This window comes from Vidua macroura, chromosome 38, assembly GCF_024509145.1.
Source record: "Vidua macroura isolate BioBank_ID:100142 chromosome 38, ASM2450914v1, whole genome shotgun sequence".
NCBI lineage: Eukaryota > Metazoa > Chordata > Aves > Passeriformes > Viduidae > Vidua > Vidua macroura.
In genome coordinates this window covers 841,499-978,489 of record NC_071608.1, presented here as the reverse complement: position 1 = coordinate 978,489, position 136,991 = coordinate 841,499, and the positions used below count along the sequence as shown (strand labels likewise).

General features: G+C 55.8%; 6 protein-coding genes and 1 long non-coding RNA gene across 16 annotated transcripts in view; 4 read left to right on the top strand and 3 right to left on the bottom strand.

Annotated features, from left to right (window-relative positions):
• Positions 1 to 3,575, bottom strand: part of RAPGEF3 (Rap guanine nucleotide exchange factor 3) — a 10,918-nt gene extending 7,343 nt beyond the window's left edge. The window contains 3 exon segments of the mRNA XM_054002249.1: positions 3,322 to 3,468; positions 3,470 to 3,511; positions 3,513 to 3,575. Of these exon segments, the coding sequence (XP_053858224.1) occupies positions 3,322 to 3,468; positions 3,470 to 3,511; positions 3,513 to 3,575 (252 nt within the window).
• Positions 3,576 to 11,010: 7,435 nt separating this feature from the next.
• SLC48A1 (solute carrier family 48 member 1) lies at positions 11,011 to 16,261 on the top strand. The gene is made up of 3 exons (XM_054002291.1): positions 11,011 to 11,286; positions 15,277 to 15,444; positions 16,125 to 16,261. The coding sequence occupies exons 1-3, from the start codon at positions 11,148 to 11,150 to the stop codon at positions 16,259 to 16,261; spliced, it is 444 nt and encodes a 147-aa protein (XP_053858266.1). The 5' UTR covers positions 11,011 to 11,147.
• A 10,927-nt stretch (positions 16,262 to 27,188) lies between these two features.
• Positions 27,189 to 41,700, top strand: LOC128821320 (twist-related protein 2-like). 3 transcript variants are annotated; one of them, XM_054002289.1, is made up of 2 exons: positions 27,189 to 27,667; positions 41,664 to 41,700. In XM_054002289.1, exon 1 carries the CDS (start codon positions 27,189 to 27,191, stop codon positions 27,660 to 27,662), a length of 474 nt encoding a protein of 157 aa, XP_053858264.1. In that variant the 3' UTR covers positions 27,663 to 27,667; positions 41,664 to 41,700. The 3 variants fall into 3 exon arrangements, with proteins under 3 accessions (XP_053858264.1, XP_053858262.1, XP_053858263.1); XM_054002287.1 differs by lacking the exon at positions 41,664 to 41,700 and adding an exon at positions 31,564 to 32,864; XM_054002288.1 differs by lacking the exon at positions 41,664 to 41,700 and adding an exon at positions 28,920 to 29,708.
• Positions 32,911 to 92,407, bottom strand: HDAC7 (histone deacetylase 7). Of its 4 annotated transcripts, none has more exons than XM_054002284.1 (25): positions 92,322 to 92,407; positions 46,925 to 47,115; positions 45,740 to 45,830; positions 44,872 to 44,983; positions 44,661 to 44,776; positions 44,295 to 44,417; positions 43,709 to 43,818; positions 43,288 to 43,404; positions 42,446 to 42,644; positions 41,695 to 41,894; positions 40,786 to 40,995; positions 40,061 to 40,271; positions 39,526 to 39,659; positions 38,940 to 39,060; positions 38,752 to 38,801; positions 37,566 to 37,673; positions 37,188 to 37,243; positions 36,952 to 37,039; positions 36,613 to 36,732; positions 36,146 to 36,243; positions 35,923 to 36,041; positions 35,545 to 35,678; positions 35,043 to 35,127; positions 34,778 to 34,916; positions 32,911 to 34,429 (listed from the first exon to the last, which is right to left on the bottom strand). In XM_054002284.1, the coding sequence occupies exons 1-25, from the start codon at positions 92,338 to 92,340 to the stop codon at positions 34,384 to 34,386; spliced, it is 2,997 nt and encodes a 998-aa protein (XP_053858259.1). In that variant the 5' UTR covers positions 92,341 to 92,407; the 3' UTR covers positions 32,911 to 34,383. The 4 variants fall into 4 exon arrangements, with proteins under 4 accessions (XP_053858259.1, XP_053858260.1, XP_053858258.1 ...); XM_054002285.1 differs by lacking the exon at positions 92,322 to 92,407 and adding an exon at positions 74,975 to 75,057; XM_054002283.1 differs by lacking the exon at positions 92,322 to 92,407 and adding an exon at positions 67,034 to 67,412.
• LOC128821322 (uncharacterized) lies at positions 87,261 to 89,800 on the top strand. 2 transcript variants are annotated; one of them, XR_008441079.1, is made up of 3 exons: positions 87,261 to 87,763; positions 88,109 to 88,243; positions 88,501 to 89,800. It is a non-coding gene; the product is annotated as an uncharacterized LOC128821322 (long non-coding RNA). The 2 variants fall into 2 exon arrangements; XR_008441080.1 differs by having other exon boundaries at positions 88,109 to 88,853; positions 89,436 to 89,800.
• Positions 92,408 to 97,839: 5,432 nt separating the features above from the next.
• On the bottom strand, positions 97,840 to 119,793 carry RACGAP1 (Rac GTPase activating protein 1). Of its 4 annotated transcripts, XR_008441075.1 has the most exons (19): positions 119,715 to 119,793; positions 118,496 to 118,584; positions 117,796 to 117,998; positions 117,323 to 117,459; positions 117,053 to 117,122; positions 116,785 to 116,838; positions 115,983 to 116,060; positions 115,767 to 115,884; positions 115,479 to 115,609; positions 114,868 to 115,032; positions 114,369 to 114,464; positions 113,976 to 114,174; positions 113,613 to 113,718; positions 113,223 to 113,355; positions 113,002 to 113,137; positions 112,660 to 112,768; positions 112,230 to 112,369; positions 98,894 to 99,017; positions 97,840 to 97,928 (listed from the first exon to the last, which is right to left on the bottom strand). XR_008441075.1 is itself a non-coding variant. In XM_054002263.1 (17 exons), the coding sequence occupies exons 2-17, from the start codon at positions 118,578 to 118,580 to the stop codon at positions 112,294 to 112,296; spliced, it is 1,896 nt and encodes a 631-aa protein (XP_053858238.1). In that variant the 5' UTR covers positions 118,581 to 118,584; positions 119,715 to 119,793; the 3' UTR covers positions 112,148 to 112,293. The 4 variants fall into 4 exon arrangements, 3 of the variants coding, with proteins under 3 accessions (XP_053858238.1, XP_053858239.1, XP_053858240.1); XM_054002263.1 differs by lacking the exons at positions 97,840 to 97,928; positions 98,894 to 99,017 and having other exon boundaries at positions 112,148 to 112,369; XM_054002264.1 differs by lacking the exons at positions 97,840 to 97,928; positions 98,894 to 99,017 and having other exon boundaries at positions 112,148 to 112,369; positions 119,692 to 119,772.
• LOC128821307 (interferon-induced protein with tetratricopeptide repeats 1-like) lies at positions 106,897 to 110,656 on the top strand. The gene is made up of 3 exons (XM_054002266.1): positions 106,897 to 107,199; positions 107,726 to 107,857; positions 108,665 to 110,656. Exons 2-3 carry the CDS (start codon positions 107,835 to 107,837, stop codon positions 109,968 to 109,970), a joined length of 1,329 nt encoding a protein of 442 aa, XP_053858241.1. The 5' UTR covers positions 106,897 to 107,199; positions 107,726 to 107,834; the 3' UTR covers positions 109,971 to 110,656.
• Positions 119,794 to 136,991: the final 17,198 nt, after the last annotated feature.

Here is a 136,991-nt window from a genome sequence, read left to right as displayed (position 1 = left end):
GTCCCCGCAGTCCCGCCCGGATCGGGGAGCAAAGGTGGCCGAGCCCCAGTGCCGGTGCTGCCCGCAGGGACCGAGGCACCCGAGCTCCCGCCTGGCCACGGCCCTGGATAAACAAGCTCGGCCCGCACCTGTCAGACCAGTTCCCGGCACCGGGAGCGCTCACCCGGCACGGGGCACGGCCGCCCCTCCGAGGGACACCCACCCGCACGGGGGGCACCCCCAGGGGGATTTTGGGGTCCCCTCCGGGTATTCCTGGCTGTGGGGGCCCCGCAGCTCCCGGGAGGGATCCCAAAAAGCGGCGTCTGAGGGATCCTCCCGGGGTCTGTGGGCTCTGGGCAGGGGAGGTTGGAGCAATCCCAGCGCAGGGGGACAGTCTGGATGGATTTCCAATTAAGGAGGGCAGGAGTTAATTAGTGCAGAATCCTCGAGGCTGAGCCTCCACCTGCTCCCAGCACTTCGCAGTGGGCTCAGGAGGAATTAGAGGAGCCGGTGGGAAACAAGCAGCTCCGGGAACGCTACAGGTCCCAGGGCACGTGTGTCACCTGGCCATGGTGTCACCAAAGCTGGGACACCGCTCCTGAGCTGGCCACAGTGTCCCGAAGGCAGGCACACGGTGACTCAGGTGTTCTGCAAACTCTGCCGAGCCTCGTGACGGCCGTGGGGAGCAGGAACCGCACCAAGCAAATGTTTGCCAACGGGAGTCGGGAGGTGGCTGGGGCGTGGAGCTGCTCCGGGGACACGGAGGTGTCACCCGTGGGAGCCAGAGATCCCTGTCACCCGTGGGAGCAGGAGGTCCCTGTCACCCTGTGGGTGCAGGAGTTCCCTGTCACTCGTGGGAGCCAGAGGTCCCTGTCACCCATGGGTGTAGGATGTCCCCGGCACCTCTGTGGGTGCACGATGTTCCTGTCACCTGTGGGTGCAGGAGATCTGTGTCACCCCGTGGGAGCCAGAGGTTCCTGTCACCCCTGGGAGCAGGAGATCCCTGTCACCCTGTGGTCTAGGATGTCCCTGGCACCTCTGTGGGTGCACGATGTTCCTGTCACCTGTGGGTGCAGGAGGTCCCTGTCACCTCCTGTGTGCAGCAGGTTCGTGCCACCCTGTGGGTCCAGGTGTCACCCCGCATGTCCTGCTGCCCAGGTCCCCAAAGGGCCTCTGCTGTCCCCCGGCAGTGAGCTCTGTCCTTGGGGCACAGAGCCAGGCTGTGCCACGCTCCAAGGACACCGAAAGAGACACAAAATCCTCGCTCAAGGATCAGATTCCTCCTTCCCAAGGGTTCCTCACTGCTGGGACAGCTCTGGGATCACCCAAACCCTCCCGCTGTCCCCAGACCCCCTCCCTGGAGGGGTCGGGACCTGCAGGATGCCCCCCAACCCCCCCTCCTTGTCACGGCGTCGCTTCAAGCAGCTTCCTAAGGAGTTGCCTTTTCCATCTTCCTGCCCACGGGACACGCCGGGATCCTGCCTTTCTCCAGGATTCCGGCAGCGCCGGGCGCCCAGCCAAGGCCGCCAGCGGCCGTTCCGCGCTCGCGGCCGCTTTTGTTTGGGATCCCGAGGAAAACAAGCACGGCTATTTCGGGCCTTACGGCTCCGGAGAAAGTCCTCGCCCATCCGCAGCCTCCGCAGCCTCTGCAGGCGCGACCGCTGGCCGGGGCTCAGTGTCCCCCGGGACGGGGCTCAGCACTCCCTGGGATTGATCTCGGCGTCCCCCAGGATTGATCTCGGTGTCCCCCGGGATTGATCTCGGCGTCCCCTGGGATTGATCTCGGCATCCCCTGGGATTGATCTCGGCGTCCCCCCAGGATTGATCTCGGCGTCCCCTGGGATTGATCTTGGCGTCCCCTGGGATTGATCTCGGCATCCCCTGGGATTGATCTCGGCGTCCCCCAGGATTGATCTTGGCACCCCCGGGACAGAGTCGGGGACCCGCTCCGGCTCCACTGTCCTTGCCAGGGACACGGCGGGGGCTGGCATGGTGGCACTTGTGGCTGGCACGGTGGCACTTGTCCCCTGGGAAGGACGGAGGACGGAGCCGCTTGGGGACACCACCATCCTTTGGAGCTGGGAGGGATTTGCTGGCGCTGGGATCAGATCCCCAAGGGGGATGAGGACGCCAGGAGGAGTTTCCAGGAGCTTCCAGTGACGGGGACAAGGGACAATAGCGTGGCTCCTGAGGCACTTCCCTGCTGCTCACCTGCCCCAGGAATGGCTGTGCTGGGACAAAATCCCCCTTTCCCTGCTGGGATCGGCTCCAGTCCCCTCGATCCCCGGGTGTCCCCCACAGAGGGGATGCTCCTGCCACACCGCAGGTGCCACTACTGCCAGGGCTGCTGGGACTGATCCCAGTTTATCCCAGGAATGCTCCAGGCCTGCTGCTCGCCCGGCTTCCCATGCTTAGTTGCCCCTCAAAAGCCCTCCCCAAAGTCCGTTCCTAAAAGTTTTGGAGAGAAAAATAAATCGGGAAGCAAAGGAAAAAGCGAGGAAAACTCTTATCTGGGAAGGAGCCTCTGCTGCACGGCAATGCCCAAAGGGGAGTTGTCCCCTAAAACAATTCCACTTTCTTCTTGAAAAGTGTCCCAGGTCAAGCAGTGTGGGAAGGAGAAGGACACAAAGCTCCGGAAGCTCTGCCAGGGCTCCAGGGTCACCTCCCCGCCTAGAGGGGACAACGAGGGGCCAAGAGCAGGGCCTGGGACCCCCGGGACCCCCCCAGCTCCCGGGGCCAGCGGGGAGGACGCGATGCCAGGGGACAAATCCCTGCTGCGGGAACGGGCTGGGGGAGCGGGGGAACGCTCCCGGGAACGTCCCCCCGGGAATGTCCCCCCGGGAATGTCCCCCCGGGAATGTCTCCCCCGGGAACGTCCTTCCTGCTGGGATGCACCACCGGGCACCTGGCACCGGGCTCGCTTCACGCCTGGCCGCTCGTTCCGCTCCGCTCCGCCCAGAGATGGGCCCGGGGCGGGCGGCTGGGGAAGTGTGCAGCCTGCGCAGCTCACCTGCAGCCTCACCTGGCCCTTGTGCCCTCACCTGGCTCCCTGCAACCTCACATGGCCCCTTGTGCCCTCACCTGGCTCCCTGCACGCCTGAATTCACTCCCTGTGCCTTCACCTGGCTCCTTCCACCCTCACCTGGCTCCCTGCACTCCTGGGCTCCCTCCCCTCCTCTTATCCCCGGATTCTCGGTGCTGGGGAGACCTCGGCCCCACTGACCCAGGGGATTTGGGACACACTCCCCCACTCCCCACGGACCCAGCGGATTTTGGGACAAGCTCCCCAATCCTCCAGTGTATTCCTTGGATTCGGGACACGCTCGCCCCGGCCCCACTCACCCAGCGGATTCCCTGGATGCGGGGCAGGCTCCCCCCGGCCCCCTCCAGCCGCACCTCGTAGCTGGAGCTCCGGAACAAGTGCATCTTCCTGAGCAGCCCCGAGAGCCGGGCTCCGTCCGCGCCGGGACCCCCGGGGGGCTGCGGGGGGGGCGGCGGCGCCGCCGCTTCCCGGCTCCAGCCCCGCTCGCCCCCGGCCCCGCGCCCCTCCGCGCCCCCCCGGCCGCTCCCCCCGGCCCGGCCCCGCGCACCTTCATGCGGCGGCGGCGGCGGGGGGGGGGCGAGGCCATCGCGGCCACGGCCCCGGGGCTGCTCCGCGGCTCCTCGGGACGGGGCCGGGCTCGGGAGCGGCTCCGCCGCCGCCGCCGCCGCGCCGGGCCCGCCCCGGGCACGGGAGCTCCGCCCGCGGCCCCTCCCCGGCTCCCACGGCCCCGCACCGGGACCCCGCGGCTGTGGGGGGGACCCCCGCGCCGCGATGGGGAGAGGCAGAGCCCCCACCCTCCGGGACCCCCGGGACCCCCGGGTGACCCCGGGACCCCGGGCCAGGGTTTTGGGGGTCTCCAGGGGTCCCTGAGTACCTCAAACCTGGGGTTTGGGGGGGGGTCACAGGGGGCTCCCTTGCCCTGCCCTGCCCAGCCTGGTGGGGGAAACGGGACCCAGAGAGGCTGGGAAGAGGGAGGGGGTTCTTACTGGGAATGGTTCATACTGGGAGTGGTTTGCACTGGGAATGGTTCCTACCGGGAATGGTTCATACTGGGAATGGTTCGTACTGGGAATGGTTTGCACTGGGAATGGTTTGTACTGGGAATGGTTTGCACTGGGAATGGTTCATACTGGGAATGGTTCATACTGGGAATGGTTTGCACTGGGAATGGTTCGTACTGGGAATGGTTCATACTGGGAATGGTTTGCACTGGGAATGGTTCGTACTGGGAATGGTTCATACTGGGAATGGTTTGCACTGGGAATGGTTCATACTGGGAATGGTTCATACTGGGAATGGTTCATACTGGGAATGGTTTGCACTGGGAATGGTTCGTACTGGGGAGGTGCCCCCCCAGCCCCCAGCCGGAGCAGCAAAGCCGGAGCGAGGCCCAGTGGTCCTGGGAGAGCTTTTTGCTGGGTTTTTTGGCAAAAAAGGAAAGGTGTTTCTGCCAAAAAGAGCCTTTACTTCTGAAATAAAATCCCATTTTTTAAATTCAAATCTGCCTTTAAATCGACCCCCACCCCAGCTGGAGCAGGGATGGGAAACATCAGCTGGATTCGAGGAATTTGGGGAAAGAGCCTTGAGCCTCCCCTGCTGCCCCTCCTGCCCAGGCACCCGAGAAGCTCTGAGGGTCACACCCGGGTTCCCCAGATCTGTCCCTCCGGGATGGGGTCGCCCAGCCTGGCCTTGAGCAGCGGGACAGGGACACGATCCTGATCCTTCCTCCCCCCTGATCCCTCCCCCCGCTGCCTCTGCGAGCGCCTGGAGGCCGAGGAGGCTTTTCCCGGGATTCCTGGAGGCTCCGGGATCACACGAACCTCCCCCGGGCTGGGGTCCCCCCCTCCAGGAGCTGCCCCGTGACCCCGGAGTTGCTCCCGGGGCTTTTCCCTCGGACGGGCACGGGCGCGGGATCCCGGCCGTGCACAGACACGTTCCCCCATGCAAATCAGAGCTAATTAAGGGAAGGAGGAAGAGGCCTGAGGAAGGCAGTAGCTCCTGCAGCCCGGGCAGCCCCACCCCGGCAGCTGAAGGAGAAGCATCTGCCCTGGCCCCGCGGGGGGGACTGCGGGGCGGTTTCCTCTCCTGGCTGAGGCTTCCACCACCCCATTCCGATCCCATTCCTATCCCAATCCCATCCTTCCCACCCTACCACATTCCATTTTATCCCACCTTATTCTATCTTATCCCACTCTTTCCCATCCCATTCCAATCCCATCCCATCCCACCCTTTCCAATCCCAATCCCAGCCCACCCGTCCCTATCCCATTTCAGACCCAGCAATGACATATGATATATATTTAAAATTTTAATATTTAACGTATTATGCCTTTAATTTTTAATATTTAAAATATCATATAGCTATATAATTACATATCTAATATTATTTCTCATATAATTATAACACACAATATAAGCGTTTCTTGGCCCATCAAATTTTTCTACAAATCCATTTCCCACATCCCTGGGGTGTCCCTGAGCCCGCTGGTCCCTCACCCCGCTCCAGGCACGGAGAATCCTGTCCCTCCCGGTGCCCCCCGCTGGCCCATCCCGGGCTCGGGAGCTCTCGGGAACCGCGGGCCGTGCCCGGTGCGGCTGCGGGGTCACCGATCCCGACCGTTCCCAGAGGCTGCTCCGCCTGGGCCGGCTCTGAATCGCTCGGAGCAGCCGCCTCCTGCCCCGCCGCCTCTGCCTTATCAACCTCTTATCGCTCGTTTCACTCCGCGCTCGGACAATCATTAATTAACCTCGGGGGCCCTGCCGAGCTCCTGCGGCTTTGGGCCTCACCACCCTCCTGGGCAGGAAGCTCTTCCCGATATCCCAAATCCTAAAGTGGATTTGCAGATCCATCTGACCCTGCTCCCCATCCTTCACCCCCCTCAAATGCAGAATGAAGTGAAATAGGAGTTAAATCCCAATATTTTCATTCCATCCCCTATTTTGCCTCCGTTTCCTGGAAACCAGCGGCTGGGTCTTGTCCCTTGGTGCGGCCGAAATTCCAGTAGGGACCTGGGAATGCTCTCGGTGTCCCCCAGGAGGGTTTGGCTGGCAGGTGGTGGTGCAGGAAATCTTCCATATTTATCATCTCCTCGGTTCGCCAGGACACGGCCACAAATCAGCCCCGAAAATCCAATCCTGGGGAAAAGGGTTGGGAATTTACAGCGCTCCGAACACCACGGGTTTATCCTTTAATGCTGCTGCTTTATGTATTTCTCTCCCCCCAACCCTATTTATTTCCTGTTTATTGGCCCAGCCTCCCCTACTTTATGTTTTCATTACTTTGATTAACGCTCCTGCTCCCCTGACATCATTATTCCGGTGCAGTTTCCCCAAGTGTCTTCCCGAAACCCTCGGTGTTAAATAATCCTCGGATTTAGCCGGCATGATTTGTAATTTAATAAGTGGCTCCACCACCGTGTTTTATCTCCTAATTGGGCCGGAATTAGCAGCAATTCCGGAATTAACACAAATTATGGGATACCCCTTGTTGTTACACTGGGTTTTATTGGGTTGGAACAACAGCTTTAGGAATTATCTGAGCCGCATTCCCCAATTCCGGGTGTGATTCATTTCTGGATCGTCCATGGGTGATAGCTCAGGCAGAAATTGCTGCCGTGGAGGGGATGCTGCTCCTGAGGAAGGAAGGAAGGAAGGAAGGAAGGAAGGAAGGAAGGAAGGAAGGAAGGAAGGAAGGAAGGAAGGAAGGAAGGAAGGAAGGAAGGAAGGAAGGAAGGAAGGAAGGAAGGAAGGAAGGAAGGAAGGAAGGAAGGAAGGAAGGAAGGAAGGAAGGAAGGAAGGAAGGAAGGAAGGAAGGAAGGAAGGAAGGAAGGAAGGAAGGAAGGAAGGAAGGAAGGAAGGAAGGAAGGAAGGAAGGAAGGAGGGAAGGAGGGAAGGAGGGAAGGAGGGAAGGAGGGAAGGAAGGAAGAGTTTTGGTCTCCCAGGTGGTTTAATTTCATTCCCTCATTATCATTTGGGGAACGTGATGTGTCTTGTTCTCCCAGTCTTTCCGTGTCTGCTCAGCTTCTTCCTGAAACAATTCCCAGATTTGCGTCTCCGAGGAGCTGCAGACGCCTCAGATCTGAGTCCAGCAAGAGCTGAGCGTCCACAAAAGCACGGAAAAGTGGAATTGTTCAGGTTGGAAAAGCCCGCTAAGATCCCTGTGTCCCACCAGCAACCCAGAGAGAGGAGAAAGAAAAGCGATGTTTTTCCCAAAGATGGGATATGTTTTTTCCCAAAGGTGTGATTTGCTTTTCCCAAAGATGGGATTTATTTCTCCCAAAGATGGGATTTGTTTCTTCCCAAAGATGGGATTTATTTTCCTAAAGATGGATTTGTTTTTTCCCAAGGATGGGATTTTTTTTCCCAAGGATGGGATTTTTTTTTTCCCCAAGGATGGGATTTTTGACCATTCCTGGCACCAGGACGAGCTGGGACCTCCTCTTTTCCTCAACTTTTCCTTCTTCCTTTCCCCTTTCGGTCTTTGACATTTCTGAGGTCTCAATCCCAGTTCTTCCCATGGCTGAAATGTTCCTTTAAAAGGGGGAAAACAAAAAAGCCTGAAGGACAAACCCTCAGGATAAAACTCCAGGCCGTTCCCAACTCGGGAAACAAACAGGGCTGTCCCCATCCCGGATGATTTTCCTCCTTTTGTTCCCAGGTCCAGCCCCCACGAGGGAGGAGGAGGAGGAGGAGGAGGGAGGAGGAAGGATCCCTCATCCGGTAAATCCGGCTGTTTCCCAGCTGTTCCCGAGGCTCTCGGGCAGGAGCAATAACCTGGAAAACGACTCCGCTCTGGGCAACCTGGCCACCAGGTGCTGGGGAACGGGGCCAAGGTCCACAGCTCTGGAAAATCCAGGTGTCACCTGGAGCTGCTGCCTGAGGTGGGCAGTGCCGAGGGGCCGGGAAGCCAATTTTGGGTCAAAAAGTGTAAAACCAGGGTGGGAACTGCGGGTGGAGGAGCAGGAACATCACTGTTCCCACCTGGAGTGGTTCCTCCTCCTCCTCCTCTCCCTGTCCTCAATTCCATCCCATCCACCTCTGGAAAATCCAGGTGTCACCTGGAGCTGCTGCCTGAGGTGGGCAGTGCCGGGGGGCTGGGAAGCAAATTTTGGGTTCCACCTCAGCAGGAGTGGTTCCTCCTCCTCCTCTTCCTCTTCCTCCTCCTCCTCCTCCTCCTCTTCCTCTTCCTCCTCCTCCTCTCCCTGTCCTCATTTCTATCCCATCCATCTTCTCCTGACAGAGGTTCCCTGGGAGCAGAGCCACCCACGGCCCATTGGGGCGAGGATTTGGGGTGGAATTCCATCCCCATGAGGATTTGGGGTGGAATTCCATCCCCATGAGGATTTGGAGTGGGATTCCATCCCCATGAGGATTTGGAGTGGGATTCCATCCCCATGAGGATTTGGGGTGGAATTCCATCCCCATGAGGATTTGGGGTGGGATTCCATCCCCATGAGGATGGTGAGGGCCTGGAATGGAATTCCCAGAGCAGCTCTGGCTGCCGCATCCCTGGAAGTAGCCACTTCCCAAACCCCTCCATTTATTTTATCTCCCTAAAATCCTTCTGGGTGAATTTCTGCTGATCTTGCTTAATTTGAACTTTGATTAAAAAAAAAACCAAAACAAAAATCAAAACAACAAAACCCAAATCAAACCAAAAAAACAAAACAAAACAAAAAAACATCCCACAAAAGCACAACCAAACGAAAAATCCAAAAAACAACAAAAAAACCCCAAAACCAAAACAAACAAACAAAAAAGAGAAAAACAAAAAAAAAAAACCACCCTAAAACAAATCCAAAAAATCCCAAGAAAAACAAAAAACCCTCAAAACCCCCCAAAAAATAACAAAAACCCCCAAAACCTCAAAAAATAACAAACCCCCCCCAGAAAAAAGAAAAATAACAACAACAACAACAACAACAACAAAAAAAACAACCCAAAAAACCCCCAAAAAAGACCCAAAAAAAAAAAACAAACCAAACCCAAGAGCTGATTTCACCTGGTGCCTGCTCGTTCTGCTCCAGGAACCGAATTCCTGCAGCAACAACAGGAAATGGGATTTTTTTTTTTGGGGGGGGGGTGGTTTTTTTTTTGCTGCTCTCGAGGTTTTTATGCTCAAAATCCCACGGCAGCTACGCCTCCCCCTGGCAAGGCAGGAGCTGCGAGTCCTTGGGCAAGGACAGCCGGGCTTTTTGGGGTTTCACGGGCTTTTTGGGGTTTCATGGGGGTTTTGGGGTTTCACGGGGGTTTTGGGGTTTCATAGGGTTTATGGGGTTTCACCGGATTTTTGGAATCTCTCCAAGTTTTAGGGATTTCGGGATTTCACCGGGTTTTTGGGATGTTGCTGGGTTTTTGGGGTGTCACTGGGTTTTTGGGGTTTCACCGGATTTTTTGGGGGGAATTTGGGTGAAACTGGGGGGGCAATTTTGGGTCAAATTGGGAGGAATTTTGGGTCAAATTGGGGGGAATTCTGGGTCAAATTGGGGGGAATTTTGGGTGAAACTGGGGGGGGCAATTTTGGGTCAAATTGGGAGGAATTTTGGGTCAAATTGGGGGGAATTCTGGGTCAAATTGGGGGGAATTTTGGGTGAAACTGGGGGGAATTTGGGGTCCCTCAGCAGGGTGGGAGCTGCGGGCTGGGCTGCAGGAACAGGAACGTTGTCCCGTTCCAAGGACAGGGACAATTCCACCGTCCCAGGGCGCTCCCAGCCCCGTCCAACCCCTCCAAAACCCGAATTCCACGGGGGGACACCGAGGGATGGGCGAAGAGGGGGGAAGGGAGACGGACGAGGAGGAGGAGGAGGGGTGGGGAGGTGGATGAAGAGCGGGGGACTGTGCCTCGGGGAAGGGAAGGAGGCTGCTGCCATCTAGAGCAGCCCAGCCGAGCTTCCCCGTTCCCAAAAATCCTCTGGGAAGAGGCTGAAGCCGGGGAATTTCGGGAAAAGCCGAATTGCCGGGCTCGGGGAGTGCCTCACTCCCCGCGGCGCTCGCAAGACAATTAATTAATGGTGAGAAATATTAATTAAGAATGAGAAATAGGTGGAAAAATCCCATTCTCACTCCAATCCTCACTGGAAATTTCTGTCCCCGCCGATGAAGCAGACCCGGACCCAGCCAAGGGCTCAGAAAGGGGAAGAATGTTTAAAAAACTGAAATAAATGTTAAAAAGGAAGGCAGAAAAGGGAACGGGAAAGCCCCAAAAAGTCTTTGAGGATTTTGATGAGGTGTCCCCAGACCGCAATCCCACAGGATGGGCCGGGGGGAAGCGAAAGCCATCGGAGATGTCCCCAGCGCCCCGGTGTCGCCCGTGTCCCCCCCTGAGCCCCGTGTCCCGCGGGATCGCGGTGCTCCCGCGTCCCCCGTGTTTTCCGTGTCCCCCCGGTGTTTTCCATGTCCCCCCCCCCCCCCCCCGCGGTGTCCCTACGTCCCCCGTGTTCTCCGTGTCCCTCCGGTGTCCCCGCCGTGTTCTCCGTGTCCCCCCGGTGTTCCCCGTGTCCCCCCGGTGTCTCCCGGTATTTTCTGTGTCCCCTCCGTGTCCCCCCGGTGTTCCCCGTGTCCCCCCGGTGTCTCCCGGTATTTTCTGTGTCCCCTCCGTGTCCCCCCGGTGTTCCCCGTGTCCCCCCGGTGTCTCCCTGTATTTTCCGTGTCCCCCCCGTGTCCCCCCCGTGTCCCCCCCGGTGTTCCCCGTGTCTCCCCGGTGTCTCCCTGTATTTTCCGTGTCCCCCCCGTGTCCCCCCCGGTGTTTTCCGTGTCCCCCCGCGGTGTCCCCGTCCCTTCGTGTCCCCTCCTCGGTCCTCCCGCCCGCCAGGGGGCGCGCCGGAGCGGGGCGGGGCCGGGGGGCGTGTCCCGGTAGCTATGGGCGTGTCCCGGTCTGGGTCCCGGTCCCGGTGGGCGTGTCCCCGTGTCTGTGGGCGTGTCCAGGTCCCGGTGGACGGGGGCGTGTCCCGGGGGCGTGTCCCGGTGCCGTGTCCCTGTCCCGTGTCCCGTGTCCCTGTCCTGGAGTGTCCCTGTCCCAAAGCGTGTCCCGTTCCCGGAGTGTGTCCCGTTCCCGGGGCGTGTCCCGGTGCCGTCGCCGTTGCCGGGGCGTGTCCCGGTGCCGTGGGCGGGCCGCGCCGAGGCCGCCATGGCGCTGAGCGGGGCCCTGGCGCTCCGTGTCGCCTACGCGTCCTTCGGCGCCCTGAGCGGCCTCTCGGCCTTCTGCGCCTGGAGCGTCGTGCCCGCGCTGCGCCAGCCCGGCACGGCTGCGGCCGGCGGGCTCTCGGGTACGGCACCGGCGGCGAGGGGGCACCGGGCCGGGGGCGGGAGGGCTGAGGGGGATCGGGGCTGGGCCTGAGGGAGCGGGTCGGGGCGGCGATGGGGCCGAGGAGCCCCTTCCTCAGCCATGAGGGGTGAGAGGGGCGTGAGGAGCCCCTTCCTCAGCCATGAGGGGAGTCAGGGGTGTGAGGGCTCAGGGGGAGTGAGGAGCCCCTTCCTCAGCCATGAGGGGACTGTGAGGGCTGAGGGCAGTGAGGAGCCCCTTCCTCAGCCATGAGGGGACTGTGAGGGCTGAGGGGAGTGAGGAGCCCCTTCCCCATGGCTGAGGGGCCTATGAGGGGTGTGAGGAGCCCCTTCCTCAGCCCTGAGGGGGCTGTGAGGGCTGAGGGGAGTGAGGGCAATGGTGGGGCCAAGGAGCCCCTTCCCCATGGCTGAGGAGAGGTTTGAGGGGGATCTCAGGGCTGAGGGGGCGTTTGAGGGGGTGTCAGGGCTGAGGGGGTGTCCGGGCAGCAATGGGGCCGAGGAGCCCTTTCCTTGGGGCTGAGGTTTTCAGGGAAGCAAAGAAATCCTCCTGATTTCCCCAAATGCTGGAAGCAGACCCTCTGGAACAGGGGTTTGGGCTGCAGGAGTAAAACTGCACCTGATGTGCCCAGAAATCCGGGAGATTTGGGGGTTTGTGCCTCTGGGTTGGAGCAGGACAGAGTCCTGCAGCTCCAGGGCTTTCCTGGCTGAATTCTTGGAGGAACAGTAGAAAATTAAAATTTAGAAAGGATCCAGGGGTGAGTTGCAGGGCTGGGCTTTTTTCTGCTTCCTCTCCCTCAAAGTAAAGAAAAAGAAAAAAGAAAAGAAAAAAAGAAAAAAAGCTTTTAATTCCAGCTGGAGCTGGGATTCAACAGAGAATTCCCACACTTTGCTTTGCTGGGTGGCACAAAACTGGGGGGATCCTGGGCCAGAAATGAAGGAGAAAGAGCAAATGAAGGTATTTTCTGCTCTGCTTGTGTTCAGGGAGGAATTTTGACAGCGGAATTGGCAGATCCTTGTTAAAGTGCCCTGATTAAGCCAAGCTCTGCCTGTTGGTCCATGTTTATCTCATTTTTAATGCCTCTGCTGTGCCTTTGGATCTGTGTTTGAGGATGTTTATCCACAGGCTTCCTGGCTGGAAGAATTCCTCCTGGTTCTGAGGAATCTCCACTTTTATCTCTGCAATCAGCTTGTTTATATTTTCCCCTTATCTCCCAGAGAACCTTTCCTGCTTGGGAATCAGCCCCAAATTTCACTCATTCCCTGTTATTTACACTCAAAACTTCATTTGATCCAAGTCTGAAGTTCCATGGAGGGGAAACAAGGCTGGGGCTGGAGTTAATGGAATTAAACCCCTTACGTCCCAGGGGTTTAGTTCCATTTCCACCCAGTCACAGGGGCTTTGGAGACTCTTGGAGAATTTTTAAAACACCTGAGAAATGGACGGAGTGGGAGCTGAACACGGGATCTGGTACAACACCAGAATATTCCAAAGGTTCCTCTCCTTCCAGAGCTGTTTTCCTAAAATATCTCAGCATGTATCCCCAGCAGTTTTGGCAGGAAAATCTCCCCATTTCTGACCTATTCCAAACCCGGCTGAGGCTCCCGGGTTCCCCCAGGAGAGGCAAAGTTTGGCAAACATGGAAATGGCAAAATTTCACTTGGCAAAGCTCCAGCTCCTGTTGGAGTGGGGATTTCATCTCGTTCCAGCTGATGCTGCAGCTGGAGTGGATAAAAGGGGATTGTTTAGCTGGAAAAGGACTGAAGGCTTTGTAAACACACAGAAAAAAAAAACCGGTCTTGGAATTGGTCACCATTTTCAGGGAGTTTTTAATGTTACTTTTCATTTTTTCCCTAATTTTCTTTGCTGTCATCCCACAAGTGGAGCTGGAATCGGGATGCTCCTTGCAGGCATGCTGGAGTTGGAAGCTCCTTGTGGAATAAATCTGATTTTTTTTGTGTTTGTTTGAGGATTTTTTTTGGCCTCTGCTGCAGATTTGTTGTTTTTCCCGGGATTTCCATGTGGGACACATGGAACATTCCCAAAAAAACATTCCCTGGGGCTGAAGGATCCCTGCAGGAGGAGCAGGAGACTGACAAAACCTTGTGTTTGTCCCAGTTTTTGTTTGGATGTTTGCAGAGAGGGAAAGCTCGTTTCCCTTGGGCTCAAACAGCCCAAATATTATCCAAATATTTGGGTCTGATGGGGGAGAATCATCCCCCAGCTTCCAGCCCTGCTTTGAACTTCTGGGATTTATTTCAGATCCTTCCAAAGGTGCTGGGAGGCTTTTGTGTTTTTGTATCCTGGCATAATTTGAGTTGGGTTCCCTGTTGGAAATCCTTGGGTTGTGTCTGATGGAGCAGCTCCTGCCCCAGGGCTGCTGCAGCCCTCGGGTTTGGGGTAAATCCAGAGGGATTTGTGTTTTTATGGAGGGGTTTGGGTGTTGTTTGAACCCAGGGTGGGACTGGAGCTGTCTGGGCTCTGCTGCCCTCAGGTTTGGGGTAAATCCAGAGGGATTTATTTTTATGGAGGGGTTTGGGTGTTGTTTGAACCCAGGGTGGGACTGGAGCTGTCTGGGCTCTGCTGCTGCTGTGGGGTTTTGTCCCCTGGCTCAGGGTTTAGGGACAAAGTGCTTTAGGGCAGGAGGGCTGGATTTAGGGGAAACCCTGAGGTGAAAACCTGCAGCTCCTGCACTGAATCACCCCAAGCTTTCAATAAGTCACAACTTGTATTTAATTTCCCCGTAAAAACGGTTTCAAACCGTGAGTTTTTCAGGTGATGGTTTGGCTCAGAGCTGCCTCTGGACAGCTGGGCCAGGGCTTGGATCAGGATTTAGATCAAGGCGTGTAACAGGGCTTGGATCAGGGCTTGGATCAGGGTTTGGATCAGGGTTTAGATCATGATTTGGATCATGACTTGGATCAGGGCTTGGATCAGAATTGGATTGGGTTTGGGTCAGGGTTTGGATCAGGGCTTGGATCGGAATTGGATCAGGGTTTGGGTCAGGGGCTTGGATCATGTTTGGATTAAAATTTGATTGGGTTTTGGGCCAGGGTTGGGATCAGGGTTTGGATTAGAATTGGATCAGATTTGGATCAGGGCTTGGATCAGGGTTTGGAGTGGAATTGGATCAGGTTTGGGTCAGGGCTTGGATCAGGGTTTGGAGTGGAATTGGATCAGGTTTGGGTCAGGGCTTGGGTCACGGTTTGGATTAGAATTGGATCAGTGTTTGGGTCAGGATTTGGGTCAGGGCTTGGACTGGAGGACTCGAGGGACTCTGGTGCTGCTCTCCCCATGCAGAGCTCGTGGCAGCAGCAGCAGCAATTTTGAGATGGGAACAGCAAACCTTGACTCAGCATTCAGGGCAGTTCTGCTGAGTCATCGGGCGGGCTCAGCAGGGAGCAGCTTTTTGCTGACTCCAAACCCCAAGTTCCCCATTTCTGTCCGAAATGTGGGTTGGAACCCAGGGCAGCGGGAAGTGGGGGAGGTGGATTTTGGGGAAGTTGAGGGCTCAGCTCTGTCACCAGACCCCGGGACAGCGTTTGGGGTGCGATGACTCTGCAGTTGTGGCCACGGGATCTGCCTTGCTCCCAAATCCTGGGCACCCCCAGCACGGGGGGATTGGTCACGGGGTGTCCCGTGGGGGGTCCGGGGGTGGGAATCCAGCCTGTCCTGAGCAGGGAATGTGAGCAGGGCAGGCAGCAGGTCCTGGCAGCTGCAAGGATGGGTGTGCTAGGAGGGGCTGAGGGGCCATTCTGATGTCCCTGCTGTCACCTAGGCAGGTGTCCTGCTGTTCCCAGGTGTTCTGGGGGATTGAGCTGTGTTTTACCTGTCCATGGGTGCTGTTCTGATGTCCCTGCTGTCACCTGGGCAGGTGTCCTGCTGTTCCCAGGTGTTCCCAGGTGTTCTGGGGGGTTAAGCTGTGTTTTACCTGTCCATGGGTGCCTTTCTGATGTCCCTGCTGTCACCTGCACAGGTGTGCTGGCGCTCTGGGCCCTAATCACGCATGTGATGTACCTGCAGGATTACTGGAGGACATGGTTAAAAGGGCTGAGGTTCTTCCTCTCCGTCGGGATCCTCTTCTCTGCCCTCTCCGGGCTGGGCTTCTGCGCCTTCCTGGCCCTGGCCATCACCCAGCACCAGTGTGAGTACTGGGAGGGACTGGGAGTACTGGGGGAGCAGGGCTGGGGATGCTCCTGCCACCTCCTCTTTTGGGGACAGCCTGCAGTGTTGTCACAGCATTTCCCTGCCCTGCTGTGACATCCAAAAAACTGGGAATTGCCTCATTTCCATTACAAAGCCCCCCCCAAAAAACTGTGAATTGCCTTATTTCCATGACAAAGCCCCCCCCCCCCCCAAAAAAAAACCCTGGGAATTGCCTCATTTCCGTGACAAAGCCCCCCCCCCCCAAAAAAAAAACAGTGGGAATTATGTCATTTCCATGACAATGGTCACATCCATCCCTCCTGGAGCAGCTCCAAGCCTGGAATCCCCACAAATCCAGGAATCCCTACAAATCCTGGAATCCCCATGATCCAGGAATCCCCATGATCTAGGAACCCCCAAAATCCAGAGATCCCCCAAATCCCAGAATCCCCCCAATCCAGGATTCCCCCCAGTCCAGGATTCCCCTCAGTCCAGGATTCCCCAAATCCAGGATTCTCCACAATCCAGGATTCCCCACAAATGCCATCCCTGAACAAGGCAAGTTTGGGGTGGGGGTGGCAGAGCTGGGGAAATCATCCCATTCCAGTGGAATTCCAGGGAATACAGAGCTCCTAGGGGCTGGAATTCCCACCGAATCCCTATTTTTTCCCCCGACAGCCCTGACTGACCCCAAGAGTTACTACCTGTCGTGCGTGTGGAGCTTCATGGCGCTGAAGTGGGCGCTGCTGCTGAGCCTCTACTCACACCGGTACCGGGCCGAGTTCGCCGACATCAGCATCCTCAGCGACTTCTGAGCCTCCCGGGAAAGGTGTGAGAGGCGTGGACAAGGAGCAGGGAGCCCCTCCCGGCCCCGGGGCTCTCTGTCTGTCTGTTTGTCTGTCCGCACAGAGGGGCTTTTCCTGCTGGCTTTTCCTGGCTCATCGCTGCTCGCTCTGGGAGGAGGGAGGGAGGGGAAAGACTCCTGGAGTGCTCCAGGGGGTGGCAGTCCCCCACCTTTGTCACTGCCCTGTTCCTGTGTCACCTCTCTGCTCCTTTGTCCCCTCTCTGCTCTGCGGGAAGGGCCCAGCTGAGCTCCCAGCCGGGTTCTGCCTCTCCAGGGCTTTGGGGTTTGGGGGCAGCAGAGGAGCACAGTTCATCCCAAAGCTCCCAGGGCTGGGAATGCTGCCCCTGGCAGAGCACAGCTCATCCCAAAGTTCTCAGGGCTGGGAATGCTGCCCCTGGCAGAGCACAGCTCATCCCAAAGCTCATCCCAAAGCTCCCAGGGCTGGGAATGCTGCTCCTGGCAGAGCACAGCTCATCCCAAAGCTCATCCCAAAGCTCCCAGGGCTGGGAATGCTGCTCCTGGCTGCTCCCCGGGTTGGTTTTAAAAAGGAATGGGATTCTGTGTTTAACCATAAATGCCGTGTTTAACGCTTGAAGTTGCAGCAGCAGGTGTATGGGGAAAAGGTGTTTGGGGGAAAGGGGTGCAGGACCTCTCCCCTGAGCCTCAGGGAGAGGATTCCTGGAGAAAAAATAAGGAAAAAACGTTTTTGTGGAAGCAGGAGGAGGGGAGAAGGGACAGGGGCTGTTCAGGTGACCCCATGGATTGAGGAGCACCTTTGGGGTGAGGCTGTGACCTGCTGGAGTCACTAAACCCAGCCCCTGGGCCATGTTCTAGCCCTGGAGTTCCCACCTCAACTTTTTAAAGGACCCTGTATGTAAATATTCCCTCTATTTTTACATGGATTCCTCCTGGTTTGCACCTCGGGGGTGCCGGGGTCGGTGCCACCCTTGCTGTCACCCTGTGCCACCACAAATACAGCCCTCCCTCACCGGCCTGGCTGCACTGGAATTCCCTGGCATCCTGGGAAGGACGGGTGGGAATGGCACCTTTTGGGGCGATGGGGAGTGTTTAACTCCTCACGTCCTCCACAGGGAGTCTGAGGTGGATTTTCCCTTCACAAATCCCTTGGGATTCGGGGATTTCAGCCCAAAGGGATTTCTGGGGAAGTGGTGGTGATTCCATCCCTTTTCCCTGGAAATGGATGAGGTGCAGGGGGGGGCTTTAGGGGGGTTTGGGGTCAGCCCCGAGTGAGTTCCCATTCCCAGCCCCATCCAACTGGGAAGGGGTCCAGGGGAGGGGACACACTGGGGACACCCCGGGACCCCCGGGTGCAGGGCCCGCAGGAGCCGCCAGAGGGCGGCAGTGGCACAGCCCGGGCTGGTGCGGGGCGCGAGCGAGACCCCAGAACCACCCGGGACACCCCAAAACCGGGGACATCCCCAGACCAGGGACATCCCTGTGCCCGGCAGCCACCGAGGAGCTCAGCGTGGTCCTGCAGGGGTGACCCGAGTCCCCACAAGGACCCAGCTCTGGGGTCCGAGGGAAGGATCTCAGCTGGAATTCCCGTCCCCTGGCACTGGGACAGGAGAGGACAGAGGTCCTGGTGGCTCCAAAGACTTCCCAGGAGACTCAAACCCATCCCCTCACCCTGACCGCTTCTCTCCCCACAGTCCCCACAAAGTCCCAGCCACCCCACCCCATTCTCTGGCTGCACCAGCCTTTCCCAGCCACATGTTTAATGGAATTGTCCATTCTTCCCTTTGCAGCATTCCTCCCTCCCTAGCATTGGGCAGCCTGATGAATCTTCAGGATTTGGGGAGCCTCTGCTGGATTTTGGGGGGTGTTCAGGGTCATGGAGGACCCCCATGGCTCTCACTGGGACCCTCTGGGGGGAGGAGTCTTGGCACCTCCCGAGGGTCCAGCAGTGGCCCCAGTCCCACTTGAAGCCCGTGGAGGGATTCAAAGGCACCCGAAGGAAAAGCACAGATTTTTTGCATTTTCCCAATCTGCTCTCAAGATGTGATGAAGGCGGAAGCGGTGCCTCAAAGGCTCCGGATGAGCCTCATGGGGCTGGGGACCCTCCAGGTGGCTTTGGGGGAGAGGAGTGCTGGGGACACTGTCCTTGTGTGCAGGGACACAAATCCCAGCTGGGTGTCCCCAGCGTGGCTTGGGGGTGTCCCTCAGCTCTGGGGTGGGGCAGGGCTGCAGCAGAGGGGTCCTGGGGCTTCCGGAGGGTGATGCTGGCCTTGAGGACAGGCTGGGCTTGGGGATGGATCTAGAGGGACCTGCAGAAGGGTCTGGGCTTGGGGACAGACCTAGAGGGACCTGCAGGTCCCTGTTCTCAGGGGAATCCTTCCCCTGGAAGTCTGTGCCATTCCCTGGGAGTGGGGGCTAGGAGGGTGAGGTGCAAAGGCACGGACAGGAGCATGTCCCGAACCTTCCAGGACATGGCGATGTCACCACACGTGGTGTCTCTGCTCCCTGGACACGACGCTGGCTCAGCCTGGGTTTGCCCTTTGTTCCCCAGCTGGGAAAAATCAGAAAATCCCCTGAATTCCACCTCACTCACGGCATCCTGGGCATCTGGAAGAGTCCCTGAGGAAGAGCTTGGGGCTGGAGCCAGGAATCCCAAAGGAGTGTCCTGGCTCCCAGGGGCCATGTCCAGCTGGGAGAGCACCGGACAAACGGACACGAGCCCAGACCTGCTGGCATTCCCAAGGGAATCCTCGTGCTCCAGCCAGGGCTTTGGGTGAGAAGCAGCCAAATTAAAGATCCCCAGCAGAGCAGTTTTGGTGTCGGGATGAACTCACCGGAGCTGGGGGACCTGGGGCAGAGCCAGGGGCTGGGAGAGGGGGGAGAACATCACACACAGAACTGGGAATGGTTATTTTTAGGACAATTCTCAGCTTGGAGAGCAACCAAGGGAATAAAATGGTTCAATATGGGCCCAGTGCTTAACAAGAAGGCTGAAAATCTCCAGGCTGGGATAGCTGGGAAAAGCCTTCGGGATGGGGTTTGGGGTTTGTGGAGAGCCTGAAGGGGCCAAGGCAAAGGGGTCATCGAGGGGTCCCAGCCCCTCCGGGGGTCCTCTGCTACTTCCCAGCCTGGAGCTGGGCTGGAACCACTTCCCATGGAAGGATCACTGCTTCCCTTCCTCCTCAACTGGGAGTGGGATAGAAGGACGTGGGGAATGGGCTGGAATAACAACCAGGGGGAAGCAGTGGCCCTGCTCCTCCTGCCTGTCCCTTGCGGTGGGTCTGCCTCACTTTTAAGTGGCTTTTACCCCTTTTATAGGCTGATAAACCCCAAAATCCATCCCCTCCAGCCCTTGGGAAACCCCAAATTCCACAAGACCCCATGGTCCCCCTGAGAACCCCAACCTCCTACAACACTGGGGCATTTCCCTTCTCCAGCCTGGAAAAAACCCTTTTATTCCTGGTGCTGGAGGGGGTGAGGAGCTGGAGGACTCCCCTTCCCTGATGGAGAGGGATCAACCCTTTGGAAAACCAGGAGAGGAGGAGCCCCGGGGTGCTCGTGGTTCCATCCCTTCCACCTTTTCACAAACCCCAAAATTCGACTCCCCATTCTGCAGCCATGAAGTCCCGGGAGCTTTGAGCCTCTTCATAAACCCCATAAAGCCCAACAATTGGAGAGAAACCCAACCCCACGCCAGCCTCCCCCCACCCGCTCCGTGCAGATCAAACGCCTTTTAATCGGAATAGAATTTCCTGGGACGAAATGAGGAAAATCTGTCGCTCGCATCCGCCCGGCAGCTGCTCCCCCGCCCCGGGCTCGTCCTGGAGGAGCTTTTCCCTCCCCGTCCCAGCGCCCCTCATCCCCCCCCCCCCAGCCCGCAGAACATCCCGGGAGCCCCTCGGGGAGCCCAGAGCCCTCTCGGGCCGGGAATCTGCTGCAGAGTCCCTCTGGAAAGGCGGCGCAGGAAATGGGCCCCTGCAGCCCTGCTCCGGAGCACCGGGAACTCGTTCCAGCCGCCGAGGGAGAGTTTTTCTTTCATCTCCGGCCAGGAGTTGAGCCAGGCCTTTCGTCTCTCCCCAGACACGGCTTTGAAGGCTCCAGGGGTGTCCCAGATGTGCTGCTGCGCGGCTGAGAGGGGGTGGGGGCGGCTCTGGGGTCGGAAAAGCTCTTGGAGAGCCAGGTCCTTTCCTCTGCCCCTGCCAGGCACCCCCACCCTGGATGGTCTGAGGGGCTGGGGAGACCCAGGCCTCGGGGACATCCATGGGTGGTGGCTCCGGGTGCGGTTTGCAGCTCCAGGGGCTTTTCCGAGCCCCCTTTGGCCTCCAGTTTGGCCAACAGAGGGACAGGAGCTGGAGTCAGCTCCAAGGGATCTCAGAGCTGCTCCCACAAAAATAATTCAGCATTCTCTGGGATGCAGCTCCATGCATCCATCCGTCCATCCATCCAACCCTCCGTCCCTCCATCCGTCCCTCCATCCATCATCCATCCACCCATCCATTATCCATCCATCCATCCATCATCCATCCATCCATCCCTCATCCATCCATCCATCCATCCCTCATCCATCCATCATCCACCCATCCATCCCTCATCCATCCATCATCCACCCATCCACCCATCCATCCATCCATCATCCATCCATCCATCCATCCATCCATCCATCCCTCATCCATCCATCCATCATCCATCCATCCATCCATCCATCCATCCATCCATCCATCCATCCATCCCTCATCCATCCATCCATCCCTCATCCATCCATCCATCCCTCATCCATCCATCCATCCATCCATCCATCCCTCATCCATCCATCCATCCATCCATCCATCCATCCATCCATCCCTCATCCATCCATCCATCATCCATCCATCCATCCATCCATCCATCCATCTGTCCGTCCATCCATCCATCCATCCATCCATCATCCATCCATCCATCCATCCATCCATCCATCCATCCATCCCTCATCCATCCATCCATCCATCCCCCATCCATCCATCATCCATCCATCCATCCATCCATCCCTCATCCATCCATCATCCACCCATCCATCCCTCATCCATCCATCATCCACCCATCCACCCATCCATCCATCCATCATCCATCCATCCATCCATCCATCCATCCATCCATCCCTCATCCATCCATCCATCCCTCATCCATCCATCCATCCCTCATCCATCCATCCATCCATCCATCCATCCCTCATCCATCCATCCATCCATCCATCCATCCCTCATCCATCCATCCATCCATCCATCCATCATCCATCCATCCATCCATCCATCCATCTGTCCGTCCATCCATCCATCCATCCATCCATCATCCATCCATCCATCCATCCATCCATCCATCCATCCATCCATCCATCCCTCATCCATCCATCCATCCATCCCCCATCCATCCATCATCCATCCATCCATCCATCCATCCCTCATCCATCCATCATCCACCCATCCATCCCTCATCCATCCATCATCCACCCATCCACCCATCCATCCATCCATCATCCATCCATCCATCCATCCATCCATCCATCCATCCCTCATCCATCCATCCATCCCTCATCCATCCATCCATCCCTCATCCATCCATCCATCCATCCATCCATCCCTCATCCATCCATCCATCCATCCATCCCTCATCCATCCATCCATCCATCCATCATCCATCCATCCATCCATCCATCCATCCATCTGTCCGTCCATCCATCCATCCATCCATCCATCATCCATCCATCCATCCATCCATCCATCCATCCATCCATCCATCCCTCATCCATCCATCCATCCATCCCCCATCCATCCATCATCCATCCATCCATCCATCCATCCCTCATCCATCCATCATCCACCCATCCATCCCTCATCCATCCATCATCCACCCATCCACCCATCCATCCATCCATCATCCATCATCCATCCATCCATCCATCCATCCATCCATCCCTCATCCATCCATCCATCCCTCATCCATCCATCCATCCATCCATCCATCCATCCATCCCTCATCCATCCATCCATCCATCCATCCATCCATCCATCCATCCCTCATCCATCCATCCATCCATCCATCCATCCATCATCCATCCATCCATCCATCCATCCATCCATCCATCCATCCATCCCTCATCCATCCCTCATCCATCCATCCATCCATCCCCCATCCATCCATCATCCATCCATCATCCATCCATCCATCCATCCATCCATCCATCCGTCCATCCATCCATCCATCCATCCATCCCTCATCCATCCATCCATCCATCCATCCATCCATCCATCCCTCATCCATCCATCCATCCATCCATCCATCCATCCATCCATCATCCATCCATCATCCATCCATCCATCCATCCATCTGTCCGTCCATCCATCCATCCATCCATCCCTCATCCATCCATCCATCCATCCATCCATCCATCCATCCCTCATCCATCCATCCATCCATCCATCCGTCTGTCCGTCCATCCATCCATCCATCCATCCGTCCATCATCCATCCATCCATCCCTCATCCATCCATCCATCCATCCATCCATCCATCCATCCATCCATCCATTCCTCATCCATCCATCCCTCATCCATCCATCCATCATCCACCCATCCATCCCTCATCCATCCATCATCCATCCATCATCCATCCATCATCCATCCATCCATCATCCATCCATCCATCCATCCATCCCTCATCCATCCATCCATCCATCCATCCATCCATCCATCCATCCATCCCTCATCCATCCATCCATCATCCATCCATCCATCATCCATCCATCATCCATCCATCCGTCCATCCATCCATCCATCCATCCCTCATCCATCCATCCCTCATCCATCCATCCATCCATCCATCCATCCATCCATCCATCCATCCATCCATCTATCCATCCATCCATCCATCCATTCCTTCGTCCTCTCCACAGCCCCGTCCCGCTCACAGGCTCTGCTGCTCATGGATAATATCCCAAGGAACACTGGGATTTACTGCCGGTTCTCCAGAATGTCTCCCTCTTCCCCTGGATGGGACCCAGCTCTGGTTACCCCAAATTAGAAAAAAAAAAACAACCAAATTTTGTTCCCATTTTTGCACTCTCCCTGTTCCCAACCCCAAATTCCAGTCTGGTTTGCCATGAGCAGGAGCACAAAGGATGAATTTGTGTGGGAGCAACATCCAGGGAAGATCTCCATGGGAAGATCTTCTGGGAAGGGACCCCTGGGGCAGATTCACCCCCTGCCCTCCCAACACATCCTTTCCCGAATTTTCCTGGGTTTTTCCCTCCTGGATGGAACAGAACCCACAAATGTTTGTCTGGTTGCTAAGGGCACTCCTGGACTCCTCTTTCCCACAAATTCTTGAGCGCGTGCTGAGTCCCACAAATTCCTGAGCTGATGTTCTATCGGAGGATCCCATGGCTCAGCGTGGGGCAGGCTGAGGTCAGGATGGATTTTTGGGGACTTTTTCTGGATCTGCAGACAAACTCTCTAGATTTTCCCAAATCCAATTCCTTTTAAAGCGAACAACCAGGTTCAGTGCACCGGGGGAGGAAAAAAATACCTAATTTTCTGGCTTTGTTGGGATTTTTATTGGGATTTCAGAGTCCTGTGCAGGAGAGTGGGGAGACAAAGGGCATGGATGCTCTTAGAGGGAAAAGGTGGGAAAAGGTGAAGGAGGGATGAGGAGACAGCTCTGGATGCATGGAATTGGAGTCAGAGGTGCCCAGGAGTTGGATGCTGGAAGATCTGAGCCGGGCCTTGGACACTCCCAGGGGTTTTGATTCACTCCCGAGGTGCAGGACAGCAGCTCCCGCTCCCTCCTCCCCGTTCCTTTCCTGGCCTGCAGAGTCCCCTTGCTCCCATTTCCCAGGAATCCACATTTGTCACCTCCTGTCCCCGTCCCTCCCCTGCCCAGCACCTGGGGACCCCTCCCGGGGTGGCAAAGCAGGAGGAGAGATCTGGAGGAAATGGGAAAAGCTCGTGGGGACCTTTCCTTCCCAGCAGGATCCTGAGGGATCAGTGGCAAATCCGGGCGGGATCCGGGATCGGTGCCGACCCAAGGGCACCCGTGTCCCCTATGTCCCCTGTGTCCCCTGTGACTGTTCCCTCTGTGACTGTCCCCATGTCCCCCGCAGGCTCTGAGTCCCTGTCCCCCTGTCCCCATATCTCCCTGACTGTCCCCATGTCCCCCCATCACTGTCCCCATGTCCCCCTGCTGTCCCTGTCCCCATGTCCCCCTGACTGTCCCAAGGGCAGCTCTGGGGGCTGGGAAGGGCTTGGAGGGGTCGAGCCGGGGCTGATCCCAACATTCCCAACATTCCCAGCTCCGTGCTGGGAGAACTCGGGACAGCTCCTGGCAGCGAGACCCCGATGTCGGCGCTTCGCCGCTTTGATGGCCACATGGGAGCAGACGGGGAGAAAAGGGGGGAAGAAACTTTCACGTGTCAGAATTAAGTGGAACAGGATGGGTCCTGCCTGGGCCGGGGGGGAGGCGGCACCCTCGGGGTCCCTCCCTCACCTCATCCCGACCCCATCCCCCAGGAAAACACCGGGATCGCTCCCAGTCCCCCCAGGAACCCCCTGCACCCCCGGGACCTCCTGACCCCCGCGTTCCGCCTCCACCTCCGAGTTCTGACAGATCTCGGTGCGTTCCAGGAGCGTGAGGTCACCACGCCGGGGAAAAAGGATCGCGGGGCCATCCATCAGCCTGCGATCAAAGCGCCCCGCGGGTTCCCCTTCCCAGCCCGAGCCCAGCGCCCCAAATTCCCCGCGGTTGCCGTGGCAACCACACACGGTGCGGATGCTCCGCGTTTTTGGCCACCCCGCAGCTGTTTCCACTCGAGGCCGCCGTAACTGGAAAAACCTGCGGGTCTCAAGGCGCTTCCCGGCCTCCAGGGGCAGCAGCTATTCCTGGCTCCCTTTCATCTATCCTCTTTTTTTTTTTTTTTTTTTTTTTTTTTTTTTTTTTTTTTTCTTCACGCGGGATGAAACAGGGAATATTTTTGTCCTACGGAACAAAGAAAAGGAGCTTGGAAAGAAAATCCCAAAACACCCAAAACAAAGCAAAACAAAACCTTCTGAGAGCACCAAACGCTTCCCCAGCACTGCCAGGGCCACCCTGACCATGTCCCCAAGTGCCACCTCCACTTTTAAATCCCCCAGGAATGGGGACCCCCACCCCTGCCCTGGGCTGGAGGGTCCTGCCGAGGAGGAATTTTCCCAATATCCAACCTAAAACTTTGGTGGCACCACTCAAGGCTGTTTCCTGCTGTGCTGCCCCTTGTCCCCTGCAAGGAGATTCCCCCCAAAACCCGCCAAAATCCTCCTGGGGGGTGATGGATGTGAGGGGGTGAGGGGAAACCAGGAGGGGACGTGTCCAGAGGGGGAGGAATTGGTGGGAATCAGAATTTCAAGTCTCCCATCCGGTGACTTCTCCCTGAGTCAAGTGAGCTGGGCTTGGCTGAGTTCTTTTGTTTTTTTTTTTTTTCTTTAGGCTTGACATTTTCCCCGATGTGTCAAAAGCAGCACCAGAAAAACCCCCAGTGAGCTGGAGGAGTTATTGAAACCACTTTGGTGCCTCGTGACCTTTCCATGAGAAGTTTGGATGAATATCCTCCCAGAAAAACACTCACTGAAAGAACAAATTGAAATATTTGAGGGAAAAGCCACAAACCCTCCAAATGTGGGGACAAAAGCCCCTTGGGGTGTGGGGCTGCTCCTTCCTGCACTTCAAAGCTCATTGTGTTCCTCCCTTGGCTCTGGGATCCCAGCCCCGATCCCAAACCTCCCCTCCCCCAGCCAGAACCCTTCTCCTGGCGAAATTCAATTCAATTTTCTTTTCTTTTAAAAGTAAAACAATAAAAAACAAAACAAAAATAAAAAAAGATTTAATTAAGGAATAAAGGCCAGGCACAGGCCGAGCCTCAGCTGGAGCTGGTGGCAGCTCCCCAGCCCTTGGCATCGCTGCTGGAGCTCCAGATCCGGTCCCAATCCCGTCCTCCTGGGGGATTCCCAGAGAACTCCTGCCCTTCCCCTTCTTCTTCCTGTTCCCCTTCCTCTTCCATTTCCTCTTCCTCTTCCTTTTCCCCTTCCTCCTCCACCCAGGAGCCGCTGGATTTACTCAACAGGAATTTGGTGATGGGTGAGGGAGATGAGAGTGATGAGGGTGATGAGGGTGATGAGGGTGATGAGGATGATGAGAGATGCTGCGAATGGAGGCAGGAGTGGGAAGGCTGGAAGGATGGATGGATGGATGGACAGATGGACAGATGGATGGATGGCCTGGCAGATGGACAAATGGGCACAAACTCAAGCTCGTTTTGACCGAGGCCTTTCCTCAAGAGCCCTACGGATGCCAATCTCCCTTTGGTTGCTTCTTCCTTTGGATTTTGGGAGTTCCTGACCCGCTCATTGCAACCCCTGTGGCTCCACATCCCCACCTGGCTCCCTCACAGGTGAAAGTCTCCTCCTCCACCCCAAAGAAGGAGATGTTTCTTTTTTGGGGTCAACTGGGTTGAAAAATAATTTAAAAAAAAACCCCAAAGCCACCGCTGAGCTCCATGGCTGGGGCTCCCTTGGCACCAAGAACGTCCCTGACATCCGGGCGGCAGCCGGAGCATCTGTGCCGGAGGGCTCGGGGTGGCGGTGGGGAGGGAGAGAGGAAATCTGGAACCCATAAGCTCCAGAGCCGCTGGCGTTCCCCTGCATTGGTCTGCGCCTGGTCCGCCCCCGCCCCGCTCGCCCTATCAGCAGGAGCCGTTCCCGAAGTCATCCCAGCGCCCTCCTCTCCTGGCCCAAAGGAAAAGCCAAGGAGCTCCTTGGAGGGCTCTGCGGGGCTTGGGGCGCCCGGGGAGCCCCGAGGCCGAATGCTCCGGGCCTCGCCTCGGGAGCCACCGCCGGCTCCTCCGCAGCCCAGGGAGCCGAGGAGATGAAGGAGGAAAACCTTTCCGCGGAGTCCCCCGAGGGCAGCGCGGCCACCAGCGAGGACGAGGCCGAGCGGCTGCCCAGGAAAAGCGTCCGCAAGCGCGGGCAGGGCCCTGGCGGAGCCCCCTCACCGCAGGGCAAGCGCAGCCGGCGCAGCCCGGCCCCGCAGCCCCCCGAGGACGCCCACGCCCAGCGCGTCATCGCCAACGTGCGGGAGCGCCAGCGCACCCAGTCCCTCAACGACGCCTTCGCCGAGCTGCGCAAGATCATCCCCACGCTGCCCTCGGACAAGCTCAGCAAGATCCAGACGCTCAAGTTGGCCGCTCGCTACATCGACTTCTTGTGCCAGGTGCTGCAGAGCGACGAGCTGGACCACAAGGTCGCCACCAGCTGCAACTTCCTGGCCCACGAGAGGCTCAGCTACGCCTTCTCTGTGTGGAGGATGGAGGGCGCCTGGTCCATGTCGGCGTCGCACTGAGCCGGGTATGTGTGGCTGTGTCACCGCTGTGTCCCTGCCGTGTCACCGCTGTGTCCCCATGGCCTCCGGGCGTGTCCTGGCTCGATCCCACCAGGGTTGCGGCCGCCCCTCCTGGCGCTCAGGGGATGAGGGATTTGTCCCACCGGATTTTTCCCCCAGAGCGGGAGGAGGTGGCGGTTCCCGAGTCGCTCTGGAGCGGCTGATCCCACTCAGCAGGGGTGGGAAAGGTTTAAAAGGGGGTTTTAAAAATCTGGTTTATCCCCAAACCCGGTCCTGGCCTTGCTGGGGCTGCTGAGGTGTCAAACCCGCCCTGCCCTGGGGTGGCCTCGTGTCCTCCAGCCTGCCTGGCTTCCCCCTGCTCCTCTCCCAGAGCTCTGCAGACAGGATGGGATCCCTGATCCCGTCGGATCCGCGGGAATCCGGCACTGCGTGGGGAATTCTGATGGACTCAGCTCTGTCCCTTAGGATGCTGGGAGGGGAATAATCCAAAATTCAGAGTTTTAGGGCTGGCAGGAATTGGGAACGGGAGGAGCGGGGGTCAACGAGGCACCGGCACTTCCCGCAGAGCAGGAGCAGAAAGTTCCAGAGGACATTCCCAAGCCAGGAGCTCCAGGGACACCTCATGGGACCCCAACCCCCAAGAGTCCCCGCTGTCCCCAGACAGGACCAGGGCTCCTCCTGCCTCTTCTCAGGCACTGAATACCCCCAGATTCGAGGCCATGGAGGTGCCAGCGCTGGCTCAGGGTGCCGAGCATCTCCCAGGGCATTTCCTTTCAGGATGGGCCACCTTGAAACTCCCTTTCCCAGCCAGATCCCTCCCAGCCAGCAGGAAACCTGACATTTTGCTAAATTCATGTATAAGTATCAATTTTTGGGGGCAGACCCTGTTGTTTCAGACATTAAATCCTGTCCTTGCCGGGTCACCTCCCCTTGGGGCCAGCCAGAGGAGGAGCAGGTGGCCCCTTGTCCTCGCTTTGGGATGCCCAAAATCTGCCAGGACCAGTCGGGATGCTCAGCCCCCCATACCCCTCTGGACCCCTCACCCTCTTCTGGGCACCCCCTTTTGGGTTTGGCACTTTGGGGTTGGATTCTCCAGGTTTGGGGCTGTTGCAGGGGCGCTCCCCAAAGGCAGGCAAGTTGCTTGGAACGGCTTCATCCCGAATTTTGCAAACTCTGGCTAAAATCCCTTTGCCCTGGGGAAGTGGGGGAGGCTGAGCCCCCTCCCCAGCACCCCCAGAGCCATTTTTGCTCCCTTAGTGTGCAGAACCTGACGCAGCTCCGGGGCCGGCACTGACTGCCGGAGCTGTTTATTTAAGCCAAGATCTTGGCAGAACCGAGGGATAACCAGAGGGATTAAAGACCCTTCAGTCACTTTGGAGAGCTCCCGTGAGTGCGGCGGGATCATCATTCCCCTCAAAATCGATCCCGAGCAGCTCCATGCCTGCATCCTCCAGCTGCGGAGGGAATCGCCCTCCCCGGGCCAAGCTGCGCATTTTGGGGTCCCGGCGAACCATCCCAGCCGGGCAGGGACGGAGAGGGAGGGGAATTCTCCCGGCAAAGCTCCAAAACCAGGGAAGAGCCGCGGGGGAAGCTGTGCCGGGCTGGGGAGGCTCTGTCTCCCTCCCGGGAGGGAACAAACGCGGCGCTCGCAACAGGGTTGGGATTTCCTAATGGAAAGCAGCCCCTGGATGGTGGAACTCGGCCTATTAAATATCAAAGGGGGCTGGAAAAGCTGGATGTGCCCTTGTTAACCAGGAGACATCAGCCGGGGAAAAAAGAGGGATGGAGCCCTCAGGCAACAGAAATCATGTTTGAAGTTCCCCCAGCTCAGCTTTTCTCGGCAGAGTCTTGAGCACATTAAAATGGTTTCTTTCCCTCCTGGAGGAGAAAATGAGGCTGGAAGCTGGAACTGCCGGGGGGAGAGGCTGAGGGCTGATGTTCCTTGCCCTTCATTTGTCTCCCTGGATTTATCGCCTCTCTCGCGTTGCCCTCACTTAATTGTCTCCCCTGAAAGACCTTGGATAAATCTTCCCTTTGGGGACTGTTGCTCTCGCCTGGAATCGGCTTTGTCTGGCGGCTGCTTCATTTGCTTTTATTTATAAACACTTCTCACTGCTCTGGGGCACTGGGGGAGCTCGGGAACAGCTCCCATCCCTATTCCCTATTCCCTATTCCCTATTCCCTATTCCCTATTCCCTATTCTCTATTCCCTATTATTTCCTGGGATATTATTATATCCCAGGAAATCCATCTCGAGCTGCTTTAAAATCTCCCAGATTCCTCTGCAGCCCGGCAGGAGAGCAGGGGTCCCTTCCCACCCCAAATCAGTCCCTCAAAAGTGGATCCAGCCCCTGGTTAAAGTGCTCAGGGTGGTCTGGGACCCCCAGTTTGGGGCTGGGTTCTCAGGAGAGGAGCTGCTGAAATCCCGGGAAATCTCTTTCTGGGTGATTCGGTGCTCCTGGGATTTTCTCCTGGAACAAAGCAGGTTTGGAGGTCGGAGGGTTCCCCAAAATCTTCTCTTCCCAGAGTTGCTGTTTTCACTCGGGGTGGAAGGGGAGGTGTTGGAGGGGCAGGAGGAGCTGCCCTGCTGAGGGATGCAGGACATTCCCCAAAATCCCCCGAATTGTCACAGGCATGACCAGAGCTGCTGCATTTGTTTTTCCAGCAAAAATCTCCACATTTTCATTAAAAAAAAAAAACAACAAAACCACCCAGGGTGACTGAGCTGCTCTCCATGGCAGTGTCCCCGCACTGCTGAGGATTAATTCAAATTAATCCAGACATAAAATCGCGGATCCAGCCCTCGGGAATGAGGAAGCATCTCTGGGTTTATGGCCCTTGCAAGGAGCCGGAGCTCGCTGGAGCTGCCTCAGCCCCGGGAATGCCGCTGGAACGAGCTCGTTTTTCATCCTGGCTGTCAAGGAAGGCTCTCGGCAGCTGAGGGGGAACGAGGAGCTGTGGGATCGCCCGTGCCCGGCATCAGCTCCCGTTCCTGGGGTGGACAAAGGCGGGGATGCTGGAGGGAGGGTGAGGAGGGAGCTCCGTGAGCTTCTCCATCCCAAATCCTGCAGGGCCAGGCTCCTCTGGAGGCTCCCGTGGCCCTCGGGCAGCCCTGGGATCCCCCCATGAGGGTTTTTTGGTGTTAAACCTTATCCAGAGGATCCCAAAATCCCTTTGGGAGCACGTTTTTTGGGATCAGACCTCAGTGAGCTGATCTGTTTTCCCATGGTCTGGGTTGAGATGGTCCCACCTGGCTGCAAGTCTGGAATTTTGGCTGCCGGTTGCCCTCCAGCCCCTGGATGTGCCCATGATCCATCCCAAGGGCTCAGCTGTGGGACATGTCGGCCTTTGGGGGATTTTCCCCTCTGTCCCCCACCCCCGGCACGACCTCAGCCCTTCCCGGGGGTGAATTGATTTATCCCTCCCCAGGCTCCTCTCCAGAGAGGGGAAGCTCTCAGTGAGGAGGAAACAAAGCGGGAGGGGATGGAATAAAGCTGGAATAAGCCCTGGAGGCGCCGGGAACGCCAGGGCTGGGATCCCACAGGGATCGATCCCTGCTCCATCCTCCTGCCTGGCTCCTATGCCACTGCCCTGGCTCCGGGAGGGCTCCCAAGGGGCTTCCCGAGATCCAATCTGCGGGAAAAGCTGGGATTTTGGTGGTTTTAATTCCCGGCCTCAGGTGTGGGGACATTTCCTGGCACATCCCTCGTGGCTCCAGGCAAATCCGGGAATGTGAAGCTCCAGAGGCAGCGGCCGAGGGCGGCTCTGCCCCCACTGGCTCCAGGGCATGGATTTGTAGGATTTTGGGGAGCTGAGCCCAAATTGACCCGCTGGCTCCAGGGCATGGATTTGTAGGATTCTGGGAAGCCGAGCCCGACCTGACCCCGCTGTCTCCCCCCAGGTCTCCACCTCGATGGAAGCAGCTGCAGCACTCAAAACCCCACAGAAACCTCCCCGGAGAGAAGAGGGAACGACCCCCAAACCCCCCGACAGCCCCGGGGACCCCAAAAACTGTAGGAATGTGCCCGAGGGGGCCTCAGCAGGAGCTGGTTTGAGTTGGTTCGGGTGCTGCTGGAGGAACTCAGGGCTGTAATTTACCGTGGGCTCGCAGGTAAGGAACAATCCCAGTTTCCTCCTCCGGGACTGCCGGGAAGCTGAGCCCTTCCCAGACCCTCCCGGAGCTGCCTCGAGCCAGGACCGGGCAGGAAAATTCCTCCAGGATGAGGGGAAAGGGAGCCCTCCAAGGACCTCTGGTGTCCCCCCGCTTTTATCCCGCTCCGAAGGTTCCGCGTTCCCATGGATGAGGATTCGGGGGATTTGGGGACTGCTGACCCCCCCCAAGGCACCCCCAGCCACTCCTGCCCCACGGATGGGGCCTCAGGATGCCCTGGAGGAAGCTCCCAATCCCTTGGGATTTATCAGGAATCGAGGCTGGAGACGGAGCCGCTGGGAATGGGGGATTTTGGGGCCGTGTCGGGAACTCTGAGTGGGTCTGGGCTCTTCTGGGGGTGTGGAGAGGGCGGGGAAGGGACCATGGAGGTGTTGGGGTGACCAAAACGACCCCAATAAAGCCCAGGGGGAATATTCCAGGGTTCAATCCTTGTTTTTCCTATGCACATAGTGCTGCCGGGTCCCCCCTGCACCTCCCTCGGCTGGAATGCTTTTATTGGAATCAGGCAAAAAAAAAAAAAAAGAACCACAGTTTTTTTTTTTGCCTGTTATGGCAGAAAAAGGGGAAAAATCCCTTCCAGGGAGGCTGCAAGAGGCCTGAGCCCCCAAATATTCCATGGGTGAGGAATTCCTGTTGTGATCAGATTTGGGGTGCACCAGAGAATCCACTAAAGAGCCACAGGAAGGCCCAGAGTGACTTTTTCTACCCAATTCTCAATTTTTATGTGCAGTGGGAATGGATTCCCTGCTCCAGGGAGTCGACTGCACCCTTAAAAAAAATCTGGAGGTGCTTAAAAAAATCAAAACTCTGTTAAGAATGGGGTTGTGGTGGCTTTGTTCAGCACCTCACGGAAAGGATTTTGCAGCTGAGAAACAAAACTGGCATCAGAAGTTAAAATCTTCTCTCAAAAAATAATAAATTGTGCTTGAAAAGTAAAGGGCAAAAACCTATCTGTGGAGTGAGACTCCAGTTTCCAACCAAATCTTTTTTCAAAAAGGTGAAATCTATTTTTTAAAATATATTTTCAAGTATTTTGGTGCGTCTCGTTTGTTTAAAAAAAAAAATCCCTGCAATTTACATGAGCAAAAAAAAAACCTTTTAAATGAGCCAAAAACCCTTAAAACAAGGAAAATGTCATGCTAACAACCCTTCTGACCCATTTTTGGGGGGAAAAGCCCTCAGAAATCCCTGCATGGTGGATTTCTCCTGGTAAAGTCCAGCAGGATGGAGCTTGGGAGGTCCCTCCATCCCCCCTCAGGGACCCCCACCCTGGGCCACACAAAAGGTTTTGATTCCTTTTTTTTCTTTTTAAATTTCTTTGTTTTTGTTTTGTTTTTTTTGTTGTTTTGTTTTTGTTTTTTTATACAAAATCTCCTCCCGCCGCCGCGGCCAGAGCTGTCCCCACCCCCAGCTCAGCCAGGGCTGTGTCCCCTCTGTCCCCAGAGCCCCGGGACAGAGCCTGGTCCTGCTGGGAAAACCCTTGGGGTGCAGGGAAGGCTTTTGGGGAAATGGGAAAAGGGAAATTGGGGTGGAACCCTCCGGTTGGAGGCTCTGGATGTGCCCCTGTCACCCCAGGACAGGGACGGGGACGGGATGGGGTTTTGGGATCCCCAGTGGGAATTGGGGAGCCTAGGCTGGGGAGGGGCTTAGGGCCTGGACCCACACCCACCCAGGCCTCGGAAGGGGCTGGAAGGGGCTTGAGGCACCTCGGGAAGAGGGGGAAGGTTCCCAAAATTCCCCCGGGAAGAGGAGTCAGGTTCACATTAGCGCTGGCAGGGTCCATAGTGCAAATCAGCGAGGGCAGGAGGGACCCCCGGGCACTGCCCGCGCCCTGGCCTCGCTCTGCCCTCGCTGGGGGTGCCCCAAACCTTCCTCGGGGGGCTCCAAATCTTCCTCGGGGGGCTCCAAACCTTCCTTGGAGGGGGCTCCAAATCTTCCTCGGGGGGCTCCAAATCTTCCTCAGGATGCTCCAAACTTTCCTTGGGGTGCCCCAAACCTTCCTCGAGGTGTTCCAGACCTTCCTTGGGGGGTTCCAAACCTTCCTTGGGGAGATACAAACCTTCCCTGGGGTGCTCCAAACCTTCCTGGGGATGCTCCGAGCCCTCCCGAGCTCCCGGCCCCATCACTGCCGCTCTGTCCTCGTGGTCCAGCAGGGCGAGGGGAGCCAGGGAACCTCTGGAGAGGGTGCAGAGATCCAGTCCCACCGAGCAAACTCCAGGATGCTCCTCCCAGGCTCTGGGAGCCGTCCCCAGGGTGGTCTGAGTGTCCATCCCAACGTCCGTCCCTTCCCGCTGAGGAGGGTCCCGGGATCGGGGGGTCAGTGCCGCAGGGCTGGGGGGGTTTCACCCCACTCGGAGGGTCCCAAAACTGGGGAGGGAGGGGGGCTGCAGCCACGGTTTGGGCTTGGGCCTTTCTGTGGTCCTGTCCCGTTGGATGCGGGAATGTCCCTTCCAGGAGTCCAGGCCTGCCCAGGGCCTCAGGAGCGACGGGGACGAACGGGGATCGGGATCTTCGGGGGCTCTGGCCACGCCTGGGGACCGTCCCCAAGTGTCACTGATTCATGGGCTCCTCCTGCTCCATCGGCTCCTCCTGTGCCCTGCGGGGGAACCGGACACATGAGAGGCCCGTGGGGCACAGCCCGCTCCTGCGGGAACCCCAAAAAGGGAGGGGACAGGAGGGGACCCGGCTGGCAGAGCTGACACCCCCCACCCCCAGGCAGGAGGGTCTGGTTGTGTTTCCATTTGGGAAGAGCCCAGCACAGGGTTTGGTCTGGGTTTCACTCAGGAAGAGCCCAGCATGGGGATCTCAGGAGAATTTAGTTGGGATTCCATTTGGGAAGAGCCCAGCACGGGGCTCCCAGGAGCCCAGAACCTCATCCAGGTTGGGGGACACTGCCCTGCCCTGCTGCCACCCCCTCGGCACAGGGGAATCCTGGGAATGTCACCTCTTCTCCACCATCACGGCCACTGAGAGGGATGCCAGGGCCGTGACCGTCTCCACCTCGTCGGCCTCGTGGTGCTGGGCCTCGAGGAAGGAGCAGCCCAGCTTGGAGGCGAAGCGCTGCACGGCCACCCAGTATTTACCTGCGGGAGGGGACAGCGGGGCTGGGGACACCACCACAGGGGGTGGCCCGGGACACGGTGGCCTGGGACAGGGATATCTCGGGACAGGGATAGCCCAGGTTAGGGGTGGCTCAGGTTTGCACTCACTCTGGACCTGGATCACGGCCTCCAGCGAGCGCACGGCGTTGGCGTTGGGCTTCTGCCTCAGGCTGTCCTCAGGGAGCGGCTCCAGCTGGAGGGGACACAGGGGGACACGGGGGGAAGGTCATTGGGGGCGATGGCACCAGGGGACATGGGGGGACATGGGGGGTCATGGAGGGTGGTGGCACCAGGGGACACGGGGGGCAGCGGCACCAGGGGATACAGGGGGGACATGGGGGGCTGTGCCTGGGCTGGATTGGTGGCACTGGGGGACACGGGGGGGGCACAGGGGTCATGGGGTTGGTGGCAGCAGGGGACACAGAGGGGCATGGGGAGTGGTGGCATTGAGGGAGATGGGGAGTTCACGGGGGGCTGTGCCCACACTGTGGCGGTGGTGCCAGGGGACATGTGGCGTTCAGCTGTGCCCGGGGGTGGTGGCACCAGGGGACATGTGGCGTTCAGCTGTGCCTGGGCCAGGGCGGTGGCACAGGGTCAGTGCCAGTCTCACCTCGTGGCCCAGCAGGGCAGACACGCAGGCCTCGGATGCGTCACAAATGGCCGTGAGGTCGTGCCCCCCCTCCAGCGCCAGCACCACGGCCCCCCCCGCCAGGCTCATCAGCTGCTTGGTCATGTAGCCAAAACCTGGGGGACACCCCGGGAACGTCACCTCCCCCTGCCCAAAGCCAACCCCAAAACCTCCTGAGGCTCCCCCAGGAGTGGCTGCCCCTTCCCAGGGGTCCCAGCCTGGGTAGGAGGGGGACATCCCACCCCAATGGGGGACATCCTACCCCAATGGCAGATACCCCACCCCAAAGAGGGACACCTCACCCCAGGAGGGAACACTGCACCCCAAGGGGGGACACCCCACCCCAAGCCACCTCCTTACACTTGGCAGAGACTTTGTAGCCCCCCAAGGGGGGCGGGTGGCCCTCGGCTGCGTCGAAGCCGGCCGACACCAGCACCACGTCGGGGCAGAACTCGTGGGCGATGGGCATCACCACGGTCCTGGGGGATGGGGGGGAGTGGGGTCAGCCCCACACGGGGGGAAAGGGGATGAAGAACGGGATCAGCCCCACCCAGAGCGTGGCACACGGGCATGGGGGCAGTACCTGAAGGCAGCCAGATACTCGGGGTCCCCCATGGGGGGGTCGAGCCCTCCAGCCCACGCCACGTTGACGTTGAAGCCCTCGCCAGGGCCAGCGCCCACCTGTGAGGGAGCAAGGACAGGGTGAGGCTCTGGGGGAGCCAGGTGGGGGTCCCAGCCCCCTGTTCTGTGCTACAGGAAGCAGTCTGGGGGTCCCAGCCCACTGTTCTGTGCCATGGGAGGATGTTTGGGGGTCCCAGCCCCCTGTTCTGTGCCATGGGAAGGTGTTTGGGGGTCCTGGCCCCCCTGCCCGGTGCCATAGCGGGGTCAGGACCAGCAGGATTTTCCTGCCTTTCCATCAATCTCCATCCCTGTGCTGGGTGACCCAGGGGTGGGAAAGGAGCCCCCAGGGCACTGTCCCTGCTCAGCCCCCGTGTCCTGCTGTGTCCTGCTGTCCCCTTTGTCCCCTTTGTCCCCTTTGTCCCCTCCCACCTCGTCGGCGGCGCCGCTGCCCGGAAAGAAGTTGCCGTCGTCGTGGCGGTGCAGGGAGATGTAGAGAACCTCAGGGTCCCTGTAGAAAATCTGCTGGGTCCCGTTGCCATGGTGAACGTCCTGCAGGGACATCCAGAGAGGATTTTGGCAGCTGCTGGGCGGCCCCAGAACCTCAGGGAGCCCAAACCAGGTGGGTCTGGGCCCACCAGCCCAGGATCTGCTCCTGCTCCCCAGTCCTGAGCACACTGGGGGGGTTCCAGCCACGTTCCCACGAGGAGCTGGAGCAGGAACTGCCCCTGGGGACATCCTGGGGATGTCCTGGGGACGGGGGGGACTCACCCAGTCCACGATGAGGATCTTGCTGAGCTTCCCCTTCTGCTGCAGCTGCCTGGCAGCGATGGCCACTGAGTTAAAGAAGCAGAACCCCCTGGGAAGAGGGGTGGGAGTCATCTCCAGGCCCTTCCCAAGCTCACCCTGGGCAGGGGTGGCTCCCAGGGGGGTTATTTGGGAGTGGTTTTGAGCCCTGGAGCTGCTTTCGGGGCTCCCCAGGTGCCTCAGGGAGGGAGGGGCCTTACATGGCCGTGGAAGGATCCGCGTGGTGTCCGGGCGGCCGCACCACGGCAAAGCCATTCTGGGGACAGAGCAGAGGCCAGGGGTCAGAGCTGCCACCCCCAGGGGGACACACAGCCCATGTCCCCAGTGCCACACAGCCCTGGGAGCCCTGGCCATGGGGGGCACCCCCAGGGACTCCTGGTCATGGGGTGACAACACCCTGAGACCCCCGGCGGTGGGGTGACAGAACTCAAGGACACCCAGCCATGGGGTGACACAGCCCTGGGAACCCCAGGAATGGGGTGACACAGCCCTGGGACCCCAAACCATGGGGTGACAGAACTCAAGGACCCCCAGCCGTGGGGTGACACAGCCCTGGGACCCCCCAGGCCACCCCCTACCTTCAGCTCCCTGGTGGCCACCTTGAAGGCCAGCTCAGTGACGCTGCCCGCGGCCCAGCGGGCTGCGTTGGACGAGTGCAGCTCGTTCCAGATGGTGTCACTGTCCACCTGGAAGGCAGACATTGGTCACACGGGGGGACACAGCACCAGGGGACAGGAGCCATGGCCTCACCCAGCGGGGGTTGGTGTCCTGTGCCAGCTGAAGGTGACATTGGGCCACCCCCCATTCTCCTCCCTGCCCAGCCCCCTCCTTTACCTGATTTATCTTATTTTACCTGATTTATCTTACTTTATCTTATTTTAACCAAACATCTTGCTTGGATCAGCACCACATCAGAGGCGGAAAACTCAAAAATCTCTTGTGCTGGGGGCCAGGTGGGAGCTCCCCGTGCCCAGGGGGAGCAGAGCAGGGAGAGGAGGCAGAGCAGGGAAAGCAGAGCTGGTGCCCAGCACGGGGGGCAAGGAGAGGAGCAGAACCAGAAGAGGCAGCAGGAAAGGCACCAAGGGAGCCCCTTCCTGAAAGAGAGACAGAGAGACAGGACAGGGACAGGGACAGGGACAGGGACAGGGACAGGGACAGGGACAGGAGGAGAGGAGAAGGCAGTGAATGCAGAGAAACCAGGAGGGAAAGCTGGGAATGGAGAGGCCTTGGAAGGGCTGAGCTGCTGTCCCCGTGTCACTGCTGCCCTCCCTCAGCAGGAATGGGGTGACACCACTCAGGGACCCCTGGTCATGGGGTGACACAGCCCTGGGAACCCTGGTCATGGGGTGACACCATCCTGGGTCACCCCTCCTGCCAGCCCCTCGGGGGGCTCTGGATCGAGGATCCCCTCGCAAAGTGGGATGCTCTGACCTCCCCAAGGACCCCAAGCTGCTCTGATCCAACACCTCCATCAAACACCCCCACCCAGGCAGCCCAGAGGCTTCGGGAGCTGCCCCGAGACCCCCGAGGGGCCAAAAAGGAGCAGCCCCGCCCAAAGGGCAGAGCAGTGATGGAGCAGTGACCCCAAAACCCAGAGCAGGGATGGAGTAGTGACCTCACATCCTGAAACCCAGATCTGGGATGGAGCAGTGACCCCAAAACCCAGAGCAGTGACCCCAAAACCCAGAGCAGGGATGGAGCAGTGACCCCAAAACCCGGATGGAACAGTGACCCCAAAACCCAGAGCATGCATGGAACACTCACCCCCACCCCTCCGCAGGGCAGCATCACAAACGTCCTCTGCGACAGGATCCCTGTGCAGAGAGGGGCCAGCGGGCACCTCAGGGCTCGGCAAGCAGCACCGGGCTGGGGCCGGGCTGTGCCCAGCACCCAGGGGAGCTGCTGGGAGCCATCCCCCGGGCCAGGGGACGGGTGGCAGGGCGGGCACCCACCTGCCAGCTTGCTGTTGTCCAGTTTGAGGCGGTTGAGGGGGTTGGTGCCGTAGAGGAGCACGTGACGCTCGCTGTGGATGCACTGCAGCTCCTCCAGGGTGGCCTTGCGGCCCCGCAGGCACTGGGGGGACACGGCTGTGACTGGAGGGGACACGCAGGGGATCCCCCCCATCCTGATGTGCCCCTCCTGCAGCCACGGCTCGTGGTGGGGGCAGGACCCGTGGGGTTGGGAACTTGAGCACCCCCAAGTTGCAGTCAGGGACCCAGAGCTGGGTTTTACTAGGCTGGGCCTGGTAAAACTTGAGCCCAGAGCAGGGAATGAACCAAGGGAATGGTGATAAACAGGGGGAGGAGGGAGGGAGTGGGATCAGGAGGGGCAGGATGGGATCGGGAGGGACAGAATGGGATCTGTAAGGAAGGAGGTGGGATCAGGAGGGGTGGAATCGGATGGAATGGGATCAGGAGGAATGGAATGGGATCAGGAGGGATCGGGTGGGATCAGGAGGGATGAGATGGGATCAGGAGGGATCGGGTGGGATCAGGAGATCAGGAGGGAAGGTGGCGGGCCCAGCCCCTCCCTGCTCACCTCGCAGCGGCTGCGCAGGCCCCGCTCCTGCAGCCGGGACCAGATGCTCTGGATCCTCCCGGCGTGCTCGGGGTGGTTGCTGTTGTCCCCGCAGGAGCATTGGTGCTTCAGCATCACCGAGTCGTAAACCAGCCCTGCCAGGCAAAGCCAGAGCTGCACCCTCAGCTCCTCTGCAGGGGCTCTGAGACCCCAAATATTGACCAAAATCTTCCCCAAACCACGGGAGATTCTGCCCCAAACCACGGAAGATTCTGCCCCTAACCTGCGAGATTCTGTCCCCAAACCTGTGAGATTCTGTCCCCAAACCTGCGAGATTCTGCCCCAAATTCCAGGAATGCAGCCAGGGGCCAGGTGGGCAAACCTGCCTGGAAAAGCCCCCCGAGATAAGGAGAAGGGCTCCCTCCCCCCCCCCCCCCAGCTCTCTCCTGGCGCTCCTAAATCCGGGAATGACCAGGATCGATGTGGAACCACCCCGGGACATCCCCAGGTCCCCTCCTGTCCCCATCCTGTGACAGCCCCGCAGGTGTGACCATACCTGTGGTGAAGTGTGGCTTGGGCGGCTGCTCCTGCACGGGCAGGGCCAGCACCTTGGTGTCCTGGGCAGGGAGGGACACGGTGGCCGTGGCCGGGGATGACTGAGCCCTGGACAGGGGCCGGTGGCCGGGGGGGAGCATGGGGGGGTCGGCCAAGGGCTGGCGCTTGAGGAGCTGCTGCTGCACCCGCTGGAAGGAGTCCCACAGGAAGGCCTGGGGACACAGGACACCCTCAGGGGACAGGCCAGTGTCCCCAGCACAGGGGACAGGGGACAGAGCCCTGCTCGGCGTGGACAGGGCTGGATCCAGCGGCTGCTCCAGGCTCAGAGCCGGGACAGGACGGGACAGGAAGGGACAAGGCAGGACAGGACAGGATGGGACAGGACAGGATGGGACAAGGCAGGACAGGATGGGACAGGACAAGGAGGACAAGGCAGGACAAGGCAGGACAGGACAGGACAGGACAGGACTGTCCCAGCATCTGCTGCTCCCTGCCGGCTCAGCCCCGCAGTGGCAGCAGCGATGGGATACAGCCGGCAATCTGGGGATAAAGCCCGGCAATCTGGGGACAAAGTCCGGCAATTCGGGGACAAAGCCCCGGCAATTCGGGGACAACACCCAGCTGTGCTGACACCAGCGGTGGCCGCAGCTCTGCCCCTGCCCCTAGCCAAGGCACAGCCCGGTCCCGTGTCCCCACCCCTCCCCAGGGCTCCCCTCCCTCCTGTACCTGCTGCAGGACCAGCTCCTCCTGGGGCTGCCCCATCTTCTGCGTCCTCTCGGGCTCCTTCGCGCTGCCGCCGGGCCGGGGGGGCTCCACCCGTGCCCGGGTGGAGTCCCCAGCCTCGGCCGCGGCCTCTGGGAGCGTCCCCTCCGCCTCCATGTCCTCCGAGGACGGGATCTGCCGCAGCCGGGGCTTCTCGCTGGACTTGGCCATGCGCTGCGGCAGGGGGACAGCGAGCAGGGGTGTGAAAAATAGGTTTCTAGAAAGTTCTTCAAGCCTAACAAAAGGCTCATGGAGTATATATTTGTATATAAACTTTATATATATATGTGTGTGTGTGTATATGTGTATATATATATATATAAACTTATATATATTTATATGCATTTGTATAGAAGGAGATAAAAAATACTGACTTAGAAATGTTATAGAATAAGATATTGTTGAGAGGAAAATGAAACTAAAACCAAGTATATATAATATAATATAATATAATAGAGTATATATTATATATTTTGTAGTGTATATAGTATATATTTTATATTTTATATATATTACATTTAATATATTATATAGTATATATTATATGTTATATGTTATATGTTATATATTATATAATATGTAGTATATAATATGTAGTATATATCATGTAGTATATAGTGTATATAGTATATATTTAATATATATTATATTACATATCATATGTTATATGCTATTATCTATTATCTATTATCTATTATCTGTTATCTATTATCTATAAAAAACAAAATAGAAGTTTAAAGGCAGAAGCTAGTCCTTCTTCTTCACCTCCTCCGTCACCGCTTTAAGCAGTATTTTGCAATCAGATACAAACACAGACCCACAAATATTTTTTTCCTCTCCAGTCACGTTCTTCTCTCCCTGGCGGGCTCTCACCTTGCCCAGGTGCGGCTGCTGCCTGAGGAAGTGCGCCTGGTGCTGCTGGAAGAGCAGGTGCTGCTGCACGGCCCTGGGGCTCGGCGGCAGCGGCTCCGAGCGGGTCCTGCCCAGCGGCTTGTGGTGGCCCGGCAGGGCCAGGCGCTCCGCGGGCACCAGGGAAGGCGCCAAGGACAAGGGGACGGTCCCCAGGCCTGGCACTGCAAGGGTGGCAGAGGTGACGTGTTGCAGTAAGGTTATGAAAGAGAAATATGTGAATTTTTTTTTTAAATATGTTTTAAAATAATTTTCTTAAAAAATAAAAATAATAAAAACAACATAAATAAATAAATGTTAATAAGAATATATTGAATTATAGTATTAATATAAATCTTAATATTATTACTATAAATATTAACAATACATAGATTATATTATTAATATAAAGATTAAGAATATTTTATTATGTGTTGAGTTATATTATTAATATAAATATTAGTATTATTAATATAGATATTAATAATATGAATATATACAATTTCTTTATATATTACTATATTTTATATTAAAATATAATATGAAATTTGTGAATAATATTAAAATATATAATAATAAATAACTATTGAATATAAAAACTGTCCCCACATCTGTCCCCCAGCCTGGCTGTCACTACCACTGCCACTGTCACTGCCACTGCCACTGTCACTGCCACTGTCACTGTCACTGTCACTGCCACTGTCACTGTCCCCATGTCCCCTGGGCGGACACTCACCTGCCACCAGCGGAGCGTGGGTGACCGAGGGCTCGAGGATGATGACGGGCTGCAGCCGCGGGGACAGGGGGCTGCCGGCCTCGTGCTGCTCCAGGCTGGCCGGGATGAAGACGGGCGAGTGCGTGCCCGGGAGCACCGGCCCGTTGAGCACCGGCACCTGGTGAGCCAGGCTGGGCAGCGCCCGGCGCTTGGCGTCACCCTGTGGGGACGGGACAGGGATGGGGACAGGGATGGGGACGGGGATGGGGACGGGGATGGGGACGGGGACAGGGATGGGGACGGGGATGGGGACGGGGATGGGGACGGGGACAGGGATGGGGACGGGGATGGGGACGGGGACAGGGATGGGAACAGGGATGGGGACGGGGATGGGGACGGGGATGGGGATGGGGACAGGGGTGGGGACAGGGATGGGGACAGGGATGGGGACGGGGACAGGGATGGGGACGGGGATGGGGACGGGGACAGGGACAGGGATAGACAGGGACAGGGATGGGGACGGGGACAGGGATGGGGACGGGGATGGGGACGGGGACAGGGATGGGGACAGGGACAGGGATAGACAGGGACAGGGACGGGGACAGGGATGGGGACACGATCAGGGACAGGGATGGGGACATGGTCAGGGATGGGGACAGGGACACGGTTAGGGTCATTGTCAGGGACGGGGATGGGGCAGGGACAGGACAGGGACAGGGTCAGTCAAAGGAACACGGCACTGGGAGGGCACAGGATTGTCCCCACCGTGCCCATGGAACGCACCAGGAACCCCAAACCCCAAGGGAAACCCCAAGGGAAGCCCCACTGGGACCCAGTGCTGGGGGTACAACCCGGCCACCTACCCTGGTGCCAGTGGTGGCCGGTAGGCCCAGGGTGATGGCCGGCAGTGAGGCCGCGCTCTGCAGGGCAAACTGGGCCAGGGAGCTCTCCTGCATCATCAGCCGCTGGGCCAGGGGCGTCTGCAGCAAAGAGGAGCCATCAGAGCCCTGCTCCCGGCCAAGGACCAGGGCCAGGGCCATGGGGACAGCCCTGGGGACACCCCTCATCTCACAGGACAGCACTGGGAGAGGGGAAATGCACCCTGGAGGAGAGGGGGTGTGGGAGAAGTGCTGGGCTGGGAGGAGTATCCCGGAGCAGGGAATTCCAGGGCACTCCAGGGCATCCCAGCATGCAGGGAGAGGCAGCTCCAGGCAGGGGGTTCGGGGCTGGGGTCGTGCCCTCCCTGTGAGCCCAGAGGGGTTCCCCAAAGCCAGCAGGGCTTACCTCGTGGGCCACGCCCGGGGCGGCAGGCAGCGCCGCGTGCTCTGCGGGCAGGCTGTCGTTGGGAGAACTGCAGCCTGACACGGGGGTGCTGCTGCTACTGGGGGATGAGTCTGGGAGGGGATGGACAGGGGGTGAGGGCACAGCCACCCCCCACCAGCCCCTCCAACCACTGCGCCCCACCCTTCTGGGGCTGAATCCCCCTCAGAAGGCACCGCTCGATGGTGGGAATGCTCCATGCCGGACCTGGGGCATTTCCAGCCCTGCAGGTCCATCCTGGGCCCCAAAAGCAGCAGGAGCAGCTGTACCAACACCTCCAGGCTCCCCAGTCCCACACCAGCATGTCCCAGCACCCCCATCCCACACCAGCACCTCCCATCCCACACCAGCACCTCCCATCCCACACCAGCACCTCCCAGTTCCCCAGTCCCACACCACCCCAGCCCAGCCCCTGGGGAGGACACACCAAACCCTGGTGTCACTGTCCCCAAGCAGAGGTGACAAAGGACTTTCCTTCTTCTGTCCTGCCTGTCTCCATCCTGCCTGTCCCCTCCTGGCTGTCCCCTCCTGCTTGTCCCTCGTCCCTCACCGATGGTGTCGGGCGGGCGCCTCTTCAGCGAGGGGGGAGCGCTCTCCTTGCGGGTCAGGGGGTTCTTGCGCCGGTCCAGGCACTTCCTGGGCTTGCACCGAACCTTCAGGTTGGGCTCGGACGCTGCGGGGACAGGGGGTCAGTCCTGGCCATACCGGGGTGGGCTCTGTGGGGCCACTCCCAGCTCCAGCCAGGACATGGGGACATTCCCAAGGCCTTGAGGGTCATGGGGACATCCCTGAGGCCTTGAGGGTCACGGGGACATCCCTGAGGTCTTTAGGGACACAAGGACATTCCTGAGGCCTTTGAGGACACAGGGATATTCCCACGTCCTTGAGGGACACGGGGACATTCCCGAGGACGTACCTGTTTTCCGCAGTGGAAAATGCTCGGGGGTGTCAAGAGAAGTGCTGGGCACGGGGGACAGAAACGTGCTGAGCATGGCAGGGGAGGGACCCTCGGGCTCCAGAGGCTCCAGAGACCTGCGGGGAGAAGCCAGAGCCCCTTCCCAGCTGCCCCTGAGCAGGTTTGGGGTAGGGGCGGGTCTCTTTGGGGGCAGAAGGTGCCGATGCTTTACCTGTAGGGCAGGGCTGCAGCGGGGGGGTTGCTGGTCCTCTCCAGAGCAGCCTGTTGCTTCTTCAGGATGACCTCGGCCAACTTCTGCTTCACCACCGTGCTGGCCACGGCACCTGCACGGTGACCACGGTGACCACAGTGACCCCACGGGGCTCAGAGCCGCTCTGAAGGGTCCCTGCGGGCAAGATCGCGACCCCAGAGCTCCAGGAGTGACACCAGGATGGTTGGAGACCCCTGAGAGGCGCAGCTGGCTCTGCTCCCATCCCGTCCCCCACCTGTCTTTGCCAGCAGGAATGCTCCGTGCTTACAGCAGGGATGCTCCACGGATCTTGCCAGCATTCGGCACCTCCGAGCACGAGTTAATTAATTAAGTAATAATTAATTAGGTGCGACACGGAGCCCTGAGCATCCCAAAATTGGGAACGAGCCCCTGGCGGCTCCTCCAGCGCCGGCACCAGAGGGCGCCGGGAGACCGCGGCTGGGCGGGGGCTGCACCCCAGCCTGAGGGGCTGCAAACCCAGCCCGGGGGTCCCACCGGAGTCTGGCAGATGAGTGGGGTTTGCAAACCCAGTCTGGGGGGCTGAAAACACAATCTTAGGGTCCCACTGATGTCTGTCACCTGAATGGGGTCTACAAATCCATCCTAGGGGTCCCAGCGGGGTCTGACACCCAGTGGTGTCTTAAAACTCAGCCCGGGGGTCTGAAAACCCAGCCCGGGGGTCCCAGAGGGGTCTGCAGCCCCGCTCTGCGGATGCTCTCCCACCCCTTTCCCCCACGGGAAGGCAGAGCTTGGTCGGGGTAAGGGTAGAATCCCCCGAGCCCCCTCCCCAAAGCCCCTCTAGTGCCCCCCGGGCACAGGCAGCCCTTACTCCGCTTGCTCTTGTCCTTGTTGAGGATCTGCCGCAGCTCCTGCTCCTGCTGGCACGGCTCAGCCTCGCGGTGCGGGGACTCCATGGCCACCTGTGGGACAGGGACATGGGCAGGGACCCCCCAGCCCCGCCCAGCCCCGCCCGAGCCCTCTGACCCCTCCCCGGAGCTCGCCTGGGACAGTCCCTTGTGTCACTCTGGCTGATGGGAACGTGTCAAGTTGCTCCATCACAACAAACCGGACACGTTTTGGTCTCCAGGGATGCTTTGCTCTCCCCGGGGACATCATAAAAGTCAAAACCTGTCTGTTCCCACTCGCTGCCTCCTCTCAGGGTGTTTGGACATGTCTGGGTGTTGCAATGCGGCAAAAAATAAAAATCTTTGTTGAGTACAAAAGGAAAAAAAAATAAAATCTATGATCCGAGGGAAATCCCAGCTGATCCATGGAACTGGCTCCTGCCCTGAGCCCGGAGCAGCCCTGGGGACAGGCAGGGGGATCTCGGTGCCTGAAGATGGTCACTCCTCCCTGGGCATGGTCACAGCTCCCTGGACGTGTCCTCCCACCTGCCTCCCTCTGAAGCCTCCCGGAGGAGCCATCCCCGGGACTGGAGGAGCCATCCCCGCCAAATCCCGCTGGTTTCTTGTGCCAATGGGACCTGGCAGTGCCCCTGCGTGGGGCAGGAGCTGCGGGTGGCACCAGAGCTCGGTGACACTTCCCAAAAAAAAAACAATTACCGCTGACTCGGCCGTGCCCCCGGGGCAGAGCAGCAGCGATGGCCGAGGAGGGGCAGCTCCTGGCCCGCAGGGATCCCCTGCAGCCGCTCTGGCTCCTGCTCTGCCCGTGGAGCACAGCTGGACACGCCGGGAGGCTCCAGCCCTGGAATTTGGCCTGGAATTGAGACACAACCCCTCTACCTGCCTCCCCAAGCAGCCTCCTTGCGTCACAGAGGTCCCTGGGCTGGCTGGAAACCCCTCCAGATGTTCCAGCTCAGGGAAAAGCAGGAATTCACCTGGGAATGTAATTTTGGCATTGGGATTTCCAGCCTTTTCTTCTGAATCCCTGCCCAGAGAGGGGAACTCAAAGCCAGCCCTGATTCTGCCACCGCTGTTGTGCTCTGGGGGCAAAATTCACCTTCCAAAGTACCCAATCCTGCCCCAAACCCTGCCAAAAGTGGGGTGTCCCGTACCCTGACGTGCTGGTGGGCGAGCTGCTCCACTTGCTGCTGGTGCAGGCTGGCCAGGAAGAGCTGGTGCTGCAGCTGCTGCTGCTTCAGGGCCAGCAGCGCCGTGTCCTGGGGCTTGACCACGCGCTGCCCGATCCGCAGGTCCATGGGGACGGCCTGGGGCACCCGCGGGGAGGTGCACGGGGTCACGGCAGCTGTGGGGACACAGAGGGACACGGCTCAGTCACGGGCTTGGCAGGGGAGGCCCTGGTACAAGGGCAGGGACCTGCCCTGCCACCGAGGGGGATTTGCCACGGAACATCCTCTGCCTGTAGAGCCTTCCCCGTCAGCTGGGGAAGGAGATTCCTGGAAATCCCACTCCTCTGGAGAGGCTCCAGGGGGCTGCAGGCATCTCTGCCTGGCATCGTGGTGAAGAAGGGCTCTGGAGTGAAGATGTTCCCTGCACAACCTCCCTGAGGGGTGAAACCCCAGCCCCGTGGAACCAGTGCCAGTTACACACCTGAAACTGCCCATTACACACAAAAAAACATTGCCACTTACACACCTGAAATTGTCCATTACACCCCCAAAACAGTATAAATGACACCACCAAAATACTGTCAATTACACCACCAAAACAGTGTCAATTACACCACCAAAAGAGTGCCAGTTACACCCCTAAAATAGCCCCAGTTACACCCCTGAAATCATCCCTTACACCCCCAAAACCGCCCCATTTTTTCACTGATCATAGCGCACCCACTGCCTCAGAGGATTTCCCCCTCACAGAAACACCCTCGACCTCAGGCCATTAAAAAACCCCACCAGGAAACCCCACCAAAAGGTTCACCCCACTCTCCATAACTGCCTGGCACTTCATTAGTGGCCGGTTAATTGGCTCTAATTGCACCCCGGGACAGGAAGGCTGATGGAGATCAACAACCCCAGTCTTGGGAAGCTGCCCCTGCCTCGGGGCTCCCGAGCTGAGCATCTGTGATTTTGGAGGATGTAGTGACAAGCGGGGCTGTCCCCTCCTGTCTGTCCCCTCTTTTCCCCTCCTTCTTTTCCCCTCCTTCTTGTCTTCTCCTTCTTGTCTCCTCCTGTCCCTCCTGTCTGTCCACTCCTTTTTGTCCCCTTCTGCCTGTCCCCTCCTTCTTGTCCCCTCCTGCCTGTCCTTTCCTTCTTGTCCCCTCCTGTCAATCCCCTCCTTTTTGTCCCCTCCTTCTTGTCCCCTCCTGTCCCGTCCTGTCCCCTCGCCATGCGGGATGCGGGAGCAGGGCTGGCAGCGGCGGTGGCACACGGGCTGCTGGCAGGGGGACAAGGACAGGCTGTCACTGCCACATCCCAGGATGGGAACCGGGCACTTCTGGCAGCTCCGGCCCGGCCAAATCCCGCCCCAGGACGCCGCCGGTCTGCGGGAACTCGGCCGGCCCCGTGTCCCCTCTGCAGCCAAATGTCACCACACGAGAGGTGTGTGACAGCTGGGGATGCTGCCGGGATTGTGTTTGGGATCATCACTCCAATGGGAGTGGGGGGTACCAGGGGAAGGAGCAGCCCAGCCAGGCACAGCTGATGGCACCCAAAGAGTTGTCCCAGCCTTTCTCTACTCCCTAAAAATGCCCACGGGAAGCTCCGGGGTTTGGTGTGAGCTGCCCGTGGTGGCTCAGCACAGCCTGATGCTGCCCCTTCCCAAGAAAAATGGGGTGGGAAGGGACTGGGGGGAAAAATGGGGTGGGAAGGGATTGGCGGGGGGGGAAAGGGATGGGAAGGGACTGGGGGAAAAAAGGGATGGGATGGATTGGGGGGGGGAAAGGATGGGAAGGGATTGGGGGGAAAAATAGGGTGGGAAGGGATTGGGAGGGGGAAAGGAGTGGGAAGGGATTGGGAGAAAAAGGGGTGGGAAGGGATTAAAGGGGGAAAATAGGGTGGGAAGGCATTGGGAGGAGAAAATGGGATGGGAAGGGACTGGGGGGGAAAAATGAGGTGGGAAGGGCTTGGGACACCCCAGGTGAAGGAGGGGCTGCTCCAGACACCCCCAGGAGGGAGCAGAGCCGAGGAGAGGCGCTGGTGGGGGCTCAGGGAATCTCTCTCTGCATCATTTGTTTCAATCCCTATAAAAACAAACTGCGAGGCAGCGGAAGCGGAGCAGGGAGGCATGGGGGCTGCTGGGGGAGAGGGAGGCCGGGCAGCATCCAGAAAAACAAAACAATTCCTCACCACTCGCCTGGAGCCAGGAAAATGCTGTCGAGCATCCCCAGGGCCAAGAGGCTCTGGAGCCAGGGAAGAAGAAGCTACATGGACCCCGCTCCTGCCCCAGCTCTGCCCACCCCGCACTGGGGATGCCCGAGTGGATTTTCAGAGAGGCTGGGATGAGAAAAGGCACCCTGGGAGCAGGGCCTGGCCTGGCGTGCCCCGGGGTGACACTGGCATCCCAACCCCGATGCTCCTGGCCAGGATGAGGCCACCAAATTCAGGGCGTTTTTCCAGTGCTTGGAAACACAAAGCCCCGTGCTGGGTGCCAGGGCGGTGCGGGACGAGGGCTGGTGGCACTGAGAGAGAAACCCGGGCTCTGGGCAGGAGCCACTGTCCCCATGTGGGGACCCTCGGGGGTGAGGGCCCTGCACGTGGCACCTCCTCAGGGACGCTCCACAGCCCTGAGCTCCGGACCCCCCTGGCAAAGCCCGGCCTGCCCCGAGAGCTGTTTGTGACCTCCCTCTGCAGCTTGAATTCATTTGGGGTTTGCTGCCGGGCCCTGGGCCAGGAGTTACAGTAAACAACCCCCTCCCGCATGATCCAGGGGCTGGCGGCCAAGCCCGCGGCTCCTCCCCTTCCCCCCGCCCCAAAAAAGCCAAAAGTAAAGTCCCACCGTGGCTCCTGGGCGGTTTGTCCCTGTCCCCAACCTAGCCTGGGTCCTGCTGGTGCCCAGTGGACCCTCAGAAGCCACCAGCAGCAGGACACGTGGCTGGGACTGGGATGCAAAATTTGGGACTGGGACGCAGAGTTGGAGACTGGGATGCACAATTTGGGACTGAAATGCACAGTTTGGGACTAGGATGCACAATTTGGGACCGGGATCACAATCTGGGACTGGGATGCATGGGCTGGAACCAGGATCACAGTTTGGGACCAGGACAGCCGCGGGGCCAGGATCCCATCACACAAAGCATCCCTGTGCCAGCAGCTGCAGATCCAGCCCGTGGATCCTCCATGGGAAGGGGAGGCTGTGACACGGAGTCTCCCCGGAGCGCCCTGGGAAAGCCGCGGCCGGGCATGAATGAGGGCTCTGTGCTCCAGCCCCGGCACGCGTTACCAGCATTTTCCAGGCTGCCGGCACGGAATGGAGCAGGGAACGCAGCCGAGGGGCCACGGGCTCAGCCACGAGGTGGGACAGACACAGAGGGAGGGCCGGGACAGCCAGGGCAGGGTGGGGAGCGCCACTTTGCCCTGCAGCACCTCCCAGACTCCTGAGGAGCTTTGGGACAGGGTGAAATTTGGTGGCAGCGAGTTGCCCAGGCTGGGGGTGGCAGTGCTGCGGTGGTGTCACTTGGGACACCACCACGCTGCTCCCAGCCAGCCATCCCGGAAGAGAAAAAAAATCCAGCACAGAAATCTTTGCTTTGGCATTTCCTGATTGTTTTTAAAGAGGCAAATCAGCCGTCCACAGAGCTGGGCTTACATAAGAGGGAAATAAAGCAAGAGGCAAACAAAGCAGGGCAGGAAGGTTATTGAGGAGCAAAGCAGTGGCATCCCAGCTCTGCTGTTCTGTGCTTCCCTGCCTGCACCTCTGCTTGCATCCCTGTTTATCCCTGCCTGAATCCCTATTTATCCCACCTGTATCCCTGTTTATCCCTGCCCTTGTGCCTGCCCTCATCCCTATCTATCCCTGCCCTCATCCCTGCCTGCATCCCTGTTTATCTTCATCTGTATCCCTGTTTATCCCTGTCCTCATCTCCACTTGTATCCCTGTTTATTCCTACTATATCCCTGTCTACCCCTGCCCTAATCCCTTCCCTCATCCCTGCCTGCCCACAGCTTGCCCTGAGGTGCAGCAGCAGTTAAATCCAGGCTGGGTTTTTCCAATAAATCATCTTCTTTTATAAAAGTGTTTCCCATCTTATGCTGATCTGCTCTGAAAGGTTCAGAGTTCAGGCGGGTTGAAGAATGTGGGTGATTAAAAACATTCCTCTCTAAATAAAAGGGAAAAGGTCTTCTCCAGAGCCCTGCACAAGGAGCAGGAATGAGCTGGAGGGAGCTCGCTCAAATTAAAAACACTTAAATAAGAAACCACACCAAAAGGGCTGTGTTGAAAGAATGCGAAGATCACAAAGGGAGAACTCGAGAAATAGGAAATCCCAGAGCTGGGGTACCTCGTTTAACCCCGCTGGGCCCCAGGGCGCTGGCTTTAATTAGGGACCAAACTCTGCTCCCCAGAACAACAGAGAAAAATCACCAAACCCACCCAGCTCCAGCTTTTGGGGGGACAGTGCCGCACCCCACAGGTACCCACTCGTCCCTTTGTCCCCTACCTCCATCTTGTGTGTCCCCAAGGGGTTTCCTCGTAGGATCCCACAAAATTCCAGCATTTGGAGCATTTTCCTCTTTCCTCTCCTTAGCACAGAGATCTGGGGGTGGGAGATCCAAGGGTGGGAGCTCCAAGAGTGGGAGCTCCAGGGGTGGGAGACCCAGGAGCTCCACAGAAAGCTGCTCCACGGAAAGCTGCTCCAGGGAAAGCAGCTCCAGGGAAAGCCCTGCACCACCTCAGCTATCCTCACACGGAGAGAGTGTCGGCCACGTCCCGCAGGAGCCATAAGAGAGCAGATGATGCTCAGGGAAGATGTAATGTTTGGAGCAGCCGGGTGCCAAGTTCTGATAACTCTTTCTGGAGCTCATGGAGTGGGAGTTTCAGGGGCTTTACGCCTCAGCCAGATGTGGGTGGATCCCTCCCCTCCCCACCAGACAGCAAATTCCTGCTCCAAAACGAGATGAGGCGGATGCTGCTCCAAGAAAAGCCCCCTGAGAGTTTTTCCACCAGGGTAAACCCGAATTTTTCTGCTCTGATTCTTGCAAACTTCCTTCTGTGGAAAGTTTCCAGAAAAAAAAAAAATTGAGACAGACGATGATTAAAGTTTGGCAAAGTCACCAGAGCAGCACAAAACCCTTCCCACAACCAAAGGCACGAACCAGGATTCAGCCACATACCCAACCATGCCGTGCACCTGTGAGCAGAGCAGTTATTTAGGCATTCCAAGCACAAAAATGGGAATTTTCCCTGCTGGAGCCTAGAAATGAGCTCCACATCAGGCCTGGGGAGGCAGATCAGGGTGAGATGCTTCCTCTGATTGCTCTCCCTGGTTATTTGCAGCTCGTGACCTTTGAGTCAGACATTTAATAGCCCTCCCTGGAATTTTCTCCCCACAAATGTGCACATTTCCTTTTGAAACTCACGGCTCCAGGACCCAAAAACCTCAGGGCCAGCCCAGAGTCCAGGGACGGGGAGGAAGCACCTTTGGGCCTGGATGTGCTGCTGGTTTTAACACTCCCTGTCCCAGCCCAAATCCTGGTTCTGCTGTTCCCATCCCATCCGAGGGGACCACGCTGCTCCCACAGCATCCACGGAGAAAACAGGCCAGGATTCCTGGGAGAGGCACAGGGAACACTCCGGGGCTAAATCAGACACTCCTGGAGGTGAGCCAGGTCTGAGTTCCAAGGCAGGTTTTCCACATGCTCTCAAATCCATTGGCCCTGGAAGGGTTTTGCCTCCAGGGTGAGGGTGGTCCAGAGGATCCCAAGGTAACCCCACATCCACTGAGTCACCCCAAATCCCCAAACCTTAACAGCGGACATGAACTTCACCTCAGGCACTGCCCAAACCACCAAACAACTTCTTTCCTGTTCCTTCCTGCTCCCAGAGGAGCTGGAGCGATTTGCAGGAGTTCCCTGGATGCTGCTCCTCTCCCAGGGATGAGCTTTGCAAGCCTTCAGAGCACCTCAGTGCTGAGGGAAAACCCCCCAGCAAAAGCTTTTGGGCCTAAATTTGAGATGTCAGGGACATCCAGGTACTAAACCACAGGAAATTCTGGGCACAGGCAGGATGTAGCTGCCTCATGGGTCCCACAAAATGGGGTTTGAGCGTGGGCAGCACCAGGGACAAGGGGGGATCAAAGGGCTCACTCATCTCCTGCAGCCACAGCCGGGCCAGGGGAGAGGGGGGCCAGCGAGTGGCTCCATTCCCACCGCAGCCCTGGCACAGCTGGAAACCTCTGGCAGTCATTTCCTGCACCCTCCCACCCGCACGGGTCACCCAGCCCATCCCAAAGAGCGGCGGGCCCCCGCGGGAGAGGCCGTGCGGAGGAGGGAGAGGTGTCCCCAGGAAACCTCGCAGCAACCGCGGCTTCCTGAGGAACACCGGGAAAGCCGCGACCACAGGGGCTCTGCTGAAGGGCAGCCAAGGCAGCGCCTGGTGCTCCCCAGAGCGGCGCAGGCAGCCTCGAATCACAGAAACTCACGAGATTTGGGAAAAATCCTCCCTTCCCAGAAGAGAAACATCCCCCAGAGAGCATCCCGCCCCGCTGGATCCCTCCCTTCACCTGCTCGCCCAGCCCGGCCGGGATCTGCCGGCTCCTCCCGGCTCTGGGGAGCCCCAGACATGGCCCTGTCCCGGTGGGGAGGCAAATCTGCCCCACCTGATGCTCCCGCGGGGCTTTTCCCTGCAGCAAACACCCCGCGGGGAGCTGCTGCTCCTCCGCACCGCCCAGCTCCTCTCCTCGCGGGATTCATGGGTGAAAAAAGCTCCAACACCGCCCGGAGCCGCAGGCAGGGATGGACTGGGACACAGGCGGCACCTCCCGGCTGGCGAAGCCCGCGGCTCTGGTGGAGCTGGAACGCCCCAGTGCCCTCCAGTAGCCTCATCTCCCCCTCCAGGCTCCCGGCAAGGGGCACCAGCGCTGCCCAAAGCTCGGCATCGCCTCCTGTCCGCGGAGCTGCTCCGGGGAGAGGCTCTGGCCCCGCTCCTGGCGGGATGAGCTCTCTGTTGTCCCGGCAGGACGCTGCCAGCAGAGGCCGAGCAGCGCCGGGAAGCCGTGGAAGCGCCTCGGGGCGCGGGGCTCTTCCCGCAGCCGCTCCGATTACATCAGCGCGGGAGGATGCGGCCACAGCGCCAAGGGAAGCAGAGGAGAGATCAAACGATTGCAGAACCTCTCTCTCCTCAGCTACCCAAGCGCAGGAGAACGCTCCCGACCGGTTTGCAAGGAGGACTCGGCAGCTCCTCCCGCCCCGCTGCCCTCAAGCCCTTCCCGGGCATCCACCGGGAGCTGCCGGCACCAGCACCCATTTATTCTTTGAATTGCTGCGTGCAAGAGCCCAGCTTGAGTCACAACTCCCCGGGGAAGGCTCAGCGCTGCCCGAAGCGGCTTCGTGCTTCATCTGTAAGCGCTGAGACAAAAAAAAAAGCTGGAATCACTCAATACCGACTCCCGGCAAGGGGCTACTCAAGGCGACCTTCCCGTTAATTAGAGCCTCCCAGCGAGCTGCAGGGAAGGAAACCCCTTTGGCAGACGCTGGTCGAGGTCCAGGGCTGGGTTGAAGGGCAGAATAGAAAATTTATGAAAAAAACCCGAGGCTCAGGAGAAGCAGAAGGAGCTGGGAGAAGCAGGGGCAGCCCCAGCTCCACGGGCACAAAGGGAAAGAGGCACAAACTCAGTTCCCTGTGCAATCCTTGGACTGCTCAACCTCCACCCGCGAGGGCCCAGCCGGGGCTCACCCCAAGCCCACCCCGTGCTGACCCTCGGGTGTCTGAGAAGGAGCCGCTGAGGAGCTCCCCAGGGCAGACCTGAGGCCCAGCGTGAGTTATTTCTGTCACAGGGAGGAAGCCACAACATTTTCAGTTTCCTGCACAAACACACTTTGTCTGCCCTTCCCCACGGCTGCTGCCTCCCCTCCCTGGGTGCTCGGGAAGAAGCTCAGGGTTGGCATCAACGAGGCTGGGAAAGGTGCAAGTGTCAAATCCTCAGTGCAGGGGAGGATGAAACCTGCCTGGATCTGAGGAGCCACACCCTGGGGACAGTGGGGACAGCAGGGACAGCCACCCTGGGACAAACCTGGCTTGGTGCTGGGGCTTGCAGGCAGCTGCGGGAGATGCTGGGAATTCCATCCGGGATGGAGAAGCTACAGGAAAGGCAGCAAGCAGGATTTCTGGCGGGAGGAAATGCCAGGAGCACCTGGAGTCCCAAAGAGCCGGGAGAAGCCTTGGAGGAGGCCGAGGCTCCGGCAGAATTGAGGGTGCAGGTGGGTGTGTGAGTGCTCCACACACATGGAGCAACACTGCCCTGGAGGTTTAACCCAGAAAGAGGAGCTGCTGCTGCTGCTGCTGCTGCTGCTGCTGCTGAACTGTCCAGAAATGGGGAAAAAGGAAAAAGAATCAGCAGAGAAACTCCCGGTGAGTCCAGCGCAGCAGCAATAACTTAGACACCGAGGAATCAGTGCTCATAGTGGGGATTGAGCCCTCAGAACCTCTCAGCTCAGCACAATCCCAGACACATCAGGCGCTTAAAGCTCACCTGGCACCCAAACAACCGGGCACACACCTGGACCCACCCATGGACCCTGCTCCAGATGCTCCAGGTGCCCCTCACACCAACCCGCCTGTTCCAGGCCCCCGTGACTGCAGGAAGGCTCACCCACGGCTGGCACACTCACCCACGGCTGGCATCGTGTCCCTGCGGCTCCTCGCGGTCCCCGTGCCCACCGAGGCCGTGGGAAGGGCGGCCCCGCGGCCCCGCGAGCTCTCGGATCCCCGAACCTGGGCGCGGCTGCCACCACACCCTTGCAGTTCTCACGGGCAGATTCGAGCCTTGGCAAAGCCCTCACTGGCAGCCGGCCTCATCAGGCTCATTAAGTGCAATTAAGCCAGAGCGGGCATCCCTCCCCCCACCCCGCCCCTCTGGGGGATATTTTGCTTTTAGATAAAATAAACAAGGAGGCTTTGCGTGGGCTCGGGCAGGTGCTGGCAGCGGGCAGCAGCAGCAGGTGGAAATGCTGAGGTCTCTCGGGAGAAGCCACGGTGAATCAGCGTCCAGACCCAATTCCAGCCCTCCTCCAGCTCCCAGGGGTGCCCATTCCAACCCCCCTGGCCTGGAGAGGAGCACCAGACCCTCTCTCCTTTGCAAACAGGCCGCAGCCCAGCCGAGATTTTCCCTCGCATGCAGGAGCGGCCCCAACGCCGCCAAGGCATTGCTCCATCGCCCTGGCACTGCCGGACACCTCCTGTCAGCAGCGAAATCCGCGAGCTCCTGGTGTTCCTGGCAGCTTACAGGGGCTGGCCCTCACCCTGGGGTTTGTCAGAAAGCTCCGGAGCGGGGTAGGGAGGGAGCCCCAGGAGTGTGATGGGGACCCAAGCGCGGCCGACGCTGCTCGAGGAGGATAAAACAGCCCCGCTCCGTCCTCATCCACTCTTGGACAAAGGAAAAGCCAAAAGGGATCCTTAAAACTTTCTGCTCCCCCATGGAAAAATCAGCTGGAGCTGTCCCAGGGTGGACTCGATGCCAGCACATGTGAGAGCTGGGTTTGGACTTCTGTGGCTGTCCCAGGCTGATCCTGGCTCAGTGGGGATCCAGGTCACACAGAGATGGGCATTTCCCAGTCTGGCTCCTGCCAGGAAGCACCGACAGCCCCAGTAAAACTGGGAAGGCTCTGCCACCCAGACAAACCCCCAGAGATGTGTCACGGCCACCTCTGAGGCGTGGCCATGCCCCGACCAGAGCTTTGCTTCAGATGCTTGGGGTTTACGGCTGCTAAAGGGATTTAGCCAGAACAAATTAAGATCATTTCCCGTCTTAATTAATTCTGCTTTCACTTCCTGGCACGTGGGAGCTCGGCCTCCTCCACCACAGTGAGGAGCCTCAACTCTGCCGCACCACAGCAGCGGGACCTCTGCAAAAACCCAGGAGGGGCTTTGCAGCATTCCTTTGTCACCATCCAAGCTCTGGCCACACTAAAAACATCCCCCAAAAGCCAGAACCCCCTTTGGTGGCCACATTTCTCCATCACGGAGCAAGATGAAACCTTCCCCTCCCTCCTCCCACCTCTCTTCAGTCAGAGGAGCCTCGAGGAGCAGTGATTGTGCCTCTTGCACAACAAATCCCCTGCTCTCCCTGCCCGCCCCACATCCCTTTGAGGCAAAAAGGAAGCAGGCTGGAGACATCCTTCCTGCGCCACGGACAATGAGCTGGAAATAGCCCGGGAGGAGCAGGAGCGGCCGCGGGAGCTGCACGCGGTCCCGGCTTCCGGCCATTGTCCGGCCAGGACTGGCCCGGGCAGCTGCACCCGCACACGGCAGAGCCAGAACCCCCTCTTTGCCCCAAAGGAGCGGCCCCAAACCCCAATCTGCCCCATCCACCTCCATCCAGGAACCCAAGAAAGGAGGGGATTTTGGATTTCAACGCGAAATCCGCCGTGGACACGCCACGGTCACTGCTCAGCCTCGGCAACCAGGGACTTCACAGCAGCACAAAAGCCACCCCAAAAGCCTGGCAGGGTTTTCCACTGCAGGGAAAAACTCCAGGAGACCCAGATGGCAGAAGATGCTTTCTCCAGACCCAGCCCTGAGGGTGAAACGAAGCCCCCGGGGAGTGGGTTCCGCCCTAAATCCCTATTTTCTTCTCCAGATGGGAGGTGCATGAGTTGAGCTGCTCCAGCTCACGTCAGCAGCTGGAAAACCCTGCAGGAACCCACGCAAGCCTGGCCTGCCGAGGACGCTGCTGACGGCAGCTGAGCAGGGCAGGGTGGCAGGAGCAGAACCGCTCCAAGTCACCAATCAGCCCCCAAATTTGGGGTTGCCACTCAAGTCAGTGCCGGTTTTGATATTCACCTCCCATTTCTGAGGGCTCTGGGAGAGCAAGTTATCACTTGCAGCCCTTCTACACGATCAAGGTGGTGACAGAAGCTGTTTTTTCTTTAAAAACACCCCAAAACCATGCATATTTTCAAGGTCTGAGGTGGTTTTAGGGCTGGGATTTCAGGAGTGGCAACACCTGGATAAGCAGCACAGAGCTGTGGCCAGAGCCACACTTCCAGAAGGAGGGAAAAGGGAGAAAGAGGGGGTGGACAATGCCACTTGTCCCATGTCACAGGACCTGCCACCACCCCCAGAGCCCCTTGGAGCAGGGGGACCATCCCAGCACAGCCTGGCCCCTCTTTACAGGCCCAAAAGTGGGGCCAGGCCCTCTCCAAGCTGCTGGTCCAGGGCTGCTCCACTCCCCGAACATTCCCAAGTGCATTTCTGCCCTGCTGACGGGTTAAAAATAGAAACCATCAGTATTATTGTCCTGCAAGCAAATATAGAAAGATCACATCCTCCCTGCAGAAAAATTACACAGCAGGGAACACAGGCACAGGGCACAGCTCTATTTTGGGAGTGGGGAACTTGGGAAGTTAGAACCGAATTCCGAAATTTGTGATGTCGATGCACTGCAGCGTTAAACACCCATGGAAAACTCGCCTTCCCCTTCCTCTCCCGGCTTCCCTGGGGTTTTGTTCAGGCTTTCAGGCTTGAGGAGGGTGCTCAGGCTTGCACAGCACTCCCAGCGAGGAACGCGCTGCCCCAGTGCTGCTCTCGCAGATGGGAATGGCCCCGATCCAGTTTGGGAGTGGTCTTGTCACCACTGTCCCCATTAACGCTTCCTTGCTCCCATCCCATTTCCCTGCTCCCATCCCCTTTCCCTGTTCCCTTTCTCTGCTCCTATCCCATTTCCCTGCTGGCTCCAGAGGGAGGGGGGCCTCAGCCTGAACCTCGGTTTTTTTGGAAAAGGAAGATTTCTACGCCAGCTCGGCCTTTCCGTGAGTGTTTGTGCTCAACGCACGGGGCCGCTCCCACCCAGCTGGGATCCGGCTCCAGACCCAGCCTTATTCCTCAGCAAATCCCTGGGGAGCGGAGAGGAATGCGGCAGGGTCGCATCCAGCTGCGCCCGGGAATCCTGGCTGCTGCAAGGGCAGGGAAAATCCACGGCTGAGGGGACGTCTGTCCCTGCAGCAGCACCCTGGGGACGGCTGTGATGTGGGAGTGCAGCACCAGGACCCCAAACCAAGCCGGCTCTGAACCCCAACACTGATCCCAAGGCTGCCCCGCAGCACCCCAGGGACTGCTCCCCTCCCAAACCAAATGTGCAGGAGCAGCCCCGGCAGGCCTGGGAGGAGCTGGGGTGCAGAGGTTGCTCCACCACCCCAAAAGTCTCTCCCCATCCCCACCGAGGCCCTCAATCCTCCCAGGATGGGGGGCAGGGAATGCACAGAGCAGAACTCACTGCACCCCCTCCCCTTCCCTCCTCCCCAAAGCAAAACACACACCCAGAAACAGAAGGGAAGCGGTCAGGAAAAACTCGACAGTAACTCCACAACAATTCCAGGCAGCTCCATTCCCAGGAGGAGCCTGCTCTGCCCTCATCCCCCCCTCCAACAGAGCCCCTCGGTGATCCCAGGCCAGGTGCCCTGGGCCAGCCCCGGGGGCCATTCCCTCATTTCATTCCGTGCACATCCCAGCTGGCATTTCAGCCCCCAGCCAGTGCCAGATTTCTCTCTGCTGAGCCAATGCACTTGGAAATACATGACGACTTCAGCAGATTAATTGGAAACACAGCCTGGGTGTCGCAATCCCAGGCATGACTCCAATTTCAGGAACAAATGTTTTCATAGAATCACAGAATCATAGAATATTCTGAGTGGGAAGGGACCCACAAGGATCATCCAGTCCAACCCCTGGCCCTGCACAGACAGCCCAAAAATCCCACCCTGTGCATCCCTGGGAGCATTTTCCAAATTCCCCTTGAGAATTTGGCATAACTTCACCAGTTTGCTGAACATTTCCAGCTAAACTGGGACAGACTCCACTCACACCTGGGATTATCCTTTTAGTGTGGCGTGTTCCAATTAAAAACCTTCTCAAGAAGATTTAAGACACACCACGGAAGAAGAGGCAAGAAGAACAATTTCAGTTTGCTCTGTAAATCTCCTCTTAAAACCTCACTGGTTTTCAGTGTCCCAGGGCTCCTCTCAGCCCCTCTGCAAAACAAGACCCAAACTCTTTCCCCAAGATCCTGAAAACCCACCAGGGCTGGGAGATGGAGGAGGGGTGGAGGAGGGTTCCCTGCATGGAAACCATTCCTGTGCTTCCATATTTCCCACCCCTCCACAGCAAAATCTTTCCCCTTCAGCATCAGTCAGCCCTTTCTCTGCTCATCCCTGTTTGCTGCCAACCTCTTGCAGCCATTGCAACCCTTCAGAGGCTGAACCTGATGATACTGGAGGTCTTTTCCCACCTTAACAATTCCACGATTCTCCCATTGCTGCCAAGAACTCAAAATCCCTTTTGTGGTCAGCAGCTGTGCAGCAGCTTCCCCGCTGCCACCCTCAGAGCCTGGCAGGGAGCTCTGCTTTGGCATCTCGCTGCCAGGGCTCCCGCAACCCAACAACAACAACAAAAAAACAAAAAAAAACCAAAAAAAACAAACAAAAAAAACCCAACAAACAAACAAACAAACAAAAACAAAACAAAAAAAAGAACAACAAAAAAAAAAACAGCTGTGTGGGATGTGGAAGGGGCTGCTGGAGGGAAAACGGGGAGCCCAAGCTCACCTCCGAGGTTTGGAATGGCTGCAGAGGTTGGCAGCAGAAAGGGATGAGCAGAGAAAGGGCTGACTGATGCTGAAACCCCTGCAAGGGGAGAGGTTTTGCTGTGGAGGGGTGGGAAATATGGAAGCACAGGAATGGTTTCCATCCAGGGAACCCTCCTCCACCCCTCCTCCATCATCATCCCTCTCCCAGCCCTGGTGGGTTTTCAGGATTTTGGGTGGTGACACCAAAGAGGGGGCTCTGGAGGGAGGGACAGGCTCTGGAGGGGCTGTGGCTGCTTCTTCAGACCCCCGCGGTTGCTGCAGCCATGGGGCAGTGCTGGTGAATTCCTGCTTTGGCAGAGCTGGAGGGGTCTGCAGTGAGGAGCACAGCCCCTGCCTCGCAGGCCCCCATGGAGGCCACGATTCCAGCGAGATAAAACACATCTGAATCTTCCCAGAGAAATCAGCTCCCACAGGCCTGGCTCCCGGAGCTGCACCTCCTCTCTCCCCCAGCTGTTTGGCTGCTCCTCTCAGCCCAACCCTGCCAGAGCTGGAGCCCCAGCCAGGAGCAGCACAGGCTGCACAAACCCTCCCCAAGCCCCCCCTGCCCCACTCCAGGCTTAAATCCACCCAAATCCCAGCCCCAAACCAAATTCCCTGCTTAGCCTTTGCCTCACGAAGCTCTTTTTTTCATGCACGAAAGCCACAATTCCCAGCCAGACCTTTGGGGTGTGATTCCTCCTCCCTGCCATGAAATCAACCTAAGTCAGAGTGTTCCTGCCATTAATTTGGATAATCTGACAAAATAAAAACCACCAGGTTTTGTGGTGAGATGTCACTTTGGGAGCTTTGCTCATCCCAGAGATCTTTCTCTGGGGCATCCTCATCCCCATGACTGGGAGATCCATGGGCTGATGCTGAGCACATCCAAAAAGTGCCCAGCATGGGGATGGGAACCTCTGCTCTGAGCTGGGCTGTGGGGTCAGCCTGGCTGGTCAGTGGGAGAGCTCCGGCCAAGCCTCATCTCTCGTTCCCAGGGTCAGGAATGTGCAAGAGCTGCTGCAAGGGAATGACCACAGAAGCCACGTGGACAGAGGGAATGTGGCGGGGTTTTGCAAGGATCTGCTCCAGCCTCCCCCTGCAAGCCAGGAGATGCAGGAGGAGCAGGGAGGACACACGGATTCGTGCAGATCCAGCACACGCCCCAGCTCCAACCAGGCTGAGCCCACAAATCCTTCTGCAAGTTTCTCTGTCCCACCTCCAGATGTGCCAGCACCCCGTCCTACACCCTGCGCCCCTCCCAGGCACACCCTGCACCCTCTGGGCTCTCCTGGCACCGTGTCCCAGACGCGTCCGTGTGGGGCTGGGCTGGTTGAGCTGCGCTGGAGCCGACGTCCCCCTGTGCCAGCACCCAGCTCCTCCAGCCCAGCCCCATCCCTGGTCCCCAGTGCTGATCCAGCCCAGCCCCAGCTGGGACAGAACCTCCACCCAGGCACAGTTGTCGTGACTAAACCAGCCAGGCACCCCAAGAATCCAGCTCTGACAGCAAGGTCCCACCAAGGCAAAAACAATTCAAACCCTCCCAGTTCCCTGCTCCCTTTCAAGGGTTCGTCATCAGCACTGATAGAGATCCACACCTCGGAGCACAAACAAGGAGGCGGCCAAGGAACCCGCAGGAACAGCAACCGAGACTCATGGAGTCCTGGCCAGGCCCAGAGCCGACTGCAGATGCTTCTCCAGGGACTCCCTGGGCTGTGATTTGACACGAGCACTGATCAGATGGGGCAGATGGGGCGTCGTTCACACAGGAAGGACGAGGCCAATGCACAAACCACAGCTCAACCCCTGCCTCCAACACGTCCTGCTCTGTTCCAACCGCCAAAGGAGCCGAGGCCTCGAGTGTCCCCTGCCCAACCAGCCAGCCTGGGCTCCACCATCGCCTCTCTCAAGGCAGGGCCTCCTTTTTGCAGCTGTATGAGCCCTTCTGAAGTGGGGAGTACAGTGCTGACACTGCATTAAGAGCATCAAAGTCACCAGTCCTCACTCCCACCTGATGTCCCATTTCCTCACTCCCACCTGATGCTTTTTGGCACCACCCAAAAGCACAGACTCAGCAGAGGTTCAGTCCTGCAGGGATTTTGGAGGTGTCCCTGCAGGTGCTCTGTGTCCCTATAGATGTTTGGTGTCCCTACAGGTGCCCTATGTCCCTGCAGGTGCCCCATGTCCCTGCAGATGGCCGAGCTGGATGTCTGCCCTGCTGGGTGTTTATCCCTGGGCTGTCTCATGGCTTTATTTCCGAGGGGAGGGAGGGTGTGTGGCTCCTGCACCCACAGTTATCTCCAGGGACCTGGGCCTTCCTCCCAGGGCAGCAGCCTGGGGGGAGCTCACCCTGCAGGGGTGTCCCTGCTCTCCTATCCAGAGGGGACAGGTCACTTCCCAATGCCCATCTAATGCGGCCAGACCCTCCAGAGAAATCTCCCAGCCCATCCTGCCCCAGAGCAGGTCCCTGCTGCAGGCCCAGGCCACCACTGCTTCTGGGAAGGGAACCAGCTGCTCTCACACCACCAGAGCATCCGGAGGTCTCCATCCTCCCGGGGTCCAGCCCTCCCAGACATCTCCAAGGTACCCCCACCTTCCCAGAAGGAGTACAGGGGGAAGGAGCCCCCAGCTCCCTTCTCAATGCCCCAGGACATTTCATTTTTCACAACAGCAGGACCCCGAGTCAGGGCCAGGCTCCCCCAGCCTGTCCCCACCATCCTGGGCAGCTCGTCCTGCCCCAACCAGCTCCAGCTCTGCTCTCCCCTCACCCTGGGCTCAGCCCTGGACCTGCCCAGGTGAGGGCACCGGGAAACTCCTTTGGCAGAGCTCCCGGGTGGGCAGAGCTATGTGCTTGTGCGCTCATGGCCCCGGGTGCAGCCCTCGATGCAGAGCTCAGCTCTGTGGGAAACCTTGGCTCTGGAAAGGCTGCGCTCCCGTGATGCAACCTGGGAGACTTTGGTCATCCCTGGCTGCTTCCAAGCGGATGAGGCGGAGGAGCCAGCCTGGTTTAGGAGCTGACCCTCGATGCCATAATCCCACCTCCAAGGAGCCAGCCTGGTTTAGGAGCTGACCCCAAACCATAACCCCACCTCTGAGCAGCCAGCTTGGTTTAGGAGCTGACCCCAAACCATAACCCCACCTCCCTTCCTCTCCCTCCCCCATGGCCCCGGGGCCCTTTGCTCACAGGGTTCCTGCAATTCCTGGCCCTCGGCTTCTTCGAGGCTTCCGCCACCATCTGGGCTCCATTTAGGGGAGCTGATGTTTTTCACAGGGCTGTAATCTAAACTTTGGGATTGAGTTTACATCTCGCATACCAGCGTCTCACTGCCGGGCCTGGCTACGCACCGAGGGCTGGCGGCTGCCAGCTCTGTGCCGTTGGCTCCGGGTACCTGGGAATGGTGCAGGGTCAGTGCAGGGGTCCCAAATCAGGAATCCCAAATCAGGGATCCACCCACAAACCACCTCTGGATCCAGCCAGGCACTGCCCCTGCCAGTGGGTGAGAACTGGGAGAGCCCAAGGAGCTGGCAATCAGCTGAGCTTGCCTCGGGAGGCTGATGCCTCACATCAGCTTTGTTATCCATCGCCAGCAGCAGGAAATTCCCCAGCCCAGGCAGCTGGAGATGCGAGCACGGGAAGGAGAAGCAATTTGGGAGCAGGGATGCAGAGAGGCAGGTCCAGCCCTGCTTGTGCTCAAAGCCCAGGGTGACAGACCCACCTCAGGGCCCGGCGAGGCTCCTGACCCAGCCCTCAGGTGACAACTGGCACCCCCAAATCCCTGCCAGCCCCCCACATGCCCTCGCCAGCCTTTCACCACCTCCTCACCAGCTGCAAGGTGGGCAGAGCCGCAGGCAGTGTCCAGAGGCAGCCAAGGTGGCTCGATCCCAGCAATCCACGAGGCTCAGCCAAACCCAAAAAATAATGTTTTCATACTTTGACTTTTCAGGCAGGATTTAGTCATTTGTGGACACGAGGCCTTGGCAGGGCCGCGCTGCCTCTGCTCACCTACCCCAGCCCGCGGCTGTTTACGGCGGCAGAGCCTTGGAAGGAGAGGGAAGATTTGTGGTTTAATCCAGGTGAATTATTTCTGCTCGCTTTTATAGAGCCTGCAGCTGGTGGGGAAGGGGGGATTCAGCATCCCTGCCCAGCCAGGGATGGACCCACAGCAGGAGATGAGGCGTCACAACACAGCCCAGCCCCACAGCTCCACAAACACGGCCTGGAGAAACCCAGCAGGACTTTTGCCCCGTCCACCTAATGGCTAAAAAATGAGTTAAGGGAAGAGAAGCCAAGCCCTGGCTGGGCACACTCGTGGTAAGAGTGGCTGAGAGCTGCTCTGCCATAGGAGAAAAGCAGGTTCCACCCCGGCCTCGTGGGGCTGTGCAGGCTCTGTTTCCTCAGCCTGGTACGGGGCACTCGGAGCTGCCAGGAGGAGGGGAAGGGGTGATGGATCCAGGACCCTGGTGGCTGCCAGGGTATCCCTCAGGAACCCTCCGTGCCCAGGATCCAACATGAGCTCTGGTCAGCTCCTCACCTCGGTGTCAGATACAAACTTCCCAGGCACGAGCCCAAGGATTTATCTGCCTTTGTCCCCTCCCTCCTCCCACATTTGTTATTAAACATTTGTTATTTGTTATTAAACTACAGCTGCTTATCTGCAAATCCTGCCTCTTAAACCAGCAAAGCCACACCACAGCTCCTGAGTGCCACACTCTGTCCCACAGCCCAGGGGACGCCAGGAGCTCATCACCACGCACCCTGTCTGCCTTCAAAGCTCACCCACCACAAGGATCCCATCATGACCAGGATCCCACCAGGATGAGCATCCCACCATGACGTGGATCCCACCACCATGAAGATCCCACCACCAAAAGGATCCTACCACCATGAAGATCTCACCACGACCAAGATCCCACCACGACCAAGATCCCACCAGGATGTGGCTCCCACCATGACACTTCTGCATTTTCACCCAGCGACCAAACCACCCAAAGCATCCGCGAGGCCCAAGCAGCCAAGTCGAGCAAGCCCTCATGGAAAAGAAGCCATTCCAGAGCAGAGCTTCACAACCCACAAGTGTGGGATAGAGCTGGGAGACAGGAAGGATTCGCTGAGGCAGCCCTGGGATCAGCAGCACAAACCCATTGAGGCCGGCCAGGGGCAGGAGGAGCTTTCTGAGGAGCCTCCATGCCCTCCAGGCACTCCAGCAGAAGTTGCACAGCTGTCCCGACTGGGGAGGACAGATAAGGCTCAAATGATTCATTCAGTGTAAACCTTTATTTGCTCTTGCTTACCCAGAGCAGCCAGCAGCTGCTAAGCTAAACTGGGCCGGCTCCCAAGCGCAGACAAAGGCCTGCAAAAAATGGCTTTAAGGAGGAACTGACGGTTCAGAAAAGCAATCCTAGAAGAGGGAGTTAGAAAGAGGGAGTGCAGCGCGGTGCAGGAGGAAGAGGAAGCCAGAGAGCACCTAAAAATAAATTTTAAAAAAAGCAGCGAGGCGCAGGACAAAGGCCTCGCGCGCACGTGACCGTTCCCTGCAGCGGAGGCAGGATGCGAGCTCGGAACACAACACTCCCTCCCCAGCAACCCCACGTACAGAGCCCCAAGCACCTCCCGGCTCAGCCAAAGCCACCACCAACACCTTTCCCACCCAGGATGGGCTTTTTCCCTGCCCCATGCCATAAATCCCCCAGGTGCAGGATGCTGGTCATGGCCCAAGCTGGCATGACTAACACCAGGGTGGAAATGCACCTAACCCAGCAAGGCTGGAGTAAGGCAGAATAGCTTGAAAATGTTAAAGGAATTGAAAGGAAGTCTGGAAAATGAGGTTCCTCCCAAGAAGCACCCTCAAAAATAGGCAAAATCCTGTGGAAGCACTACCCCTGTATCCCCCCAGGCAGTGCCTTCACCAGATCTGAGCAGAGTTGGTGGGAAACTCGTGAGTTTGCTCTGGAACAGCCAGAAAATGCAGCTGACAGAGGAGCCTGGCCTGTGCCTGCTGCTGCAGCTGGGACCGACGCTGTGGCTCCCCTGCCGTGGCTCCAAGGCTGCAGAACGACCTGGGCTGGGACATCAACCTTCAGCTGAGCCTGAGCCAGCCCTGCTGGTGGCCCATCAACCCCCAGTGCCCTGAGCTGGCCCCGCTCGTGGCCCATCAATGCTTAATGCCCTGAGCTGGCCCCACTGGTGGCCCATCAACCCCCAGTGCCCTGAGCTGGCCCCACTCGTGGCCATGTCCTTCAACCCCCAGTGCCCTGAGCTGGCCCCGCTCATGGCCACGTCCATCAACCCTCAGTGCCCTGAGCTGGCCCCGCTGGTGGCCGTGCCCACTGGACACTGGCAGGAGCTCCACCCCAGGCCCAGGAGCGAACCCAGCATTGCTCCCTCTCTGTGAGCATCCTGAAGGATGTTCCCTCCACACCTTCCCCCAGCCCCACCAGGACTCACAGCCGTGCAGGGAAGGAACAAACGCCCGGGGATGGGAGAGGCACTTACAGGATGGGCTGAACATCACCAGCGTGGTGGAGATCTCCAACCCTGAGAACATCCAGCAAGTTCCGCTCCCGGGAAGCCGCAGCTCCGCATCCCACGTTCACTTCTGCTTCATCCCTGCCGCCCACCCGATCCTCGGCACAGTGGGGAGAGCATCTGAGCCGTGCCGAGCTGGGTCAGACACAACCGAGGCCACGGAGCAGCCTCTCAGAACTGACTCATCCCGTCCCGGAGCGGCTCGGGCTCCGCCGGGAACGCAGCGGCTCCGGCAGCGCTTATTTCATCCCCAGCCAGCCAGGGTCTCTCAGAGCCCGCAGCTGTGCGGCTGCCGAGCTGGGCTGTGCCCACAGCGTCCCTTCGGAGCCACCCCGGGCCAGCGGCAGGAGCCCTGCATGGCACTCGCTGCTGCTCCTCACGCCGCGCTCCCTGAGCTCATGACTGAGTAACGCCGGCGAGCCAAGAATAGAGACCTTGAAGTGAAACCTCCTGGGATTGGCAGCTATTTCGGGCGCGCTCAGCCGCCAGGGCTGTGTGACATAAGAGGATATAAAAGAGGAAACTCTGCACAACAACTCTCACCTCACCGAGAGAGACCTGGGTCGCAGCAGGTGGCTGCTGTGAGCGCCCTTGGGGCGAAGCCAAGGCTGTGACAGCCCCCGAGGCCACCCCTGTCCTCCCAAGTCGGCAGCACTGGAACCCCGAGGTGGCTGTCCCCAGCCCCAAAGTGCCCCGAGCATCCCCAGGGCTGAGCCCACCGGGAAGTGCAGAGCTGCAGCCCAGTGTGGCCACGGCTTCTCCGCACTGGGATAAGGCCAAACCCCAGCAGAAACCACCTCGAGCCCACGTCGAGCCGAGCCTGTTGCCACAGGTTCAGCCTGCCCAGGCACCTCCATGGAGCTGGAATTGCAGAGATGCTGCTGTGGCCAAAGGAGCCTCAAAGGGAGCCAGCAGAACCGAAGCACCCGGAGCACCCCCAAAGCCCAGATCCCAGATCCCAAATCCCAAAGCCCAGCTCTGCCCAAGCAGCCCCTCATAGCTCCTGGCTCAGCTTACCCCTGGAAGGAAGGGCTGGGATTGCACCCAGCCACCAGATGTGGGGAGGAAAGATCTGCTCCTGGTTAATAACCAGCATCAAGATTAATGCAGGGAAATTTAAATGGCAATTCCGGGAGCGCATTTGATTTGAACCCTTAGACACCGGGAAAACAAACACACAAGCTGCAGTTTCTGGAGATCAAACTCAGCACCTGAAACCAATCCCTGCTAGTTCACAGTGTGCCCATCCCATCAGCAGCTGCATTTGAATACTTGTGATGCCACTGTGCTCTGCCAGCTCGCTCACATCCCAGAAATGTGCTTCCTCCTGGGTTTTTGGTCAGGAGTAAGTCATCAGCACAGTCTACAGTGCTAATTAGGAAGAAATTCCTCCCTGGGAGGGTGGTGAGGCCCTGGCACAGGTTGCCCAGAGAAGCTGTGGTTGCCCCTGGATCCCTGGAAGTGTCCAAGGTCAGGCTGGACAGGGCTTGGAGCACCCTGGGACAGGGGAAGGTGACCCTGCCATGGCAGGGGTGGGACTGGATGAGCTTTAAGGCACCTCCCATCCTAAACCACCCTCAGATTCTATGAAATAACTGAATTCCCCAAACAGTCTGTTCTAAAAACATCCTCCAAAACTTACCCAGGGCATGAGGGGGAACAAGGCACCTCTGATTCCATCCCTCACCCAGACAGTGACAGCCAATTCAGGCCCTCCAGTTAAACCCAGCTTCCAAAGGATGAATAACCACCACAAGCCACAGATCTGCTTAACGTGCAGTTCAATTATCCCAGCACTGCTGTCCCCGTGCCAGCAGGTGACAGGGCCCAGACAAACCATGGCAAGGACTGTCCCTTGGCATGGGGACCGTCCCTGGGACGCTGCCACCTCCACTCTGTGCCCACCACTGCAGCGAGGGGTTGGTGCAGTCCTGCAAGAAGGAAAAGGCCGAGGCAGGGATGATGCTGAGCTCAGCAGAGGCTCCTGCAGCCTGGAGTTCTGTGGTGCCTCCATCCTGGGACAGCAAGGAGCCAATGCCAGGCCACCACGCAAGACAGAGGGGACACACAGGTGACACGAAGGACACAGCAAAACCAGGACTGAGCAAGGCAAGGACGTGGGAGAAGGGACAGAGCCCACCTCGGAGACAGCTCTGCTGTGAATATCCCCACCCTGCAGCCATAACCCCGACAGCAGCTGCTTCCAGCAGCCTCCCCAGGACTGCTGAAGGCAGCTGGATGGGGCAAAGAGGCCAAGGCAGGAGCAGAAGAGACAATTTTCATGTGGAAGTTGCACCCCCAGGTTACAAATGAAAGTTATCGTCAGTGCATGGAGCCCTGGGCACACCTGGGGAATTTACATAAGCCTTGAAGTTTAGGAAAGCATAAAAGGAAGAAAGAATTTGAGGGAGCAATCCTGGCTTTGTCTCCAGAATTGCGAGGAAGTTCTCCACATTTTCTGGGCTGCCCAAGGCTCCCCTTACGCAACAGCAGCTTATGAAAAAGCAGACTCAGCATCAACATCTTTCCCCGCCCTCGTGTAAGAGATCCTCCATGGGACATCCTCCTTCCGTGAGAGATCCTCCTTCTGTGAGAGATCCTCCTTCCATGGGAGATCCTCCTTCCATGGGAGATCCTCCTTCCGTGAGAGATCCTCCTTCCATGGGAGATCCTCCTCTGAAGGCTCAAGAACATCCCCAGAGAGCCGACCCCAGCACCACATCCCAACTCCTTCCTGCAGCATCAGGGAGCCGCTGCTCCCGCAAGAACTGCCCGGCTTCCACCTCTCTGGAACTGAGCTCCGAGGCACTTCCAGGGCTGCAGGAAGCTCCAGAGGCTCCTTGGACACGCTGCTTTCTTTCAGAGCAGCACATTTCCCTAGTGAAACAGAGGAGGACCCAGGGAAACACTGCGAGGATGCTCCACCACTGACAGGGACACCCCACACACATTAAAATTCTCTCCATGAGGAGAAACGAGGCTCTCCTGGAGAGCAGTGTGAGCTACCCCTGGTTTCCAGTTCTTCCCCCAGCTCCCGCACCTCTGTCCTCCTGTTCCCTACCTTTGGTCCCACCTTTCAGCACGGAGCAGAGCGTGTCCAGCTCAGCAAGGTTTGTTTTGCACTGGTGTAAGCCGTGTTTTGATCCAGATCTGCAATGCAGCCCTGTGGAAGAGCCAATTCTCCTGCTGGCACCGTTCCTGCTCCTGGATACCAACAAAGCCCGATGGATCCGGGTGTCAGGGTGGATTCTCACTGTGCTGAGGGGCAGGGCAGCTGGGGAAAACCCCACAAACACCTTCCGAATTCTCCTTCCAGCAACCATACACCACACCTGGCCTTGAGACTGAAGTTTTAGGTTGAGGAAACCCAGAAAGGTGGGTTGGATGTGTGCAGGGATCACAGACAAACCCAAAAGTGGGCTGGATGTGTGCAGGGATCACAAAAAAACCCAAACGTGGGCTGGATGTGTGCAGGGATCACAAAAAAACCCAAACGGGCTGGATGTGTGCAGGGATCACAAACAGACCCAAAGATGGGCTGGATGTGTGCAGGGATCACAAAAAAACCCAAACGTGGGCTGGATGTGTGCAGGGATCACAAAAAAACCCAAACGGGCTGGATGTGTGCAGGGATCACAAACAGACCCAAAGATGGGCTGGATGTGTGCAGGGATCACAAAAAAACCCCAAAAGTGGGCTGGATGTGTGCAGGGATCACAAAAAAACCCAAACGGGCTGGATGTGTGCAGGGATCACAAACAGACCCAAAGATGGGCTGGATGTGTGCAGGGAACACAAAAAAAACCCAAAAGTGGGCTGGATGTGTGCAGGGATCACAAACAGACCCAAAGGTGGGCTGGATGTGTGCAGGGATCACAAACAGACCTAAAGATGGGCTGGATGTGTGCAGGGATCACAAAAAAACCCCAAAAGTGGGCTGGATGTGTGCAGGGATCACAAACAGACCCAAAGGTGGGCTGGATGTGTGCAGGGATCACAAACAGACCCAAAGGTGGGCTGGATGTGTGCAGGGATCACAAAAAAAACCCAAAAGTGGGCTGGATGTGTGCAGGGATCACAAACAGACCCAAAGGTGGGCTGGATGTGTGCAGGGATCACAAACAGACCCAAAGATGGGCTGGATGTGTGCAGGGATCACAAAAAAACCCCAAAAGTGGGCTGGATGTGTGCAGGGATCACAAACAGACCCAAAGGTGGGCTGGATGTGTGCAGGGATCACAAACAGACCCAAAGGTGGGCTGGATGTGTGCAGGGATCACAAAAAAACCCCAAAAGTGGGCTGGATGTGTGCAGGGATCACAAACAGACCCAAAGGTGGGCTGGATGTGTGCAGGGATCAGATGTGAGGCCACTGCTCCACTCCAGCCCTTTGTGGGGCTGGAACCTCCATGAAGACCCACCCTTAGGACGTCCCCTCCCTGCTGGAGGCCTTCCTGGCTGACAGCGTGGCTCTGACTCAAGGCTCTTTCCTCAGCATCCTCGGATGTTGCCCAAGAGGCACCACCACGGTGACAGGGACATGTGGCACCCACAGCTCTGCCACCTCAGTGATGCTGAGCCGCCTCCAAGGTGAGTCTGGGAAAGCTCCAAACTCACTCCAACGGGCACTTGGGCCCTGTTTGCTATTCATAGTGTGACAACTGGCTGGGACAGTGCCACCCAGGCCTCCTGGCTCTGCCCAAACTCAAAGTCAAGCAGCCGAATCTCACTCGGCGCTGCCGGAATTCGGCACATTCATTCAGAGTTAGCAACTGCTGCTATATCAGGAAGGCAGCTTCAAGGGAAGACAGAGCTCTCCAAGACAGAGAAAGAAAACAAATCCCTCGCCTGCAGTCTGCAGGCCAGCGCTGCTCTCCTAAATTTCCTTGGCTCGGCTTAACAAGACCCGGGTTTTTCTGCTAAAAAGTGAACACTTACCAGCCCTGCACACCCCTGAACTCTGGACACCCCCTTCATGACTCCATCACATCAAACAGCAAATGTGCCAATTCAGACCTTCCCTGAGTGACAGAATTGTCCCGAACAAACCCTGGCCCAGCCCTGCCCTTTGGGAAAGGCACCCGGAGCAGAGCAGCCAGTCCAAGGAGGTTGGTGTGGGGTGACCAGAAAACAAAACCCCGTGTGTGAAGGCACCAACAAAGGCAGGAAAACATCCCGGCCGCTGGCGGGGCTGCTCCCAGCAGGGCTTTCCGAGGTATTTTTAGGGCACTCAGAGCCGCAGACAAAGACCAGCCGTGCCAGGCGGGAGCCGGAGCCGCGGCCACAGGGGCTGGACACCCACTCAGGACGGGCAGGACACGCCGCTGTGCCCGTGTGTCCCCTCCCCGCCTCGGCAGGGACACACGAGTCAGCAGAGAAGCTGTTAATGGGGAGCCGGCAGAGCCTGAACGGGACGGATGCATTCCTGCCCTCGGGGAGCATAGCGAGGGAATGAGACAGACACCGGCGAGGAGTCGGCAGCTCCAGCTCCAGGACTGACTCACCTCCCTCCTGTGCTGTCCCAGAGAGCAGCGGCGGGGCTGGATGGAGATCAAAAGGTAATAAATCAGATGGGAAGAACTCAGGTTTGATGTTTGAACCAGAGATGGAAGAGGAGATTCACCACCTCCCCTGCTGGAGTCGGGCAGCGGGGCAGAAGGAGCTGCCTGGATTCGGAGCTTTGCCAATACACTTGTTTGTTTTTTCCCCTCCTCAAGGTCCCAGCTGTTAAATCCATGATTGCAGGATTTCCCAGACTCACTGAAAAAGCACGTATGCCATTGTGTCCCACTGCTGGAACAGGAAAAAGCCTGAAAATCTGAGCCACAGACTCCAAACACACAAGGTCTCCTTACAACTGACGTTTTCAGTCCTCATTTTTCTTTCAGCAGTTTCTAAATGGTTCAGAGTTTTGCAGCACTGCCTTTCAGCTTCCCCAGAATTGTTCCTATCCCAGTGTCCCACGCTGGGGGAACTTTTTGGCATCAAGTGTCCCAAAGCCATTGATGTGGCCACTCACATCCCCAGAGCCTCAGAGGACTTTGAGCCACCAGCCTCCAACCCCTGATGGAAGCTGGGTCTTGACTCCAATTCCCATCCAGCCAAACGTGAACACAGAAGCCAGGGCCAGTCACTCGTGCTCCAGCCACCTGAATTCCCCATCTCTCAACTCAAATCCAGGCCCCCAGTCGCAGGAGGATGCGGAGTTTCTCTCTCTGCTGCTCCACGGAGAACACGGTGTCGCACTGAAATGCCCCTGCCAGCTCAGAGCTGCCCAGGACAGCAGCCAGCACCCAGCCAAAGCCTCTCCCTGCCCCGGGGAGGTTCCCAATGAAGCCATTTAATAACTGCAGGAAAAGACACGCTCCCCTGTGCCTGTCCATGCTCACCTCCATCCCTGCTACGCTGTTTCAAGAAGAGACTCACTCCGGGACCAGCCCTGACACTGAGACCTGTCCCTTCCCAAAGGACACACCTGAAGGGTTCAGGACCCCACTCAGGACAGGTGTAACCACCCCACAAGCTCCCTGCTGAGCTTCCAGCCCCACTGCAAGAGCCTCTGCTGCCATTTTCACACTCCCACTTCCTGCTCACATCAGGCAGAGAGTAGGAAGTGCTGAAATCCTCCGACCCTCGCTGCAAACCAGGAAGCGCCTGAGATCCCCTGAGAAAGGCTGAGATTTCAGGCTGGAACCCTCTGCAAACATCTGCTCAGAGGCATCACATCCGGACCCTCGGAGCGGGGCCCACATTCCCCATCCTCCCGGGACTCCGTCTGCTGGAACAAACCTGGGGCAGGACCACTCACAGCTCATCCTGTCAGGAAAACACTAATGCAGAATCCAAACCCTGCGGCCACTCGCTTCCCTGCCTCTGCTGTGAGTGACACCTCATCTCTCCTGCCCGAGCCATGTCCAGCACATCCCACACCTCCTCCACAGGAGTGTCCCAACATCTCATTACTCAGCAAAGCCTCCAGACCACAGATAACACCTTTACCATGGAAAAAGGTGTGGGAAGCTGCTTTTGGGATTGCCAGCACAGGGCAAACCTTGGACGGTGCACAGATCTGTGGGCTGCACTGGCTCGTGGCTCTGGCAGAGGGATCTGGGGTATTTGGGGCATCCAAAACTCTTTTCCCAGTGCGCATCCTTTTCCCATTTGGGGAGAGAGATGTGCCCTTGCAGCAAATGCACCAAGGGCAAACCCAGCAGTGCTGCTGCTCCTCTGCCCTCACACTCCCTGCACGCGCCGCCGGCCCTTCCGAGGGGAAAGGCAACCGGATTAGCACAAAAACATTCCAGCAAACCACAGGCTCGGCTTTGCCACATCTGAGCACTTGCTCTCGAAGGCAGCCGCGGGTCCGCGGGCCTCGCTGGACCCGGTGAGTCAGGGACTCATGAGCCCGAGCTCTCTCCCTCAGCCCTGGCAGGCGGTCTGGGCTGAGCCCCGCAGCCGCACGCACACATTCCATGGCACACGGGCTGGATCAGCTGCTCCGGGGGTCGCCATCCCCCGATGCTTCCCCCGGCACCGGCACAGCACCTCCGGTCCCGGGGGTGACAGCCCTGCCAGCAGCGGTCACCGCCAGCCCAGCGAGCCCCGGCTGGAGCTGCAGACCCCAGGCAGGCACTGCCGGGATCCGGCACTCCCGGGATGGGCGCTCCCCGTCCGGCCCACCCCGCCCCCAGGGCTACACGGGGCACCCCCTCCCAGGAGCCTGCCAGCTCCGGGGGCTGCGGGAGCAGGGAGTGCAACACCTGGGGAGGGGGCGAGCGGAGCCGCTCGGAGCGGGGGCTGCTCCCTCCTGCGGGGAACGGAGCCGAGAGGGAAGGGGGACCCCACAACGCCCGGGGATGACAGACCCGCTACTGCCCCTGGCCGTCGCCCCGGTGTCCCGGTGCCTACCTTGTGCTGGCGGCGGCGACTGAGGCGATGCCGGAGCGTCCTTGGGCGGGGGCGGTGGAGCGGGGGCGGCCCCGGCCGGGCCGCGCGGGGACTCCGCGGGCTCCGGCTCCACCTGCGCCACGGCTCCGGAGCCGGGCGGGCGGAGCGGGGCGGCCCCGGCGGGAGCTGCGGGCGGTGCCGCTCCGCCCCCGGGACGGGGCCGGGACCGGACGGGCCGGGGGCGGGCGGCGCGTTCCGGGTCAGAGCTCCGCGACACGAGGGACCGGGAGCGGCGACTTCCAGCGGCTGGAGAGACCCGGGCAGCGGGAATCAGGGCCGAGCGCTGATCGCTGGATGCCAAACTTGACCCCGAGCCCGTCCGTCCCGGGTGATGGCGGAGCCACCAAAGTGCTGGGAAAGGGGCGGCAGAATGGCCGAGCCTGGAGAGAGCTCCGTGCACCGAGTTGGAGCCGAGCGCTTCCACCTGGCACCTGCCTGTTCCCGGGGTCTCGGTCTCTGCCCGGGCTCCTCCATCGCCCGGGGGACCGGGACAGGGCAGTTCCCACCGCACCAGGGCGAGCGGGGATGAGCCGGGGGCAGGAAAGAGGGAGCATCCCGCGGGATGAACTGAGCACGGCACAGGACAGAGGGAACATCCCGCGGGATAAGCTGAGCACAGGAGAGTGGGAACATCCCGCGGGATGAGCTGAGCACAGGACCAAGGGAACATTTGAAGCCCCTGAGCACAGGACAGGCAGGAGCATCCCCACGCAGAGACCACAGGAGCCGAGCACCACAAAGAAAGAAACGGAACCAAGTTCAAAGCGAAGGAGGGAGGTGCCCCTGTGCTCAGGGGCTTCAAATCCTGTCCAAAAGCACAGAGCGAGACCCCGAGGTTCTCTCGCTGCCAGTGGGGGAGCAGGCGGTGAGGGAACAGCTGCTTTTCCAGGAACTCCAAAGCACGGGGGGATTCTCCAACCGCACAATTACACTTCTCTTTTCCAAGGAAGAAATCACTTCAGAGCCAGAGCAAAGCCCTGCCCGGTCCCGGGGTGAGGAGCCCTGCCCAGCTGCAGCCCCGGAGTCTCTGGGGTCAGTGGGTGCAGTGAGACAGCACTGAAACACGGGTGGGCAGGGATGTGCTTTTGCTGAGTTATTTTGCTCACTTTTATGATACCAAAACAGCTTTGGGAAGTTACACATCGAGCCCAGGGGCTGGCACATTTGTAACCCTGCTTACAGAGTGGTTATTTTCGGCACCTGCTGAAGCTGGGAGGTTTCAGGGTGCATCTCACCCACCTCCAGGGCTTTCTCTTTCACTTTAATTTATGCCTGTTCTCTTCAAGATCAGCCTTTCCCTCCCTTTCATTTCCAAAGCCTCATTGATCCACAATGAAACTTCACGTGAGGAGAGGCACAGCCCTCAAACAGCACCTGACAGTTCAGTCCAGAGCAGTGACAGCAGCTTTTTAAATAATTCAGAATTACCGGGGTTACGCTTAATGCCTCTCTGATTTGGAAAATAGCACCAGAACAGAAGTCTCAGCCCAGGTCCCTTCAGAGCCCCAGCAACACCCAAATTGCCCTGACAAGGTTTTTCTGACTAACAGCTCATTCTGAGAACAGTCAATAACTTTACAACTAAGTCCCAGCGGGCGTTGCTCTGCATAAATTTGCATATTACGGAGTGGAGCCAACCAGAGGTGAGAGTGGTGGGGACTATTCTATGAAGAGCAGAAGGGGATTCATCCTCCCCGTCGAGCTCTTTCTGCTGTCCAGTGCTCTGAATTCCCCTAAATTCATCATTCCAAAGGCTCAAACTCATCAGGAAGGACAAGCTAGGCTCAGCCAGCCCCAGAATTCCTGCAGATCATTCCACTCTAGGGCAGAATCATGGAAAGGAATAATGGAACAGCCTGAGTGAGAAGGGAGACACATGGATCATCCCATTCAACCTCTGTCTCTGCGCAGGGCACCCCCAAAAACCACACCACAGCCCATGGGAATCTACCCCGGCACATCCTGGAGGAAACTTGTGGTTTTCCCCTATAAATTAACAGATTGGATTTAGGATGGGCTGGAAAACCAGAGTTTTCCTGGTCCCTCTATTCAACTTCGAAATCTGTGAATTTTTCCCAATCCCATTTTGAAATAGAAGCAGTAGAAGGAGCAACAGCCTGGCTTCTCCCATCAATCCCATTCAAAAATTATGTGAATACGAAGGGCCAAACCTGCCTCCAACAGCAAACAGAGCCCACCGAAACCTTCCTCCATCGGGGTGAGGAGCTCAGGCTGAATTACTGGGGAATTCCAGCAGCCAGCAGCCCTGGGGGGTAACGGACAGCATTGAACTGAGATTATTTTGGAAGCACAGCTGGTATTTTTAGCCTGGAAAACGAGGCACTGCTTCCCTTTCTGGAGTCCCTCCTCCCGTGGCCGGCCAGGCGGGGCTCTGCTGTGCCAGGCAGGGGGGATATTGCAGAACCCGCTGCCGGTTGGGAAAGAAAGAGGTTATTTTGATCCGTGGAGATGGATGTGCTTCACCCCCACACGTTGTGCAACCCTCAGACCGTCGGCGGAGGAGACAAAGGCGCTCGAGGCTGCCCGGGCTCGTCCGGGCTCCCAGGGCCAGCCCAGGGCGAGCGGGGAGGCTCCCACAGCACCCCAAGAGCTCGGCCCTGATGGAAGGGGTGGACAAGAGTCAGGAGAAGGGCTCGGGCTGCCTGGGAGGGGGAGAATGGGTGGGGAAGGGTGGTGGTTTCCCACCTAAGACTTTTCTCTGCTTTGTTGGTTCCCACCCCTGCTCCCAACTCATGCAGCGAGTTGGAGAGCTGGAAAAGACAAGGATGAGGCTGGTGATGTCTGCAGGGCTGACAAAAAGGCAGGAGACACAAAGATACACCAGGGGATGACCCAGGCATGGAGGGGCACAGGCAGCCCTGTGCTCGGCAGCTCTTCCAACACTCATCTCCCATCCAGGAGCCTCTCAGAGACCCCCAGGCACCCCCCTGAGCTCTGATCCGCCTCACTCCCCTTCCCAGACTTCCCCTTCCCGCTGCGAACGGGAGCATCTGGAGCAGAAGAGGCCACGCAGGTGGTGGCAGCGGCAGGTGAGGAGTGACTCGGTTTTGGCCAGACGGGAGCGCAGCGTGGCCAGCCCGCCCAGATTTATGGAGCTGGGAAGTTTGGGCTGCAGCCAGCGAGCTCCTGGCATGGGGCTGGCCCATCTGGAGCCCTGGGAACAGGGAACTGATGGACTTGGCCCACCTGGAGCCCTGGGAACAGGGAGGTGCCCGGGACCTCCATGGTGGGCAGAGGTGACTGGGACAACACCTGGATGTTGAACTGGAGGCACTGAGAGCCTTGTGTGGCACTGCCTGGCATCCCCCTGCCAAAAGACTTCACCAAATGTGCACCAAGAGCCCACCTGGTGCCCAGGCAGGGATTAACATGCCCCTCCCAACCTCCACCTTCCCAGCACAGGCTTTCTCCTTTTCCCCTTCATTTTTTCCTTGCTGGGGACAGAATTTGGGATTCTTGGAGGCCAAGCTGATCCTGCCAAGCTCAGCAGGCCCAGCAGGCAGGTGGGCGAGTTGCTGACTGGGGCCAAGAGAGGTTGGTGCCTTTTTTAATTTGCTGATGTATGAAAGGAGAGGAACAGCTCACACCCTGTGTTGGGCAACACACGGGAGGAGATGCTCGGATCCTGAGCACCGAGGGGTTTGTGTCACATCCCAGGGGCTCAGCATGGCTCTGAGCAAAGGAAATGGGGCTAAAGCAGCATTGAGCAGGTCCTGGCCATGCTGGACAAGCATTAGCCCACTCCTGGTGGTTTTTAGCTCCAGCTGCATCTTGCCTGGGAACGCTGGCTGCAGAGCTACCACTCAACATTAAAACTTCTTGACTTTCATTCAGTAAAAGTCAAATTATTTCTATTTCAATGCAAATCTGGGAGCGTGCAGACACTCTGCATACAGGAACTTCAATAATAAATGGGTTTTCTCCTTGTCTTGCCCCACCTCCACCCATGGCACGGTGGGTCCACCTTCCTTGGGGACTTGGAGACCTCCAGCACCATCAGACAGCCCAAGTGGCTCCAGGGGCTGCCACCAGCCACCCCATTTCCCCACGAGCCCTGTCCTCTGCTTTGAACTGAGGGGCAACAAGTGCTCAGCAGCCCAAAAGTTTGTTTTAAATAGACACTCCTTGAATAAGACCTACAAAAATACCCCCGTGTCCTGCTGCCAGGCATGAAACCACAGCACAGCAAAGAGGAACCGTCGACTTCAAAAACAAAAAATAGTAAAAAATAAAAATAAGCACACTTCTGCCTCCTTCACCCTCCTGCTGCCACTGTTGCACAAAGAGAACGGAGATGGGAGGGAAGGGGCGATGCCAGGGGGTGGGGGGCTCATCCCAGGTGAGGAGCCCCCCGGGGTCTCTCAAAGTCCGGAGTCCCCGGGGGTTTCTCAAGGTCCAGAGCCCCCCGGGGTCTCTCCGTGTCTGGAGACCCCTGGGCTCTCTCCAAGTCTGGAGTCCCCGTGGGGTTCTCAAAGTCCGGAGCCCCCGGGGGTCTTTTAATGTCCGGGGCCCCTGGGGTCTCTCCAAGTCCGGAGCCCCCGGGGGTCTTTTAAAATCCGGAGCCCCTCGGGGTCTTTCCGGGTCCAGAGCCCCCCGGGCACCTTCCCCCGCTGCGCTCGCAGGGCTTCGGTTACGTCCCCAGGGGAGAGAAAAACATTTGCTTTAAAAACAGGAAAATGTGATTGTCAAACCACAACAATGGGCCGGGAAGGGGCCGCGGCGGCTCCGAATTTCGCTCCAAAACACCCAGCGAGTGACTCAAAGTTTCTGCGCCGAGCCCGGGTGGCCCCGCGCCCCCTCCCGGCCCCAGCCGGGACTCGGTGGCCTTTAATGAGCCTCTAATTAAGGTTTTCCTGATAACGGGGTACCAAATCCACCCCCAAGGCATCCCCGATGGGGTTTGCCGGCACAGAAGAACCTGGAGCACCTGAGGGTGCTCCTCTCTGCACCCTCAGCAAGGGACAGCCCGACTTGGAGAGGCTTTTCCCGAGGGCAGGGAGTGACAGGACAGGGGGAATCACTTTGCACTGACAGGGAGCAGATTTAGATGGGTTATTAGGGAGAAATTCCTCCCTGTGAGGATGCTCAGAGAAGCTGGGGCTGCCCTTGGGTCCCTGGATCCCAAGGCCAAGTTGGACAGGGCTTTTACTGGGTTTTTATAGATTTCTGCCTTTTTAATATAACCTAAAAGCAGCTCCCATATGGCAAAGCCAGGGAAGTCCATCACACCTGCACATTGACCACTCCCTCCTCTTCCTCACCTTTTTCTTTGGAGAAGCTCAGACCAAACAGTTCCACTAAGAAGGGTCGTAGAGGCTTTGCAAATGTCACTGGGAATTGTTTATTTCCCTTTGTTTAAAACCCTGAGCAGGGAAGAATAACCGGCAAAACTCTGTTTTTCTAAACACCAGGAGAAGGAACAAAAGCGTCTGGCACGCTCTGGGCGCTGCTCTGAGCTGCTGGGCACGCTGGCAGCAGAGGCTGTCACCCCCCAGGTGTGACAACCTCCCCGGCCACCTCCAGAATCCCCCCCTCCCCGGTCCCTGCTGCACCTCATGCACTTTGAAACGGGAGGAAAGAAGAGAAACTCGGCTGCATCTCCTCTGCCCCTCCCAAACGGCTGTGATTGACCCTAATTTGCACTAATTGCTGGCCACCATCAGGTTCCCATCTGCTGCCGTTTCCCAGCTGTTGAGAACAGCCTTGGAGGTGTTTTCTCAGCCTAGAAGCAGCTGTAGGAACCCTGGGACTGAAAGTTTTCCCGTCAGTCTATGAAGTGCCTCTCCTTTCTTCCCCTGAGCATCCCAGGACAAGCTCAGTTTCTTGTGCTGTGTCCTTCCCTCTCAGTCCCTCAAACCAGGGGATGAGGTGCTCAAAACAGAGCTGTGCTGCCAAGTCAACCCTCCAAAACTCATGGGCATCTGCAGGCAGAGGTCTGCAGGTCATGGGATTCAGCTCTAAGGTGCCAAATCTCCAGTTCATGTCCTGGTTTCTGAGCCAGGGCCCTCAAGCCTGAGCTCAGCTTTCTCGACAGTCCAGAGAACCAAAAACAGTTTGGTTTAGCTGGAAATTCCCAGGAGGGTGTGTGGGAGCATTTCACCAGTTTCAGCACTTTTGAGATACGACAAAACTCAACAAATTCTTCATCACAGCGTCCCGAGCCGAGCCGTGGTGTCGGGAGCTGCACTTCTCTGTCTTGATACAATTTCCCACCCATCCACAAAAAGAGAGCCAGGAAGTGCCAGGGGGTGGCGAGAGAAGGGACAAAAGCTGGGACAGGAGTTCCAGGTGTCTCTGAGGAAGCAGAGATGCCTCCCATGTCCCAGCTCCAGTGGGTGAGGAGACTGTCACTCAGAGAAACCAGCGGTGACAACGAGCAACAGCCACCTGCCCTGTCACCCATCCCCTTCCTGGTGTCACCCAGATCTCCAAACCCAGCCCTTCACTGTCCATCAAAGCATCTCACAGCTGCCTAAAACACCACAGGGGACAGGGATGTTGGGCTGTGCAGGCAAGAGTCTGCACAGCCCAATGAAGGTCCCTAAATCCCCGGGTGATCTTTGAGGTCCCTTCTAACCCAAACCCTCCCACAATGAAGGTCCCTAAATCCCTGCGTGCTCTGGGCAGGGCATAGTCCAGTTCCCCGGTGTGGGAGCCATGGGCACAGTGTCCATGTCCCCTGGCAAAGGCCACCCAGGCCCTCGGGCAGGCAGCAAAGGGAGTGAACACCACCCCAACAACCCACCAGAGCCTCCTCCTCTCCAAACCCTCACTCCCCTCCACCTCCACATCTCCTCAGCCTCCAGGGCAGCTCAGGCCTGCAGGTGCCCAAACCCCCTGGCAGCGATGGAGAGCAGGAGGACAGAGATGCTCAGGAGAAAGCAGAGGATAAAGAGACTCCCCAGAAACACCTGAACACAAGAGATGGGGTGGATGAGGGGAGCCTGGACAGGACTCCCCAGAAACATCTGAACACAAGAGGTGGGTTGGACAGAACACAAGAGGTGGGTTGGACAAGAGGAACCTGGACAGGACTCCCAAGAGACACCTGAACACAAGAGCTGGGTTGGATGAGGGGAGCCTGGAGAGGACTCCCCAGAGACACAAGAGATGGGTTGGACGACGGGAGCTGGACAGGACAGGTCATTGTCGCTACCTTTGTTGTCGCCGCTCATCGGCCCGGTCAGAACCACCACTGCCCTCGAGGCTCCCGTCGCTCTCCCGTGGCCACACGTGACCGTCCCCAGGCAGAACCACTCTCTGGTGTGCTTGGGGTGTGTGTGGCAAGGAGCCCAAGCACTGCTCTCAAGCGTTTCTCCCCGGCACAGTTTCCATGCCCGGTTTCAGAATGACGGGCCCTGGTGCGGGCTGCCCTTGCTCGCTGCACCGGCGCCTTTATCTCGCATCCTTTCATTTTACTCTCACACCCAGCTGGGGACTGACTGGTTTCAAAATAAAATGAAGCTGCCAGAAGCTCCTGGGGCTCTACCAGCTTTTTGCAAACACTTGGAACTGCCACAGGAAAAAAAAATGGGCTGTTTCCATGAAAGCTCCCGCTGGCACAATTGGCCACCCGGGGATTTCCGGACAATGAATATCCCGGGAGCAGATGCAGAAGATGCCCAGTTTAACATCTGGGTGGTGTGGGGAGGCTAAAATTGGAGCAGTCTCAGAGCCACCCACAGTCACCCAGGAAGGGAAAAATCCCTCAATTTGGGAAGTTCAGATTTCCCACAGACACCACCCGGACCAGGAATGGTTCTGATTCCTGAGACAAGGAAAGAGAAATGGGTCAGTGTCCCCCCAATTCTGAAAGGGTGAGTGTAAAGGGTTTCCTCAAGGGCACCAGGGGAGGCTGGAAAATAGCAGAATTGTCCCAGCTCTCCTTGCTGGAGGAGGAGAACCTGGGCTGGTCCTTCTGCTGGCAGGACCCTGCGGCTCAGACAACGGGGCCGTGTCTGTCCCCCACCATGCTGGTGGAAATTGGTTTTCTCCCTGTAACTGCCCTTCTGTTCACAAACACTAATGTGTGCTTTCAGTCTAAATAACTTTTAGTTTAGGTTAAAGGCAAATGGCAAATCAGGAGAGAGCCCAAGGGAAGCTGCCATGAGGCACAAGACTTGTCTGTCTCCCCTGCCATGAAATGAATTCACCCCCACTCAGGGACAGCTCTTCCCTAGGAAAGACCTGCACTGGAAGGGGTCCCAGGGCCATTAAGTCCAGGGCTGATCTCTACACGAGCTGAGATGGTTCCAAATTGTCCCTGCAGTCCATCCCTGCATCCCATTCCTGGAGTATTCCCCACTGTTGTGTTTATTGCCTAAGGGCAAAAGTAACTGGGTGCATGAAGGGAGCAGGAGAAATTAAAAGCACAAACAGCGAGGGAGCTGCTCTTATTCTGGGGATAAAACTCACAAGGTTTTGTGTGAAGGAAGACCCAAATCCAACCCCACCTCTGAGAAAACTCAGGGATTCACTCTCACAAGCTGTAGAGTTGTCCTTCATTTTACATCTCCAGATACATGAGAGGCAGATGAAAGAGACAACAAAAAAAAAGGTTTTAAGAAATGCAGGGTCAAATTATCTTCTTATGCAACACCACTGCAACCTAGAAAATCTAAAGCTGCAGGACATAAATCAACCACCAACTGCCTGGGGTTAAAGAGAAACTTCCTCTGGTAACAACCTATTGCATAAGTGCCTTAACGGGAGCTCTGCCTCCCCAAATCTCTGTCAGGAAGGGGTCACTGGGCTGAAGGGCTGGCTCTGGAGGATTCTTTCTGTGCCCTTTTGCTCTGACCCATCTTTTGTCTCTTCCTCCAGCCCAGGAGCACTGGGGAGAGGCACAAAGGCAGCAGGGCCCAGCTCTGGGCTGGGGTGACAGCGAAGCTCAGCTCAGGCTGAGCTCGGTCCCTTTCTGAGCCCTGCACCAAGCACCAGGGACCAAACTGAAATATTTGAAAGTTATTTGAAAGAAATTCATCCGTGTGAGAGTGGCACAGCCCTGGCACAGAGAAGCTGTGGCTGCCCCATTCCTGAAGTGTCCAAGGCCAGGCTGGACAGGGCTTGGAGCACCCTGAGACAGGGAAAGGTGTCCCTGCCCATGGCAGGGGTGGCACTGGGTGAGCTTTAAGGTTCCTCCCAACCCAAACCATCCTGTTCTATGATTCTCTATCTTTATCACCTTCTCCTTCCCCAGCTCTGACTCAGGTCCTGGAAAATTTCAGCCTCCCTGGAGCTGGCCATGACCACACGTGTCCAGCCGGCCACTGGACACCAGCTCCAGGTCCAGAGCAGCCCAGCAAAGTCCCCATCCCTGAGCAGCTGCTCCTGCCTCACTTCCCACCCACTCCCAGCCCTTCAATTAGCTCAACTGATTCCCATCAGCCACTTCTGGCTGAAACTCTGATTTTTCACATTTTAACCCTTGCCTTACTCCCTCCCCTCCCACAAATAAGACAGAAACCAAGAGAAATCACTGCAAGGGCCATCCACCAGCACGGGAAGCACCAAGTTATGCCAAAAAACACCCCGGGGGGAGATGGAAAGTTGGAATTTGGGTGCCGAACCGTGAAGTCAAGTGGCTGGAGCCGCCACAGTGTTCGGTGACTGTTCTGCCACGGTTATTTTTAGCTGGTGACGCCCGGGGTATTTCGCTTCAGGACGTCCGGTCTGAGCCTCTTTCTGGGAATCCCACGTTCTCTAATTGTAAACAGCCCCATTCAGGCGCTCCCGAGCGCAAGAGGCCCCGGCTTGTGTCAGGTGTGAGTCAAACAGGAAACTGCTGCTGCTGCTGCTGCTGCTGAGCAGGAGAGAGGGGTTCAACACCAAAAAGTGCCCAGGATGAGCTGGCAGCACCCGGCCCCACAGCCCTGCCCTGCCTGAGGCATTGACCCGGCTGGGGTGCTCAGGATGCTGCCCAGGGGATGCTGCCCATGCCAGGGTTTGGCCCTGCAGCTCCCTCCTCCTCCTCCTCCTCCTTGGAGAGGCTTTCCATGAAGTTTAAATATTTTTTTCTTGGAACTCTGAAAAATACTTAAAATTATGAGATAACGTTAGGTTAAATGATAAAGTTAGTGTAGGGACTAGCTAGAGGGCTGACTTAGTTTAAGAGATGTTTTAGCAGTTAGAGAATAAAAAACCCTGCAGGGCCCAGCAGTGCCTGTGACACCCCTCTCTGAAAAACGAGATTTGGCTGATTCTGATTCTGATTTGGCTGATTCAGGCCCCAGCTGCTGCTTTTGAACGTGCTGACACTGTGGGAAAAGGGCTCCAGGGCATCAGAAAGCTCCAGCCCAGGTTGGACAGGGCTTGGAGCAACCTGGGATGGTGGAAGGGAAGATCCAAGACCTGGAGTGGTCCCTGCCCATGGCAGGAGGTGGGACAGAATGAACTTCAAGGTCCCTTCCACCCAAACCTTTCTGTGGTTCTGTGGCTGGGACGGGATTAACAGCAGAGAGCAACGTTTCCAAAATTTCCAAAAAGGGGCTGAGGGTTGGATGTTGCAGAGCATCCAAGTCTGGTAGGAACATGAGTTCCATGGAGCATCCACAGGGACTGGGACATCCAGGACACCTCAGCACATGGCAAAAGCTCCTAGGAGGGAGCAGCAGCCCTGGCACCAGCGCAGGGGGAATGTGCACGTTGTGCCCATCTCTTATCTGACTCATTTCAGTGTCTCAGGGGAAACCCTGGCACTGATAAACAGCTCCTGCTCCCTGCCTCCGCCTTTACCAACTGAAATCTGGAGTCTATTTTTAACCCCAAAACACCCACTGCAAGGGGGGGAGGATGCAGCGGGGCGAGGGTCGGTTGGCACCGTGGGGATGGGAGGGTGGCACTGCCAGCCCTGCTCTGGAGCCCGAGCTGGCTTCTGGTGCCACTCAATGGGGTGATCCAGCTGTGGCACTGCCAAATTTTCAGCCAAAGCGAGACCGGAACAAGCCCTGCAGGCACTTGCCATGCCCAGCACCCTCCGTGCCCCACATGGGGTGTGCAAAACGAAAGGGCTCCAAATTCTCATTTGCCAGCACATGCCCCAAACCTGACCCTGGCCAAACAAAGGCTGCCTGGAACAGGAGCGTCCCATCCCTGCCACGGGACCACACCTGAGGTTTCCTTCCCAAGGCCCCCACACCAAAGGTCTGTGAGGCCTTTGTTTCCATCAGTTCTGGGACAGCTTTAGGAAAATCTCAGTGGCCAGGACTCCCAAATATCTTTGGATTCTCCCTGCACGTCACGGTTCCTCCAAAGGCAGTGTGAGCCCCAGCTCAGGTGTGAGCAGAGTTTGGTTCTCCCACCGCTCCAGTGTGAGCCCCTGGGCACCTTTCCTCCCATTTTCTGCCTCTTCTCTGCTCCTCTCACAGATTCTCTGCCTCTCCCCAAAATGCATAAAGTCACAGCATGGGTTGGGTTGGAAGGGACCTTAAAGCTCCCATTTCACCCTCTGCCATGGGCAGGGACACCTTCCACTATCCCAGGTTGCTCCAAACCCCATCCAACCTGGCCTTGGACACTTCCAGGGATCCAGGGGCACACACAGCTTCTCTGGGCACCCTGCCCACCCTCCCAGGGAGGAATTCAAAGGAGGAGGTTGCCTCTCCTCGGGGTGTTCCAACCCACAGCAGCAAGCTCAGAGACCAGAAATAACTTGGGAGACACAAAGCAGCCTCGTAACCCCACAAAGCAGGTCCCATGTCCCCAGCAGGGAGTCCCAGGCCAGCAGCCATGGCCAGGGGGGCTCTGCCGGTGCCGGGGCTGCGGTTCCTGCTCTGGCTGTTTCTGCTCCACTGCAGAGATGTGCTATAAAACCTTCATTTCCTGACGCACATGGGATGAGGCCAAGGGGTCGTGTTTTGGACAACCTGGCTTTTCCATGGCAACCGGCGGTGATGTCACTGACGTGCAATGATCCGGAGGGGCCTTGGGAACAGAGAAATCTCCAGGAATGGGGCAGGAGAGGGGGCTGAGGTGATGGGGGACACGCTTGCACAGGGCTGGGGCTGCATGAGAGCAGCCCAAGCAAAGTTTTCCTTGGATGGCTCCGAGCACAAATCATGGCCCAACTGCTGCGGGGCTGGAGCAGCTGCAGCCGGGAGTGTCCTGCCCTCTCCCTCCTCCTGCAGCTCCCAGCCCTCCCTCTGTGCATCCCCAGCCCTTTCATCCTCCTGCAGCCAAAAGGCCCCAGCCAGCTGCTCTTGCACAACTCTGGCTAAACCCTCTGACCGTCCCCTCTCCACGTGGGTCATTTGCAGGATTTGAGGGCTGTGAGCATCTCTGCTCCCCCTTCTCCAGCCTTTCCCCTCCCTGCTTTGTTCCTGCAGCCGCTGCTTCTTCCCCTTACAAACCCCCTCCCCACAGGGGAGCCCCTTTACAACAGCCAGTTGATAATTAAAACCTCGAGCAGAGAAGTTCCTTCTGCTCATGGTCGCATCTGCTGCCCTGGGGCTCCCACGGCTCTTGTGCGGCAGTGTCTGTCTGTCTGTCTGTCCTGTCTGTCCAGGCTTCCTGTGGCTGCAGCCACCTGATACTGCAGCACTTCACCTCTGGGCAGGGTGCAGAGTGAGTGAGAGCCTGTCTGGGTTTGCTGCTGGAGGATAAACACGCTGAGTAACAACATTCCCGTGTGCTGGGAGCTGCCAAGGAGCCACGGCTCTGCCTCTTAGGGATTCCTGAGGAATCCCTTGGGAAAACCTCTGTCTCTTTTGCACCGCAGGAACACCTACACAGGTGTGGGACCTCGGCTTGAACCCCATCCCTGACTCCCCTTTGAGGGTTTGTGGTACTGACCTGGGCCTGTGGGTGGTAGGGACCTTAAAAAGAATCCCATTCCACCCCTGCCATGAGCAGGGACACCTCCCATCATCCCAGGTTGCTCCAAGCCCTGTCCAGCCTGGCTTTGAACACTCACAGGGATGGGGCAGCCACATCCTGTGCCAGGGCGACGTGTGCCAGGGCCTTACCAGCCCTCACAGGGAATTCCTTCCCAAAATCCCCTCTAACCCTGCCCTCTGGCAGTTTAAAGCCATTTTCCCCTGTCCTGGCACTCCAGGTCTCTCTCCATCATTCCTGCAGCTCCTTCAGGGACTGGAAAGCCACAGCCAGGTCACCCCAAATCGTCTCTTCTCCAGGATGAACAACCCAATTGTGCCTAAAGGTCCTCCAGCACAGCAAGGACATGAGCAGATAAAGCTGGCAGGGGTGACCCAGGTGTGGTTTAACTCCTTGTCCTGCCCTGAGTCTCCATGTGACATCAGTCAAGTGGTTTGAATGACCTGGGACAGACACACCTTCCTGGGCAGTGCTCCCCTCAAAAAACACAACAGGAAAAAGGTTCACTTCAAGGTGAACCAACCAACTTCTCAACAGAACCAAAAGATCTGAGGCTAAATGGACCCATTTTCACCAAACAGCATCCCCAACCTGCCGAGTGCTGACTCCAGGCTCTCCACACGTCCTTCCCACAGGGACCCAACACCACCAGCGCCGCTCAGAGGGGAAGGGGGGAAAAAAAAAGAAAGAAAGAAAAAAGAGAAAAAACCCAAAACAACACCACGTAAAACCTTCCAAAAATGCTGCACAAAAAGTGGCCACTCAGCAGAGCGAGGTTTCCTGCGCAGTGAGAGTTGGCCAGGGACAGAACAGGAAATCACTGCTTCCTGCCTGCAGAGGAAGCGCCTATCTCATGCCCGTGATCAAAAACAAACAGCACTTCAATTAAACAAACAAAGGACCGAAAACTTCAACAGCTCCAGCCTGGGTCGGCTCCAGCCACAGGGAAACGTGTCCAAAAATAAGAAGTTTGTAACCTTGAAAAGAGGTTTGTAACCTTCATCCCCTTCCCCTCGCTGCGCGCGGGCAGCCGGAGGGACCCGGCGCCTCCAGGCTGGGATGCCACTCCAGGGATGTGGAAGGGGGTCCCACTCTTGGGTTTGGGGAAGGAGCATGTCCAGCTGTCCATCTGTCTATCCATAGATCCATCCCCATGTCTATCCACCCATCCATCCATGGATCCATCCCCGTGTCCATCCATCCCTCCCTCTGTCCAACCATCCCTGTGTCCATCCATCCATCCATCCATGGATCCATCCATCCATGGATCCATCCATCCATCCCTGGGTCCCTCAGGCTGAGCCCCAAAGCCCCAGCATTGCTTATTCCCCACATGTCTAGTGCTCTGGGCTTTTCCAAATCTGGTCTGGCTGCAAAAACTGCCCTCCCAGCATGGAAGTGAGCACAGAAAGAAAGACATGGAAAAGCCAAGGTTGTCCTGCGACTGTATTTGCATCTCTCCATCCCCCAAGCAGCACCTGGTGACCCCCGAGGCTCCATCTCCTCCTACTCCCCCCTCAATCCAGGGATGCAAGGGCAGCCCCTCAAATCCCACTTGGCTCTGCTGTAGGTTTGTACCAGGATGGGTTTTACAGGAACGAGGAATTCTTCTCCTGTGAGTTTTGCATTTAAAAGATGCCAAAACAACAGCAAAGCAGATCCAGCTCCAGACTGAGGGAATAACTATTCCAGAGTCACCCACAGCCCCGCAATGTCTTGGACAGCCAGTTCCAAGAATGGGGGAATGCGTGTGGCCACAAGGGTCTTTCTGTGTGGCCACCACACAAAACCTCATTATTTAGAAGTTCGCTGGTGATCTGAGAACCATCAGGTGCAGCCACTACTAAAGGCTGAGCTCAGACATGATTCTTGTTGCCTTACCCACCTGGTTTGTTCGGGCAATAAATAACCATACCTGTTTCTTGGCTCTACGGCTGCTCGCTGGTTTTATTTGCTTTGAAAGTAAACTTCCTGATGAATTAGCCAAGCCTAATTAATATTTATTTAAAGTGCATCATCCTGATGATGCAAACACAAAGCGTGGCTGTGTCTGTCCCAAAGAGAGAGACCAAGGGGCAGATGGAAATAAGTCATGGAATGATTTAGGTTGGAAAAGGCCCCTCGAGTCCAGCTGTTGATGTCACAGCAGGGCAGCTGTTGCCTTCTATCCCTGTGCACCATGAGGGTGGTCAGACACCTCCTATCACCTCAACCCCAACTCCAGGTGGCCATTTCCAAGCGTTTTGTCCCCATTTCCCATCCACATGTGACAACCCCAAGCTCAGCTTCACCATGGGAATGTGGCCAAAAAGCCAGGACAACAAATGACAAAATCCCTGTAGTTCTTCAAGATGCCAAGAGGCTGCCCCAGGTGGGACCCTGAGTTCCCAGGGATGGGGAGCCCAGCAGGGTCAGCACCCAAAGTCCCAGCACCAGGACAGGGTTTGAACCCAGAGTGTTCACCCACCCTCTGTGGGTGCTTGCCCTCTGAACACTCATCTGAGGCTTCCCAAACCGTGCCTGCTCCTTCTTCTGCAGCCCCTCAGCCCTGGCCTGGTGGATCCAAGCATGGCTGATGCTGTTCCACCCCTCGCTGGAAAATCCATGCAACATCCCTGGAAAGTTGATTGCTAATATGGAAATGCTGGCCCATTTCCTCATTGTGCGAGTGCCAGGAGCACGGATGGGCTTCCGGAGGCTGCCAGGAGGGGACCAGGGCACAGAGGTGGGGGGACTTTCAGTGGTGGTGAAGTTCTCGTTGCCTCCCGAAAAGCGAGGGAAAAGAATTCTGCCTCTGAAAAGCTCTGTTAAATCTGAAGATTTCATCTACATTTATATTAACATGAGTCAGCTCCTGCTGGAGAAATGCCCATCCCAGCAGGAGCACAATGGTTTTGGAGGGTTCCTCCAGCCATGGACCTGTGCTCTGTTCAGTGACAAACCTGGACATGCTCATTTCACCCACCTCATTCTGCTATTTTAAAGCCCAGTTTCATCCATGTCCTTCAGCTTAGTCCATGGGATTTAAGGTCAACCTGCCACGCTCACCTTAAATCCTGCAACACCTTGTCCATTGTCAGAGAAACCAGAGAACTGCCCAAAATTGCTGGATTTAGCAGAGATCAAGAACAAGTGATAGAAACAAACACAGCTATACTGGGACAGGAGGAACTGGTCCCAGTTAGACCAGAAATGGGATTTTATGGAGGGAAAAAACTCAAAACTCTATCAAACCTACTCTGAGCTGCCCCACGACGGACTGCACAGGCTCTCTAAGGACTTTCCACAAACCATGAGCTCTGCAGGTCCCCTGAAGCACTTCCAGTCATGTTTTGAGCAGTTTTGTGCTGCAGAACACAGGAGAATTTTTACATTTGCACTACAAGAACATGCTGTGCTCCAGCAGCTACCTGAACCAACACAGAGCCCCAGACGGTCTTAGTGAAGCCCTAACGAGCAATAAAAATGTTCTTTTATGCCTTGTTTGATCATTCCCTTTTTACGAGGCCTAGGATCCTGTGAATCATGTTTTATCCCAGCCAGCAGACACTGGAGACACACAGGATGAAGAGGAGAAACTCGAAGGCGGGGGGGCCACCAGATAATAACATCTGGGCTGAGTTTGGCTGCACGAAATTCCCTCTTCAGTGTGGGGCTCATCCCACTCGGGCTGTGTGATCCACTGGCACAGGCCCCCATGTGAACCAGTTACAGTTTCCTGGGAGGGTAAAGGGTGGGATCCCGTCCTGGGAGATGCACATCCAGCAGCAGCTTCATCACTTGTCCCGAATCCCCTTCATTAACACGCGCCACGCTCCTGCCGAGCTGTCCCGGATTTCGCCTCCCGCTTTTTGCGCGTGAGATGAATCAAGCAGATCCCCGGGACAAAGCCAGACCCCACGGCACACACTGCGTCCTCCCCCCCGCTTCTGCACCCCCAGAACCTACACGAAGCCGCCCGAGGTGTCTTCTCCTCAGCACCTTCCCAAATTCCACTCCGGCATCCCCCGGAGTGCGCAGCCCCGAAGGCGCGGGGAAGATCTTCCTCCCGCAGCCCAGCTCAGTCACGTCTGATTGCATCATGTTTGTTTTTCTTTGCCTTTGAGGTCAGGATTCCTCCCACCTTGCCCAGAGCCAGGTTTTGCCCGGTCTCACACGGCGGGGAGCCTGTGGTGACCCAAATCCAGGGACATGGCTGGGTGGCAAAGCCTTCTCCAGCACGAGTTTGCTGGAAACAGCATCCATGGGGAACAGCGGCCGTGGGGACAGCGCCAGCACTTCCCCGGCCCGTGGTGGCTGGGTCTGGGGGGATTTTACACTCGCAGCATCTCCTCCTGCGCTACATGATCCCTCCGGAGCCGGGGACAGCGAGAGGAGCCGGCGCTGCGGGGACGGACACCGGGAACGGCCGCGCCGCAGATGCGGGGAGCGGCAGAGCCACCAGCAGGCTACTCACCCTGGCTTTGTCCTTGCATCCAGAGGAATTAAAGCCCTTGGAGAGGAGGTCTCATTGTTCAAGCTGTGCTTAAGGGAGGCAGCTGCTTTCTTTATATCTCAAGATTCACTAAAGTTCAGGAAGAGAGAGAGAGAGAAAGAGAGGGGACGGCAAAGGGGAGGGACTGAGCGCAGGGCCCAGAGGCCGTATAGAATGACAATGGAAGGAAATGCTTTATCAAACCTAGAAAGCCAACCCTGCCCTGGGAACACAGAGGGAGAAAAAAAAAAAAAAAAAAGAAAGAAAAAACTTGCAGAAGAAAAGCGAGTTCAGCTGCCCCGGGTCCCTCCCTTGGCAGCAGAGCCCTCCCCCCCAGCCCCTCACTCCCAAATACAATGAGAGCGCCGGTGGAAATCGTCAGGCTCAAACACTTTTTTTTTTTTTTTTTCATTAAACAGAGGGAAGTTTCAGTTCTTAAAAAAAAAAAAAAAAAAAAAAAAAAAAAATCCGACAACCAAACCCTGCCCGGGAATGGGAATGTGACGCTCTTCCCCCTCCCCCGGCTGCAGCCGTCCAAGTTTCTATGAGTCAAACGTTTGCAATGTGTTACCGAAATGTTACCAAGCTGGAATGCAGCATCCAGAGGGTTCAGCTCATAAAACTTTTGTTTGTTGGCTGGGAGAAAGTGTCACCGGCACAGAATTCGCTTCTTCCTCTACTTTTGTTTTTCCCATCCCAGAGAGGGTTAAGTGGTTGTACAGCGCTGACACCCGATGACGGCGGCATTAACCCAGCGCTCCCGGTCCCATTGGGAAGGGAAATTGTGCTGTTTGGTGAGGAACGAAGGGAAACGGGGCAGTCTGAGGGAGCAGGTGGGAAATGAGAGAAATAAAACCGTACAGACACAAAATCCCGGAATGTTTGGGTTGGAAGGGGCCTTAAAGCTCAGCTTGTTCCACCCCTGCCATGGGCAGGGACAACTTTCATTAAATCAGGTTGCTCCAAGCCCCATTCCAGGGCACAGCCAGGGACAGACTTCAGCTCCTGAAGCACAACTTCCCAACGAGCTTTGGGATTTTGGGGTCGGAAAAGTGCTGTTTCCTCATCTGACAGTCCTGAGGGTTGGCTCAAGATGGGAACTTCCACCCAAGACAGCAACATCTTGGCCCAACTTCTTCCAGCATCATCTGCTGGATCTGAAATGCTGAGGGACAGGGGCACAGCATCATCTGCTGGATCTGAAATGCTGAGGGACAGGAGCACAGCATCATCTGCTGGATCTGACGCGAGTTGGGGCCACAGCTCTGAGCTTTCCTCTCACGGTGGGAGCACAACCGGGAAGAGCTCATGAGGATGATAAGTGCAAGAAGGAAAGCAGGAGAGAGGAGAGGAAACCAAGAGAATGTCCTACAGTTCTTGCAAGCCTGAGTTTTTCCAGGAGGCGGCTACTATCACCTGGAATTCCCACCCCAAAACCTTCCCAAGGGTGTAACCTTCACCTTGCTGAAGGACCTTCAGGGTTCAGCTCCAAGAGGAGATGGTGATGCTCTTCCTGCCTCACCCAGCCCCGTCCAACAGCAGCAGCTGGCCTCATGTGGGGCTGGCTGCAGGTTTTGCCTCTGTCCAAGGGAAGGAAAATCTCCAGCAGCCAGAAGGACCCTCCCGGGAGCCTTCCAGAGGGATGGACTCCACCTCATCCGCTGAGGCTGCCCTGCTTTGTGCAGAGAGCACAGAAACTCTCCCGGGAGAGGAGCTGGGCTCCCTGCCCCGCTCCTGGGTTGGAGAATCACAGTCAACCTGTCCTGGCCAATTTCCAGCCCAAGCACTAATTATCCTTTCATGCCAATGGGAACAATGGCAGTGAAAAAGGAGGACTGTGGTCATCCTTCTCCAAACTCTAAAAGCCAAGTGATGCCAACCCTGCAGGAGTCCCACGGGTGAAAAAAATTGTTTGTGGCATTTTTATGACACTGTTCTCAGATAAAAGAACCTGGTATTCTGAAACAGGAGGGGGAAAAAAAGGTAAAATAAAGATCCCAGGGAAAGATCTGAGGGGAAAGGCAATGGCCGTGGGCAAGATGTGCTCAGGAGGGAGTTTGGCCACCAACCATGCAGGACTGAGTGCCCAGGCCAGGGTCACTCCTCTCCAGGGCTGAACCAGCTCCTATAATGAGCTACAAACTTTTGCCTAGTTGGACCTTTGCATCATTTGCATGTTAGGTGTAAGGAGAGGCAGGAACTGCCAAAAGCGGAGCTGCTCAAAGGCCAGGAGGAGATAAGAGACACTGCCCTACTTAACAAAGAGACATTTCCAGACCTGAGGAAGTGAGGCAATCCTGGCTAATTAAGATGACTGACCAAAGTCTCCCAGGAGGAAGAAAGAGGGTGAAAGATGAAAATCTTTGTGTTTCAAAGGTGAAGAGACCAGGAAAGCTCACCTGGGAAGGTGGGAGGTGTACCTACCTGTGGCAGGGGGTGGGACTGGATGGGCCTTCAGGTCCCTTCCAACCCAAACCATTCTGTGATGAGCAGGTGGAAAATCCTGGCTGCTATTTCTGTCACCAACCAGGCCACAGCAGGTCCCAGGTGGTGTTTAGGAGCATAAAGGCACAGAAGGATTTTGGAAAACCTTTGGGTAACACTTTGAGCTTTGCTGAAAACCCTGGTGCCTGTATCTCCTTCAGGACCTCCTCCCTCCCAGTCCAGGCACAAGGACCAAGCTGTGCTGCTGGGTCCCAGGGTCCTGAGCCCAGTCAGACCCATCCCATGTGCTGGCAAGAGCCCAGTCCTGGCTCCCAGCAGCCACAATCTTCCTCCCACATCCCCTGAGATCCCCTCCCTGCCCGGGAGCCCGGGGAGAAGGGAGCTGCCAGCAGTGCCCTCAGACACAAAGCAGAGCTGGAGAGGCTGGAGGAGCAGCAGCGTGGGCAGCAGATGCCCGAGGCAGGGAAGGGGAGCTGCCTGCAGCCACATCTCTCCATAGAAGGCAGGGAAGGAGCAGGTTTGTTTCTGCAGGAGGAGAAGAGTTATGGCTGCGAGAAATAGCGGCTATAAATACCCCGAGGACCCGGGAGGTCACCTGGGAGACACCCAGACCCTTTGCACGTCTGGGGCAAAGGTGGCAGTGCCACACGTGTGGCACTGTGGCCTCCAGCCAGCCACTGTGGGGGAGGATGTTCAGTGCACCCAAGGGGGAGAACTGGGGGGCCCAGATCCACAAACAGAGCCCTGCCCCGTGCCCCTGTTTTAGGGCCTGAAGGCAGCAACCTGGCCCAGCCTCTTTGTTGGGAATTAGGGCACAATTTAAGCTCTGCAGCTGCTGCACACCAATATTAGGATTGTGCAAGGAATGGAGATATTGACCCTCAGGGGACTCTCAGGGTGCCCCTGAGCTCAGGAAAGGGCTCAGCTGTCCCCAGTCTCTGTCCATGTGACAAACACCAGGAAGGTTTTGGATATGAGATGTCTGTGTCCCTCACACCTCTGACCCCAGAGACCTTCCCAGTGGGATGCACTCATTGACTGGGAGCAACCGTAGCACTTTTTCCTGGTGGAATTCTCCCACTGGCAGCTGTTCAGCCACCAGGAGCCCCAGAGGGGAGCACAGCCAGGTTAAATTCACCTGTTCTCCCAGCTCTGAGCTTCTCAGGATAGAGGAAGCATCACCAACATTCAGTCCAGCACCACCCTGGAGACCTTACCCACCAGCAAATCTGCTTGAACCATTTCCCATCTCAAGTTTCAGCTGGAGAAAAGGCATTTCAAATAATTTCTCCTCTTTTGAAGGGGCTGGTCCCTGTGGACGACTCGGCAGTAAGGGCGTGAGGAGGATCTTGCCTGGCCTGGGTCCCAGTAAATCACAGTTCAGAGACAGCTGAACTCCATTTTATGATTATTAACCCCAGCACTGCTCATTTGTTTGGCCTGTCTGAGGCTATATTTAGTGATGGGTGCAGGCATGGCCAGGGGAGAATTGTGTGCAGCTGTTAAACACAGACCCCCTCCTTCCCAAAAAAAAGATTAAATAAATAAATAAATAAGCTAACAAAACAGGAAGACTATGCTTGGAAAATGAGAAGCAGCTGTGAAGAGGAGGGATGAGGTGTCATACAGGGAGGACTGACTTCAAACCTTGCAGGAAATGTATGAGAAATTTCCCGGCCACTTTTGTAATCCATCATCCCCCCCCACTCCGTGTCCCGTGGTGGCTCTTGGCTCCTGTCACAGCCTGTGAGTGCCAGGGCCAGGAGCATCTCAGGCTGGACTCAGCAGGAACAGCCACAGAAGTGGTTGTTTGCTCTTACATTGCCATCAACAATGTCCTGTTGTGCCTTTGTGACATTCCCAAATCACCACAGATGGATTAAATGTCACCAACAGGCAGGTGCTGAACCAAGGGAGCTCCAGGGATGGTTCTGGGAATTTCAACAAGGGAAAGCTTTGAGCAGGGGTGGTGAAATGCTCTGAGCATTCTCATGTGCTCAGGTAGTGCAGACAGGACCAGGATGCAAAAATAGAGGTGGAGAAACATGGAGGTGCCTTGCTGAGATCAGTGTCCTCTTCGTGCCCCCTCCAGGCACAGATCCTGGCACAGAGCAGCAGGAGAGGCTGTTCTTCCTCATCGTGGTTCATTTTGGAGCTGTCAAAGAGGGGTAAACCAGGCAAGGTGGGGTTGTCCCTGTGGCAGGGACATGGAACGAGATGAGCTTGAAGTTCCCTCCAACCCAAACCATTCTGGGATTCTGTGATTTATTCTACATTCCTGGAGGAGTTCAGAGCTGGAAGGGGCATTGTGGGGGAGGAAAGAAGCCCTGGTAGCAGGCAGAGTGGCCCTGGCACGGAGGAAACCAGGGCTGAACCCATCTCTTGGCTCTTCCCCAGTTTTCCTGGCAGCTCTAACGGCAGCACTGGCACCTGAGCTGCTGCTGGGGCAGGTGCTGCAGCAGTTTAACGTTTCATCTGGAGGAAGAGCTCAGGGGAGGCAATGCCAGTGCCCACCTCATGCCCTGCTTTGACTAGGGGTGCCAGTGCATCAGCTGGCCAGGTAAACCCGAGTGTTGACCTGGAAATCACTCACAGGTGGGGCCTGGGGTCCGTTCCTGGAGCCTGCACCCTTGCCCTTCCACCCTTGCTCGTAGTTTCCTGTTTGCCCAGCGAGTTTGGGGTGAGAAGGGCCTGGCTGGGTTTGTTTTCCTGCGGCACAGGCTGCTCTCAGCGAGGCACGGGGAGCTGGCTTCCCCCAGGCTGTGGTTTCAGCAGCTGCCAGCCCCGAGCTCGGCCGCAGTCAGGTGTGCAGCAACCGCACAGGAGCACAGGGGAGCTGACATCAAGATGCTCATCTGCAAAGGAAGGGGCTCCCAACTGAAGCATCTCCTGCGTGGTCGGCTTGTGGTGACCCAGCCCAGCCCTCCCTGCCAGCACCAAACTCGGCCCCACGCTTGGGTTCTGCACCTGCTGCCTCCAGTGCTCCTCCCAGGGACAGGTCCTTGTTTGCTCCTCAGCCAAGCACGGGCAAAGGTCTGGGGGGGGAAATGGGAGAGCAGATTCCCTCTGTAGGAGGTGTCTCAGGGTCACCATGGTTTTCACTCTTCCAGGGTGACAGGAACTGTGAGTCTTCCTCTGTGTGCCCTGGGGAAAGAGCGCTGAAGTCACAGAAGCCCAGAATCCCTGAGGCTGGAAAAGCTCTGAGGGATCATCGAGTCCAAGCTGTGCCCGATGCCCACCTTGTCCCCAGCCCAGAGCTCTGAGTGCCACCTCTAGTCCTTCCTTGGACACCTCCAGGGATGGGCACTCCAAACCTCCCTGGGCAGCCCCTTCTAATGCCTGACTGCCCTTTCCATGGAGAAGTCTTTCCTCAGAGTCCAGGCAGAGCTCAGCAAGGCTGTGCCCCCTGCTCACCTCTGGCCAGGACCCCCCTGACCTGCTTTGGGTCTCTAAGCCCAGGTGATTTTCCTAAAGAGAAAGGAGAGCTGTGACAGTGGCACAGCCCTTGAGAAACTCTGGCTCTGTGCAAACACCTTTGAAACCCAGAACTTCTTTTCCATCCCAAATTTGCAGCAGCCTGGAGGGATTTAACCCCTTGTTTTGCTGCTCCATCTCAACCCCATGTGCAGGCAGGAGAGGGAGAATGTGGGGAGAGAATCTGATTCACTGTGCAAAGCCCCAGCTGGGAGAAGGAGTTTGATTTACCAAGGCCAGAGGTAGTAAAGAGCTTGGACAGGAATTTGCACAAAACCTTTGACACACAAGACATTTCCCTTTCAGGCCAAGACAAACAAAGGAAGGAAGTGTCTGGGACTTTTAAAGCGACCTAGTGGAGACAGGTAAGGGCAGATAAGGGCTGAAGGAAGAGTGGGCTGGGCGAGGGAAGTATCCAGTTTTACAGATTTGTTGGAATCCTGAGTGCTCTGCAAATCAGGCTGAGGGAAGGCAAAACCACCTGGGGAAGGGCCCTTTGCAAAGGGAGAAAGAGGCTAAACATCCCCGAAGTGCTGAGCACAGCCTTTCTATTCACTCCCTGCTGTTTTTCCACTGCTTTGCAAAGTTCTCTGTGCCTGAGGCTGACAGGGTTTCGAGGCTCATTAGCTGCTCACCAGCAGGCTCTGCAGAGTCTCCTGTCAGACCTCTCAATTTCTCAGCAGCATCCTTGGTGTAAAAGAGTCTTTGCCCCTTTCCTGCACTCAGGTCCTGTAATAAAAAAAGCAGCTGGAGCTGTTCCTGTGAAAGAGAGAATAACACTCTGTGGTGGAGAGATGGAAACAATTCCACACGATAAAAAAGCTCTTCATTGATGCTGTTCTCTGTCCCCACACCACCTGTATGGGGGACATGAGGGATTCTCCTGTTTCCAGGGCTGGGAATGGGAGCAGCAAGTAGCCTTCTGTGGGGCAGCAGTCAGGAGTGGCTCCCCTCTGGCTGTGGCATCTCTGCCTGACTCTGCGAGGAAGCCAGGCCTGCCCCCAGTCTGGCAAGCAATGCCTTTTCCTGGTACAACACCCCTGATCCCTCATGCCTGTAGAACAGGATTGCTACAGCATTGTCCCAGCTGAAAGATTTAAAATGCCAGGCTTAACCTTGCCTGTACAGGGTTAATTTCCCTCTCAGGAGTTCAGTTTCTCCCTCGAGTCATCTGTTTGGTGACTCCACAGGTTCCCTCAGTGAATCCCTCTGGGAACATTTTGCTCTTTGACCTCAAATCTTTCCCTTCTCCACTAAATTGCTCCAGTTTGTTTTTAACCCTTTATTCCTCGCTCAAGATACAACACAGCGAGATTTGTGAGGAGGTCCTGTGGGATTCCCAGAAGGGATGGAGGAGGATAATTGGTGAGACCCCAGGGCCAGAAGGAGCAGGGGTGGTCCTCAGTGCTGCCCCCACAGACACAGAGTCACTGACCCCGCTCCTTGGCCTTATCTCATGGTGAGTTTTGCATTCTGAGTCACTGAACAAACACAGGGACTGCTCTCCCTGGCCAGGACTCCCAGGGCCCAGAGCAAGGCTTGGGTGAGGTTCCTCCACACGCCAAGTCTGAGACCATGAAAAACAAAGCTGCTGCTGCTGCTTTCTGGGTTATTTATAAAGCAAACTGCACAAATAAACCTTTCCTACCCAGAAGGGTCAAGGTTATGAATCCATAACTCTCCTTTCCTATGGGGGGGACTTTGTTTGTGACTCATTCCTGGCCAACCTCGGGGGCTCCCAGTGCACGAGCTGGGAACGAGGAGCTGCTCACAGTGAGGAAGAGCTTGGCAGAGGCAGCTGAAGGCTCCCTGCAAGGGCTGAGCATAAACCACCCTCCTTCCTTACCACTGAGCCCAGAAAAGCCATCTGTGGGACAATCAAATCCTTTCAAATCCCAGAAAATTGCCTGGAGCACCATCTGGAGGCAGCTCCTGGAAGGCGTGGGCAGAGCTGTGACACCTTTCCCTGGGTGGGGACGTGGGTGTCCCCGTCACCTTTGCTGGGTTGACGTGCCCATCACCAGGGACCCTCCATGAGGAGTTCCTATCCCACCAGGAGCTTCCAGGACACAGCAGGACCTGGGATTCAAGGTCCCTGAGCTGCAGCTCTTTGTCCTGTTCTGTCTCTCTTGAACCAAGTCTGTTCCTGGATATTCTGCCCAGCCACCAGCTACTCTGGCAGGTGACCCTAAAATGAGGGCTTCCCACACTCAGTCTCTCTCCTGTGTTCCTGGGAACTGGGAAGGAGCACAGGATCACATTTTTTCCCTCCAATCTGTGCATATATAACCGTGGTGTAACTTTTTCTCTGTTTCTCTGCCCTCCATTAGTTCTTGTTGCTGCAGCACAGACAGATCTGCCTGAAATTAGGGAGTGTTTCTCCAGAAGTCCTTGGTCTGTTTGGGCTTGATTTGTTATCGATTTTTGCTGGGCTTGATTTATTATCGATTTTTCTAAGATTTTCTTTCAAGGACCAGTCTGACTAAAAGTATCTTCTGCTGGGTTTGACCACAGCTTTGCTATCCTGCTCCATCTTTCCGATAACACTCGTGCAGCGCTGGGTGTCATTTCCCTCTGCTCTCTGGAAGTGGAAATTATTACATTTTTAAATTCTGCTGATGCTGAGAGAAGCTGTTATTTCTAAGAAGCGATGCTGTGCATGCCTTGACACGTTTCATGTCTCAGCACTCAGCTGCGCTCTGAGCCTTCAGTGAAGAGCCTGGAATAGTTGTTTGGTTTTTTTGGGTTTTTTTTTTTTTTTTTCAGGGATTTGCTTTCTGTAATCTGATCATTCATGTCGTTCACAAAGACAACTTGATTTTTCAATATGTGATCCGCTTTCTCCACGGCTGATTGAGGCTTCCTGCACAATGAGCTGACTCTTTGTTGCCAGTTCCTGAGGAATTCTCACCAAACACAGGCTTAGAAAACATTTGCCCGGCTGCAGCTCCGTGGCTGCTTGGGGATGCCCACCCTGGGCAGCTCAGAGAATGTGTTTAAGGCTGATGCATCCCTGGGTGTTGTTTTTCTCTTCATCTCCTATGTCCACAGCATTAAACACTTCCTTCCCCTTCAGCCCTCGAGGTTTTTCTCAAAGCTGGAACCCCAGGGGCAGCTTGAGCAGGGCCTCCCTATCACCAGAATCTGCTTATCTGCAGCTCAAAGGAAATTCTGCTTGGCTGCTGTGTTCCAGCTCCGGATGAAACAATGAAATGCCCGCACGGCAGAGCCTCGGTGTGAGGGGCTGAGGAGCGGCTCCCCAGGAAGACTGGCTGGGAAAACAATCAGGGGCTCTCCTTCCATGGGGTCAGAGCCAGCCCGGTGCCATGGGACTCATCCAAGGCTCTCAGGGCAAGAGGCTTCAGGATTTCAGTGCTTCAGAGAGAGGGAGTCAAGGGACCCGACAAACATTTACGTGGGGAGAAACATCTCTGGGCTGAAACATCAAATAAAACCCCCTGGGATGAAATACGATCACAAGGACTGGATGAAGCCATTAGAAAGTCTGGGCAGGTTTAAGAGCTCACTTGTGTGGAAAAGGGGGAGTTTGGTAATTTCAAGTGTTTCTACACCACTCACGGCGTTCCCCAGGGCCTGGAGCGTGCTCGTGCTGCTAAAAATAAACCACTCAGGAAGGCTCCAACAGCTTTCTCAGAGCTTCAGGTGGTCTCAGCTGCAAAAGAGGAGAAAAAGCCACAGAAAAGAATGGATGAGGCTGTTATACGTGCCTGGGTGAGAAATAACCACTTCCAGCTCCGCTTGAGTGAGCAGGGAGCTGTTGTCTCACTGGGGGGAAATTATAGTTTAGAGAAAACAGCTCACCTCTGTCCCTTTGTTTCCTGAAAGCTGATGGAGGAAGATGCAGAATTAGGGAGAGAGAGAGAGTTTGTTTTCTCTTTCTAGAAGACACCGCATGTTTTTATTCTCCCTGTTCTTTGTGTGTGTGTTTAGATAAAAGTTAGGACACAAAGGCTTTGCTGGGTTGGTGCCAAGCTAAAGCTCAAGAAAACAAACCTCAACCTTCAAGGCCGAGAGGTTCAGTGGGTCGTTAAAGGCAGTCCTGCTCGCACAGGAAATCACATCATGTAATCTCTTGTTTGGGACTTTGGCAAAGGATAAAATCCTTCTTAGAAGGGAGCGCTGCCATTTCAGAGAGCAACAGCCCAAGAGAAACACAGCATTTGAGGGAGCAGGGATTTTTCAGGATCTGTCTGCAGAAATTCCCAGGCTTCATCCCTAGTTGGGAGAACAATTATTAATTTCATGGCAATTAAAATTACCTTCCTTTCCATGCTATCTACAGAAGCCTCCACCAAGGGAGGTGAGAAGGAAACATTCTCCTGTCCCATCCAGGACCTGGTCCACCATTCCTGATCCAATTCTTTAAGCTCTCAAAAAACACACTTCTACCCTTCTGTTCTGCAGGGAAACCACAGACAATTGTCCTCTGTGCAGGGCTTGTCGCAGTCTTGGATACGCTCTGGAGTGATTTTATCCGAAGCGTTTCTTTCTCTTTCTCACGGGCCATGTGGAACAGTATCAAAAGCCATAAAACTTTATGTATTTACGGCCTCTTCTGGGAGCACAGCGCTCAGAACACCGTTGTAGATGTAAATTAGCTCAATTATCTTTGCTTGGGATGGTTGGATCTTGCCCAATTACCGTTGCAGTTTCTCATTCTCTGTGGTGCTGACAAACAACACATTTAAGTACTTGTTCCACTGTTTTCCCAATCCCAACACCACATAATTCTCTCTGATCTTCAGCCTCTGTTTTAAGAGAAACCTTTGGCATTTTTCCTTGACTATTTTCCACCCTCTCTGGGTTAAGGTTCCCTTCTTGGTTTTCTGGCACCTGCTGAGTGGATTTAATCTTACCCAAATTACCTGAAAGTGTTCTATGAATTCTAGTGCATATCTACCCTGTTTTTTCCTTACTACACTGAGATTTCTCTCCTCTCTCAACTATAACCCTCATTTGATCCATCACCCTTTGAAGTTTTGACATTTCTGCCTTCCTGGCATTACCCTCCATCAGCTTCTTGTCTGCAGAACAACTGAGATCCACTGATTCCTTCCACACACAGAAACTCTTCTGTTAATTGCCACTGAGAACTGCTGCTGCTGCAATCTTATCAAATCTGAGCACTGCAATTTTTCATTACATTTATGCCATGATAGCAGGACCACGTGCCTTTGGACCAGAAGTTCTGATTTTCCCTCGTGCTCTGGCTTTCATTTGTTAACAACACTGAAAATCCCATGGATTCTCTTGTACCTTCTCCTGGTGGGGCCTGTCCGCCTCCTCATCAATTCATTTCTGGAGTTAACAACAAAGAGAGTAAAAAAGAGTGGCTTCTCTCTCTGTGCCCTGGGTCAATCATTCCCAGTCCCCTGGAATGATGAGCAGGTCCTGGATGTTCCAACCACTACAAAACCACCGTCGAGGGGGTGTTTGAATTCAGGGACTGCTCCAAGTGAAGCTGCAGGAGCCACTTCCAGGGATTCACACAGAATCCCTGAGTTATTCAGATTGGAAAAGCCCTCTGAGACCAAGCTGTGCCTGATCCTCACCTTGTCACCCCCACCAGAGCACTGAGTGCCATGTCCACTCATTCCCTGGACACCTCCAAGGAGGCCAACCCCTTCCAATACCTGACCACCCTTTCCATGAAGAAATTCCTCCTGAATTTTCACTGCCTTTTTTTTTTTTTTTTTTTTTAACTTTCCTTTTTGAATTTCCTGAGTTTTTCCTCATTCCCAGATGGGGTGAAGGCTACAGCCCCTCACAGGGCAGAAGCTGGACCAAAAGGAAGAGTTAAGAACTCTGAACATCCCAACCTCTCCCAGGGCTCCCCACCAGGGTTTTGCTGCTCTCCCTGCCCCAGATGAGCCCCGGGTGCTCTGGAGCTTCCCAGCCTGGCTGAGCAGCAAATGCTCCGGGTTTATCACCCCATCAGAGCAGTTGGAAGACAGTTGAGTGTCTCTGGGGTGCTGATAGCAGGGAAGGCTTTGCTCTCAGAGATAAGCTGCCATCCCTGAGCAGCCAGGGGAGGCCGTTGGTATCTCAGTGTCTTCCAGCCCCTCCAGACACACCCTGGGTGCTGGGGATGGCGAGGAGCTGGGGACAGTTAACCGAAGCCCTTACTATCATCTATGCTTTGCTCCCTGGAATCGTTTCTCCCGTGCTGATCAAGCCTCTGCAGTGACCTCATTGCATCACCCAGCTGTAAACAGGCAGGCAATGCCTCATGGTTTTGGAGATGGATTAATTCAGGAGAGAAAGGTGCTTCAGGAAGGTGTTTGAAAGGTTTTGAAATGCACAACAGCTCCATTTTCTGCTTGAGCGGCTGCCCAGGAGAGAAAAGCATCACAAGCATCTCCTGTCAGGCCTGGGGGGAACCAGGAGTGTGTGGAGTGCAGCTATTCCCTGCCAGCTCCAGCCAGAGTTCCCTGTGTCACCCCACAGCAGCAAATCCAGGCTCTGGTGGTCACCCAGCACTCAGATGTGAGCAGCGCAGAAACTCCAGGCTGCTTTTATCCAGAGGAATCAGTCAATCCAAGCACCACTATCAGAGTTAGGAAGAACCAGGGTGTGCACAGAGGCTGCATTTCCAAAGCATTTGGAAACAAGGAGAGCAAATATTGTGGTGAGGCAACAATATTGGTTTCACAGTTTCTGCCTATATTACATTAAAAAGATTTTCTTTTTCATTTTAAATGCTGCCCAGACCTTCCCTTGGGCCCTGCTCAGCTCAGAAGGATGAACACCCTTCCCCAGGCAGCTCTCTAAGGTCCTGCCCTGTTTTCTTCCACGGGAAACCACCTCTTTCCCAAATATAGATATTATCATCCAAATAAAGGTGAGTGGGGTTGGAATATTGTTAAAAAAGAATCCAGCTGTGAGGCAGAAATATAAAAGTGTGCAAAAGCATCGCTCTTTTTCACAGGCTGGGGGGAGAACGGCACTGCAAAAACCCAGCAGGGTCATCCGTGGGGAGCCTCTGCCATCTGCTGGCACTGAGTCCTGCAGCAATGCCCATGCTCGGGAGAAATTGTCAGCGAACAGACAGGAGGGGAAATGGGCATTTTTGAAGTTCCTAAAGCCCTTTTCTAGGAGAAACATTACCTGTTTTGGTCTCATCAAAGAGGTCATAGAAAGGTCTACATTGGAAGAGACTTAAAAAAATCATCCAGTTCCACACCCCTGCCATGGTTCCACCAGACCAGGGTCCTCCAAGCCCCATCCAGCCTGGCCTTGGACACTTCCAGGGACAGCCACAGCTTCTCTGGGCACCTGTGCCAGGCTTTCAGCACCTTGAGAGCAAAGGATTCTCCCCTCAAGTTTCCAGGCAGGTGGAGACCCCAGGTTTTCAGCCAGGGATTTGTACAAAGCCATGAATTAAACACCTCTGTGAAAGGGTTGAAGGTTAAAGATTTATAAAGGTTTAAAGTCTGCTTTTGCCACCTTCTTTCCCCGGAGAGGTTTATACTCCTGATGGGAGCAGCACAGCCTATGGGAGCTGAAAAGGTGCAATAGGAACTGTGACAAACAGAAAACACCTTTTTGCCACCTGTCTTCTTACTCACAGAAGCCTCACCTGGACTTGAAGGCCAGTAAGGAAGTTATAGACAATTAACAGATGTTCAGCCAGGACTCAAACTGTGGCAGGGAAATTCTGCAGCCACACCTCAAAGTATTTTTAGTTCTGGCCTTGGCTACTCAGATGGAGCTTCTTGAAGCTTCCCAACACTGCAGGCAGTGTTTGCAGAACAGCATTTCCAGGTTCTGCCTTTCCTCCTCCATGTTGCAGCTCACTCTGGTGGTCCAGAGCCCCTTCCTTGTGGCCCAGAATCAGCTGAAGGAACTTTATTATAAACAGGTGATTTTCTGGACAAATAAGCCAGGATTTCTTTTCAAACCAGCTCAGAATTCGACCAGTGTTATTTGATGTAACAATGTTTTTAAGCCAAGGACTGTTTTCAAACCACCAACAAAAATATTTGTATTATTTTTTCCTCTGCATCTCATTGCAGTTCTTTTGCTTTTCCTTCCCACCATTTATCTTTCACAACACCAAGCCTTGCATGTACTTCCTATTTGGCTTCTGGTTGGTAGTTTTCTCATTTGCTGTTATTTTTGACTTCCATCCAAGCTTTGTATGATATTAATAGCTGTTGCACAGAAGTGTAATCATCCTCAAACCAGCCCTAATATTAGCAGAAGTAGCCAAGAACTGTTGTCAAGGCCTGAGGGATTCGAGCAGTGAATTTTCTCCTCCATCCTGTCAGTTCTGCCCCAGCCCAGGGAGACAAAACATCTGCCCAGTACCAATTCACACAGCCCCATCCTGGCCACCTCAGGCAAGAGAGAAGCAGCTTAGTCAAGCCCAAATGCACAGAAAGATGCTGAAAGAAGATGCTGACGTGAAGATTCAAGAATTAGATGTTACCCATTGTCTAATTAATGCTTCAGCCTAATCAAGATAGAGCAATCATTCATTGTTCATCCAGCAGTGCTAACACTAATAGCCAAATTACTCATTTTCTATTAAAGGTTGTCATCAATAGACAAAAATAAACACTGGGGATAAAAGCATCTACCCTGCTCCTCCAGCAGTAAATTCTCCTCCTTCCTTTGCGCTGCTGCAGTGACTCATCAGCATCCTGAGGGGGAAATAGTGATGGGTTTTTTCTTCTTTGCTGGGAGGAATATGATTCTAAGGCTGGTGGTTTCTTCCTTCTCTGTTTAGAGTTTACTTGAGGCTACTTTTTAAAATGTATTTTCTACTATTCTCTCCACTGGAATCTTTCTTCCTAGGGCTACAATCCCCGTTACACCCAGACATACCACGTGTCCTGCATTTTACCTGCTTTTTTTTTGCCACTTCCACTGGTTTCTGTCACCTGCCAACACCTCAATGGTCAGCAATGGCTTCCTGGTGAGTTGCTGATATCCCTGGGGCCATCTCCAGCTCAGCTATCAGCACTTTCTGCTCCTTAGGGAAGGAGTTGGGATTTACCCCAGGCGCACCCGTACCTCACACGAAACCATACAACTGCAGTTGCCATCCCCTTTTTGCTGGGCAGTTTCTGTGACAGGCAGGCGAGAAACTCCAGCAAAACTGCCAGGGCAGATCCAGGCAAGCCCTGGGGACAAAGTTCTGCAGAGTCACAAGGAGCCTTTGGCTCATCACTGATGTCACGTTTCCATTCTGATCCTCCATCACCTTACACCAGATACATGCTAAAAGCTGTAACCCCAAAGTCCTTTTCAGCAGGGACAAGGTCCCCAGGGTGGAGTCCAGCCCCTGCTACTCTGACCACAGGGTTCCCTTCCTTCCCCAGTGTCATTTTATGAAGGGAAGGTGATAACTTCCAGACAGGAAGAAGATACTTTCATTTTTGGTTTAAACTCTCCCAGTTTCGTTTCACCCTAGATAAGTGGTTTCATCTCACTCCACCCAGGAGAGAGCTTCCCTACTTAAGGCTCAGTCCCTAGCTTACAGACTGTCCTGCCCAGGATCTGTTGCTGAGTGGAGGAAGTGCAGCCAAGCCATCATTCCTCGACAGTGACATGTTGCCTGCAGCAAAACTGAGGTGAGTGCACAGCATTCCTTCTTGTCTCAGCTCCCACAGCCTGGGGGGACAGGGCTCAGCACAGCAACCTGGCTCAGAACCTCACCATGGTTAAGGCTGGAAAGAGCCTCTGAAAGTCCAAGGTGCTGCATCCAGACAGCTCTGGAGTCTCTCTGAGGGTGGAGACTGTACAACCTACCCAGGAAAAATGTGCAAGGCCTTTCTTCTTCTCAGTTAAATTTCCTGATGTCCAGATGGAGCTTCCTGGGCTTGTTTGTGCTCTTCTTGCCCTGGCACTGGGCACCACTAAAAAAGCCTGGCACTTCTTTGTACCCCCCCTTCAAGTATTTCTACAGCTCTAAGGTGCTTCTGAGCCTGCTCTTCTCTAGGCTGAACAGTCAGCTCTCTCAGCCTTTCCTCACAGAAGAGACACACGAGTCTAACATCTTCCTTACCTTGTTGGGCCCTTTTCCGAGCCATTACTTCACCCTTCAGCTGAAGACACAACCCCACAGAAGGTGAAGAAGCTTTCACTGTGTGGGTAGGGCTGGCTTTACTCTCTTTTTGCAGCCCATGGCAGGGCCTTTGCCTTAGGTGAGGGAGCACTACATTCCTGGCTTGCTGATTTCCAATGGGAAGGCTCACAGAGAGCTCCCTGAAAAATGGGCTGATTAGAACAACAATTTGCAGGTTCTTTATTAGCCTGAGTGCAAGGGATGTGTTGAGTAATTGGAGAAAGTCTCCTCCTCCACCTCCCTTCCTCTTTTCCTGCTCAGGGTGGGCATCCCAGCGTCCACCCTTCAATAACTCACCATGTCCTCTTTGTAGCAAGGAGCAGCTGAAGGACAAGCTGGATGCCCTTCAGTGTCACTTCACCTGGATGTTGGGTGTTGAATCTTGCAGTCCTCAGCATCTCCTGCAGAAGTTGGATGTTGAGATCAAGCACACAGCCCACCAGAACCAGCTGGCCCTCCTGGGGCTTCAGGCATACCTGCACCAACTGAATAACCAGAGCAAGGAAGCTCTGCAGAGCCTCAGAGCTGCTGAGGAACACAAGGAAGAGGAGCAGCTGGCATCTACTGCTGGCTCTTTGATCACCTACGGGAATTATGCTTGGATTCACTACCTTCAGGGTTCCTATCAGGAGGCTGAAACCTGCCTGGAACAAGTTCAGCAGCTCTGCCCAACTCCTTGGGATGTGCGGCTGATCCCGCACATCCAGGCTCAGAAAGGCTGGTCCCTCCTGGCTCTCAGAGCCCGAAATGGGGAACGGGCAAGAGAGTGCTTCAACGTGGCCTTGATGATTGAACCACAGAACAGATCTTTCCGTACTGGGCTTGCAATGGCTTTTTATTCCTCCTGGAATTTCTCCTGGCAACCTGATGTTGAAAGAGAAGTCAGAAACCAGTTGGAAAGAATTGTCAGCGAGCAGCCAAATAACTACAGAGCCAAAATATATTTGGCCAGGCTACTTGAAGAAGTAGATAGGGAAAAGTCAATTGGCTTGGCCAAAGAATGTGCAGAGAAAAGCTCTGACCCAGAGGTCCTCAAACTATCAGCTTTGTTCTGGATGCCACAGTCGACCGAGCGAGCGCTTGAGATCATCCAGCGAGCCCTGCAGCAGGACCCAGGTTACCATCTTCTCTACCAGGCCTTGGCCAACTGCTACAAGCAACAGTGGGTTAAAGCAAAGGAGGAAGACAAGGATAAGATACGGTGTAAAGCCATCAAGGACCTCCAGAAAATTGTGCAGACACATCCAGACCTTGACCTTACACTTGCCAAGCTTCAGTTGGCAGAGTTCATTGGTGCAAAAAACTCAGCACAGGAAAAAGAGATCTACATGGAACTACAGGGGAAAATCAACACCCTGAGCCTCAGATGCCGTCAAGCCCTGAGTCTCTCCTGGGGAAAGTACTTCCTCTACCGAGAGAGATCCCAGAAGAAGGCAAAAGCCAAGTTCATGGAATGTTATAACATTCCCGTGCAGACAGATCACAGGCGGGACTGTGGGCGCAGACTGGTGAAGATGGCTCACATCTGCCAGAGCAAGGGTGACACCGACACTGCCAGTGCCATCCACCGCTTCCTCCAAGAGGCCGACCGGCACTGCCCAAGGAACCTGCTGCACTAGGTTTAGATGATGAGGATCAGCCCACAGAGTAGGGCATGACTTTTGCCAAGGCTAGAAGGCCAAAAGGACTGTCTGGCTCTGCAAAGCAGGCCCATCCCTCACATGGACCTGGTGGTTCTGTCAGCTCCTCACGTTGTCCCATTGCTCAGCCGTCAAATCCAGGCCCACTCGTGGGTAACTCAAGTCCCCAAAGCTTACGCACGCTGCTGTGTCCTGCTTCTCCCAGAGGGAATGAAAACAAGAGTGAAGAATTTGTCTTACAGGATCCAGGCACAATCTTCTATAGGTGTGGACTTGTGTCTCTCCCTTGGAGCTGCCATTGACCAGAACCAAATGCTGATTAGGGCAATGTGAGAAATCAACTTGTTAATTATAAGAATTCTACCATTTACAATGAACCAGGAGGTGAATTCCTCCACAAGACCAGTGAGGAGCCATGATGAAGGTGAAGTCTTTCTACACAGGACACAGATGGTCACTGGCCTGTCCAAATGCATTAAATTATGCTGATTAAGGAGCCCACAGGGGTGATTTTATCTGCATTAATCCTCAGAAGCCCACACATGCCTGCCCCTGGCCTGGATATAAACCAGCTTTCTTGTACTGGTTCCCACCAAGAATGACATTTTCATCCCTGTTTCTGAAGCCAAAATGAGGCTTTTAAAAATTTTTGCTTAATAAATATTTCTCTGTGTGATTTCTCCTTGCTGGTGTCTTCTTGCAACCTGAAGCATCCAGAGCATGGAACACCAAAGATCCGCCCTCTCCTCACTCTTCATCCCCCCAGACCCTTCCCACTTGGAATTTGTGCCCTTACCAGCAGGCACAGGTGGGCACCCCCCATCCCAAGCACTGCCAGGGTCACCTTTGTGCCCAGCAGTGTCCGAGTGGGGGTGGCTTCCCCAGATGTCCCCAAACCTACCTGTCCCCACACAGGAGTGCCACAGGGACCAGGGCAGATGTCCCTCAGCAGGTCCCACCAAGAGTGACCATGTATCTGCTCCAGTGAGGAACAGGTAAGGACCTAGTCTGGGAGAAGATGCTCCAGGAAAGGACCAAGTGTGCCCAGAACCAGAATTTGGGTAAGGAGAACACATCTTAGTGCCCCTCTCAGGCATACCTCGTGTGTCTGAGAACCCAGGGGCCAGAAACATCCCCCTGCTCGGGTGCCCCAGCAGTGGGTCAGCACCAGTGTGCAAACACTTCACCCCCCAGACCTCACAATCAAGGGGAAAGAGAAACACCCCAAGCCAGCACACCCACCCCGGGCTATTTCGCTTCCCAACACAAAACAGTGGGGATCCAACTTGTCATCCTCCTTTGTCCCCTCGACCCAGGAGCCACAGTCCAGGGCAGCATCCTGCCCCCAGCAGCAAAGTTGGCTGGGATCAGTCCTTGGGCAGGAGCTCCTCAGAGAGCAGCCCCTCAGCCTCCAGTGAGGCCACACATGCCTGGGTGAAAATACACAAGTTAAAGCCACAAGCCAGGGAATACAAAACCATGGGTTGTGTAAAACTTCAGGATTTACTTAACTGCACAGTCAGGACAGTTTTCCAAAGCTCAATAAAAACAGCTACTTGATAAACTCGTGTGTGTTGCACAGGTGTCTTCACACAGCACTGGGCAAGGTCCTGGGAAAGCAGGACTCCCACCCCTACTGAACCACCCTCCCTCCCCTCACCAGCATGAGCAGCACTAAAATTCCTTTGGGCTACCCAGGAAATCCTTTGGCTTTGCATCTACATCCTCCTCTACGGAATTCACCCCCTGCAAACACAGTACCAGGAAATGTTCCTTTAGAGAAGCTACAGTCCCTCGGGCAGTTCCTTGAAGAGTGGCTTTTGCCCACCAACCTAGTCCAACACTGCCATCCTCAGGATTGCAGCTGCACCACCAGCCAGGTGGAACAGACTGTGCTGATGGAAAGCCTGGATTCTGACAAAGCTCAGACACTGCTGTGCCAAGAACATCCTACAGAGTCCTAAAAACCCCAACCAACTGACCCTTATTTTGTGACTGCTCTACTTCACACAGGGAGGAAAATAGATGTTAGTGAAAATGCCAATTCTCTAGAGTTTTTTTAGTGATTAACACTGAACAAATTCTGCTTGTTACTGTCTTCACCAATACTACATTCAGCACAGCATTAGATAATAAAAATAAATTGCACTATAAAATTCCATTAAAAGTCTCAGTTAAGCTGAAAGATAAAAGGCAAAACATTATTTCATGTAAGCTGCCAGAGGCCACGGAGACAACCTGTATTTCTTCTACTGGTGAGCATTGGTGTGCAAATGCCAGGACAAGACCAACTCCCAGGTCTTCACTTCAGCATAGGAGAGGCAAAGAAGTTACCCTGATGCCCAAGCTGGGTTGTTGACTTGCTTTTGCTCCCAAATCTAATTCAAGAGAAACACAAGAATATCAGTTTGGAATTCTGGACACAGAGAGCCAACACTCTCCCTTTTCCAGGGAACATTCACCCGCCTCCCAAACAATGTTCCTCTCCCTACCATGAGAGGATGTTTGTTACCCAAATCCGCTGCTCCCACAGCACAGATTAAGGGAGGGTTCACTGAGTAGTAAGTGCAGGCTGCCCCCAAATGTCTCAGTTCTCCTAGAGTACCCAAAACCACCTGCAGTCATTCCAAACATGGCATGACAACACCCCCTGGCACTTAGCACTTACTTGGGGGTGGTCTTGCTGAAGGTGGAGCGGACCCTCTGGGACAGGGAGCTGGATGAGGGCGTCTTGGAGAGCTGATGCTCCGGGGTGGTGAGAGGCCCCAGGATGCTCACTGCCAAAAGAGAGCAGCACAGTGTGGGGACAGCTGAAGTTTTCTTTGCCATGCAGAGAACATCAGGCATTCCCTGGCATCTGTGAAAAGCACTAGACAAATCTGGCATTTCCTGGCACAGTTCGCTTTTTCCTCTGCCTCCATGAAGCGAGGAGTGGCTGGCTCCCAGAGCCTTGCAGGCTGCTTGGATTGAGGATTGCTGGTTTTAGTAACAGAGCAGAATGCAGGATTACCTTGAACCTCAGGTGTCCGTGGAGTGGAATAGGCATTGGTGTTCTCAATCACGTGTGCTGGGTCAATGTTCTCCTGCTCCACCATCATCAGCTGGCTCCAGTAGTCCATGGGCAGCAGCAGGAGTCGCTCCACAACCTACAGAGACACCTGTGAGTCACTGATCACAGAATCATGGAATGATTTGGGTTGGAAGAGAGAAAAATCACCAAGTTTGTCCTACCTTGGGCTGACGCTTCGTGTCCTGCAGGAGGGTCATGGGGTCAGGATCTGGTACCGCATGGGCGACTATTGTGGGGCCAAAGACTTTGGCCAAATTGGAGATGTCCATTTTAGTGTCCGGGCTCTGAGCCACCCTGCATCAAAAGAAATTAAGAAAGAATGTATCACGAGTGAAGGGGGGAAGCTACAAGTCCCCTGTCCCACACACACTTAGCCTCTGAGTGAGCAGGTTGGTTCCAGAATAAAGACTTCATGCTCACAAGCAGTAACCAGACCCAATTAGAAAAAGCACCAGTGGGGTAACCTTCCCCTTTCAGATCACAGAATGGTTTGGGTTGGGAGGGACCTTTGAGATCACCTGGCTCCAACCCCCCTGTCCATCAGAATGTACCTCTGCAGGTGGACCATGAGGAAAGCCAACGTGTCCCTATTGGCCTGAGGAAGTTCTCCAACTGCTTGGTACATAGCAGCAATGCTGTTGTCCTCATCCGGGATTTCTAGCAGGGAAAAATAATATTCAGACCTAAGAAAGTGCTCCCAGAAGCTGCAATTTTCCCCTCACAGGCACAGCTACGTTGAGAAATAAAGAAGCCAGGAACTTCTCAAGTTGTGCTAATAATCTTGTATCCTGCCCACTTAGAACTCAGGCACAAGGGCTCCACAGAGCACCAAGGCCTGTTGGTTCACTTGACAGCAAAACCACAACCACTGAGCCTCAGGAAAGAGCTGGAGATGTCACACAACAATTCCTCACCTGCAGCTTCCATGAAAGTCTTGTTTAACCGGAAAGTGAGAAGGGGCTCTTTCAGGCTGCGCAGGAAGTCCTTGAGAAGGCCGCAGATGGCGTGGATATCGTCCACTTTACTGAGCAAAGGAATGTTCTTTGCTCTGAGAAACTTCTCCTTCAGTTCCCTCACAGTCTTGTCACAGCCAGAGACACGGTAAATACCTGTCTGTTGGCACAAAGCTTGGCTCAGAGGAGGAGATCAACTGGTTTTCTTCCATCCTCACCTTCTCCCCACACCTCAGTCACCCACTAAGCAGCACAATGCACACCATAAATAAGGGATATTTGGGTTAAGAATTTGCTTCCCTAACACCACAACCCATTTCATTAGCACTGTTTCACACCTCATTTTCTTCCTACCTCATGCAGCCCTCGTTGCTCAATCTCATTAACACAGTGCACGATGATGGAAGGGATCATTGGAGGAGTAGAAGGGACAAAATCCATCAAGGTGCCCTAAAAGGCAGAAGGGAAAGTAAAAAAAAAAAAAAAAAAAAAAAGATGGATTCAGTCACCAATACATGGAAAATACTCTCTTAGGAATTCACATCAAGATCTATGGTCTGAAAACAAGAATTGTTGCTCTTCTCAGGACTGATGAAGAAACATCATATCCATCAGCACAACGCTGCATTGCCTGCCCAGAGCTGCCACCTTCCCCACTCAACGCCCTCCTACCATCACACCCCTACACCCCCTCCCTGCCTGTGCAATGATGCATTAGCGAGCTCATTAGCATGTCATTATGCAGCTCTGAGCAACAGGAGCTTTGCTGGGGAAGGCAGCCTTGGAGCTGAGCAAGTCCCAAGCCAGGGTGGCTCCTCTGGTAGCCAGCCCCAAGCCCGGGGCACAGACCCACCTCCCCGATGCGGACCGGAGTGCCCGTCAGCGTGGGGATGCAGGGCAGGGGGCAGCGCTCCCGGCACTCCGGGTGAGCCACCACCCGGCAGTCTCTGCACTTCAGAGAGATCTTCCCAAACTTGACTCTCTTTCCACAAGGAACACACGATTCTGGCTTGATAACCTGGTGATCCAGAGAACACAGATGAGAGAGATTAGTGCAGTGTAGTAACTCAGCAGGAATTAAACTGGGTAACAGTTCTGTGATCCATACAGGTAACTGGTACAGGTCATATTGACCTGAGACTAATCACAGAATCATGGAATAGCCTGAATTGGAAGAGAGCTACAGAGATCATCTGTGCAGCTCCCAGCCCTGCACAGACACCCCAACAGTCCCACCCTGTGCATCCCTGGGAGCATTGTCCAAACTCTCCTGGAGCTCTGGCAGCCCTGGGGCCGTGCCCGTTCCTTGTTGGGCCTGTTCAGTGCACAACCCCCGCTCTGGGAGAAGAACCTTTTCCCAATATCCAACCTAAACCTCCTTTGACACAGCTGGCAGCCTCTTATCACACACACTTCAAGATGGAAGGAGATGCTTTTCCAAGCTCCTCCTGCCTGTAGACCCACCGTTTTTGAAACAAAGTCGTGCAGCCTCACTCCGCTGTTGTGCTGTGGGGTGCTGGAGCCATCAGTGTCCAGCTTGGACTCCAGCTGCTTACTGCCTATGCTGGACTCGCTGTTCCAGGGCTGCAAAGGACCTGGAAGACACAAGAGGAAAAGGCTGGAATCACCCTGGGCCCCCAAACACACGGGCATCATAAATTAGAAGCAGCTCCCAGGTCCTGGCAGGAATAACGAGCATTTCAGGATAACCGGTATAGATGAGTCAGGACAGGACAGGGATGTTACACCTACCGCTCTTCCTCCGGCTCCTCCGAGGGTAAGGCACAGTCTGGATGGTAGAAATGGCTTCAATTGGGCCACCGTCATTGGGGACCATCACAGTGGTCTTTGCTACTATGGATTCATTAGCCTGGAATGACAAATACACCAGTGACAGGAATGCTGTGGCCCTGGAAACAGGCAGGAACTGTGGCCAGGTGTACACAAACCCAGCTGTTACCACCATACCTGGTCTGCTGTGTTGCTGATAGATCTGGATTTCTTCTGAGGAGCTGGGGGGCCTTCAGCAAACTGCCTGGAAGAGCGCTGAAAAGAGAGCACGTTCCTGTCTCAAAGCAGGAATTATGTTCACTTGGCATTACACTGACTCAAGATGACTAGAAGGACTGAACACTTCATGCATCTGTGGTGTGTGCTGACAAGTCCTTCAGGAGTACCTCTGCTTCGTGGCAACCTTGGAGGTGCCAGGAAGAATTAGGGAACCTCTTTCAAATAATTTTCCTAGTCAGCTTTATAATTCAGATCAGAAGAAAAAAAAAAGAAACCTGACCTAAGAAAGGAGAACAAAAAAGCCCCAACAAACCCATGAACTACACACACAAAAACCAGCAATTAAGCAAGTCCCAGACTCTTCCCAGCTCCACTAGGTGATGGTTTCAGGCTCTTTCTGTATCTTCTGCAGATTACAGCAGAACGAGTACAAGCTCCTTTACAAAACAGAAAAATGTTAACTTCCTACACCACTTTCCCCTAATCTGGGAGCTGTTAATAATCTCCCAAGTGTTTTCTTGCAAACCCCAGACTGTAACAGCACAGGATATACAGAACTCCACTTATTTTCAGTAAACAAATAATGACATCAGACCTAAATTTCAATCTAAACCCCCACAGCAGCAGCACAGCCATGCCAGGTCTGACTGTTTTTAGTGGCTCAGAGGTCACTACAGGTGGCTGTGAGGTGACAGATGGTGGCATTGTGGCAGCCAGGGGGAACAATGGGAACTATGTGACAGGAACAATTGAACAATACCCGCTTCTCTCTCCTCTTCAGCCTAACAGCTTTCACCACGGAAGAATCCCAGTCCTGAGGGAAAGACACAGCATTGGTTAATGGTGAATACCACACAGCCCCTGGCCAGGGCTTTCATCAAATTTTAGCCAACAGCGTACTCGGGAAATACAAATCAGCTCAGCCAGGTTAATATCCCAGTAATCCAAACACAAAGGGTCTCTGGAGATCAACCCCCTCCCCTCGGGCTTTACAGGGGAGGAGAACTTCAGAAATGGAGTTACATTACCAGTGAGTCATCGCTCTTGTCAAAGCTGATGTCTGACAGAATTGAGCCAGATTCATCTATTGTAGACAGCCTAAAAAACAAAAATTAGAAGAAGCTTGTATCAGTTTGGCTTTCAGTCAGTCACGGTTCCAGAACAATCCCACTGACTCAGAAGAGCCGTATTTTAAAGTGGAACAAAAAGGGAAACTGTTGACATGGATGCAGAATGTGTCACAGGGGCCCACAGCTGGATTGATGCCTGACACCTCAGATAAAATGCTGTTTCCCTACCTTTTGTTGCCTGCACTTCCCACAGAAGCCTGTGGCCTGTTCAGGAAGGCGAGGACAGACTTCTGCTCCTCGCTGAGCTGGATGCTGCCGGAGGCATCACACATGAGCAGCTCCCGAATCAGCTGGATTTGCCGCTCCTGTGAGCGCAGATAACATCAGCAGCTGGATACAGCGTGTTTAATTACTGTAAGACCCGACCGAGTGCTTGAGATACCAGAGATAAGCTCTCAGAACTTGTGTCAATGGACTGCTAATGGCTGCAGACAGGTAATGGCAGCTCAGCTCCATCAGCAGCCAGTCTCCTTTCCCAGATCAAAGCAGCAGGCTGCTCCGAGAAGCCCAGCCAATTCCTTGCTTTTTATTTTTCCTTTCCTCCCCATGACTGCCAGTCCTTATTTGCCACTGATCAATGCAGTTTAATTGCCTTGTCTCCACACTCTCAAGAGCTGACGGGTAACACAGGAATTACTCACCAGCTTCTCACAGTCCATTTCAGCTTTTTGCCTCCGTTTGATCTCCACATCCACCTGATTGCGGGCGTGTTTCAGTTTCACGTCCAGGGCACTGCGCTCAGCTTCTGTCTTCATGAGGAGATCTTTGTACCTGCTGAGCTCCTGCTCTATTTTCTGCCATTTCCTCCGGTTCTCCTCAAAGTTCTTGGCTAACTGAATAAACTCTGGGGAGAGAACACGAGAAGCCTTAGCTGGGCAAGCAGAGGAGCAGCTGACAGCAGGTTCACAAAGAATCACAGGATTCCTGAGGTTGGAAAAGACCCAACCTCCACCTTGTCACCCAGCCCACAGCACCACGTCCAGTCATTCCTTGGACACCTCCAGTGATGGGGACTCCAAATCTCCCTGGGCAGACCCCTCCAATCCCTGTCTGCTTTTTCCAGGAAGAAATTCTTCCTCCTGATGCCCAACCTTCTCCCAGCTGAGGCATGGAGAACCCAGCCACACAAGAGATGTCCATGAGTTCTTCCATTTCTCATTTTTTTTTCCTCCTGTCAGCACCAGCCAGAAGAGCTGGAACATGAGACAAAGCCAGTTTGCTACAAGCAGAACGTGGCCCTGCATAGAAATTCAGCTGGGACTTGATATTCCTCCACAAAGGAAGAGCCCAGATCAGACTGGTTTTAGCATCTTCAGCAGATTCTTCAGGAACAAAACTCACGGCATTCGTTTCCTTCGCTCAGAAACTCGGCCTGGCGCGTGAGCTGCTCGTACAGACCCCGCAGGTTCACCATGGTAATCTCCATCCTCCTGCCAAAAAACCACAGCTGAACAAGCAGCCCAGCCCTTCCCTCCCACCTCCGAGCAGAAACCAGCCCAAAGGAAAGAGAACCAGCCTCAGAGTTACTGGCTGTAATGCTTTCAGGCGGGTTTGAGAAGCTGCACGAACAAAACTCATGTTTTATGGAGATATATGCATCTACTTTTTCTCATTGGGAATGAAAATCCACAGCCCTCCATGGTTTATGGACAACAGAACCTTGGAGAGAGGCAGATTTGCCCACCTTAGTGCTTCCACTGTCCCCCAGCACAGCACAGTGGCTCAGAACCCAAGGCAAGATGAGGGATCCCAAGTCCTTCCCTTCTGAAAGGATACAGAACACAGCCCATGCCCTGTCTACAAATAACTTGGTACTATCTAGGCCACTAAAAACCTGCAAGTTTTCAGCACTTTGTAAGATAAAAATAGGAGCAACATTCCGGGGAATTTTAATACAGTTTTAAATTTAGCTGCATTTTAACTTACAGCTCCTCCTGTAAATAGCTGTTAAAATTCAACCAGTCAGCATATTTCTCCCAAACAGCAGCAACAACGGCATAAACAGAGGCAGTGAAGGGGAAAGTCTCCTGCTCAGCAAGACAGAAATGATTTCACAAATGCGAGAGGTGGCTGGGGCACGCAGGGCAGCCGGGGCTGGGAAATGAGCCGGTGCTGGAAGGCTTGGGAGTGGTGCAGGGAACACAACCCGCCAGCACAGAAGGCTTCGAGGTACCTGTTCCACAGGTACAGACTTCACAGGCACACCGATACCTCGATACTTTAATAGGTGCACTGCGAGGCGTGGAAAGAGCTCTGCCCTCGTCGTGCGAACTCACAGCGCGGGGCACGCCCAGCTCGGTGCCTCAACTACCAGCACGAGCATCACAATCCCCGCGACCCCCGAGGCCGGGAGGCCGCAGGGACCAGCCCGGCCCGTACAGCGCCCTTCGAGCCGGGCGACTGGGGCTGCGACAGCACCGGGATAAAAAGGGCCTGGGCGGGTCCGGGATCCCTTCCCCTCAGGGTTCCCCTCAGCCCTCCGGATCTCCCGCACTCCCCCGAGCCCCCGGTTCCTCCCAGCCCGTCCCCGCACTCACCCGAGCCCCTCAGGCTCCCTCACCTGGGCCGCGGCTCCGGCCCCAGCGGCGCGCGCAGCCCCAACGGCCCCGCGCTCCGGTTTGAATCCGCGCCGCCAGCCAATCCCCGCGCGCTCCGGCTACCCCCCTCCCCTCTCCCGGCCTCTCATTGGCTGCGCTCTGCGGGCTCCTTGAAGCCAGCCCGGCGCCATGTCTGCTGAGGGCGTGGCCTGCCTGCTCGGCGGGGCGCGGCCGCGCGCCCGCTGAAGCCGCCCAGGCGCCATATTTGCTGATGGCGGCTGGCGCCAGCACGCGCTGCCTAGCAACGAAGACGCCGAGAGGGCCCGGGAGCCTCAGGCCTGGGCCTGCTCCTTGCCCACGGCTCCAGAGGGGCTGTTCTGGGCAGGAAAAGCCCTTCTCAGGCCAAACCGGGTCGTTGTTTCCAGCAAAGCCACTGGCACAGGGCTCGTGTGGGCCTGAGCACCCCACGCTGGTTCTGCAAAGGGTCAGTGCAAGCGGCTGGGTGCAGCAGGGGAGCGTTGAAATTCACCGCGAGGCTGTTTATGGGATGTTGTCACTTGAGAAATACGATGCCTTGCCTGCTTCTCGTCTTTAAACCTTGATTTGAGGAACAGCCGGCAACTTGTGCCAAAGGCGAAACCCATTTCAAGCCATGTATGAGTCTTCCCTGTGCAGACGTTTAATATGCAAACAGATAAAACCCAAACCCAACAATTACACAAAGAGAATTCACATAATCATAAAATAACAACGTGCTTTAATCTTTTAAATCTGAAACAAAACAGCGGGTAATTGAAGAATGGATATTAGCAATTAGAAAGCAGAACTAAATGCTGAAAATTGCGCAGCGGAAAAGGGAGTTCATAAAGCAGATTGCTCTCATCATCCAGCTGCTTTGTTGGAACTGCTTTATTTAGGGTATATAGTTTGTTTTAACTTAATAATAATTAATTTGTAATAGATTGTAAAAAGCCTCAAGATCTTTGGGAAAGTAAACATTACTGATGCTTCCTTGAAGAAGGGAGCCAAAATTATCCACATTTATAGGGGAACTGAGACCTAGAAGAGACACATCCTCAGAGCCAATGGCCACGCGAGAGAAAGGTCCTGACATTGATATATTACCTTATAGTACAGGAAGTCACCCAAAATCTCAATTTGCCCCTGTCTGGGAAGGAACTGGAGGTTGAAAGTTACACCTGGCCCTGCCAAGAGCCTCTCGTGCAGGTACATCCCCCATTTGTGATGAGGCTCAGCTGTTTCAGTGTGAGCCCGGGGCCTCCTGCAGCTCCTGCCTGTAATTAAATCTTCACAGCTAAGATGTCTCTATTGGCAGATCGTATTTATAGGCAGGCGAGTTGTTTTAGTGTCGTTCTGAAGAGTTAAGGAGGCTTTTGCTCATAAGCAAATTCTGCTCTCTTTCAAATTGTCATCCACGATCTCATGCCAATAAAAAAACCAGCACATTATTTTAGATTATTGCCCCCGCGGTGCTTGTTGTGAGTTACTGCAGTAGGTGCTGGGCTTGTGTTACACAAATTACATTTCTTCCATATGCGTTCCACCATCGTCCTCCCAAACCCTCCTCTGAATCGGGAGGGGAGCAGGGGCTGAGCACCCCAAAAAGCTTCTCAGACCCTCCCCCCCACAAGCTGTGGTGTGGACCTGGCAAATGGGCCCCTGCTCGGTCCCGGGCTCTAAAACCATTGTGGAGTTTCTTTCCTCCTCCTTGGTTGATGAATGATGAGAGCACAGAGGTCAGCAGCACCTTTCATTTGGAGCTTTATTCCACGGGAGAAGAAAGGCAGGACTGAGGGCCTTTTCAGGAGCTGCTTTATGGCAAAGTAATTATATTCTCTTTTTGTTTGTGTCAGGAAGAGGGGGGGAGAAGCCTTGAAATGTCTCATCTGGGAAACCGTTAATAGAATTTATGCTAATTTGATGATTCCGGCGATTACTGGCAGAAGCACTTCACATTCTGAGGCTGCAGAAATTCTCCTCCAGCTCCTCCCTCAGCTTCGCTGGGTTGCTCTTCAGCCCTTTCTCCTCCTCCAGCCGCCCCAGACCCTTCGCTGGGCAGCACTGGCTGACCCCAGAGTGTGACCCTGGGATGTGACCCCAGGATGTGACCCCAGGATGTCACCAGGATTGGTGCCGATGCCGATGGCATCCCTGGTGACCCCATTCCTCAATTTTTTGGGGAAAATGGAAGGAAATCTGTCCCAGTGCCTCACAGTATGAGCAAAGAGCAAAGCCAAACCTCTCCCTGCCAGCCTTATCCTCTGGTGAAGCTTTGCAAACACCGGTTGCTCTGCCCAGCTCCTGTAATTAACTCTGCAATTGCAAACCCATTTATGCAGCTTTGTGCTCAGGGGAAACCTTTATTAAGTTCCTTTTAATCCAAAACCAGTCAGACCACGATGGTCTTCATAAACAATCATTCAAAAAATAAAAAGGCAGGGGGAAGCAAGGGGAATTAGAAACTTTAAGACAGCAACCTTTGTCCAGGGAGAAAAAAGGGAAAAAAAAAATTATCTTAGGTGCATTTCTCTTGATTCATTCATACAGCAGGGGTGTTAAAAAGGAGTTGTTCAGTAGTGTGAGGAAAAAATCCACCAAGCTAAGCAGGGGGGGCAGTTGGGGTTTAGCCAGAGGGAGATGGACCTCTTAGGGAATTAATTTCTGATTTCTCCTGGCTGGCCAGAGCCAGAGGCCGGCAGATGGCATCAGGCTCATGTGCTGGGTGGGAGCTGCAGGGCCTCGGCCTCGCCTCAGCGGGGCAAAATGTGGCCAGAGCATCACCCACGGGGGCTGGGAGGAGGGGAAGAGCCCATGGGGTCTGTGAGGAGGGGCCAAAGGGGCCCTGGTTTTGCCATCAGTCCAACAACAAACCAGGTTCATCTGTGATGTCCCACCTGAGAGAACCCGGGATGTTTCTTTCATCAGCTTCGGGGTGAAGATCACTTGGATGGGATGAGCCAAACCTGCCATAAATGTGCATTAATGCCAGCAGAGAAGCCACGGCCTTATCCTGAACTCCTTAAAAAACAAAGGCAGTCTCTATTGCCTTCATCTGGCTTTTAATGAATGACCTCTTGTCGCCGGGAGCTGCGTGCGGTGACAAAGGACCTTTGTGGGCCGATATTTATGATTTCATTTAAGCCAGGGAGTAAGCTAAGGGAGAGGGCTGGAAAATAAGAGCTGAGCTGATGGTTCTGTCTTTAAACTCAAGGGATCTTTATCTAGTTTTTGTATTAATACAGTTGTCATCTCTTAAATATTTGAGCGACTCACAGCTGTGAATGCTCCCATGCCGGAGGGACTCACTGACTCCGGCTCTCCCAAGCCCACAGCCTTCTCTGGACCCAAATGCTGGGGAGCAGGGAAGGGTTTGCATTTTCTTAGTGCCCCCCAAACCTTACCCACACATGAAGCCTGCTGTGAGTGCCCACGACCTGCTCATGGGGGGCCCCGGGCTCCAACACCCCTCCCCACACCAGCGACTTGCCAACACTGATAAATTTTTGCCTTTTCCTTCGGCAGGCCTTGGTGGAGGATTAAACAGCTGGGAGTCGGGAGTGAGAGCGTGTCCCCTCTCCTTTGCCATGCAAACAGAGAAAATTAATCTTCCAGCTTCCTCTGATATTTAGGCTGAATTACAAGCTGGGAGCGGAGATAAAGCGCAGGCGAAGGAAGGCACAGGTACAGCGGAGCCGGGCTGCTGGCACAGGCCTTTGTCCGTGCAGATAACGCTCCCCTCCTGGAGTCATGCATAATTCACCAGCCTGCCTCCCTGGTCCTGGTCATCCCTCCCTCTGCTCGCTCTGTTCTCCTCCCTGAGTAGCTGGAAGCTCCATGTCTGAGCAAGCCATCGTGTGTTTGTGTGCACAGACACATCAAACCTCACTGACAGCACGGGTCTTGTTGGGACAAAGGAAAGGGGACCTTGTCCCCTCTACCTGAAGGCTGATGGAGCTGTGGGTGACACCTGTGCTAGCATGGGACACCGGTGTCACCCTGCAGTTCCCACCTGCAATCCATCCAAGGCACAGAAGCACACCCACTCCTGCCAGGGCTGGGGCTGTGTTTGAAATGCCCATCACATCCCAGCCCTGCTAACCACGCTATCTCCCTAAATCCCTCCACGTTATACTTGGATAGAGGTTACATCCTCCGGGATACCAGCCCCAGCATTAACAGACACCAACTGCATTTTATTTGGTCGATCATCTGGAGGCTCTTGACAGAACTGTGCCACACAGAGCAGGAAAGCCATGGAGGTTTTCCACAGCCACCAGGAGTTCCTCTCCCAGAACAAAGCAACAACAACCTCGGTCACTCCCAGCCAAACAGCAAACACACACACACACACACACACACACACACACACACACCTGCTTAATGATTTTTGCTTTGTAAACCAAAGTGGTGCCATGAGTTTAATAACCACTGCTTGGGAGTAATTGGGGTGATTATTGTATGGCCCAAGGGGAAAATTGCAGCTTGTTATCTCCAGGGAGTAGCATTAGGATCCAGCAGATAATCAGACCGTTATTTGTTGCACTTCAGATGACATTTCTTGTGGATTTAGAAACGATAGTGATCAAGGCATGTTGTCAAAGCCACTGCTAAACTGTGGAGTCCAGAGACCTGGAAGCTAAATAGCACCTGGAGCTGCCTGGGACAGCTGCACTTCCAGCAGGAATAACAGACTTACGTGCCACATTGAGCTCAAAGACATGCAGACCTCAGCAACACTTTTCTTTAATTTGAGCTTCTCTTAAGAGAAACAACGCTCAGGATATCAGCTCTAGCACGCCACCAACCAGATCTATATCCATACTCAGGTTTCTTTGAGACCTTCCCTCCTGTTTCTCCCTCTCCACCCCAATCAATGGCCTCTGCCTGTGCCCTCGCCTCCAGCAGCCCTGAAATTTGAGACTTGGGCAGGAGCTGCAGCATCATTGCTGTTGTCTGCATGGTCCTGCAGAGACCAGCAGCGCTGGGCACCTTCCCCGTGCCACGACCCCATCCCCTGAGCAGCTCCATCGGTGCTGCATCTCCCTAAGATATTTGTGCACCCCCAACAGCAGCTTCCAGCCCCTCGAGGGTTTCTGAGCTGGGGGAAACACTTCCAGCAAACCCAGATGGGGCAAGACACAGCACAGTGACACAGCTCCCAGTGACACGGCCCCAACAGCAGCCCCGCTCCTGGCACCCCACACTGTGTTCACCCTGCTCCCGGGTGCAAAGGGGGTTTTTTAGCAAGGCTAAACCCTGTCAGAACCCCTGGCACACTCTCTTTTGTAGGTTTGCTGCACAGGAGCATCCCCAAATCCTGGTTTGGGCTCTGCTCCCAGGGATGGGCTCACAGATGACACGGCAGCACCTCAGCCCCCACATGACGCCAGCGACGAGGATCCTGCCAGGCCTGGAGAGCGGAGCCAAGGCAGCTCCGCTATTGATCCCCGATCAATGACAGCTCAAGGCCTGGAAATGACAGCGCCTTTCCCCAGTCCTCAGCTCCAAGCCCAGGCTGGAGGCTCACGCAGAGGTTTAGCAATAATCCGAGGCAGCAGCGGGGATGGGAAGGGCCTCTTGCAGCAGGTGGGTTGTTCAACAAATTGGACACATAACGAGACAAAAGGCACAGAGGAAGGAGATCGGGTGGGACTGGACCTTTATCTCTGGCACGCTGGCCGCCAAATCTTTGTGCAATATTTATCAAGGGTGAGCGGACAGGAGAATTGGCAGTCGATGCATAAGTGAGGAATTAAAGCCACTGCCATCCTTATCTCCCCGACAGAGCTGCGAGGGGAGGGGTAGGCGGGAGCTGCGAGCCAGCCCAGGGCAATCGACTTTGAAACCATTTGTGGATTTAACGAGTCCAAACTTTATTAGCTCAGCTGAAGGGGAGCAGGGCAGAAGCACCAAGAGGGCAAACCAGCACATCCACATCCTCGGGCTGCCTGAGCTGAGCGCTGCCTCCGGGCAGGCATTTCCACTGGAAAGTCCTTTGTGTCACTATCAGACATTGCACGGCTGGGGGACAGGGCAGAGCCGCCTCAGAGGCTCCAGGTAAGGGGTCTGTGGTCTTTCAAGCCGAGTTAAAATTCACTTTTAAACCGAGGAGCTGCTGCACTTTCTCTCCTAGTTTCTCTCAGCAGTGAGACAAAGGCAGACCATGCTCTGCCCTCGGGATAGTCACGTTTTGCACAGTCAGAGGCGCAGCTCCTGGGGAGAGCAGACACTCCTGGGCACTTCCAGCCACCCTGTGAATCTGCCCCAGGAGACGCTGCCAGGAAAAACACAGGGGAAGGGGTGGATACAGCCCCCAGAGCTCCAAGCCAGTCAGTCTGAAATGAACAGGGCTAATGCCTTTATTAATGTTCAGCTCTTTATTAAAAAGATCAGCTGGGCAGGGGGCTCGACGCAGAGCTCGCCCCCGCAGTCGTAGCTTTCCCAGGCAGCCAGAAGGAAGGCGGCGTGCAGAGTCGGTCACTGGAGTCCCGAGCAGCAGCTGTCCTTTCTCCTTCCGTGGCACACCAGTGGCCCGAGGATGAGGAGGCGTGGTGTGCAGAGTCTGTTGCTGAAGTCCAGAACAACAGCTGTCCCCGCTCCTTCCGTGGTGGCAGCACCAGGGCTCTCTGTCTCTATCTCCCTGCTTCTCAGAGCCTAATATAGTCTGTTCTCTCTTAGGTGATGGCGATGGTTAAAAGCCAGTCAGGGGATGTGTTTCCCTCTTCCTCAGCTAGGGCATTTATCTAGACTCCTCTATTCTGTTCAGTTTTTGATTTATATTCATTTTTATCTCCTAAAAATACTCCCATGATCCTAAGGGGTTTCTATTTGCATGTTAGTCTCAGAGTGGCAGCGTGGAGGGGTGGGGGGCCGGTTGTTCCCAGGTAGTTTAAAGAAAACAAACAGAGCAATTAGCTAATTAGCATTTCAATATCGGTCTTTTAGTGTTGCCATGGGAACTAGGAAAGCCCTGACCACGTTTCTGGGGAATGCCTGGAAACTGTTCATAACAAATCCCTCCTCTATTTCTTTGATCGGGCTTAAGCCCGCATCAACTTACAGTCCTTGGCTTTTGAGGGCTACCTTCTTTTGGCATTTGTATGCTTTCACTCAGGCCTGAGGGTAATTCTATTGTTCTTTAGGAACCAAGTTGTAACTCCTTTGGCTAAAGGACACTTAGTCTTATTAAACAATTACCAAGTACTTAAACCTTTTCTATGGTACTTTAACTCAGAAACAGTTCTTAACACCTCACTGTATATCGGTCTCTAGCAAGTCTTCCTTAAAGTTAATTTTAGGTCCTCTGGTTTCTTAATTACTGTCCATGCACAAGAGGAGGCGGGTGGCACTGTTGGGTCTGGTCCGGCGTCCGGGGGTGGCACTGGTCCTTTGACTCTGGTGACGTGGGTCCAGCCTTTTTCTTGGGTCCGCACTGCAGTGTGTGTGGTGAGTAGTACCTGGAAAGGTCCCTCGAATTTGGGGGTTAATGGAGTAGTAGTGTTCCAGGACTTTATCAACACCCAATCCCCAGGACTGATGTTGTGCGCATTGGTGTCTAGAGGGGAAGTTTGGGGAAGATACCCCTTCTTTCGGAGGCCTTCTAGGGATTTTCCTATGACCTTTAAATATTTCTGGGTTGCTGCCTCCCCTTCCAGATAATCTGCTGTACTGAAAGGGGTGATTAAAAAAAGGGAGTCCAAACATCATTTCATATGGAGAGACCCCTATGTCAGACCGAGGTCTGGTTCTGCTGCACAAGAGAGCGAGAAGTAAACACCTGAGCCAATTCATCTTTGTTTCTTCAATTAATTTAGTTAACACATTTTTAAGAGTTCTATTCATCCTTTCCACTCTTCCAGAGCTTTTAGGATGCCATGGGGTGTGCAATCTCCACCTTACCCCCAGGACTTTTGTTACTTGATGTAAAGTTTGAGTGACAAAATGTGTACCTTGGGCTAAGTCAATGTTATTGACTAGCCCATATCATGGTATGATGTTTTCTAAGATTATTCATGCAACTTCCTGCGCAGTTTCCTTTTTGGTTGGGAAAGCCTCCACCCAGTGAGTGAGGTGATCCACGATCACTAGTAAATGTTTGTACTTTAATTTTCCCATGCAGGATCAACTTTTGGGCTTCTTTTATCAGGATAGCTGCTGCTGCTGCGATTACTTGCAGGCAATTTGGCCATCCTCTGGCTACTGGGTCTAGTAGTTTTGAGAGGTAGGCTATTGGCTTTTTTTTTTTTTATCTTTCCCACTTAAATACATTCTTAGGGCTTCTTTGAGCAACTCATTCATGTTCTTTTCTTGCCAGTCCTCTATCTTTTCTAGTTTTTGTCTAATATCGGGTCAGGATTTGGTGACAAACTAGACCTTTAAGAGGACTTGGCCCTCTGGGCTATCTGGGTCTATATTTGAATATAACTGGAATTTTCGTTTTAGTTGGTTAAGCCAAATTGCCGGGGTCTCATCCTTCTCCTCAGTACCATCAAAGGCCAATTTCGTGTTGCTTCCTCTAGGGATACTCTTTGATCCCTCTTATCATGAGGGACCTATAGTCTCTTATGTTTTGCCTACCTTCTTGTTGGCTGGGACTCCAGTTGGGGTCCACCAAGGGCATCCCTTGGTTCCCTGGGGGCCCCAATCCACCCTCTCTTTCCCATATCTTCACCCCTGCCGCTCAGATCATCTGGACCTTTCTCAGAAAGAACAGAATGCTTAGAATAGCTCAGGTCTCCCCAGGTACAAATACTCAGCCCTAGAAATTGGTCCAACTGGCTAGATATTCCAACGGGGTCTTCCACTAAATTTCTTAGCTCTTTCCCAAATCCCCGGACTTTGGAAACTGCCAAAGGTGCATCCACAAACCTAACTCCCCCAGCTGCTCTACCCACAGGAACCCCTCTAAGGGGAAAGAGCCCCTCCACCCTTGGTGCTTTGGATTGGGTGCCACAATAGGGCCCTTTTTCTAAGGCACCAAGCAGGGAAATAGTAGTGGAGAGAGACACTGGAGGCCAGGGGGCATGCCAGGTGATGAACCAACCCTGGGCAAAGGTGGCCTCAGCTCCCAAGTGGGAGGAGGCAAGGAAACTCCAGCTGGAGAAGGGGAAGAGGGAGTTGGGGAGATGGTTGAGGAAACTAAGGGAAGGGATGATGAAACAGAGGTGGGAAAATGGGGAAAGAAATCAGGGACTTAATAGGAGGGGCTGAAGGACCAACTGGGGAAATTGTTGGGGAAGTAACAGGAGCAGAAGGGGACAGGCAATCGAGGGGGTCCCATTCCTTTATTTTTCTAGTCTCCCCCTCTCTATTCCCTTTGTCTTCCTCTCTATTTCTTTGTAACTTGCATATTCTCACAGTCTCATTATTTATAGAATTCTCCAGCCAGCAAGCTGCATGAGATAGTTGTTCTATATCAAGGCCCTCTCTTCTGATTACACATCCACTGATCTTGGGTTCCATACCACGGCCACTCTCCCCGTAATTCTAACTTCAGCCATACTTCCTATACTGTAATGTATCATCTTACTCTTGTCTAGATCCTTCATGATCTCCCGAGAATCCCATTAGTCTAACAGTTGCCCCAAGGGGCTGTTAGGGGGAATTCTCTTTGCTTTGGAAGGATTTGCTCTTTTACTATAACCTCTTCCCATTTTCAGGCCTCAAAAACAAAAAAAAATATATACCTTAAATGGTGCTTCTATCTAAAATGGAATATACTGACAGGCAGCTAAAGCGCATCTGACCCCTCCCAACTTCGTATTTTGAATCACTTGACTAAACTTAATCTCTTTTAACTAAATTCCCCTCTTGGCACTTTACATTGTCTCTTGGCCAGGACAATCACTAGTCATACTCTTATCTATTGTCTTCTGTTCTTTTTCTCTTTGGCCTAAGTTTTGAACTCCTTGATGGACTTTCTAGCCTTGTACCCCTGCTAAGTCCTGACCAAACTCTTACTTGGCCTTTTGCCTAACCTTCTTACTAGGCTTGGGAAGCTTGGTCTCCCTGCCGAGGTAAGGTCGAACGTCCTGCCGAGCCTTACACTCGAACTCCGGCCAAGCCCCCTTGCCTGACCCTACTAGGCTTGGGAAGCTTGGTCTCCCTGCCGAGGTAAGGTCAAACGTCCTGCCGAGCCTTACACTCGAACTCCGGCCAAGCCCCCTTGCCTGACCCTACTAGGCTTGGGAAGCTTGGTCTCCCTGCCGAGGTAAGGTCGAACGTCCTGCCGAGCCTTACACTCGAACTCCGGCCAAACCCCCTTGCCTGACTCTCCTACTAGGCTTGGGAAGCTTGGTCTCCCTGCCGAGGTAAGGTCGAACGTCCTGCCGAGCCTTACACTCGAACTCCGGCCAAGCCCCCTTGCCTGACCCTACTAGGCTTGGGAAGCTTGGTCTCCCTGCCGAGGTAAGGTCGAACGTCCTGCCGAGCCTTACACTCGAACTCCGGCCACGCCCCCTTGCCTGACCCTACTAGGCTTGGGAAGCTTGGTCTCCCTGCCGAGGTAAGGTCGAACGTCCTGCCGAGCCTTACACTCGAACTCCGGCCAAGCCCCCTTGCCTGACCCTACTAGGCTTGGGAAGCTTGGTCTCCCTGCCGAGGTAAGGTCGAACGTCCTGCCGAGCCTTACACTCGAACTCCGGCCAAGCCCCCTTGCCTGACTCTCCTACTAGGCTTGGGAAGCTTGGTCTCCCTGCCGAGGTAAGGTCGAACGTCCTGCCGAGCCTTACACTCGAACTCCGGCCAAGCCCCCTTGCCTGACCCTACTAGGCTTGGGAAGCTTGGTCTCCCTGCCGAGGTAAGGTCGAACGTCCTGCCGAGCCTTACACTCGAACTCCGGCCAAGCCCCCTTGCCTGACCCTACTAGGCTTGGGAAGCTTGGTCTCCCTGCCGAGGTAAGGTCGAACGTCCTGCCGAGCCTTACACTCGAACTCCGGCCAAGCCCCCTTGCCTGACTCTCCTACTAGGCTTGGGAAGCTTGGTCTCCCTGCCGAGGTAAGGTCGAACGTCCTGCCGAGCCTTACACTCGAACTCCGGCCAAGCCCCCTTGCCTGACCCTACTAGGCTTGGGAAGCTTGGTCTCCCTGCCGAGGTAAGGTCGAACGTCCTGCCGAGCCTTACACTCGAACTCCGGCCAAGCCCCCTTGCCTGACCCTACTAGGCTTGGGAAGCTTGGTCTCCCTGCCGAGGTAAGGTCGAACGTCCTGCCGAGCCTTACACTCGAACTCCGGCCAAGCCCCCTTGCCTGACCCTACTAGGCTTGGGAAGCTTGGTCTCCCTGCCGAGGTAAGGTCGAACGTCCTGCCGAGCCTTACACTCGAACTCCGGCCAAGCCCCCTTGCCTGACTCTCCTACTAGGCTTGGGAAGCTTGGTCTCCCTGCCGAGGTAAGGTCGAACGTCCTGCCGAGCCTTACACTCGAACTCCGGCCAAGCCCCCTTGCCTGACCCTACTAGGCTTGGGAAGCTTGGTCTCCCTGCCGAGGTAAGGTCGAACGTCCTGCCGAGCCTTACACTCGAACTCCGGCCAAGCCCCCTTGCCTGACCCTACTAGGCTTGGGAAGCTTGGTCTCCCTGCCGAGGTAAGGTCGAACGTCCTGCCGAGCCTTACACTCGAACTCCGGCCAAGCCCCCTTGCCTGACTCTCCTACTAGGCTTGGGAAGCTTGGTCTCCCTGCCGAGGTAAGGTCGAACGTCCTGCCGAGCCTTACACTCGAACTCCGGCCAAGCCCCCTTGCCTGACTCTCCTACTAGGCTTGGGAAGCTTGGTCTCCCTGCCGAGGTAAGGTCGAACGTCCTGCCGAGCCTTACACTCGAACTCCGGCCAAGCCCCCTTGCCTGACTCTCCTACTAGGCTTGGGAAGCTTGGTCTCCCTGCCGAGGTAAGGTCGAACGTCCTGCCGAGCCTTACACTCGAACTCCGGCCAAGCCCCCTTGCCTGACTCTCCTACTAGGCTTGGGAAGCTTGGTCTCCCTGCCGAGGTAAGGTCGAACGTCCTGCCGAGCCTTACACTCGAACTCCGGCCAAGCCCCCTTGCCTGACTCTCCTACTAGGCTTGGGAAGCTTGGTCTCCCTGCCGAGGTAAGGTCGAACGTCCTGCCGAGCCTTACACTCGAACTCCGGCCAAGCCCCCTTGCCTGACTCTCCTACTAGGCTTGGGAAGCTTGGTCTCCCTGCCGAGGTAAGGTCGAACGTCCTGCCGAGCCTTACACTCGAACTCCGGCCAAGCCCCCTTGCCTGACTCTCCTACTAGGCTTGGGAAGCTTGGTCTCCCTGCCGAGGTAAGGTCGAACGTCCTGCCGAGCCTTACACTCGAACTCCGGCCAAGCCCCCTTGCCTGACTCTCCTACTAGGCTTGGGAAGCTTGGTCTCCCTGCCGAGGTAAGGTCGAACGTCCTGCCGAGCCTTACACTCGAACTCCGGCCAAGCCCCCTTGCCTGACTCTCCTACTAGGCTTGGGAAGCTTGGTCTCCCTGCCGAGGTAAGGTCGAACGTCCTGCCGAGCCTTACACTCGAACTCCGGCCAAGCCCCCTTGCCTGACTCTCCTACTAGGCTTGGGAAGCTTGGTCTCCCTGCCGAGGTAAGGTCGAACGTCCTGCCGAGCCTTACACTCGAACTCCGGCCAAGCCCCCTTGCCTGACTCTCCTACTAGGCTTGGGAAGCTTGGTCTCCCTGCCGAGGTAAGGTCGAACGTCCTGCCGAGCCTTACACTCGAACTCCGGCCAAGCCCCTTTGCCTGACTCTCCTACTAGGCTTGGGAAGCTTGGTCTCCCTGCCGAGGTAAGGTCGAACGTCCTGCCGAGCCTTACACTCGAACTCCGGCCAAGCCCCCTTGCCTGACTCTCTTACTAGGCTTGGGAAGCTTGGTCTCCCTGCCAAGGTAAGGTCGAACGTCCTGCCGAGCCTTACACTCGAACTCCGGCCAAGCCCCCTTGCCTGACCTTACTAGGTTTAGCTTGCTTGCCTTCCTGCCTTTCTGCTTACTCGGGTTAGTGCCTGCTCTGACGGGGACATCCTGCCCTGTCTTCCAGGGCCATTCCCCTATCTGCTCTGACGGGGACCTCCATCCATGCCTGCCATGGACATCCTACCTGCCCTGTTATCCTCTCCTGCCTGGTGGGGACATGCCTTTTGCCTGTTGGGGATATGCTCTCTGTCTGCCAGGTACATGTCACTCCTGCCTGCTAGGACACCCCGCCCTACCTGCCAGGGACATCCCACCTGCCCACCTGCCGTCCTATCCCATCCTGCCGGCGCCGGGGACATGTCCTCTAGGACCTCCACATCCCACCTACCCTGCTGGAGGTATTCCCCTTGCCCTGATTGCCAGGGACTTACTTTGCCCATAGGGCACCTCCACATGCTCGGAGGAGGGCCTGCTTTACTTCTAAGGAGACGCCTCAGTCGCTCCTCTGTTCCACTCGCTTCCCCCCGTTCCCGGCCGGCCCCTTCGCAGGAGTCCGGAAACGCGGGTACTAGCGGGTCCCTCTCACTTCGGGGGTCCGAGCTGCCGGCCCCCGTCTCATTCACTCACTCATTCGCTCGTCTCCCGGTTTTTCTTACCAATCCGACGCTCCTCTGTGTTGCTCGTCTCACGCTGATCCTAGGGTCCGAAGATAGCCAGCAACTCCCGAGGGTCCCTCGAAGCAGGTGGTCCAGCTGTCCAGCTGTCCGGGGGTCCTCTTCGGGCGTGGCAATCCCGGACGAGCCCCCAAATTGAAATGAACAGGGCTAATGCCTTTATTAATGTTCAGCTCTTTATTAAAAAGATCAGCTGGGCAGGGGGCTCGACGCAGAGCTCGCCCCCGCAGTCGTAGCTTTCCCAGGCAGCCAGAAGGAAGGCGGCGTGCAGAGTCGGTCACTGGAGTCCCGAGCAGCAGCTGTCCTTTCTCCTTCCGTGGCACACCAGTGGCCCGAGGATGAGGAGGCGTGGTGTGCAGAGTCTGTTGCTGAAGTCCAGAACAACAGCTGTCCCCGCTCCTTCCGTGGTGGCAGCACCAGGGCTCTCTGTCTCTATCTCCCTGCTTCTCAGAGCCTAATATAGTCTGTTCTCTCTTAGGTGATGGCGATGGTTAAAAGCCAGTCAGGGGATGTGTTTCCCTCTTCCTCAGCTAGGGCATTTATCTAGACTCCTCTATTCTGTTCAGTTTTTGATTTATATTCATTTTTATCTCCTAAAAATACTCCCATGATCCTAAGGGGTTTCTATTTGCATGTTAGTCTCAGAGTGGCAGCGTGGAGGGGTGGGGGGCCGGTTGTTCCCAGGTAGTTTAAAGAAAACAAACAGAGCAATTAGCTAATTAGCATTTCAATATCGGTCTTTTAGTGTTGCCATGGGAACTAGGAAAGCCCTGACCACGTTTCTGGGGAATGCCTGGAAACTGTTCATAACAAGTCCACCGAGGGGATTTGTGCACGATCCATCCCCAGGGAGGGCAGCTCAGCCCCCGGCTGGGTGCCCCGGCCCCGCCGGCTGTGGATGGCGAGCAAAGGGCTGCTCCATTGCCAGCATCCCCTGGGAATCCCCAGTGATCACATAACGGCTGTAATTAACTCGATTATTGGCTTTTCTTTTGCTGAGACTGCACGTTCAAGATGGGCTCCATCTGCTCCTTGCATGGCCTGGCTGCCGCGGGAGGGGGCAAAGCCCCTCCTTCCAGAAAAATGTGTCATTTCTGCCAGCAGGGGACAAGGACAAGGCCATGGTGGGGGGCAGCAGCAGCCCTGGACAATGGCTGTGGGTCCAGCTGTCCAACTCCCCCAGCCCTTTCACCACACACCAAACTCTGCCAGCCAGCCTTGTCCCCCACCAGCCCCAGAGCCGGCTCCACCGGGGCCATCAGCTTCGTTAAATTGTTTAAGGGGATTAGCATCTCTCTGTTTAATTTCTCTTTGATGCAAATAAAAGGAAGCCGAGTGGGAGATGCTGGACTGCCATGTATTGGGTGGCTGCTGGGAGGAAGATGCGCTGATCTCTGTGCCTGGAGCACATAACATGTGCCTGGGGCCACATTCCCCCCCCTGCACCACACAATCCCTCCAGAAGAAATGGGACACGAGCACCGAGAAGCATCAACACCAGAGTAATTCCCAGCTACAGCCCTTTCCAGGCAGGCTCCCCCTTTGGCCCTGCTGTGGTTCTCATAAATCCTCCCCAGGTTATTCCAGCCGCTGTCACGGAGCCGTGGCAGCAAATCTGAGCTTAGCTGGGAGCGGTGCACGTGGCGCTTGCGGGTCCCCCAGCACCCATCTGCACCGCCTTTGTCTCCGCAGTCTTTGAGTCGCTCTTCCCCTCCTCTCTGCTGCAAAGAAACGCATTAGTTGCAACATTGCTTTAATTTGTTTGCCAGCTTTTGGAGATGGAGAGGCTTCTGCTCCCATCGGTGCCGTTTGAGGATGCTGGTAGCGTTAACCCTTTGGCTCCCATACCCCCGAGCTGCTGGAGCAGCTTTGGCACACCCGAGACACACGAGCTGCCTCCTCCAACCCTGCTCGCAGCCGACCTGGCACTTCCCAGATGGAGGGATCCATTTCCCCTTCCAGCTACCCTCAGCATTTCCGTAATGAGATGAGTTTTGTTGTGACCACAACCAGTGTCAGAGGGAATAAAAGACAAAGTGATCCAGATGGGGTCTAAGGTAGCGACAAGGACACGAGGACAAACAGCCACCAGCAAAGCCAGGGCAGCACGGGTGGAGAAATGGTGTGGGATGAGTGGGGCAGCACAGGGGGATGGGCTGGATCCACACCCAGGGAGGTGTTGGGGGTTCCTGTTGTCCTGTGCCACACACGGCTCATCCCGGGATCTCACCTGTCCACACACACCTCAGTGCCATGACCTGCTCCTGGCCTGGGCCTTCAGCAAGGTGCCTTTGGACACAGCTCTGGGAACTCCAGCGTGGTCCAACAGGGGCATTTCTGCTCAGGTAGCTCCAAACCAGCTTCTGATACAGATATCAGAGCAGGAACAGAGCAAGGAGCCAGGAGGGATGGCCTTGGGCAGCACTGTCAGGGCTGCTGGCAACCACACAGATCCCTGCTTGACCCAGCGTCCTGTGGAATGAGTTTGTTTGATCTCTGCCCCACACTTCCACGTTCAGGTCCCATCCAGCCTGAGCATCTTCAGCCCCTTCAGTCCAGGGCAGCAGCCCCAGGGCTCTGTGTGTCCCAGGGAACATTTTCTCTGGACACTGGGTGGAACAAGTAGGGACGGCAGAAGCCACCCCAGGGGGAATTTGTGCACAGGGGAAGTGTTTCAGGACAGTGGTTGAGCAGGAGCCAGTGGTTTTGCATTGCCTCATGCTAATTGCTCGAGCTAATGAAGCCACACACCCATTTTGGTGATTTTCCACAGGGCTCCCATCTGCCTTTGGTTTTTAAGGTGCTGTCCACAATTTCAGAAAGATGCGGCTGATTGATTGCAAGATTCCGGGATGGAAAAAGAGTGGAAACAACCCTGAAGGGGCTGCAAAAAACACACTCAGCCCCAAAGCAGGTGAGGGGCACCCAGATGCAAGGGTGATGAGCAGCAAAAGGAGGAATTCCCAGCTATCCAGCCCCAGGTGTGCAATGTTGGTGCAGCACAGACACAGCGTTATGGCTCTTGCCCAGGCTGCTGGTGAGGAGGTGTTCCTGCCCTCCCACAGGATACCATCCCCGGGGAGTTTGCTGCCTGGCTCCTGGTTCCTGCTGCTAAAACCCCAGGAGAGCCCAAACCACCTTCCCCATGGCTCCATGCCTCCACCCTGCACTGCAAGGTACACGGTTGTTAAGCAGTTCAACCTCCTTTTCATCCCAAACGCAGTTCTGAAGGTTTAAATAGAAAGATATCAAAATAAAAGATAATTGTTGAGAAAGATGAATAGGGGGAGAAAAAAACCCCATCAGCACGGAGGAACTCTTGTCTAATTTCTCACCCACGCAGAGCACAGCGATCTTAGTGCCTTCGACTCTGGTTCGTAGAAGCTTTCATGGCTTTATTACCAGCTCCCCGAACAGCTTGTCCTTTTAATAAGCCAAGGCCTCCAGATAGCAGATCTGCCCATGGGAGATCCCATCAGGACGTGGTTAATCCAGGCAGAAATAGCACAAAGCATCATCACTCACCTGCCTAAGGAAGCCCTTGTCTGAGGCAGAAAAAGGTTAAAACCCACCCCAAAAAGCAGGGGGGAGAGAGGAGGGAGGGAGAGCTGAACCTCCTCTGTGGTGGGTTAACCTGTGCTGCCGGGTGTCCTCGCCTTCTCCATCAGCCCTGCTCTCCACAGCCACTGGCACTGGCG

What these genes read in the sequence shown, in the direction of transcription:
- SLC48A1 (XM_054002291.1), top strand. Translation starts at nt 11,148, where the DNA reads ATGGCGCTGAGCGGGGCCCTGGCGCTCCGTGTCGCCTACGCGTCCTTC. An exon ending in TGCGGCCGGCGGGCTCTCGG is followed by an intron (nt 11,287 to 15,276) that starts GTACGGCACCGG and finishes TCACCTGCACAG; the next exon opens with GTGTGCTGGCGCTCTGGGCC. An exon ending in GGCCATCACCCAGCACCAGT is followed by an intron (nt 15,445 to 16,124) that starts GTGAGTACTGGG and finishes TTCCCCCGACAG; the next exon opens with CCCTGACTGACCCCAAGAGT.
- LOC128821320 (XM_054002289.1), top strand. Translation starts at nt 27,189, where the DNA reads ATGAAGGAGGAAAACCTTTCCGCGGAGTCCCCCGAGGGCAGCGCGGCC.
- HDAC7 (XM_054002283.1), bottom strand. Translation starts at nt 67,085, where the DNA reads ATGTTCTCAGGGTTGGAGATCTCCACCACGCTGGTGATGTTCAGCCCA. An exon ending in AGATCCTCATCGTGGACTGG is followed by an intron (nt 36,733 to 36,951) that starts GTGAGTCCCCCC and finishes ATGTCCCTGCAG; the next exon opens with GACGTTCACCATGGCAACGG. An exon ending in CTGCCCTGCTGGGCCACGAG is followed by an intron (nt 35,128 to 35,544) that starts GTGAGACTGGCA and finishes TGTCCCCTCCAG; the next exon opens with CTGGAGCCGCTCCCTGAGGA.
- LOC128821307 (XM_054002266.1), top strand. Translation starts at nt 107,835, where the DNA reads ATGTTGCCTGCAGCAAAACTGAG. An exon ending in TTGCCTGCAGCAAAACTGAG is followed by an intron (nt 107,858 to 108,664) that starts GTGAGTGCACAG and finishes TCCTCTTTGTAG; the next exon opens with CAAGGAGCAGCTGAAGGACA.
- RACGAP1 (XM_054002263.1), bottom strand. Translation starts at nt 118,580, where the DNA reads ATGGAGATTACCATGGTGAACCTGCGGGGTCTGTACGAGCAGCTCACG. An exon ending in CTCCGGTCCGCATCGGGGAG is followed by an intron (nt 114,465 to 114,867) that starts GTGGGTCTGTGC and finishes TCTGCCTTTTAG; the next exon opens with GGCACCTTGATGGATTTTGT. An exon ending in GACTTTCATGGAAGCTGCAG is followed by an intron (nt 113,719 to 113,975) that starts GTGAGGAATTGT and finishes TTTCCCTGCTAG; the next exon opens with AAATCCCGGATGAGGACAAC.